General features: G+C 37.2%; 12 protein-coding genes and 2 long non-coding RNA genes across 27 annotated transcripts; 4 read left to right on the forward strand and 10 right to left on the reverse strand.

The window, feature by feature from the left end:
• Positions 1-4,959: 4,959 nt before the first annotated feature.
• Positions 4,960-6,286, reverse strand: LOC140010920 (uncharacterized). The gene is made up of 2 exons (XR_011818118.1): positions 5,373-6,286; positions 4,960-5,201 (listed from the first exon to the last, which is right to left on the reverse strand). It is a non-coding gene; the product is annotated as an uncharacterized lncRNA (long non-coding RNA).
• A 5,077-nt stretch (positions 6,287-11,363) lies between these two features.
• Positions 11,364-16,243, forward strand: LOC113702286 (malate dehydrogenase, glyoxysomal-like). Its single transcript, XM_027223414.2, has 9 exons — positions 11,364-11,703; positions 11,875-12,090; positions 12,714-13,028; positions 13,171-13,260; positions 13,387-13,470; positions 14,672-14,707; positions 14,814-14,903; positions 14,990-15,084; positions 15,802-16,243. Exons 1-9 carry the CDS (start codon positions 11,629-11,631, stop codon positions 15,872-15,874), a joined length of 1,074 nt encoding a protein of 357 aa, XP_027079215.1. The 5' UTR covers positions 11,364-11,628; the 3' UTR covers positions 15,875-16,243.
• A 10,613-nt stretch (positions 16,244-26,856) lies between these two features.
• On the reverse strand, positions 26,857-31,298 carry LOC113702347 (uncharacterized). Its single transcript, XM_027223510.2, has 2 exons — positions 28,474-31,298; positions 26,857-27,699 (listed from the first exon to the last, which is right to left on the reverse strand). Exons 1-2 carry the CDS (start codon positions 31,061-31,063, stop codon positions 27,236-27,238), a joined length of 3,054 nt encoding a protein of 1,017 aa, XP_027079311.1. The 5' UTR covers positions 31,064-31,298; the 3' UTR covers positions 26,857-27,235.
• Positions 31,299-40,647: 9,349 nt separating this feature from the next.
• LOC113701327 (probable hexokinase-like 2 protein) lies at positions 40,648-44,664 on the reverse strand. The gene is made up of 9 exons (XM_027221916.2): positions 44,039-44,664; positions 43,738-43,888; positions 43,165-43,341; positions 42,656-42,730; positions 42,370-42,525; positions 42,180-42,278; positions 41,965-42,095; positions 41,446-41,527; positions 40,648-41,077 (listed from the first exon to the last, which is right to left on the reverse strand). Exons 1-9 carry the CDS (start codon positions 44,311-44,313, stop codon positions 40,754-40,756), a joined length of 1,470 nt encoding a protein of 489 aa, XP_027077717.1. The 5' UTR covers positions 44,314-44,664; the 3' UTR covers positions 40,648-40,753.
• Positions 44,665-46,761: 2,097 nt separating this feature from the next.
• LOC113701064 (uncharacterized) lies at positions 46,762-49,931 on the reverse strand. The gene is made up of 2 exons (XM_027221533.2): positions 48,840-49,931; positions 46,762-47,506 (listed from the first exon to the last, which is right to left on the reverse strand). Exons 1-2 carry the CDS (start codon positions 49,491-49,493, stop codon positions 47,216-47,218), a joined length of 945 nt encoding a protein of 314 aa, XP_027077334.1. The 5' UTR covers positions 49,494-49,931; the 3' UTR covers positions 46,762-47,215.
• A 3,218-nt stretch (positions 49,932-53,149) lies between these two features.
• Positions 53,150-61,476, reverse strand: LOC113702454 (kinesin-like protein KIN-8B). Of its 4 annotated transcripts, none has more exons than XM_027223672.2 (16): positions 60,639-61,476; positions 60,459-60,530; positions 60,149-60,265; positions 59,912-60,000; positions 58,982-59,126; positions 58,790-58,885; positions 57,766-57,857; positions 57,008-57,109; positions 56,773-56,919; positions 56,546-56,696; positions 55,762-55,824; positions 55,449-55,685; positions 55,121-55,225; positions 54,929-55,042; positions 54,065-54,628; positions 53,150-53,933 (listed from the first exon to the last, which is right to left on the reverse strand). In XM_027223672.2, exons 1-16 carry the CDS (start codon positions 60,684-60,686, stop codon positions 53,679-53,681), a joined length of 2,397 nt encoding a protein of 798 aa, XP_027079473.1. In that variant the 5' UTR covers positions 60,687-61,476; the 3' UTR covers positions 53,150-53,678. The 4 variants fall into 4 exon arrangements, with proteins under 4 accessions (XP_027079473.1, XP_027079472.1, XP_071916346.1 ...); XM_027223671.2 differs by having other exon boundaries at positions 53,150-53,951; XM_072060246.1 differs by having other exon boundaries at positions 53,757-53,933; positions 54,028-54,628.
• A 1,811-nt stretch (positions 61,477-63,287) lies between these two features.
• Positions 63,288-71,842, reverse strand: LOC113702087 (probable starch synthase 4, chloroplastic/amyloplastic). Of its 6 annotated transcripts, none has more exons than XM_027223064.2 (19): positions 71,320-71,842; positions 70,761-70,794; positions 70,602-70,680; positions 70,377-70,505; positions 69,489-69,699; positions 69,111-69,245; positions 68,347-68,451; positions 68,039-68,137; positions 67,672-67,801; positions 67,187-67,237; positions 66,970-67,080; positions 66,126-66,235; positions 65,749-65,917; positions 65,278-65,345; positions 65,036-65,087; positions 64,278-64,391; positions 63,903-63,964; positions 63,723-63,819; positions 63,288-63,612 (listed from the first exon to the last, which is right to left on the reverse strand). In XM_027223064.2, exons 1-19 carry the CDS (start codon positions 71,421-71,423, stop codon positions 63,493-63,495), a joined length of 1,980 nt encoding a protein of 659 aa, XP_027078865.1. In that variant the 5' UTR covers positions 71,424-71,842; the 3' UTR covers positions 63,288-63,492. The 6 variants fall into 6 exon arrangements, 4 of the variants coding, with proteins under 4 accessions (XP_027078865.1, XP_027078864.1, XP_027078866.1 ...); XM_027223063.2 differs by having other exon boundaries at positions 65,036-65,107; positions 65,278-65,364; XM_027223065.2 differs by lacking the exon at positions 68,039-68,137 and having other exon boundaries at positions 65,036-65,107; positions 65,278-65,364.
• Positions 71,843-71,976: 134 nt separating this feature from the next.
• LOC113702088 (uncharacterized) lies at positions 71,977-77,075 on the reverse strand. 3 transcript variants are annotated; one of them, XM_027223073.2, is made up of 11 exons: positions 76,671-77,075; positions 76,526-76,562; positions 75,797-75,872; positions 75,466-75,710; positions 74,614-74,731; positions 74,087-74,167; positions 73,858-73,975; positions 73,213-73,760; positions 72,911-73,050; positions 72,598-72,684; positions 71,977-72,405 (listed from the first exon to the last, which is right to left on the reverse strand). In XM_027223073.2, the coding sequence occupies exons 3-11, from the start codon at positions 75,818-75,820 to the stop codon at positions 72,294-72,296; spliced, it is 1,473 nt and encodes a 490-aa protein (XP_027078874.1). In that variant the 5' UTR covers positions 75,821-75,872; positions 76,526-76,562; positions 76,671-77,075; the 3' UTR covers positions 71,977-72,293. The 3 variants fall into 3 exon arrangements, with proteins under 3 accessions (XP_027078874.1, XP_027078873.1, XP_027078875.1); XM_027223072.2 differs by having other exon boundaries at positions 76,526-76,592; XM_027223074.2 differs by lacking the exon at positions 76,526-76,562.
• Positions 77,076-80,186: 3,111 nt separating this feature from the next.
• LOC113701972 (phosphoenolpyruvate carboxykinase (ATP) 1) lies at positions 80,187-85,304 on the reverse strand. The gene is made up of 12 exons (XM_027222898.2): positions 85,047-85,304; positions 84,207-84,391; positions 83,896-84,049; positions 83,631-83,715; positions 83,014-83,114; positions 82,508-82,806; positions 82,166-82,339; positions 81,933-81,998; positions 81,230-81,408; positions 80,903-81,072; positions 80,607-80,775; positions 80,187-80,489 (listed from the first exon to the last, which is right to left on the reverse strand). Exons 1-12 carry the CDS (start codon positions 85,289-85,291, stop codon positions 80,346-80,348), a joined length of 1,971 nt encoding a protein of 656 aa, XP_027078699.2. The 5' UTR covers positions 85,292-85,304; the 3' UTR covers positions 80,187-80,345.
• Positions 85,305-87,610: 2,306 nt separating this feature from the next.
• LOC113701422 (uncharacterized) lies at positions 87,611-92,718 on the forward strand. The gene is made up of 9 exons (XM_027222071.2): positions 87,611-87,783; positions 87,922-88,027; positions 88,921-89,059; positions 89,441-89,549; positions 89,647-89,783; positions 90,288-90,424; positions 91,728-91,834; positions 92,005-92,132; positions 92,313-92,718. The coding sequence occupies exons 1-9, from the start codon at positions 87,739-87,741 to the stop codon at positions 92,383-92,385; spliced, it is 981 nt and encodes a 326-aa protein (XP_027077872.1). The 5' UTR covers positions 87,611-87,738; the 3' UTR covers positions 92,386-92,718.
• Positions 92,719-95,927: 3,209 nt separating this feature from the next.
• On the forward strand, positions 95,928-101,181 carry LOC113701421 (protein RMD5 homolog). 4 transcript variants are annotated; one of them, XM_027222069.2, is made up of 3 exons: positions 95,928-96,229; positions 97,456-97,538; positions 99,743-101,181. In XM_027222069.2, the coding sequence occupies exon 3, from the start codon at positions 99,782-99,784 to the stop codon at positions 100,940-100,942; it is 1,161 nt and encodes a 386-aa protein (XP_027077870.2). In that variant the 5' UTR covers positions 95,928-96,229; positions 97,456-97,538; positions 99,743-99,781; the 3' UTR covers positions 100,943-101,181. The 4 variants fall into 4 exon arrangements, with proteins under 4 accessions (XP_027077870.2, XP_071916513.1, XP_027077869.2 ...); XM_072060412.1 differs by having other exon boundaries at positions 95,928-96,127; XM_027222068.2 differs by having other exon boundaries at positions 97,456-101,181.
• Positions 101,182-102,983: 1,802 nt separating this feature from the next.
• On the reverse strand, positions 102,984-105,980 carry LOC113702245 (E3 ubiquitin-protein ligase WAV3-like). The gene is made up of 2 exons (XM_027223359.2): positions 105,343-105,980; positions 102,984-105,234 (listed from the first exon to the last, which is right to left on the reverse strand). Exons 1-2 carry the CDS (start codon positions 105,766-105,768, stop codon positions 103,369-103,371), a joined length of 2,292 nt encoding a protein of 763 aa, XP_027079160.2. The 5' UTR covers positions 105,769-105,980; the 3' UTR covers positions 102,984-103,368.
• On the forward strand, positions 105,631-106,205 carry LOC140011183 (uncharacterized). The gene is made up of 2 exons (XR_011818450.1): positions 105,631-105,769; positions 105,897-106,205. It is a non-coding gene; the product is annotated as an uncharacterized lncRNA (long non-coding RNA).
• Positions 106,206-117,201: 10,996 nt separating this feature from the next.
• LOC113701416 (auxin-responsive protein IAA9-like) lies at positions 117,202-121,823 on the reverse strand. Its single transcript, XM_027222053.2, has 6 exons — positions 121,518-121,823; positions 119,883-120,563; positions 119,546-119,772; positions 119,319-119,460; positions 117,980-118,041; positions 117,202-117,620 (listed from the first exon to the last, which is right to left on the reverse strand). The coding sequence occupies exons 2-6, from the start codon at positions 120,539-120,541 to the stop codon at positions 117,583-117,585; spliced, it is 1,128 nt and encodes a 375-aa protein (XP_027077854.1). The 5' UTR covers positions 120,542-120,563; positions 121,518-121,823; the 3' UTR covers positions 117,202-117,582.
• Positions 121,824-140,492: the final 18,669 nt, after the last annotated feature.

Raw genomic sequence — 140,492 nt, forward strand, 5'->3', positions numbered from 1 at the left:
CGTTAAACTTTTATTCTCTATAAAATAGGATAGATCAGAATCATCAGATTATACAATATTATTATTGCTGGAAAAAAAAAATAGTGAGTGTGTTTGGATTGTAAGTTATTTGAAATATTTTTACTGTAGCACTTTTTGTGATGTGATGTATGTGAGATAAAAAGGTAATTGGGAAGATAAAAAGGTGTATTGAAAATTGTAATGGTGATGTCAGCAAATATATTTGGCCAAATAATTGGCTGTCCAAACACACTCAGTATAAAACTGTGTCGTTCAAAAAGTATACATGCAAACGAAAGATGATGACGGTCCGTGTCATGCTCATGTATAGATCAACAACTAATTTTAACTTTTATTATTTTCTCTTTTTTTTGGTCCCCCCTTTTTTTTCTTTTTCTAATTTACTAGCAACCAATTTTATATCTGAGATAGTGGGACAGAGAGTAAACTTTAAGGGCATTAGCTAGGATTTTTCGATGCCTAGCTTTCTAGGAGTACTCAGAGAATTCATTCACCGTATGCCAGTGGATAACTTCTCAGTCTCCATTCAAGCATCTAGTATATCTTGTTCTCTTCCTTTGTTTGACTTGATTTAAATTGAAACGAAATTATTAGGAAGTCCAATTCAAAGACCAATTAATTCTTCGTTAATAATGTCGCGCGTTGATGGTAACATATGTTCAGTTTCTGGAAAATGCTCCAATAAACTATTACCACTTGGAATGAATTTGAATGGCTGGTACGCCCGAAAGAGATATACGCAGGGAGGAACGTTGTTTGGACTTGTACAACTTTCAAGCAGTCTTCAACACTTGAGTCAGTACTGAAATATAACAAAGAATAATTGAAATTCAAAAAGATGACAATAATTAGAAAAGCGTAGAATGAATAAACTAAACTTGGTGCTCATATATATATATTTTTTAAGTAGTTAAAGTAGAGAATGTAGTGGACTTCTTGCCAAGTTTGCTTACTAAAACTTCACGGCCTTGGCCCGCACCAAAATACAAGGGTCCAACGGGCTTGAAGTATGCTTTCCCCGAGAGAGAGAGAGAGAGAGAGGGGCAAGAACGGCTGCTTCCTGCAACCAACCGTGTCTGTATAAAGTTACATTTTGTATAAAATCCGCCGGGACAGTTTTTTTTTTTTTTTAATTTATTTTATGTGGCGGAATGCACAAACTAACTGGGGGTGCAAGAGCCAAGATGGAATATCACGAATACTGGAGATGGATAGCTTCGGGTTTCTGTGTTCTGCGAGAATTTGATAAACAAATTTTAAGAGGAAGCTGTCTGCAAAGTGAGGAACGGACAAAGCAACTCAAAGTCAACGTCGCCGTGAAGCAAAAGTTGTTCTACTAAAGAACCCGACGATCTTCCCATTTGTACTAATTTTACGCTTTTCAGCTCCCCAGAGGGCAAAGGCGAACGCCCCAACATGTGTTCTAAATTCTAATCTACTACTCCCAGTAGCGATTGATGCTCACCACCAGTTTTTGCTATCTTTCTAAACATGGATAGACCGTCCAAGTAACTCGAAAAACCTGATCCTCTCTCTTGTAACGTAATCAATGGCTTCTTGATGAATTTACTGATACTTTGAAGAAGCGTGCATGGGAATCTGTATATATCAAATGTTCTTCATTCGAAAAAATATAAGGACTGACATTCTTTCGAGTGTATAAGATGGTGCGGTTAGGCAAGAGAACACGTTCAGATGGTCAAAAGTGTTTGGTGCAGTGGGTGAGGTAAATCTTGATTAGCACGAACTTCAATAATCAAATGATCAACCGCACCTGATTAATTTTTGGTGGTTCAGTTTGGAATTCAATTTGGAACCACACAGTATCATACGTTTTTACGCTCAGCACTAGCCACCAAACAAGATGATGCATCAGTTTTATAACTCATTCACGATCGTGGATTTCCTATATTTGTTTTGCAAAAGGATTGGAAATTTAATAACAGCATCAATGGAACAAATGATGGGTTAGGTCTGACGGCGATTGGGGGTGAGAGAAAGGGTTGGTTGTTCCTTGAACAGTTGTTTAAAAGGATATGTATCATCTGATTGATGAGTCGTCATAATAATAAGACAATTCGCGGTTCGCATACTTATTAAGTATGAATTTTTGCTAATTTAGGAATAAAAAATTGATCCATCTACGTGAGTTCATGAGCCAACAAATAAAATAAAGGATTTTTATCTTCGAAACCCATTGCATTGCTCTTACAATCATATGATTTTATTATCTAATTTTGCAAAATTCAATACTGGTTTTAGAGTTTGTAAAATTATAATTAAATCATTAGTGCAATTCTGGAGATGTAAGTACATAATATATAAACTAAGAGATACTTTATACTTCATGAATTTAGTTTGATGATTTTGTTTTTAAAATTTTTAGCCAAAAAAGAAAAATAAATTCTTGGAATGACTTGAAATTTTATCTGTTAGCATATAATGCTAGAAATTAAATATTTAATGTGAAGAGCTTTACTCTTCTTTTTTTTTTTTTTGGTAAAATTGCATTTTCAAATTTTGTTTGCATATATTTTCATGAATAATAAAATTTTAAGTACATAAAATATTGATTTTTTATATCATAACTTTCAAAACGATTCAAGGAGGGATACCAATCTTAAGAATGTTGTTTCTAATGGATATTGAGATTGAGGACGACAAAAACACCAGAATTTGCGCTCAGAAATTTAAGTTGGGCATGGTCCAGTACTAGGAAAATGCGCAGTCGCCACTGGTCAAATCCATACCCCAATTCAAAGCGTCTGGGCATCTTCTTCATTTTTGGGCCCATATTAAGTTAACCGCAAAAAAAAAATTTTTAATTATTATAAAGACGAGAGAACACGACGCGATGTTATTATAAGCAAGACTCCAAGGCTCTGATATCTGATCCACTCGTCCACATGCCGTTGCAGCACCGTCACTGATCGCCTGTCGTCTGCTACTAAAAATGCATGTTACGGTAACAGCTCTTTTCTGTTTCTTTTTCTGGGTTACTCAATTAGGTGTAATCTTTTCTCATTATGTGGTATAGATCCCTGACTCTCAGAAAAACTTGCGGGTGTAATGATGGGGTGATCAGGGTCCGATACCCGACCCATCATCGTAGTATGACCAAGAACTATGGTCTAATCCGATGTGGGGAAAATATAGGATTAGTTGAACTGAAACCGACCTAGTTAAGCTTCTAATCTGGCATTTTTCCTGCTTACAAGCCAGAGATGAAAGGACGACAGTTGTGCTTCAGAAACTAGTCCTGTTTAAAACAATTCTCCTCACAACAACCAAGACATTTACAACATTCCGTTTCCACCTGACATGTCCTCCATTCCCTGCCTTGGAAATGCAGAAAGCCAAAGCTAGCAGGGCTGGCAGCAGGAAAAAGTTCCAAATTGAATGGTCTCGGCCACATTATTTGACATTTGTCCCTAATGATGCTAACTAGTTAAAGAACCAATAATTGATCTTCCCTCCCCTGGACTTGTTTTCCACATTCAACAAATTATCGGAATCTATTCAGCAAAGCATTTGATCATGCTGCTTTTTTTTTTCTTTTTTCTTTTTTCTTTTTAAGGAAACAGACTCATGCATGCATTACGGTTTTCAATGGGATCAAAGGAAAATTTTGTCCTGTCGTTGACCTAAGAGTAATTATGAGGTTCTTATCTAAAGTTACTTCGTGAATGTTGCACCCGTATTCCTACCACTCCACCACGTAAGACTGCAGTTGAAGCTTGAGAATATACAGATCATGAAGCAACACATACAATGTAATACACTTTTCTTGGTTTAGAATGCGAAAAGGCAGTGATGGATTAATATTTATTAGTTGCTATTTCCTAATAAACATGGGAAACATAAGTTTGTGATGACAGCATTTTAGTTGACACCGGAAACGACATCAGTGAACATTTTTCCTGAGCATGCCATTTTAGTGGCGTTTGACCCACATACATATTAACTTTTAGATTTTTTTTCCCTATTTGAGTTGCAAGTTTAATGTAAAAGATTAAAGATTGTCGTGTGCCCCGGATTAAGTTGAACCAGACGCGGGTTGCCCAAAAAATCTGCGGAAGAATAGCTTCGAATTTGTTATGAACTAACAAAACACGAAATTCATTTGCATGTTTGTTCTGTCCCAGGACAGATAAAGAACACTACCTCATTACTCGCTATTATATTGGCTTCAGTAGTAAAGGTACTAGGTCTTGGTATTCCGAGTGATGACACGGGTAATAATCTGAGAAGTTCAACACAAGTACATGAACACGCAGGAAAACTTTTACTTCGCAAATGTATAAACCTTTGAAAGAAGTTCTTAATACATGTCTCGTCATGTCTTAAGAATACGCATTTCTTTATATGCTAACTCTAGCTTATAGCAAGTAAACTCTTATATCTGAATCTTTCGAAGACAAAATGTTGATATGCAAAACAAAATTGCAAATTTACAGAAACCAAGGGGATTAAGCTCCTACAGCAGGCGAATAAAGGACGCATCATGATTTTGTGATTGTCGAGAATCACTTTAATTCTAGTAAAAGCAAGGAATGTATTTCCTCAAAAAAAAAAAAAAAAAAAAAAGGTATCCATTTGATTATGTGCTTCTATGTGAAACAATATTCCTTCTTGATGAATATGATATGAAGCATGAAGAGAGAGAGAGGATTTCACAAGCAATCATGAATTTCGATAAACATTAACAATTAAACAAATTTTTGCCCCACGATCTCCTTGCAGTAATAGAGAAAAGCCCTGAAACCAGCGCATGGCCTAACGGAAGAATGGAAAAAGTATTTCTCATAAGCTCAAAAAAAAAAAAAAAAAAAAAAAAGAATAAGGTTGTCAAGTACTCCCATGTCAAACTTATAACACGGCATTTCCAGATTTCCCGATTAAGTGGAAAAAAAAAAATGGATGACAAAAATCCTGTGCTTGCCCTAATACCTATCTTTGTATAGAATTAGATGCTTAAACGTTCAGCGGGAAAATAACAATACTACTAAACTAAAAACATATGCGACGTAAAAACTATAGAATGCACAGGCCATATAACCGAATTAAGATGAAGGTGATATTTCTCTTTTCAATTTTCTTTTTTGTCAGAGTAAACGGTAAGCTTTGAGGTTGCTGTTCTACAACTGTATTTTCGATCTTTTGTTGTCAGTGTCCTCGCCCTGTCACGATACGTATCATGAAAATCACAAGCAGAAAAGCAAACATTAAAAGATTGGCAGTTAAAAGCAAACCCTATACATAATTACATACTAAAATGGCAGATTCAGAACTACAAGTCTACGAAATAAAATTCCATTAATATAATATACCAGAAAAACAAGTAAGAATACCGTATATAGTGTTGATATTCTTATAGGAGTCTATCTTTGTGGGAATATCCACTACTCAGTACGATCTGTTGCATAACCAATGATCGAAAATATCATGATACTCAGACAAAGCAAAGACTCTCAAGAATATTAATTTTCTTTGAACTTAAAAAAACTGAATGGAACTAGGGGAGTAATATATTTGTGCATCTGATCAATAAAATAAAATGACGATAACATGAAGGAAGTAAGAGAGTATTGTAAGTAAATTAATTAAGAAAAGAAACCCAAAACAGTATTGCCTGGCTCCGTTCTGTCTGCCTCTTTCTTTAGCTTGGGAGGTTGCAGAGGCCTTATAACAACAAAGAGCCCCCTACTAGAACTGATGAAGAACCCTTCTTGGACTTGTTGATGAGTTTTCCCCACCAACTTGAACGTCCTCGACCACCAGAAGAGAACTTTGCTAAACGTTTTAGTGGTAGTACTACCAGTTGTAAATCCTTCTTTTTCTTGAACCAGTGCAACAAGTTGGCTTCTGGGATTAGTAATAATATTAGAAGTAAACAAGTAAATGGTTGTGAAGCGAAATTTTCATCTTCTTCAACCATCTTTGCATAATTATTTAAAATGCAACCACCAACCACCCTCCCTCTTCTTCTTCTTCTTCTTCTTCTTCTTCTTCTTCTTCTTCTTCTACTGTTACACAAACCCCTCTTTTCTTATTTCTGTTTGTGGCCAACAGCGGGATTTGATATACATCACGCAAAAGGATACATATGTGTATCCTTGGAGAAAGAAGAGAGAGAAATGGAGAGTTGAGACTTGAGAGTAGAGAGGGGAAGCTATGGGATGGTGAAAAAGAGAGTGGCTGAGAGCTGAAGGAGGGAGGGCAGAGAGAAGGGAGGGTTCTTAAAAGAAGGGTCCCAGCCCCGGAAGAGGAATAGACATTTTGTCCATGCGACTTGTTCTATTTCACGCTTCTTGTTTTGCCTTCCGGGTCGGCCAGTTGAATTCCCTTTCAAGTTTTGTCCACTCGCATATGCAGTACAAATCCGTGACCGACTCCTGCCAGGCACTTTTGGGAATTTTTTGCAATTTCTATTTTAAAAAATATTCAAAATATCTCTAATATTTTGTTAAATAAATATATTTTGTTTTTTATTTTTAAAATATTAACTTTACGTTTCTTATAAATTTAAGTTAGAAAATTTTAGTTTAACCTAAGTTTTTGCCCATTTTTTAGTCAGAAATCATCATGTGACATATATTCAATATTTTTTATGTATAAAAGAGTTAGATTTTACCTTATTAGTTACAAAAATGAATATGAATTAAATTAGATCTCACTTTTTGGAGAAAAAATAAACATAGATTAGGTCAAATTTTACTTTTCAAGGGGTAAAAAAAATATGAATAAAGCAATTTATTTAAATATAAATAATATTTAATCATTTTATCGTTAAAAAAGTGACTATATGTGAGTCATGTGATGAATTTAGAATAAAAAAATGATATAAACTTATATTCAAATTAAATTTTATAGTCTTGATTTTATAAGAAACGTAAAATCGCCTTTTTAAGTAAAGAATGAAAATTTTTATTTGATAAAATGTGATGGAAACGATTTTTCCTTTATGTTTTAAGGAATTATTGTTGTTATTATTGGAGGTTGGTGATGTAATATGGTACACTTGAAGGTTTGTAAAAAAGCGGCGAGTGGGATTGATAAGTACGCGCGAAGGAAACGAGTAGGAGAAGAAAAGGTACATGGAAGGCCGGTGATGGGCCCTTTTCAACTTTCATATTGGTCCGTATTCTAGTGAATGGGCGAGACGCAAATTCTCGCCTTCGTGGTCTCATTCAACCAATCGATCATAATATCATCTGCTCATTATTCTTCCTTGTCCCTCTTCAACACTTCTGGACTCGAAACTTTTTAGTACTACAAGATGCTAAAGCTGAATGAAGCTGGAGTTTCATGCTACTCTCCATTCCTTCCGTATGTATTAGCTATTTTTTAGAGTGTTTTTGAAAAAAATACTGTAGCAGTGTATATGAAATTTTTTTTGAAATATTTGAAATATTGTATGAATGAGATGTTTTTTGAGTTATTATGTATTATTGTAGTATTGTATTTAAAAAACTTATTTTTGAAAAAATGGTCAATCCAAACGGAGTGTCTAAAAGGTACTCTGGGATATAGTTTCGATTTTCATCATATTCCAAAATTGTTTCTGGGATATAGTTTCGATTTTCATCACATTCCAAAATTGAGCTTAACGCTATTTCCTCCAAAGTTTCACAAATGATATCATATTAGAGTAGTTTTTATTTAGTTATATTGAGTTGCAAGCCCTTCCCTTTCTATTTTGTAAGGTTTGGAGTTTTCTCTTAAATTTAAAAAATTTATAATTAACATAATAAAAAAAGAAATATAATTTGCACTCCATTTTTTATTATTGGCTCTTCTAGCATTTGTTTTATCATATAGTCTATTAAAAGAAAACTATATGATTAAAATGATAGTAAGAATGTAATTAATAAAAATGAAAGTGCAAATAACATTTCTCTTAAAAAAAAAGAAGCTATAGTAAGGGTACATTTGATAAAATTGAAATTTGAAAACTAAAATCTGAGTCCATTAAATTGTTGACTCGTTAAGTATTAAATTTTGATATGTTTGAATATATATATTAAATGAGTATATCTTATATACACTGACAATGTATGCACTATCACCGTTTGATTCATAACATGTGCGAAAAGTTGAATTTCAAATTTAAATTTTGCATAGTTGTCATTCATCCAACGATGACAGTGTAGGAAAGATTAATCCATATTTAAATTACATGATAAGTGATATCACTGGTCACTTTTTTTTGGAGTAAGTTTTGTTTAGAAAATTCAGTATCATTTAATTAATTTAGATGTTCTATTTTAGTTATTAATGTATATGAACATGTTAACATCTGAACTCATTAAACTTAAATGTTAAATTGAATCATTAAACGGGGTCTAAGTTGATCATAATGTTGTTAGCGTGGCCAAAGTGAAGCTAAGTTGGTAATAGCTGAAAATTGCGCCCTGTATATATGATGTACCCATGACCTTAATTGAATGTCAGTCGTTTTCTCATGGAAAAGTAGAGTAACGTAACTTCGAAATTTAAAGTCCGTCAGGAAGCAAATGCGCGCAAAATGCAGGCTTTCAGTTGTCTTGTTATGTCGATTACTATTCTTGCCATTATATTCCTTTATAACACGACCATGCTTAATTGGATTCTCGATTTAGAAAGAAGATTTGATTGGTTGTACTAAGGTCTACTTAGTAGGGTTGCTCAGTTCATCCTCGCCGTCTAATGAAATTTTTGCTCCAGTTACTAGCTAAGGATGAATCTTGAATCAAAGGAAAACCAAATCTAGCACACGACGACACTATTGATGCAGCCAATTGCAAAATCCAGAATATATATATATATATATATATATAGAGAGAGAGAGAAGCAGGCCATGATGCCACGTCGTCTACGCTGTGCAGGAAATGACTTTGGAAATCAAGACAATCCAGGGTCGGCTATATTGACTTGCAATCCATCCATTTTTTTTTTTTTTTCATCACAGTGGGTATCTGGGGCCGAGAACTGGTTACCGTACGCCCCAACTAATCCCACTGCGTGACCGCGAGAGGCTGCCCGACATCATCGATCAATGGTAACGATTGGGATTCGATCCTTGGTTGGTGGCTCTCACCCAACTGGGCTACAACCACCGGACCGAACCCAGACTGGGCGACTTGCAATCCATCCATGTTTAACGTATTATACTACACTGCTGTTAAGATAATAAGATATTAATTGCTTTACATCATCGTATTCTAATCAAAATTAAATCTAAATCAGTTTGATGTTATCCCATGAGACATTATTGATTCATTCACTAATCACGTGACGCGTTTAAATCGGACCATTGGAGATCGGGGATGACAAGATCCAAAAAAGAAAAGAGGGAGAAAGAAAAAGAATATCCTACTGTATGTATACAGGAAAGCTATTAATTAATCACGTATGGAAGGACTAATTGTTTAACCAAGAATGAGCTGGTTGTAGATCTGAATTAGAAAATATCAAGTGTAGATGAAGCAGCAACCATCTTTGACAAAGACAGAATGGGTAGTGTGCCTTAGACGTCAATGATTCCCTGAATCGTCTGAAAAACACTCATCAACTGCCCCCTTGAATTGCACCACCATTGTCGACACTTCCCCTTTTTCTAGAAACTCCCCACTCTCTTGTGTCTTCCTATCTTTTTTTAGATAATAAATCATTATTATCATTGTAATTGAATAAATGCTCCCAACATGGCTATATTAGTATCAAATAATGCTGATGTTAGATAGTGTGGCAAGCACAAATTAAAATCTGCACCATATTTGCCCCCCTTGAATTTTATAAAATTCTCTCTTTTCAGTTGTATTGCCTCCTCTTAAATTAAAGAAAATTCCTTTCTCTATATAGATGATCCTTTGAAGTTTTATTTATTCCCCTCTTATTCTACATTTACTCCCCCCCCTCACAAAAAAAAAATAAGATTTTTTATTAATTATCTCTAATAAAAATTTTAGATCTATTCCAAATTAAACATTAACGACGTTCTAATGGGAAAAAAGGATTTGGCCTTTAAATCAAAATACATATTATATATATTTTTTATAGAAATCTGAGAGCATGATTTATGTTGAAATTGATCGTTGCATCTCTTTACTATAGGGTCTTAACTCTGCTACTGTGGGGGAAAGAGGTGTAAGTGAGAGGTCTGAGTTTCAAGCCTATAAGTATTTTTTTTCTAAATAATTATATTTGGCATATTTGCCAATTTAATTTTGCCATAGAACACCATCTTCCACTATGTTTTGGATTCACTTGTCAATGAAAATATATAGTGTGGCATGATAAAACTCAATCATCTAGAGCGATAAATTTGGTAATTTCGACAATTGTAGAAATGTCTTATATTAAAAAAAAATTTGTAGAAATCTTGTTCCAGTTTTTTACGGGGAGGAAGGAAAGAAATGAACTTGCCTTGCCAGTCGAACCCAAGACGTCACTCATCACCTGACATTGTGTCCATTTCAGCAGCCCAAATGTTTAGCTACCGTAGTTCCATTGGGCTTATATTTGCTGAGGTCCAATTACAAATATGTCCAGAGAAGGCCCGCTTCTGTAGAAAGTTCGCGTTACTTCTCTTTCTTTTCGAAGTCAGACAATTTGCTTAATTTTGCTGCAAGAATAGTAGTTTCTCTGGCAATTGGCAAAGCTTTAGCTCCATGTAACTGTGTAAACTAAAGAATTAACCACTTTGCACATTGTGTAATTTCATGGCGAGGGTTATGATTTGGGCTAAGTAAGAAGCTGGACTCAGCTAGTAGATCTTCTACATCTCATTGCGTAAAGTAAAGAAATAGCATATACACCGTTATTCATCTTAAATTTAAATTTGAAGTCTAAAAAAATTTTGTTCATCATCTGTCATGCACTTGATGATGATATCGTATATATTGTTAGCTGCTGTTAGCGTACGTAATATTAACTCTAATGTCCCGTTTAATAACTCAATTCAATATTTAAATTTAATGAATTCAAATTTTAATATGTTAAGATGCATTTGATAACAAAAAATAGAGTATTTGAGTTAATTGAGTGACACTGAATTCTTTAGATAAAATTTGCCTACAAAATTAAGTGATAATCTATTCACTTATCATTGAATGCGATATGCATTCAAATATATTAGAATTAATATTTAAAAATTTAATAAATTCAGACTGGATTTTAAATTTTAAATATTAGTTTTATCAAACGCACGTAAATAATAAGTGATGTGTATAATAAAAGTACATAAACCACGTCTTCCGCAAAATAAAATGGAAATAGTCTCTATTAATTAACAGTCACAGGCCACAGCCCATACATAAATGAAAATGAACACTGTCTGACACATATCCAATTTCACACATCCCAACAAGCTCAATCGTGATCTTATGCGTTCTCGGCCTCAATTCCCTTTCTCTTCTTCATTGGATATATCTCTACCAACTTCCTTTTTCCATTCCGCTTGAATTATAAGGAGAATTATATATTGAGTGCAGAAATTTTGGCCTACACTCCACGACTATTCTCTTCTTCTTCTTCCAAATTTGATTGCGTAAGAAACACGCCAAGGAGCTTCTAGTCCTTCCCCATCGTGCATTATTAACGAAATAGAGCAAAAACGATACCAGCATGGAGTCCGGTGCAAGTGTTAAGCAAAGAATTGCCAGAATTTCAGCCCACCTCAACCCTCCAGCCATTTCCCAGGTGGTTTTCTCTCCTTTCCTCCTTAATTAGCTTTGGTTTTATGAATTTTTTGGCTTTAGCTTCCGCCTTTCTTGATAGGTCGTTGAAAATTGATTTTGAAAGAAGTCGATTTTTATTTTAATTTGGGTTTTTAATGGGAAAAATTTCTCTTGGCTTTTGTGGGCTATAAAGGTGGAGGGAAGTTGTGGGTTGAGAACAGGGAATTGCAGGGCAAAAGGGGGCTCACCTGGGTTTAAAGTTGCGATCTTGGGAGCTGCAGGAGGCATTGGGCAGCCTCTCGTTATGCTCATGAAGATGAATCCATTGGTCTCAGTTCTTCATCTCTATGATGTGGTCAACACTCCTGGAGTCACCGCAGATATCAGTCACATGGACACCGGTGCAGTGGTAAATTTCCCATGTTAATTAATAACCAAATTGCTGATTTGTTAATGTGTATCTCATGTACCCGCTTGTCAAAGAAATCGATGTTAATCGTTAATGGAAAGAGAGAGATGAGATGGAAGCTCTTGAATGAGTTGTTCCACCCGCGGTACTTTGTAGAGTAAGGAACTTTGTGTCAGTAGAAACCTTGCGTCAGTTTACAGAGTTGCAGTTGAAATCAGCATAGGGGAAGACAAGAGTTAATAGATTGTCGTCATTGTACAATGTTAAAAATGTGAAAGTTAATGAAGAAAGAGAAAATATGGGTAAATATTCTGTGTCTCGTATGTTTAGCAAATATCCACTTTATGATTCTCCAATGCCTCTTCGTCACATATGTGGCCTTAAGGTATGGGAAAAGACTGTAACATGGTAGCATTGTCTCATGTATGGTTTACTTTGTTGGTACAACTTAGTTCACTTCAACTTAACTTTGTTGGTACATCCAGGGATCAGGAATTTGATAACATGAAATTCAAAGCAACGATGAGTGAAAATTGAGATGTCCCTTTTTGTGCTATATAAGTTCTTATGTTCTAAATTGTTCAATTTGGCATAGACTGCTAATGTTTGGTTTACATTTCCAGGTGCGTGGTTTTCTAGGGAAAGAGCAATTGGAGGATGCCCTTATTGGCATGGACCTTGTGATCATTCCTGCTGGGGTTCCTAGGAAACCAGGAATGACTAGAGATGATCTTTTTAATATCAATGCTGGAATTGTTAAGACTCTATGTGAAGGAATTTCAAAGTGCTGTCCGAAAGCCATTGTCAACTTAATTAGTAACCCTGTTAACTCCACAGTTCCCATTGCTGCAGAGGTTTTCAAGAAGGCCGGCATCTATGACCCCAGGAAACTTTTGGGAGTGACAATGCTTGATGTTGTTAGATCCAATACATTTGTGGTATGCATGACTCAGTAGCTATTCCTTTTGATATATAAACCAACCGTTTATTCTCTCTGTCTCTCTCTCTCACATATGTCATTAGATTTGTATCATTCTTAGGATTCTCTATCTTATATTGTATCTTTTACATCATCTGAAGGCCGAGGTTTTGGGGCTTGATCCTAGGGAAGTTGATGTTCCAGTTGTAGGGGGTCATGCTGGAGCTACAATTTTACCTCTGCTGTCACAGGTCAATATAACTTCTTGAATAGCTTATAAGTTCACTTAAATAGCAATAACTCTCTCTCTCTCTCTCTCTCTCTCTATCCTTTATTAGCCCTTCTTATGTTAATGGAACTTGTCTCATGTAAAACAGGTTAAACCTCCTTGCTCTTTTACTGTAGAAGAAACTGAGCATCTGACTTCTAGAATTCAGAATGGTGGAACTGAAGTTGTTGAGGTAAGAAGGTTTCCCATTTATATAATGTGAAGTCTGTGCTTGAGTTTCTAACTGCAGCAGTGACGGCTGTTAGATGTATTCGTAAAAAATGCCTAGTACTCCAGTGCATCAGTCATTTCTATGCTTGATACAATGTTGTTCAGTCATACTTGCTCATTATGTTTTGTCATAAATGAAGAGCTTAGGTTTAACGAGTTCAGTTTCATCTGTTGCCATATAGAAATTCATAAGCTGTGGAGCTGGCATGAAGGGAGAGTTGCATTTAGGTTAAAATCTAGGAGATGCCACTCAGAACCATAGTCGAACCTCTTTGTTTGCCTTACTTGCCCTTTCTTCAACTGGATAATCTTGTTTGATTGACGTAAATAAGATGTATAAAAAGCTTGGTCCTAAGTGCCTTTAGTTGGAAAGTGCCAAAGTCTGGGATATGCAAATTGTTGATTTCAGTTTTTATTAGATTGGTGTGCCTGCGTAAAGATTTTGTGTAGACAACGATTTAAAAAATGAAAAGGAAATCTGTTAAGCTGAACAGCAAGCTTGGGATTTGTTCAACTTCCCTGCTAGAAACATTGTGGGTTCATTTTGGCGCATTTGATACTTAGTTAATCTGGAGAGCACACAACATAAGTTAACTTGTACTTCTGCATTCTATACCATGCTGGAGAGAGCTAAAAATTGACTGTGTTAATGTGGAGACTGAATGCATATAGTTGTAGGACCTAGTCAATTTTCCGTGAGGTTAAAATAAGGGAAGAAAACCCAAGAGTAAGGATATGGAAAGAAGCAATACCTCACTTACACATCGTCCTCAAATGAACTGTTGAAGCTTTGTCTAATAATTACACTTCTCTACAAGATGTGTTTTGTGAAAATTACTTTTGAATAATTGCTGAAAGTTCTTTAAGGTGACGTTACTAAAATTTCGAATGACTAAATATATATAGGTGGATGTCTCTTAGTAATGGCTGGTGGCGCGAAATTTTGGAAATAGACTAATTAATATTTTAGTATTAAAAAGTGAGAAATTTGTCTCTGTAGAATTTTGGCTGCACGGTTTTCAACGAATATCTATACTTATTTTTCGTTTGGCAGCCAAGAAACAATAGTGATATGAACTGTTATATAATGGCATGAATAAATTGTTCCATGTACACAATGGACGTCTGTATGTATTTTAATATAATTGTTGCATCCCTTTCAGGCCAAAGCTGGTGCAGGATCTGCTACTCTCTCAATGGTTAGGCATTGTTATCAGTCCTTGTTTTACTAACTGTTATTCTGTTACTACTAAACAACATTGGCTCTTGAGATAGTGCTGAGAAAGGCCTGCTGGTTATTTTCAGGCATATGCTGCTGTTAAATTTGCAGATGCATGTTTACGGGGGTTGAGAGGAGATGCTGGTGTTGTCGAGTGTGCATTTGTGTCATCTCAGGCATGTCACTATCATCACTTATCTAGGATTCATAAACACTCTTCATGATGTTATTGTAATTGATTGGTTGATCATTCTCTTTTCAGGTGACTGAGCTTCCTTTCTTTGCAACCAGAGTACGGCTTGGTTGTAATGGGATTGAGGAGATATACCCACTTGGTCCACTAAACGAGTATGAGAGGTCTGTATTAACTAATATTTTAGATTATCTTCCATCTTTTTGTCCTAATGTTCTTTCTAAGCTGTGTTATCAGCCCTCCTACCCTATGGACTGCTGAAGTTTTTAACCTTGTCCTCCGACTAATTCGTCATCTTATATCACTTTGCCAAACCAATTAAGTAGACCTATCTCAACTCAATCTGATGAAAGCTGGCAGTTCATTGTTTCAATGTGTACCCTTCAGTTCCCCCCCCCCCCCCCACCCACCCACCCACAAACCAATTTCTTGTGTGATTTGTCCATTCAAACCACAAAGCTACGGTAAAGACGCTTATAGAGGAGAAATGCTTGCTTTTTTATGCTAAGGTGGCATTTAACAGTATTATTAATAAATACTTGATTCTCATATTATTGGTTGTTGATATAATTCATGATGCTTTTTCTGAATCATTGGTCCTTCTGACGTGCTAATCAAAGTAGTCACCACTAGCACAAGCTCATCATCTCAAAATAAAGATAGTATCTGCACATTCGAAAATTACATTTTACCTTTATTCAGTGCTTGTCAGCCTAATTTAAGTATACTTACTATCCAATTATGTAATGAGATAATGTGCATGCTGTTGTTCTCTCCAATGTATCTGCATGCCTGTGCCAGTATGGTGCATCGGATGGGTCTGACATATTTGTCCGTGTTCAAGAGAATTGCTTGTCTTTACCGTGTTCTGATTTTTGCAGGGCCGGCTTGGAGAAAGCAAAGAAAGAATTAGCTGGAAGCATTGAGAAGGGGATTTCATTTGCAACGAAATGAAACGGCCAACTAAATTACATTCTTCAGGATCGTTATTACCGTGGTGCCTCTTGTTGTTCAGTCAAGGCCTCGGTTTCTGGAATAAGTTGTTGAATCCGATGTTGTATCAGAAGTGCATACAGCCTTGCAGTGTACACAAATCAGAAAAATAAGGCAAAGATTTTGTCCTACCTCGCTCCCTCATATTTGTTCCCTCCTACCATAGAACATGAAAATTAAAGGGGGGGAAGTGTGTTCTTTTAAGATTGATGGATGGACTTTTGGTGTACTTCACCGGGGTAATTGAGAATGAGCATGTTAGTATAGATCTAAACTTTCTTCATCTTCAATATATTCTTGGTAACTTCTGATGGATTTTCATCAGTTCAATTTCTTGGTATCATCTTTTCGGTAATTGATAGGTGGTTTCTAGCTCAAGCCCGGTAGATTTTTTAATTGGGATAATTTCAGATACCTCCCCTAAGGTTTTTAACAATTTCACTAGCTTCCTTTTAGGTTCGCAAAATTACACGAGCCTCCCTTGAAGTTAATGATGTAGAAACAAAATGAGTCCAAATCAGAAAAAGTAACATTAAAAAAATATTTTAAGGAGAGATGAAATTTTTATTTCATAACTACCCCTTATACATATATATAAGTTGTATTAGTAAAAATATGAAATCAAGTAAAAATTAGAAACAATTAACACACATTTCATTACTCAAAATATTCACATTCAATGCATTGGACAACACAAATAAATGATAAAACTACATTAATGATCACAAGATTCAGTAAAACAGACAAGTCATCGTTCTTAACATCAAGTTTGTTATGGTTTTTGTGATTTTTGAACAGAATGAATTTTTAAATTTTACCTTTTTTTCTTCTTTCTTCTTTATTTTCACGAAATTACTTTACAACTATTACAATTTCAAAAGTTCCAAAGAAAATTTTCTCACGAATAATTTTTTTTTTACCCTGTGTTTTTTTTTTTATTTTACCAAAGCTCTTTTTGTCACAGTGTGTTTAACTGGTTTTTGATCATTGTTAAAGTTTTATCAATCACAAAATAGCATCATTTGGTATATCGATTAGCCTTTATTTTATAATTACAAGTCACTGTTCATCATTAAAGAAATTCTCAATAGTTATTTTCTTTAATTAGTTATTAATAGTTAATTAGTGCTCTAATTACTCAATCGTTAGATATTAGTTTCTATAAGACATATAATGTCTTAGAGTATATGGGTAATTTTTTCCCATGTGATGAAAGTAATCAGGCCCACAATTCTACCAAGAGAGGTAAATGTAATTTTATAAATCTCAAGGAGGGCAGTGAAATTGTCAAAGACATCAAGGGAGGTTTTTGTAATTATACCTTACAGATTATATGTAACTACATTTGAGAGATCAGTACTTCATTTTAACCGAAATCACAAATACGGTTGATTGTTAAAGACTAATATAAAACTAAATTACATTTAAAGACTAATATAAAATTAGATTACATTTACATGTAAAATATGAATTCAAAAACTTCGCTCTGCAAATCTCAATCTTAGTAATAAACGAGTTTAGGCGGGAGACTTGTGACGTTTAAACTTCGATAGTGTCCTATTGATTGATTTTCCTTCTTCTTTAAGTTTTTAGGTTTTGATACGACCGTAGTACATGTACTCACTTGCCCACTGACCCGTCTCTTATACGATGAAACTAATTCCATCAACTATATAAGAAGAGGAGACAAAGAGGTAGTAAGTTGCCTGCTTGTAGCGAGGATGTAGCTAAACCTTTCGGAATCTCAATCTTAGTAGTAAATGAGTTTAGGTTCAAACCTTGTGTCTCTTGACCTTCGCTCATGATTAGAACATATTATTAATTAGCAAAAAAATTTGCATAAGAGATTACAAATTATTGATTTTGTGATACAACAAAGCGTTATGGATTCAAATCCTCTTTTTTCCTCTTTGCTTTTTAAATCTCAATTCGTGTATTTTTCGTTTTTTTGAATGGCCTGATTGGGCTTGTCCAAATACGACAAATAGATGGACCAAGTGGGTTTGCCCAATGCTGATGGGAACCCAAATAGGACAATACTGATCCAATCTAAACTAAGGTAGGTAGCAAGAAGTCCTACATGGTCAGCAAATGTTGAAAGGTGCAGCTCAACTGGAGATTAGACTCATAGAAGAAGGTCCGCGGGTACTGCAAGAAAATCCGTCCATTTTTAGTCACCTTCGTAAAATCCGATATCTGTTTATCCAAGTCCCAAGTGAGCGGGGTCTATACATAATTGTCGTGGGTATCATTACCATCAACTAAAAATGATGAGAAAACGTGTACATAAGAATTTCTAAGCTTTTGACTCATGAGCGATCTGCAGTTAATTGCCCCTTGAATAATACTGTACTACATGCGAAGCTCAGTTCATGATAAACTCTGGCAGTAAAAAGCAAGCTCCTGAGTCACGAGTCACCAAATGGAATGATTAAAGCTGCTCTTAATTTGCTTCTTTCATGATCAGTGTATCCCAGCCATCGTGCACTTTTCTCTTGAATCCCTTTTTTTTCTTGACCCCACAAATGCCCATCTTTTCTCTGACTTTTGTTTTTTTCCTTTATATATATCTGCATGGCAAAATTTAAAATGTAGATTGGCCATCTGGGCTCCTTTCCTAATCATTCTAATCAGCATCTGTCATAGGCAATGGATCTATTTACGCATCTAAACTTTAGTCTACCATCACTTTAGGTGGTGCCAAAGAGTTCCTGTGTCACAATCTTTTCATGGACATGATTATGGGCTCGAGTTCATCATTGACTATCAATGCATATTTTGTCCACAACGTGTTCCAAACTACACGTGGATCTTGTTTATTACTAACTCTCTGTAAAAAGTGTGATTAGAAGTACTTAGTGGCAAAAAATCTGGCTTCATTTACTTTACAGCTAATTCATTAGTGTGATATTTGCGCCCCACACCTCCCCAACTTTTTTTTTTTTTTTTTTTTTTTGTTTACGCTGAATGTTCAAAGTTTGGCAAAAGTCATGTATGTCGCCTTTTTGGCCTTTCCGACACATCAATGGTGTCTGCTTTTCCTTTTGATTACAATATCAAAATGCACTTGCCGGTGTTCCAATTTACTACTCCCACTGCTGCAACCACTCAATCTTTTAAGAGCGAAAGCTAGCTAGCATTAACGGTCTTGGTTACAGTATAAACAAATTTTAGTGGATTTGTGCATAACATTCTCGAAAGAAGGAAATGTAGCTGCACCAATAAATGTTATGTTGAGCATGAAATGAAATTATTCCTTTTGATGCAAGTGAAATAGTAAGTGTGTAACGAACGGACTCAGTAATTTTTCCACATGTACCGTTCCTTTGACCCCTTTGAGTTTTGGTGCTAAAATATTTTTGGCCCTAAATCTAATTATTGTCTTTCGTTCTACGAACATTTGGGGCGATATCCAAGTCCACTCACTCTTGAAACCCACCTTTCTCCATGCAATTAAAATGTCTCTTTAATCTCCATCCACATTTGTGATAGCCTTTAATTTTCGGGGACATGTTCTACCAAATTTTGCCATACTTTGCACTGCTCTATCATGTGCATTGCTCCTGGAGTACTAAACTGTCTCTCGTCATATCTTTTTCTGTAGTGTAGGCTCCTCCTCCGTTTCATTTGGAGAGTGAAAGCGATTCCGATTGAAATACTTTCGCTGTGCTTTTTTGATCTGAAAGGAAAAACCAGCAAATATATTTTCTTAGGAGTACTTTTCTTTACTTGCTAACGGTCCTACACCATCCCGATGAATTATGATACACACAGGGGAAAAGAGGGGGTAGTCGGTCGATTTGATCCATTTTGAGACACAGAATATATATATATAGAATAAAAAGCAAGACGACTTTTCTTGTCAAGAAAAGCTTCGAAACACTTAACTATTGGAGTTAATCATTCTTGATTTATCAAAGGCCACAACGTTTTACAAGCGGTGGAATCCAAAGTACCTTTAATTGCACCTTTTTTTTTTTTTTTCCAAGTGTGCAACCATCCTTGAATCCATTAATAACCAACTAATGCCCCATGAAAGTCTATTTTATTTGGTTGCATGATTTGAGGAAGAGGGGTTGATCGAGATTAATGGCCATTGATTACTTAAAGTTAATAGTCGACAATTGCATAGTTGTTCCATGAAGAAGTCGCATCGTATCTGATCTGATCTGATCAGGTTTCATTGGCGATAATAACACGGGACCAAGTAGTAAAAGCTAAAACACAAATATTATCTGTCGGTGGTGCTAAACGTCCAGACGAGTGAATTAACGACAACACATAGGGTATTGTAATCTCAAATCTGTACTGAGTAAAACATTGATCTGGTGATGCAACGCAGAGCTGGAAAAAATAAAAAGACACTGATCATGACTACCATGTACCATGTAGGGGTGTCCAAAGAAAACGTTAACGTTTGACATAGACCTGTTGTTTTGTTTCATCCCCAGCTGCTCCACAGCCATAAGGCCAACTGGCCATGGACTCCAACTAGGAGGCCCTTATTGCCTTTAGGGACGCAATAATTTATCTCCCGTGGCGACCGGTGAGATTGAGAATGACCATTCTCTGCTCATATTGAATGACTCTGCAAATACGGCTGCCAAATTCGTTCCCATGCATGTTGTGCTTTCGGACTTTGTATGCCTCTCTGACCCACGCGTGTTTGAATAGAAGATTATTTGAAAATATTAATATAATATTTTTATGATGTAATTTATGTGAGATGAAAATGTAGTTAGAAATAAAAATAGGTGAGTGGAGAATGTTCTTGTGATGCAAGCAATTTTTTTTTTTGCCAATTAAAACTTGTATCTAATTAAACAGGGCTGTTAGTGGCAAACACGATGTGAAGTAAAATAGTAATGGGAAAATGTGTCAAAGAAATATTTCAAAAAAATTTTTGCCAAAAAAAAAAAAACTACCAATTCCAAGAGTTTCTTCTTTTTTTTTTTTTATGTGTCTAGAATAATAAAAGTAGAGTGGGGCTAATGTAGCATAAACCGATCGCATTTCTAGGGTGATATGGAATTTATATTGTTTTTGTAAGGGAAGACTAGTCATTTGCAATGCTAATAATTAGCGTTCAATTAGGCTAACACTTGGGAGTGTTCAGATAATGTGTTATTTGAAACAATTATTACAACACTTTTGTGATGTAAGGTATATGAGATAAAAGGATAATTGATTGAGAGGATAAACAAGATGATTGAAAATTGCGTTTTTGATAGAAGCACAAATATCATTTCAAATAATACACATGTATTCTGCTGCAGTTATTGGAGCTTATTTAAGTGAATGAGAATTTCTCATCACTAAATAAATTTGCTTAATTACCAAGAAAAGAGAAGAGGACTTTTTCTTTCCTACCCCCCTTGAGAGAATTATACGAAAATGAAATGAATGGTTGCGGTGGGACATGAGAGTTGTACATTTTGCATCTGCCGGACAGCCGAAGCCATTTTCATGCAGGGCGTGCTAGTCATCGGAGACGTGCACCTAATCAAAGAAAACTGCAAAACTTGCGCTCGCAATACTTTTGCCTTCGAAAATAAATTTATACCAACAGTTTGTCCATTCCGTCTATTGGCTCTTTCTTTTGAAACCCCCACTCCTCCGCCCCCCTCCCCATAAAATCCCAGAAAAAAAAAAAGAAAAGAAAAAAATTTATTGGCTTTTTCGAGGTTCTCGTTTTTTTTTTTTTAAAAAAGTTATTTTAATCTCTTTTTTTGATGGAGTAGTATGTATAGTACTAATATACTGTATTGTTCTTTGTCTATGAATCATGCTGGTCACTTGTGTATACAGAACTACTTATCAATCAATCAATCAAAGACAGAAAATGCACAATGATTTTTGTGTCGGATCCTATTCCCGGAAAAAACGACAACGGACCTTTCACCTATTCCTGGCGTTTAGTGGTGTACGATGCTCCCATTACGAGGCATAGGCAAACAAAACCCATTTCTCCTGTTCCTTTTTTTTTTTTTTCCCTCTTGAGCAAAGCAAAATCGGTTTTGCAATTTGGACACCAATAATTTACGAATCTTCTCCCGCTATAGGATAATCGAGTGGTGTTAGGTTTGGTGGAGCAGGGTTCCATTATACAATAATATATTTTATTTTATCTTCACAATAAAATAGAAGGCTAAAAGCTTCACCTGCAAATCAATCACAAGGGGGAATTCAACGCATTTTGATTACAGTCGCAGTAGTGTGACGATGAGAAGAGAAGAAATAAACGGTTGAGAAGAAGAAGTTGCATTGAGTCACGGGGTGCCCAGAAAAAGGAAACAGTAGTGAAAACTGCAGAAAAACAGTTTTTAACTTTTCCAAAATTCCACGGCAACCAAAGGAAATGAATGAAGTAAATACCACCGGCATTGTGCACTGCACTCTCTAAGGAAAAAGGGCAAAAAAAAGGATGAATCGTCAATTACACATTTATAGGCTGGCTGAAATGTTTCCGTATTGCTCACAAATATGAAAGGTTCGAAGAAATAATAATGATAGATTGTAATAAATTAAATTATAAAAATATTATCATTATCATAAAATAAAATAAAAAAGACCGTAATGGCCTGCATTTTCCTGAAAAGACGGGATGAATGTGGACGATGCAACTTCTCAATTTTGGCATTTACAACTATTCAACCAAAATCCTAGTTCATCCAACGTAGCTGTAGTAGTTGTTGTTGTACTTAAAAGTAAGAAACAAAAACAAAAGAAAAAAATCCTGCATGGGAAGTAGCAACGTCCTTAATTGCTAGTATTTGATCCACTCTAGACTGCGGGACAATTCGGATGAATGCTTTCCCGATAAACTTCTTATCCAATCAAGTACCACGATAGTCAATGGCGGAGCCACGTTGAGGTGAACCAGGTTAAACTTTTCTAAAAATTTTAATAGAATATAAACCTATTAAATATGTTATATAAAAATTTTAAAAATTATAATATTGCCTCACTCTTGTCTTGTCCCTCTGAGTTGAAATATTACAGGTCTTGTCTTCGTGTCTTTTATAAAAGACCAACAAAATATGACCGGGACAAGGGGCACGGGTGCAACCGGCCCAGCGGTTTTGGCCATTTTTACCGGCGCGTAACTTTAGTTGTACGCGGCGTAATTTTATTTGCACAACGTGTAATTTTAGTACTCCCTCCGTCCCACTTTGATAGTCCTGTTTCTTTTTTCACACAGTTTAAGAAAATGTAGTTAACTTTGTTGGAAAAGTAAATTTAGATTGCTATTTTCCTAAAATACCCTCACATTAAATAGAGTACAACTTTATGGGAACTTGAATTGATGGCAAAAAAAAGAATTAACTCTCATTAAATAGGGTAAGTTTATAGTAACAACAACTTACATTGAATAAGGGCATTTTAGGAAAATTAAAATACAACTACATTCTTCAATTGGAAAGTGGACTACAATTTGGGACAGACGAAAAAGGAAAACAGGACTATCAAAGTGGGACGGAGGGAGTACAAAATTTTGCGAGTCCCACACACGATGTGAAAATCGATACACAACTTATGATTTGGACCGCACAAAATTTTTTGGCCAAATCATGGCCATTAATTGTTCAAGATGATTGCAGGTGCAATCGTCTCTGCCCCTTGTCCATATGACCGTGTAACCTTCATCCCTTCCCTGCCCATTTCTGTGAATCAACGCTTGCTTCGAAGTACAAACCCAACTTCAACAAAAGGAGCAAATATTCTGCTGTCAATGGCGCATATTTAATAACGCATACTGATCAGTGGCTTCATTTTAGGGAAGGAATGAATGAATAGTCGATATTCATGAATGTCGTTGTATTGCGGGTTGAATCTTGAAAAACATAGCCCAGCTTGGAAAATTTTCACGTCTAACATTTTCAACCTTCATCACATCAAATCATTCAGTAGCCATTAAAACTCTTCCATCTATCCTGCTAGTCTTCAATTACGTCTCAGGGGCCCCCCATCATCCTCCTGACCATAAGCTGCCAATCTGTAATATCAAACGATTTCTGCCATGCCAAGTCATCAAAAATTTGTCATTCTATCGGCCCGCCTTTCTTGTCACATCAATACATCAACGGACAAGAGAAGCATTTGCAAGATTGTATCCCTTTTTTTTTTCCTAAATGACAATAAAATCCTCCGATGGCTCACTATAATTACAAACATCTCCCTGAGGTAGTAAGGTTTGTTTTGTTTCTGAGAGCTTCTCCAGGGTTTTTAACTCAGAGCCCGTACAGGCATAAATGCGTCCAAGTTTGCAAAATTACCCAACAATAATCAAGGGAGGACTCTACGCATGAGTTTACATGCAACTAAACTAAAAGGGCTACGAATCTTCTGTTATAACTAGTGTAATATTTGGTGTACCGTTCTACTGAGTTGGTGTACTCCATCCCAGTGGAATGTACAACAAGTATTGCAAGGTGTACTGTATACACCAACAGTAGAGAGTTAGGACCTCCGGTGAGGGGAACAATTTTCAATGTATAAATTTGTAGTAAAGTTAAATCTCTAGTATGGATGATTATATACCTTGATATTTAAATTGTTGCTGTTGATATTTAAACTTGAGGTGGGATGCCGGCAATTGCCCACGCTCGTGTACATGTGGCTCCATCACTGTACACCAATTTAATGTAACGATATACCAAATATTACAAGATGTATATACTCTACTTTTATATATATATATATATATATATATATATACTACTCGGTGAGTAGACTATAGGTGAGTGTGACAGCCCCTTGGGTAACAGGGGATCGGCTAACAACTAAAAGTAGTCAATGAGAATAGTAATTTTTTTTTTTGTTTTGTCGATAGGATAAATTCATGCACTAGGGGAAGGGAAGGATTTGTAGAGGTCCAAGGTAACAATGAGAGGATTGAATCATCACCAGATCAGATGAGTGTACTATGCATCCGCCTGAATTTTTTAAACAGAGCCACTTTTTAAGGTGTAGAATTGGTAGGAGGTAAGGTTTGAATGCATTGATAATGACTACCAACTCAAAGGCTAGTGGTTAGTCAATGAGAGTAGTAATTGTTATATTAGAGTTTATCTAATGGGTGCTTACTTGGCTATCGTTAATAAGGAATTTATGTGTTAATTGTTAAATAAATTTTTAACGGATGTCTAATATACATTCGCTGGTACACATAAATTACATCTAATTTACTATGCGAATATGTGTATTATGTTTATTGTTCCCTTTGCGTTTAGACACTTTGAATTAATTTTTTATTTTTTAAAATTAACAACTAACGTCATTTGTCAGCCAAATCCAATTGAATATAAATTAAATGTACTAATTGGTACCCCCATTGAGTTCTCACTACATAAATCCTTACACTTTGAAAATTTTGGTGGGGACAAAAATAATTGGAGAAGAAGTGACAAGTGCTAGTCTTTGAAGTATTAGAGATTCTAAGGCTTTGTTTGAATCTCTAGCTTTTATAGACACTGTATATTTATTTCATATACATCACAATGACATATTTCAGAAATACAAACAACTACTTTTCTATCCAAAAAAAAAAATACACTCCTGAAACTTCTAGAAAATGCAATCCATACCCGCTCTAACTTTATCGAATTCATAAGCGATTGCTGAAACATTTGACAGTCATCCCGCTTGGTTGAGGTTACAACACCTGAAGAGATTGAAACTAGTCAGCACGTTATCTTTTTCTGTCAAGATATCCATTAATCATTAAGAACACGACGAATGCTCATATGGCAATGGAAACAGAGAGTGAGTTAAGAGGGAAAAATAAAAGAGTGGCCCTCCCCTCCCTCTGGTGTTTTAGATCTGAGGTTGGAGAATGGCTAATTACCCAATATGCAACATAACAACTAACAACTATCTGGTCTTTCCTTTTTCCGGGTAATTCCTCATTTTAGGCTGAATGCTACCAATCTAACACGTAAATTCAATGTACGTCGCTTTCTGATGGCTAGGAATCACCAACCAAATCCAAATGTTAGAATACTGAAGAAGAAATTGCCTACTGCTAAAAAGACACTCCTGTCTCTACGACTTACTACTTCATACTACTACTACTAGAAAACAGCTATCGTAAGGATAGTTTGGACACTTTGAGGACAGAATCTCCACTTCTTAATGCTCAAATGTTCAACAAACTTTGGGACAGGCAAAGGCTTACGTTGTTGTGAGTTGTGACAACCAAAAAGCTTATCGTAGAGTTGAGTTGCCAGCAAAGTGAATCACGTGCTGGGCAAATGGCAAACATCATAAATGCAGGAAACCCATCAGGATCGATTCGCAAATTTTGACCCAACATTTTCAGACCAGAGAGAGAAATGTACTAATGTAGGGAACCCAATGGTGATCCTGCATTTATTTCCAATACTGATCAGGTCCAAGATCATTTAAGCGGAGTTTGTATAAATGAGGAGAGAGTTCTTTACTTCCTTTAAAGGCAAACTTGCACTCATTGATTCATCTCCCTTCCCAACGCAACCCCTCCCCCAAAGAATAATCCCCCAGTTGAGTTGAGTACTTGAGGGTTGAATTCAATAAAAATGATCCCGAAAGCGGCAGAACAGAACCACCCCATTTGCCAAGAAGAAGAGTTTTCTCTGTCAAGCAAAGCCAGACCCCAATGCCCCCCACTGACCACCCAATGCCCCCACTCTCCACTGCACGCCACGCCGGGCTCGATGCACTCCCACTAGGTCGCCTGCCATCTTTCATCATCGGCCTAAAACAAAATTATAGCTAATTAATTCACGCTTTTATCCATACGTACGCATGATCATCCGACCTCTTAACCACTCACTCTAGTCACCAGAACCCACGAAGAAGCATAAACAACTCTTGATTTGCACGCCCGTGCTTTAGGCATATAGACTTTTCTCCCAGGTTCTTTCGTGGTAAAAATAAGGGAAACAAGAACATTTGCAATAAAGTTATAAAGAAAGATGAGCAGTAGGAAGCTACATCACATGTTCAAGATAATTTTTTGCCAACAACTCCCACTGTACACGGAAAAAAGAAAAAAGAAAAAAAAAAGCACTTTCAAACTTACCGATAGCTCCCATTTACCTTCAAGGTTACAGAGTCAACCCAGGCCCTTTTTACCCTCCTCTTTCCTCCCCAACTTAAAAGGAACAAAGCAAATGATCACAAAAAGAAAAAGCTAGGCCAACCCCATTCCGGGAAACTTAAGATTAAATATGGAAAAAGCTAAATCCTACAATAAACTAAACAATCCAACCAAGCCCGTCCAACCCCCTCTCTTCCCCCCCCAAAAAAAAAGGAAAAAAACCATTCAGTAGAGAGCTCTGCTTAAATGCTAAGGAGATCAGGTGGAGGGGACTGAGGTGGTGGTGGTTGCTGATGGTCTTTGGAGTCCACAGGAGTTGTGCTTGGAGACTCCACTGTGGACGCCGGTGGGGGAGATTCCGTGTCTGTTGAGTCTCCCTGTTTGCCGTTGGCTGGCTTTGGTAGCTCAGTCAGTATTTGCACAACCTCCCTCATTGTGGGCCGCTCCACTGCCTGTTCTTCAACACAGAGCATCGCCACATAAAATACATGCATCACCTCATGAAGGGGAACTGTAGGGAGTCTTGGATCAAGGATCTTGAGTACTCCTTCCTTGTTCCCATCGGTCATCTTCCTCACCCATTGTACTATGTCAACCCCATCACCAAATTCCCCTACTGGCTTTCTCCCACTCACTAATTCTAAGAGAACTACACCAAAGCTGTATACATCGCTTTTCTCATCAACTTTGAGTGTGTAGGCATATTCTGCAATTTAAAAAAAAAAACAATGATTAAAAAAAATTAATCTGAAACACATTAATGTAATTATTGCTTGCATAGACCAGAATTGCAACTCTAAGTACATCTGACAATAATTAAGAAACTGTTAGCAGACCATCAGAAGCAAAGATTATTTTAACACCAATGCTTTGACCAAATAGCATGATATTCATACCTACCAGAAAAAACAAATGTTAGCATGCTAGCCATATCCTGTAGACTCAAATTAGTCTCCGAGACAATGTTGGCTTTGAATTTGCCATCCAAGTTACTCCGTAGAATAGTAATAAACCCACCACACCAATATATTACCTAACTAGTTGGAGATCAAATTGAGTCCTTTCAATGACTTTCCTTAATAAATGAAAGTCAAACGCTACAGGACCATTAAGTTCATGTTCATTTTAAGTGTTTTCCTCCAGACATTAACTGTCGAAAACAGCTAAAGGAACTGATGATTATTGAGCCAATATTCTCAAAGGCAAGAAGGAAGTGTATAGTCAAGGTGACAAAGTAGTACTTGGAAATACAATAAAGGCGCACATGGTATGTAAATTGGAGAATCAAGTCAAGAAATTCAGGAAACAAATCAATGTCAGATCTCAACGTAAAGAGTCTTACCAGTCAAAAGTCAGTGCAGTTCCAATTTCAAAAAGGGATTACCAACTTCATACAGTAAACAAGATAATTATGAGCAGAAAAATACCAAAAATTCCTCTTCCTATACTACTATTGAGAAATCGTGCATTTGAGCAGTACCTGGTGCAATGTAACCATAGGAACCAGCAATAGCAGACATGCATTCAGATGTTCCTGAATCTTGCAAGAACTTGGCAAGTCCAAAATCAGCCACATGAGCCTCAAAGTTAGAATCCAAAAGGATGTTATTGGATTTCACATCACGATGGACAATCAAAGGCGAGCAATCGTGATGAAGATAGCAAAGGCCCTTAGCAGCCTCCACGGCAATTTTATACCGTGTATCCCAATGCAAATGACCCCCTTTCTTGCCATGAAGCATTTCTCCCAAACTCCCATTAGGCATATACTCATAAACCAAAAGATTAGTCTCATGATTAGAACAGAATCCCAACAATCTAACAATGTGCCTGTGCCTAATCCTCCCAAGAGTCTGAATTTCAGCATTGAACCCATGATCATGGGATGAGCCTCGGCTCATCGCGGGCAACCTCTTCACAGCAACATGTTCTCCATTAGGCATTGCCCCTTTGTACACAATCCCGGCACCTCCTTTCCCAATGATATTATCCTCCTTCAAGGAATCCAAAACATCATCACAAGTAAAATCCAGGCGTTGGAAAGCCGTAAGCTTCCAAGCACGGGCCTCGCTCGCCTTCTTTAGCGAACGTGCTTTGATAATTGCAGCAACTGCGAACACGATCGAGCAAACAAGCAAGCCAATCACAAGCAAAAGCTTCATAGAGGGCGAAAATGCTCCTCTCTCATGAGGTTTAGTACTTCCATTAACAATCCCTTCTTTGCAGGGTCCCAAGTAAGGGCCACAAAGATCAGGGTTGCCCAAAAACGAAGTATAATTGAAATAACTAAATTGACCCGTCCCAGGAACCATCCCGGACAAATTGTTGTACGAAAAGTCAACAGAAGTTAAGCTCTGCATGGATGCTATTGGAGACGGAATGCTTCCAACTAAATGATTTCTTGACAAATTCAAATAGTTCAATATTCTCATACCTGTGATCTCAGTTGGGATTTCACCAGCAAGCTGGTTCCTACTGAGGTCGACAAAAGTCAAGAGCTTGCATTCGCTGATTTCAGGGGCAATGGGGCCTGAAAAGCTATTGTGGCTGAAATCAATTTTTGATAGTTGCTGCAACTTTCCTATTTCAGCCGGAATGGGGCCAGTAAACTTGTTCCCATCAAGCAAAAACTTTTGTACACCCACGAAATTCCCAATACTCGGGGGCAGCGGCCCAGATAAACGATTGTTTGAAAGGCTAATCTGGCCGAGAGTGGTCGATGTTTTATCCGTCTCCGGAAATGAGCCTGTTAAAAGATTATCCTGAAGCTCAACTTGAGAAAGCTGTGGCAAACTCAAAAGCCCTTTTGGGATCGACCCATTGAGATAATTCTCACCCATCCGAAGTCGACTCAGCGACTCGCATTGGCCCAAGGATTCAGGAATCGTCCCAAAGAGAAAGTTTCCCAGAGTAATCAATGTCTGTAACTTGTTTCCGGTACAAATATTCGGGGGCAAATTTCCAGTCAATTTGTTCGAACTGAGGTCCAGATTTTGAAGCTTCCCATTAGTCCCCAGCCCTTGTGGGATGCTTCCAGTGAAATTGTTATCCCATAACTGCAACACCTCCAGCTCCGGCAAGTCTCCAATGAAGTCCGGTATCGACCCGTGAAGCTGGTTTCGGAAAAGATTCAAGAGAGTGAGATTTTTCAGCTGCGCAAACGAGGAAGGTATTTCGCCGGTGAACATGTTGTTGGACAGATCCATAGATTTCAAGGTTTTCAAGTATCCCAGCTCCGACGTCAACGGCCCAGAAAGCGCATTCACTTGAAGAAAGAGGGTATCCAAGTTCTGCAGCATCCCAAGCTCCGGGGGAACCTCGCCGGAGAGGCCACAGTTGGCGGCATCAAAACGCAGAAGCTGCGATAAGTTGCCAATTTGGGGTGGGATCCCGCCGGAGAAAGTGTTGAAGTAGCCAATGTAAAGGTGTTGAAGCTTGGTCAAGTTTGCTATCTCCGGGGGGATCCTACCGGCGAGCTCGTTGCCGGAAACGGCGAGGTATTCGAGATTAGGAAAAGAACCATACTCGGCGGGAATGCTGCCCGAGAAGAAGTTGCCGCCCAAGTGGAGATGCCTGAGGTTGGTTAGCTGGTAAACGTCCACAGGCAAAGGGCCGGACATGTTATTATTGTAGAAATCAAGCACCTCAAGATTTTTGAGGCGAATGAGCTGCCGGGGGAAGGTGAGGTTAAAGATATTGTTGGAGAGGTTAAGGTAGCGGAGAGTGGAGATGGAGGAGATTTCAGGAGGGACAGGACCACAGAACTGGTTGGCGGCGACGGAGAGGTTGAGGAGAAGGCGGAGATGGGAAACGTCAGGGGAAAGGGTGCCAGTGAGATTAAGTCCGGAAATGTCAAGAGCAGTCACGTGACGGCCATAGGAGTCGCAGGTGACGCCAGACCAGGAGCAATGAGTAGTGGAGTCATTCCAGGAAGCCAAAGAAGATTGCGGGTCGGCGGTGATGGCAGATTTTATGGAGAGTAATGCCTTGTACTCCGGCATTCGGGGTGTTCTTGCAGCAAAGCAAGAATGGAGATGGAGTAGGAGAAAGAGGAGGAGAACAAAACGCATTTTCAGTTTGCGCTGGCTAGCTAGGGGAAGCGTAGAAGAAGAGTGGGGAGGGGACTGACTACTGAGTACTGAGTTGAGGAGGGTGGGAAAACTGGAATACTTGCCACTACTGCTAGAAAGCTATAAGAAAGAAAGGTGTGGGCTTTATTTTAATGGGTATTTTTTTAATTTAAAAAAAGAAAAAAGAAAAAAGGTAGTCTTTCCTTCCTTTTGGGTGGGTATTAGTTAAGGATTTGGTGATTTTGCTTTTGGAATTTTTGGGATGAGAAGGGAAGAGTGGGATTAAAAGAACATTTTGAATGTCCTGACTGCCTAAAATTGTACCGCTGAGATTGATTAAAAGGTGGGGGCGGGGCCGTACGTAGTGGATCATTCAGGGGCCGGGTACACAGTACTACTCAGTACTCAGTACTGGGTACTGGCGTCGTAGGCCTTTGTGAGACGACACCGGACCGGACAACCCTCCCTCCACCGCACCCCACTCCCCATCCCATCTTCCTACCTTTTCTCTTTTCAAAAGCCTTCTTTTTCTCTTCTCTGGAGGTATATAAAAGCCATCTTTTTGGCTTTTGGTTGTCCAAGATTGAATTTAATAAAACGCTTCATTGTTTGAGAAATGAGACTTGAATATATAATTTCTTTTGTTTTCAAACGAAAAAAATAATAATAATATACTAGGCTATAAATGGCTAAGCAAGAGACAGCACGCCCCTAATTGAGCTCTAAATAGAAAAATTATCAGTAGCTTAAAATCTCCCTTTTTTTTTTCCTGTCCTGGGGATTATTTACATTTAACGTCACCCTTGTCCTGTGGAACTATTAACAGCAGCACGCACGCACCCTTTTCCCTCCCTCTCCATGAGTTGGAGAACTGAGAGATATATCACTTAATTCATGGGTTAAACATTTGATATACTAAGCATTATAATATCAAAGAAGAAATGTTTATTGTTAATCAAATAAATACGAAGCAAATCTGACTCTATTAGCTTTTAGAGTTTGGGTTTACGTGGATATATGCGTTTAACGTTCTAAATAGTAAAGGGATTATAATTGTACATATGCTACCATTCATGACTTAGGAGTGTATTAAAAGGAGTCTCTTTTTTTTTTTGTGGGGGGGGGGGGGGGGGGGGGGGGGGTTAAGTAGTATCTTGGAAGCTACGTTGACTTAATTTACGTTGTATGACATTATTGTTTACTGAAGACGCCAGAGTCCAGACTACACATTGGCACTCTCCCATAATTACTCTTCTCTTTTAATTACTCTTTCTCTCTCTTTTTTTTTTTTTTTTTTTTTTTGAAGAAACTACTCTCTCTTTTGATTAGGCATGTTGATAGGTACAAGCTGAGTGTAATCTCTTTTATCCAAATCTAGATCTATTAAATTTGATTAAATCCAAACTGTTATGGGTCTAAAAAGCAAATTCAGACTCAAACCTTATAATATCCAATGGATATTCGTTATGTTTTTCTAAACATACTAAAATAAAAAATTATTAAAACATGTAGAGTTCAAAAATAATATAAATATCATCCAATTTTTACTTTCAAATAATAAAATTAATATTCAAGAAGTGAAGTGCAATATTATGAACTAAATTAACTACTTCTCTTTATTTTCAAAGTGTTATATCGATGTCCAATATTATTTTATATATTTACTAGTATATATGTATACATACACACACACTAGTATTTAATTATATATACATGGGTTTGGATTTTGGTATGGAATTACAGGGGTTTGGGTCTGAGTTTAAGAAATTAAATCAAAATGCAATCCAATTATATTGGATTTGGGTAAGATCCGACCCAATAATATGACTAGTCTCAAAATCAACTTACTATTACAAACATCAAATCAACGTGTATAAGAGCCGTTTAGGTTGCTATTTTCTAGGATTTTTGCGAAAAAAAAAATTTATTATAACGACATGATATATGTAAAGTAAAAAGGTAATTGAAAAAGTATATTCACAAAAAATATAAAAATATTTTAAAAATGACAATTCAAATATTAATGTCTTTCTAAATTGCCATTACGTACAAACTAGATTAGTAAAAGGATAAATGTGTAAACAAAATCTCATTCCAGTAATCTTGTAAAAAATAAAATAGATATGTCATTTTTGACAAAAAAAAAAAAAAATAAGCCTTTGAATTTGGATGGATAAAGGGAAAATACCAAACAATAGGATAAAAATAAAAATAAAAAAGGTATCGCAATTGACATCAATTAATAACTCTGCGAAACCTTTCAGCGCAAGTAATGCTGCAAGTTACACAGAGACGAGCGCAGTGCTGCTGCGGTGCAAATTTTGTTTTGTCGAACTTTTCACTCATAACCATTTGTTTTTTTTCTCTTACCCCTTTCTCATACGAGAATGTGCTAATTGTTGCTAAGTGTGATTATCTACCACGTGTACCTTTAGTTAGCATCAGCCATAATTAATCTGAAATTATCGTATAACAGTAACCAACACCAATAGCAGTGCGTCTATTTGGTTTGTCTGTAGTCATTTTAACTTGTATACTTTTAGCTATTTTTCTAAGACCTAAAACACAACCAAAATGGTCGTTTTTTTCACTTCTGTCACACACATAATTGTTTCGACATACTGAGAATGCCCACTTCATCGATCTTGCAGATTAAAAACATCTATTTGTGGGGTAAAAAAAAAACATCTATTTAGTTGTATCAAGCAAAAGGCCACAAAATAAATTCGACGAGCGCGTGCGATCTATATATTGCCATTATATAGCAAGAAAGCCCCTAAAACCGTGCCCAAAATTTGGCTTTCGACATCGGTTAAAAAGGTTAGCACCGAATGGGTACGTTAAAGTTCAGCCTCAACCACTAAATACCCGTTCCTTTCAGTACAATACGGATAACTAGCGGTCATTTGTTTTTCTTGTTTTAATCTCTGATCATCCACGGCGAATTGGTGAGCAACTTTTGTTGTTTCGTTTGAGCTTTCTCTCCTTGCAACTGTTGATTCAGTCATTAGACACACCCATGCAAACCTTGTGACCTTATTGACACAATCATCAAATTGTATTGTATCAGACACCTTCCCCCTCCAAAACAAAAAAAAAACCTCCCCTTTTTCAATTCAGTTACGAAAAAGTCAGGCACAAGATGGTCATGCTATAAGTACTGGGAATAGCGAAATAAAAAAAAAAAAAGGATATATCTCATCTTTATCATAGAGTGTTTTTTTTTTCCTGCTTGATTGATTATAAGTTATAACTACAGAGCGAAGACGACCTATACTGCTACTTCGAGAATGACGTCAAGGTTTATCTCTAATTCGATCCGATATTTCATATATTTTTTTTTAAAAAAAAGAAAGTAATACGGAAGCATTCATTCATGCCCACCTCGCAATCAATCAAAAAAAGGTTCCAAAAAAAAAAAAAAAGAACATTAATCAGGAACTGCTCATAATTACAACAGTAATGATTTTGTTTGTTCTCATAAAGCATGGTCAAACATGGCTGACTGACAAAATGAGATGAGATGCTCTTGGGGAGGTGGGGTTGTTTTCTAATCTATCCACATTGCTACTGTACCCCTTCAATCATAGTAAACTGGAACCCCCTCCTTCCCTCTGCCCCTTGCAATTCACAAGTCATTTTACGGAAGAAAACAGAAGGACGAATTTGCAATCTGGGTTTTCTTGGATTATAGCAGATAGTTCTCATTATGGAGGATACGCAGGCAACAACTAATTAGTGGAGTGTGGACCAACCTAGCTACATAATATGGGTGAAACTGGGGAAAATTGACCAACCAGTCCCTCGATTTGGACCCCCCACCCAAGAAGCCCCAGTCCAGGGAAAAGGAAAGTGACCGCCAGGCGCCAGCAACAGCGGCAGGACGATAGTTTCTACTTTGCTCCCCTCCACCTTGTGACATTTAATGACTTCCAAGCTACTGTCCCTTTCCAAGTGCCAGCTCATCCATGAGGCCGTAGGGCCCAAAGCTTTTCTCCTCTTTTTTCAAATCTAACGTATCTATCTATGTGCTGGGGGACTGGACTGGGTTTAGAGAATTTCTTTTCTGTTTTTTTAAATGGAAAATAATGAAAAGGGCTGATCAATAATAATGTTATTAAGCTAATCCAAGCACGCATTAATTGATGTCTTAACGAGATTTCTGACGACGGCCAGCTCTATTTCTTATTTCACGCATGTTATGAACTAGTAGAGTGTTAGTTATAGTATAAGGATTTTAAATCAATTATTTTTATTCACACTAGTATTTTCCTCATTAATACTACTAGATGGTCCATTCAAACTAGATAATTTATATTACCGAATTATTCTTGAAACTTAGACTCTCTAGTTTTTCAATGCAATATCAGCTTAGTCAATATTATAATATTTGACTCAATATTATTTGTATTTATTCCCCCAACCAAAACGATTAACTAATGAAATACTTACTACTAGCATATTTTCTGGTAACAATACACATTAAATATGTGACAGAAGGATTACTACTTTCACCAAATAAAATCAATATGAATTTGTATGGTTTCATTTATTTTTTCTTTTGTCTCTGTGTGTGTGTGTGTGGTGGGGCTAGGGCTGCAAACGAGCCGAGTCGAGTCGAGCTTTGAGCTAATCGAGCCGAGTCTCGACTAAATTTTATCAAGCTCGAGCTCGACGAGCTGGCAATTTTCGAGCTCGAGCTCGACTCGAATCAAGTCGAGCCGAGCTCGAGCTCGAGCTCGAGCTCGAAAAAAATAAAAAAAATTATTTTATTTTTTAAAAAAATAAATACAATAATATTTTTTTCTGAATAAATAATAAAATATTAAGGATATATCCGTAATTTCACTATGAAAATAAAAAATAAAAAAAATATATATATAATATACGTAATTTTATTATTAAATAAAAATAAAAATAAAAAAAATATATATATACTCAAGCTCGCGAGCCGGCTCGCGAGCTAACGAGCTTAATATTCTGAGCTCGAGTTCGAGCTCGAGTTTGACTCGAGCTGGCTCGAGCTCGACTCGAGCTCGATTAATGTCGAGCTCGACTCGAGCTTGACTCGAGCGGCTCGCGAGCGGCTCGATTCGTTTGCAGCCCTAGGTGGGGCGGGGCAATTGAGGGGGACAGCCATGGAAAGGCTAAAAGATTTATTAACAGTTGATAGCAGTAATTAAGGGGGAGAAGGGAGTGGTTAATTAGAGAGATTCCCCGTGGTTTGATATTCTAAACTTAGTAAAAGCAAAGACTCGGGACTCGCCTAAAAACGCCAAGTCCGAAGCTCCTCCACCGCCAGAAGACACGATTTAGCCTTTCAATAAACGGACCTTAATTTTCATTATAATCTGTCTCGAACCCTGTTCCTCTTGTCCCCTTCCTTTTGGAATCCCCCCTCTCTTTCCCTATTTCTTGCGAGTTACAACTATATCTATTAGTGCCTTATACACAACCTCTTTAGGCTCATTTCCCTCCTAAATTACGATGATTAAGTTATAAAAATGTTTTCGTAAAAAAAAAAAAAAAAGGACCATACCTCAGGAAGTCCAAACCCCAACAAGCCTGTAGCATATCAAGTCTAAAGTATTCTTCTTGTCATTTCATTTGAAAACAAGAAAAGATTTATCGAAAAATAATTATAAGCTTATATTAGATTATGAGCTAGCTTCATCTTAATTCGGTTTTAGCCCGTCAAATCAAGTGAACTGAACGTGGATGGAAATTCTCTTCTAAGTCCAATGTATAGACTTGTGATTTGTACCAGGCTATAGTGTATATAGTGACCACCACTTTTGGTTATGGTACCAATGCAATGCATACAATAATACAAAGTCCCTGAGCCTCAGTGTTAGCATAAGCTGTAACATGCGGATTTTGTTATTTGCATTTGTCCATTTGCCATAAACCGAAATTGCTAATGACGCCAAACTTCTATCTTATAATTTATATTAGTGCTAGTCGTTTTCTCATTTGTATTGTATGTGTCGTTCTTTGGATGTGATTAGTAGGAGCTTCACGCGGACGTCTATCTGGAAGCTCGTCAGCTGATGATTACTGTTAAGTTATTGAAAAGAGAAAAAAAAAAAGAGGAAATGCTAACAAAAGCTGTGGGGGGGAAGAGCGAAAAATGTCTACTATAGTAAGTAGTAATATCTAAGAAAAAACCGTGCAAAAATGAAGATGTGAAAGGAGTTTTTCTCACACAAGACACAACAACGTTGAATACTCAGCTGGTGACAGTTTGAATGCCACAGGGCTTTACTTGAAAAGAAGTGGAACGAATTGGCACTCAGGTCCTCAGGACAGGACCCTTTTCATAGACATTATTGATTCGCAAAATGGGATTCTTTTTCTTTCAATTCACACACACACACTCTCTCTCTCTCTCTCTATATATATATATATATATATATATATATGTTTTTTTTTGTTTGGGGGAGAAAGGAGGGGGGGGAAGGGCCGAAGGGGGAAGGGACGTTTAAAGATCTATACGAGAATCTATCAAAGTCCATTCCGTTTGACCATAGAGTAATCGGCATTGGCAATCAGTCTTGTGCAACTGCATAATTAAAGATTGGACATCTCAGACGCGCATGAGATATATGTAGCTGGAGAGAAAAAAAAAAAGAATCAAATTCGAGGCATGAGTTTTGCCATGCTTCTTGATTCCGATAGGCGCATTTCATTTATTTATTGGTTGCTAGCACAATTTTCCTGCATGCATTTTCTCAAGGCACTAATTTTTTGTTGCAACCGTTCAGGGTACTGTGGAATAGTAGTTAGGAGTAGATGTAGATTTGGTAAAGTGTTGAAACTCCTTTAAATTCAAAATGTTTGTTTGTTCTCTATCTAATATTGCGAGTGACCAATGTGACGAACTCATCAAGCATTTTTAAAAAAAAAAAAAAAATTATAAACTTAATTAGTGAATCTTGAATTTCTAAATGTGATTTCAACGTGCAACCATCATATTTCATCCAATTACATTAACAGTAAAAGTTGTTCACGGCCGATCACTTGCGCTCCCAGAGTTACTCCTCAGGTAAATTGATGATGACTCATGATCACATACTACTACTACTACTAATTAAGTTCTTTTTTTTTTTCCCACTTCTGCCAGATATTATATGAAATAATTTGACTGTTACTGATTGGAGGAAGAAACGGAGACGAGCAGAATTGTTTGAATCTAATTGTGTCTCTTATGTTAGCTTTTCGTCATATGGGGTGAAAATATATGGCAAATTAAGTGCATACTTGGAAGTTCACCTTTGATTTGAGTCTGACTCTCAAAATGAATTTTTTTTTTCTTTTTCCCCATTACGAAGATATTGGCTGTGGGGAGCAACCCTCACTCAAGAGACTTGCAAGAAAATTCGGAGTATCCTGAGATGAAGAATTTACTGCGGCATAAGACGAGACATGTTGAAGCTAGCGATATAGTAATATTCTTAGCCCCCCACCACCCCAAAAAAAAAAAAAACAATATATAATAAACAAGAAGCTAGTTTTAAGTATTAACTAATTGATAATGTCGTGACATTTTGTTTTGTTCGTTTGATGGATAATGATTTTAGTGCATGATTGAGGAAGTCGGCGCTCCAAGTTCTCGCTGCAGCCCTCTCACTTGACAGCGCGATACGCGATAGAGATAAATTGCTAATAGCACTATTATTAGTTTTGATTTTAAATTACTATTTGCATAATTTTATTTGTTTACGTATCATCAACACGTTTTTCAATCATCTTTTTATCTCACATATATCACGTCAAAAAAATGTTATAGTAATTTTTTTTCAAAAATTCATACCAAATAATCTATTATCCAAACACTACTTTTAACTACATATTCGCTTTTCATTATCTGCCTGGTTTACAAAATGTTACAAACTAATAGGCATTATTATGCCATTCTTATTTTGCTCTCTTATGCTGCAAGAGACAAGCATGCAAAATAAATTGAGAGGACGTGACCGCATAAATTTTGAACACTAGTTAAAATAAATCATGTGCGTTTAAAATCTAAGTACAACTATTTTCTAGTGTAGCTTCAATTATTAGTTGTTAGCTTTAGGAGAAGCGTCTCACATAATTAATCACTTTTTCCTTCCTTCTCTTTCAATGAGGCTCTCGTCTTAGCCACTTGCAGAAGATAGGCAGTTAGTTATGTAGCTTGTTACCAAGTTTAAACTCCAAATTCAGTTTAAAATACTTATGCTTGAATAACTTTTGGCGATTCCTCTTGAAACTTTTAGAAAACCACAGGGACTTATTAATTCTGGCTTTTGAATAAATTAAGCTAATTAATAAGCGTTGATAAAATCCACAATAAATTTGAAACGATTATTACAACTGATAATAAGATGTGCAGTAAGCAATAAACAAATAATTATAATCCACGTCGCTATAACCCAAAAAAAAAAAAAAAGAAGACGATTTTTGATTTTTCTGGTCCAAGTATTTATGTTACGGGTAAGGATTGGGGTGGACCATTTTCACTTGCAACAGCTAAATGGTCGCGGGCTAATGTGTGGTCTTTGTCTTATCTTTCCCCGGCCGAAACAAAAGGCCCAAGCTTTCTTTGGACGCATTTGGGCGATTTCAAAAAGAAGAATCTATATTTGTTGGTACTAGTCATCATTTCAGGTTATTACTCTGACCATTTTCCATCTTCGCTGCTTCATTTTTTTATGGGTATTTCTACGAAAAGGCTGCTGAATGGAGTACTACTTTTTTCTTTTCTTTTTTTCCCTTCTTTTTGGGTTGGGGGGGGGGGGGGGGGGCTATCTCATCTTCTTGTAAGTTAAATGAACATAATACATGGTGGCCAGTGCGTGATTGCAGAAGAAATAGAAGAAGAAGAAGACAATGAATGAGACGATGTTGTTTACTGTGTTGTGTTTGCACCTCGCCCCTCTCAAGTCCTTTTCAAACTCTGGCTCACTTTGCGTGTTTGATTTGATAGCAGTTTTGTGCAGAATCTTCGACACTGCTGCAAGATAGACAAATACAATGCTCTATTATTATTTAATACTACTAACATGTCTTCTTATTTTTTACCCACAAGAAAACAAAAAAATTTCGTGCAAGAGAATGTCATACGCATGTCACGTGCTGACAAGGAAACTGGATGTAAATGTTTCAAGGCTTCAAGCTAAAGGCCTTCGAGTTTCTTTGCTCTCTGTTTTACTTCGCCACTCGCGTGGGCTGGAGGATCCTTTATTTGTAGGATTTGAAGAACTCGGATGGTTTGTTCTTAGAATTGAAATCCATTCTGGAGGAGTCTTAGGATTAAACCATTTGAAGTCATCTGCAATTGATTGGAGCTCGAGATACTCTGTTGGAATTTAATCAAATTATGAGAGTTTGGTGCCTTAGCCATAGCTTAGGCATGGACAAGACCAATGATACAGAATCGGACAAGCCCAATTCTAACGACACGGCCAAGTTTCAAGTTGATCCAAATTAAACGTTGCACTTTTAGCGGCCACCTTTTTTTTTTTTTTTTTTTTTTTTTTTTTATTTAATTTTTTGGCTGCTGACTCTGTTGCTTGGTCTGAGTTGTTAAAACAAAAAAAAAAGACAAAAAATAAACAGTCTTAACAAATGAATGAACAAAATTCCACAATCTCGATATCAGATTACAATAATATAGGGGCAACAGGAACAGGGTTCAAAATGGTGTGCCTAGGAATCTGCATCTCGCGTCTGTGAAGCAGCAATAAAGAGAGCCCCAGCTCCTGAACCTCCGTGAGAATGCTCTATAATCACATTGTCAGAAAGGTCACTCCCCAGCATCTCCCAAACACTGCTATGCAGATAGTTTCTAAAGATGCGATAATGCTCATACAGTCCACCTTCAACCGTAATTACACTCTTCTTGTTAGCAATTCTTCCGAGTTTTTTGACAATCCCCATTATTCCAGCTCCCACAAGACGAGCTCCGCGCTCTGCAACTATGTCACAGACCTCTGCAACGATTTCTCTCACCACTGGTGTAGTGTTGGATATCTGGGATAGATTGGTGGTGCGTTACTAAGAGCCACTGTGCTTGTGCAGACCAGCAGTTTTGTGTAATCAGTTTTAACCAGTTTGGATGACATGATAAGCACCAATTGCTTGTGGACTGATGGGCAGAAGTTGAAAGATACAACGACTAGTACTATTATGCATATGACATGGTAACTAAATTCGCAATCGCCAACAAGTTTTAAGCTTCCTTTTTCTTTTTTTTTTTTTGGGGTTAGTCACAGACAAAATACTCTATTTTGGAATGACAAAGTGTGCTTCTGAATTTTGATTATGTCCGGAAAAAGTGTTGTCAGTGGTCATAAAAAGAGAGTTAGCAAATTTCTACATGAGAAGATGGTTAAAGTTACCTCGAATATTTCCTTCAGTTTTTCATCAACCATTTCATAATCCTCTGATGTGTCCTGGTGCATAATAGCCACATCATGTGACCTGTCAAAGCACAAGACTTATGATAGAATATATCTCATACTTCCTAATTCCATGAACGAGTGCATAGAATGGCTTGTAGTCTAATAATCAAATGGTCTATCGTGAACTGTCTTCCTTTCCACCCAAAAAAAAAGAAAAGAAAAGAAAAATATATTGATTCTCCTACTACATTCCTTCAATTCATAATCCCACCTTTGCATCAATTTCGATTGCTTCAAAGAATTATGACATCAAAGGGAAAAAAATTTGATCCTGCTCAACGTCAAAGTTTAAGCGTAGTTTCTTTCCTGAACTGTACGGATAAATTTACAAAACCATTAATGTCATACCAGCTCCAAGTGTCTGGTTTTCTGCTTAATTGACATGAAGGAATGCATCTCAGTTCTGGAATTGCTACCGAACTTATATAATGTCACAAAATATTGACTTCCATTTACCTCAACAAGTATGGGATGGTGAGCTTGATTGGGAGGTTATCTCCAAATAAAGCTGCTTCTTGCGCCATCTTCAGTAGGACTTTTCTAACAATCTCTCCTAAATACATCCCTGAAATAAGCTTTTCAAATATCTGAGACAAAACAAAACAGGATTCAGGAAGGGATTCGTATGACTTAGAATGCGAATTCAGACACCTGATATCCAAGTTCCCTACCCCGCTACCAGGATTTGTGCTTTCAGAATCTAAGGAAGCATCAAACTCTGTCATTGGAAGGTGAATGGAACTAAAATTTCCCCAATTCACACTAATAGCCTGCAGAGTTATAATAAGCACGTCAACAACTTACAGGATATGATGCCTATATAATCTGAATATGTGCTTATACAACATATGACAGCACAACCATTTCTCCAGAGTTGGATAATTGGCCCTGCAACTTTTGAACTTCTTGTACTGATTCCATATAAGCAGCATTAACGGCCATCCCTAAACTAAGTGCAGCGACACTTTCTCTACTGTAGTACCTTGCCCCAGCCAAACAGCCAATGACTTCATCCACCTGGGAAATCGCCAAGCTATTTGAGTCAATTCCTAGCTTGGAGACGCTATACTCTCGTCAAACTTGGGGTTTACTTGCACAAAAATTACAGAATCCCAGTTACAACTAACCACCAAATTGAGGATCTTACCATAGCAGAAACTTGCATTTCCACGCCATGCTTCAGCAAAGCCTCATTAATTTCAGTCATCATCTGTGTCCTGACCTGATGAATTTGTTCTGAACAAGATTACTACACAATGGAGTCTGAGGAATCTACAAAAATTCATGAAATCCTTTCATGGGAATCAAATTGTGGCAATCCTTACACTCCTCTGCAAATCATGTATAAATAAGTGAAATCATGGAAGCCATTTCAGTGGAACCTCAATAATTAGATTAAGGATCTAGATCCTCTTATCACTCGCAGACTCTGAAAGGTAAGCTCTTACATCAATGTGTCATTTTCACTGTAAATTTTGAATACTACACAGTAGTTTCTTTTTTGGCGAGCCATAATTTCTAAATTAGTTCTATTGCAATAAAGCAGGTTTTCTAGGAAGGTAAATTTACAAGATTTTCATGGCGACTTTCACTGATAGTTCCCAACATATGCAACATGTTAACCGGGAAAGCTTCAAATCAAGGAGCAGACTTAACTGTGTCATCTGTTAACCTCCTCCAATCGATGCCTCTGCACGAGGAGGCTGCAGCTTGGTCAACCGGAGGTGATATTGTAAATCCTAGTTTAAGCTTCTCTAGTTTTGTCTTTCCTGTAAGGTCTTCATGAAGAGAAACAAATTTTGAAAGCTCCAAGGCAATTAGATCAAATAATTCCTGCATGAACAAGTGGACTTGAGTAGAGATTAGCTGACGAAAAACATTCGACAAAACCTTGCCTGCTGCCTTTATGGAAGATTCATTCTATTAAGTTGAAATATTATCCCTTAAATATTTCTTCCACACAATTAAACAATGGAAAGCGAATGACTTTTGACTTTTGTACTACTCCTCCCTCAAGCAATATTCGAGAAAATCAACAAACATAGGCCTTTTGAGTTGTTTAATTTGAAATTGAAGACGACAGGCATTTGGGTAAGACCGTATTTATTTATTGCTACTAATCACTGCCACCATTTTCTTTTTCACTTTATGTTCTAGAGTTGCCATGTCCACAACCTGAGGTTTAAGTACTCACATATTTGAGAAATGAAAACAACTGCTAGTACTTACCTTGGAATCGGCAGAAATTACACGGGAAGGAATTTGAACCTCCTCCCTCTGGAATTCAGATAAAATTTCATTCTTCCCTCCAAGCTGCGCTCTTAGAATCAAGAAATTATCACCGCGAAGGTTTATTCCATAGTATACCCCCTTCTCATCACTGCCACAATATACGTGTATATATATATATATATATATATATATATATATATATATGTAATTTACACAATGGTGTGACTATTTACTATTGCGTCTAAAATCAAATTTTTGGAAACAAAGGAGATTGATCATTTGGAGCAGTGTAAATTACCCGGTGGGAAGTGAACCGGAGTAGAAAGGAAACATGCCAAGTTTGGATTGTTCAGAAATAAGGCCGGTTTGCATGTCAACCGCCAAGTCATTAGCCACAAGCCAAAGTTTGGTGACTGGAGTAGCACTCTCCCTCGCAAACTTTCGCAAAATGCGCTTTGCATGCCTCCAACTTCGCTCGTTTTGGCGCTTCCAGTGCCTCACTAACACCATCGCAGCGACAGCAGCAGCTGCAGTTGTTACAGTTACTGCCGCCACCACCACCTCCTTCCTCATCTTTTCTATTCCGGAATTGTGAAATGTTTGGTGCGAGTCTCTAATGGGAAAACTTGCTGTGGATTGGAGGTTGGAAAGTGGTACCAGAATAGCAACGTTTAGGGATTGTGACGTTTGGTCCGAGTCTTCAATGGAAAAACTTGAGTGATTGGAAAGTACTACTACTACCAGAATAGCAACGTTTGCGCAGGGATTGAACGAGTATGACGGCTTGAGATCACATATGCTGTTCTGGTGAGATCACCAAAGTTAGCGTTCAACTGAGGGCAGCTCCAATGGAGCCATTACACCCCTCCATGACACGGCTCCCCATTGGAGCCGTGTCATGGATATTACACGCATCACACAGGTGATGCGTGTAATCCATTGAATTTTCTTCCTATTTGTATTTTATTTGATTTAACTTATGTAATATTATGTTATGGAGTTCAACTAATTATATTCCGAATTATTAATTAAGTATGGATTATTATGATATCTTCGCATTTGAAGTATCAAATATTTGTTTAATTTCCTACATAATTATTTTTTAAAAAATAACAATATATTATTTTTGAAACATAGAAAAAGATATATTATTCAAACTTAAAAATTAATAATATCATTTTTAGAAAATAAAAAAATTCAAAATGTACAAAATTTAACGAAAGTTAGTACTTTATTTTTTAAAAATAACAAAATTAGTTTTAAAAATTACTTTATTTATTTATGGGATATGAGTTATGCATTATTAAAATAAATATTTGATTAATTGTGGACCCATGCTATTACACCTTGTGGAGTGTAATCCATTGTGAGTGAAAGTGTAATAAAAGAGGAGAAAGTGGAATGCTGACGTGGCATGTGGATTACACTCCACAAAGTGTAATAGCATTGTGGATGCTCTGATGGAGCAAGTCTTGGGAAATGACGCATCATATTATTGAAAATCTTCTAGAATATATATCAACTGGTGAATAGAATATACTATAAGGCTCCGTTTGATAACACTGAATCTGAATTCTGAATACTGAAATAATTAATTTGCTGAATTTTAAGCACTGAAAAGAGATATATGAATATCTGAATCTTAATGCTGAATCTATTTATACTGTTTGATAAATATTCATAACTTAATGCTTAATAAGCTAAATTGTACAATTTTGCCCTTCTATCTTTTAATCCAAAAAGGAAATAGAACCTATGATTTAATTAACTTAAAATTGTTAGGTATGAAAATGACAATGATTGTGAAGAACAATGCATACAATGACAATGTTTTTTTGTGTGGGGAAAGGGTATGGTTTCATCGTTTTGAGAATGGGAAAATGAGCTTTTAATACTCCAAAAGCACGTTCAATTACATTTCTCAATCTTGCATGTGCTTGGTTAAAGCGTTCTCCTTTTCATCTTGGACGAGAAGCATTTCGAAAATCAGACAACCAATATCTAATATTTCGATATGGTGTCATAAAGCCACGTGTGTGTGGATAAGCTGCATCACATAAATAATAGTTATCTGCAAAAAAATATATATATATCAAAATATAAATGTTTGTGGATGAAAATTATTGCAAAAAAATACTATTGTTAAAAAAAAATTTTGAATAGAGAATATCAGGTTGTTTTGTTTAATTAGATAAGGATTTTGAATAGGGAATATTAGGTTGTTTAATTAGATAAGGATTTTGAATGTAATTAACAAACAAGGATATATTTGGTAGATAAAATAAAATAGTTGAAGTAAATCTCTTGATTCTTATCAAATTAAGCATTCAGCTACGATTCTTGTGCTGAAAAAAATACATACAAATTCAGCACCACTTAATAAGTTCAGCGGGTGAATTTTTATTTATCAAACACCCACAACATCTGAATGTCTGAATGAATTCAGTTTCAGCACTTTTTTATGTTATCAAACAGGCACTGAGACAGGCACAACTAAATTGAATTATAGCACTGAATTAAATATTGCACAAATATTATATACTCCCCCCCCCCCCCCCTCTCCCTAAAAAAAAATTGTCCTCATTTGTATATTTGGAAAAAAAGAAAATTCATGAGTGTGAGAAAAAATAATTGAACAATTAAGAGATAGTACTTAATATGTCTATCTGTGCTGAGAACAAATATATACTTTGTGGGAGAGCATATGTGTACAAGAGTGTACCATATGTGTAAGGGGTGTGATATGTACAAGCAATTCACAAAATTCAATAAAAAATTTTCACTTGAAATCTTATCTGCAAATTAAGAAGTGCTTAATATATTAAGTGCAAAGGAGATGCCTGCATTTCAATGGCATTCAAGGATGTCTCTAATACTACTTTCTCAAAAGGATTCACTACTGTTACCCACAATTCTATACACTACTTGCCGTGTAGAATCCAAGAGTCCAAGACCAGTTCTTTTCTTTTTATATATATATATTTTAAGTTCAAGTTGAGAGATTCACATAACAGAGGTTGCTTACAAAAATGATAGCAACATCCAAAGTTGCAATCTCAAATCTCAGTTCATCAGAGAAAACATTCGTCAGCAACATACACATCTCAATGTCTAACTTCATGTACCGACAACCACCAGAGGGTCTAGATGATGAAACAATTCACCCCCCCCCCCATGTTTTGTTAACACAAGATGCATAGTGAACGGGGGAAATAGAACACTGTCGTTCAGATGAATTAACCATTTTGTCCATTCAGCTCCCAGAAGAACGACACTTTCCCCTCACACTAAATTACGTATGAGCAGAAAACAAACAATAAGGCTACAATAGACTATCTTGAATAACTACCTGCATCTACAAATAATCAGAGATCCTTGCCACGAGCAATCCATCTTCACCAACTGGGAAGTCAAATTTCACGACCAGGAGAGAGGACTTGTCAATGTTACTAAATCCCCTATGCTGGTCACAAACTCAGTCCTCCCGAGTCCAGATTTTGACTGTCTTGTCCTCTCCGAGAGCACCAGATGCTATCATGTTTTCGGTTGGGTGACATGATACAGATACGACAGTATCAGTATGACCTTCCAGTTTTTGAACAATCTTCCTTGACTGAAGCTCCCATAAGTAGATAGAATTATCCTCTGAACCGCTTACAATGTACTTGCCATTTGTCACCGAAAATGTAGCAGAGATGCAATACTTTGAATTGACATGGCCTGTGTAGGTTTTCAGATATTTTCCAGTTGAGAAGTTCCAAAGCCGCTGCAACCACACCAAAATGTTTTACATACATGCAAAATGATCCCCAAAATTCAAAGCATCTGCATAGTATGATAACAGTTCAGCATTTCTTGAACCCAAGCCCCAAAAACTACACCGTTGCACTTATGTCAGTATGAAACAGTGGGAACGGGACTCCGCAAATTACCAGAAACAGCATATAGTGTGGCACCATGCATTAAATGGAACTATACCATTCTAATAAATCTCGGAAAGAAATTTATTCCCTGGCAGAAAGTACCCAGAGGTGTTCAAGCCTGTGCCCCTTAGATGATAATATATGATCAAATGCAGTAAGGCAGTGCACAAAGCTTGCGATAAAAGATCATCATATTTGACAACCACAAAAATCCAACACTCGAGAAAATGCAACATTCACCATGATGCAGTCTCATATCCACAGTCTGAATTATGTGTTGTACACACCAAGTGAGATTTTGGATTGTTGTAACCATGCTGACTCTAAAGAGCAGCCAAGGATAGTAGCCAGCAGCAGGAAATCAGAAAAGCAGTATTAGCACAAAGTGAATGAGATTGAATATGCTAAAAAGTACTAGCACAAAATGTCTGTGTCTCTACCTCATAATCTATTAATTATGATTGATCATAAGATAAGCACCTCTTATTTCCTTTGCACTCGTTTTAGTACATTCAAACATGTCAAAAATCAGCCTGCTGCACCACGCCTAATCAAGAAGTGGGCATCGGACTATATTTAGTATGTGCCACAATATTTAGGTTCAGTATGTTTTTGACGCTTTTTTTGGCGTCATGCATGCCTTGAACTTAAGACTTTAGAAACTCAGCCCTACACATATAATCACAAGGCTTGAATTTGCTTGTACCACCCTCACTTATCCAAACTAAGGCAATGTTAGGTATTCTACTCCAAGAAGATTGCATTGCAATCTCCCCTGCATTTTACATGAAGGATTTCATCAAAACACAGACTAGGTCTCTGCTCAGGTTAACAACAGAGCACAATCAGTTTTATTACCATGCTACTACATTTACAATGGCCAGCATTACAAATTTTCTCGCTTTGCGACTACTAGAATGAACTTGAAGCCCGTGATGAACTTCTCAAATACCTCTTATAACAACAAGTTCATCCATAACAAGTCCGAAGAAATTAACAAACGCAATAACAAACAATTGAAGAACTGATGCACCAAAAAAATCGTCACAACAGACTATTATGCTCAGAAACTTTAAAATCCAATATTGCACTTAAAGACACCAGCAATGCAACATAAGAAAAGAGAGGAAAAAGAAGGAAGGGAAAAAAAAAAGAAAAGAAACACAGAGCACTTACAAAGGTATTGTCCAAAGTTCCAACGAGGATAAACTTTCCATTGGGCGAAAATCTCACAAAGCTCACAGGTGGATTCTCATCATCAATCAGAGTCTTCATACAATGCCCAGTTGAAGCATCCCAAATCCTACACAATCCATCATAACTACTAGATACAATCAGCGTCCCATCCCTGTTAAAATGAACCGCCGTCACAGGGTCTGAATGCGCCGGCAAAACCTTCAAGCACTTCCCCGACTTAACATCCCATACCCGAACAGTTTCGTCGAACGACCCGGAAACAAGCATGTTGGACTGAGGATTAAAGTTGACGCAAAAGACGTAATTGGTATGGCCAGAGAGGGTTTTGACTAGGCTTCCGGTGGCAACGTCCCAGAGGCGGACGGTTTTGTCGTCAGAGGCGGTGGCGAGGTACCGGGCGTCGGAGGAAAAGGCGAGGTCGGAGATTCCTTGGTCGTGACCTTGGTATTCTTGGAGGAGGGAGCCGTCGGAAGGAGACCAGGTGCAGGCGGTTTTGTCGGCGGAGGCAGAGGCTAGGAGTCGGCCGTCATCAGAGAATTTGACGCTGGAGATGGCTCTTTTGTGGCCACTTAGGTTATGTTTTAGCTTGTAGGGCTTGAAGGCTTCTGCTGGTTCTGTTGTTGCTGAAGCCATGCTCCCAAAAACTAAATCTTCTTCTGCCCCTTGTTTTTATGGGTGGTGCTGGGTGAAACTGGAGAAGGATTTCTGGCCGGAGTTGGTGTTTAGAAGGGGTTTAAGGAATGACACTTGCCCGTAGTATGGATGTGGTATTAAGTGATGGAGTGAGAAAATCTAACGACCACCGGTAACTCACCCGGATTTGAGCTCCAAGCCTGAGACTCACCGGTAACTCGTGCGGCAAGCGGGATTCCCGGAGGCTCGGCCAGCCTGAGACCACGCAATGAGCCAAAAGCAAAAGCTATGGAGATTGCTTGCTGAGAAGTCTCGCAATATAATAATGTTGTGTGATCGACTTGAATTTGTACTCGGACAAAACTTCTGGGAATCTGAACCTTGTGGGAATAGGGATTGACCAAAATTCAATTTTATTCTAGTAGTAATAACTTTTATTTTATTTTATTTTTTGCTTTTGGCACTCGGTATCCTTGCCTTTAGTAAGACTAAACTGAATTTGACTCGGAGAATGCTGTAAAGTCCGGCTCTTACTCGAAAGCGGAGGTCAGGTTCAGAACTTTTCAAAGTGAGTTGAACTTGCGACCTTAGCAACCTACCATTAGCATTAGCAACTGCTTATCAGCTATTTCAATAACCCGCTTACCAATTGTCCCAAACTCATGGTAGTAATAATAACTGTCATAATTATTATGAAGAGCTCGCCTGGCCCAGCGATCTTTTATACATGTTTTTTCAGTAGTAATTATAGGTACTATTTCACGTAACGTAGATTTAGGGGTTCTAGAATCATCAATGGTTGGTGAACCAGCAGATCCATTCGCAACTCATTTGGAAATATTACCAGAATGGTATTTCTTTTTCGTATTTCAAATACTTTGTACAGTACCAAATAAATTGTTGAGTACTCTTTTAATGGTTCCAGTACCTGCGGATTATTAATAGTATATTTTTTAGAGAATGTTAATAAATTTCAAAATCCATTTGGTTGTCCAGTAGTGACAACTATCTTTTTGATTGGTGTAACATTACATATTCTGATCCTTTCTTTTTCTCTTGATTTTTTTTTGATCGAGATATATAGATTCTGTTCATAGATTAACGAAAATATGCAAAAGCTCTATTTGCCTCTGTCATTTTATGAGTCTCTTCCTTTTTGTGTATGGCATCGCCTCTCCCTTTGGCAGCATCCACTAATATGGAACTTAATTTGAAAGCCATATTTCGACTTGGATGTTTTCGAGATGCCGCTAATAACCAATGAATGACAAGTGCTTTTCTAGTGGAAGTAATACTTGAAATGGCAATCCATAAAAAAAAACACCAATAGTAAGGCTAACTAGAACAAGTCAATAACAAAAAGGAATTACTAAATAATTTAGTAAAGTTGATATGACTGCAATTAGGGCTGTCAACGGGCCGGTTTCGGGCCAGAATTCATTATTCCGGACCCGGACCCGAATTACTGTACTGGACCCGGATCCGACCCGTTTACCCGACGGGTCTTGTATTCTATGTTCCGGATCCGGATCCGGCGGGTCCCGGATCTGGGTCGGGTCTACCCGAACAAATTTAGCAAAATTTATAATTTCTAATAAAAATGAGAAAAAATTATATTTGTAAACTAATTTCTAACTAATGCAAAGAAAAAACCAAATAAGAAAAGAAATTAAATTGACTTTATTCAAATACATCACCCTAATCAAATTATATTGATAAATATATATTTTTTTAAATTATTAATTCATTTATATCCGGATCGGGGTCTAATACGGGTCGGAATACTATATTCCGTATCCGACCCGTTTTTTGTTTGACAAAACGGATCCGGGAAACGGAATTAAATCCCTACCCATACCCGCAATAATTTCACGGATCCGGTCCGGATCCGGGTCTAGACCCGACCCGTTGACAGGCCTAACTGCAATGGATGGTCCAATATTGAAGAAACGAGCATCGTCCCTAGATGGAAGAAGATTTTTTATTCAAGTACTTTTGTACCATCCACCAGAACTTGAAGACAAAATAACCCATGAGAAGGGCTGATTTGCGGATGAGGAATTAGTGTATCAACTCGCTTTCATCCTTTCTGGCTTGGAGTCCAAGATAAACTAAGCAGTAAGCATTGATAGTTCACATAACTCGAATACTTTTCAATAAAAATAGGAAAAGAAAACTAAAAGAATAAATAAAAACGAAGGGCGAAATGAAACAAAAAGAACTCTAGTCAATTTATTCCTATAAAAAATGTAATCGATTCCAGTGGCGGAGCTAGGAATTAACTTTGGAGGGGGCGAGTCTATAGCAATGAAAGTAAAATATATTTACAAAAAAAATATTGTGAACATATATATCACAAGATTAGAAACTTGGGGGGGCAAAGTGAATTTTTTGATCAATTTTTGGGGGGCAAAACATAATAATAAAAATTTTTTTACTTAGAAATTTTTTTTTAACAATTGGAGGGGGGGCGGTTGCCCCCCCTGGCCCCCCCCCTTCCCTCCGCCCCTGATCGATTCTTTCTTGGGTCGCGAACAGTGATTCAATTGATAATGAAGAAAGAGAATTCTTGATTCAATTCTCTACCTTAACGACAGAATAAACTTCTTCATCTTGAAAATGAGAAAAAGAAAGGTAAACATTTTACCTTGTATTTATTCGTTTGTCAACAAAATTTTTATTTTTTTGTCAGTAAAAAGTACTAGGATTTTTGGAATAATTCAGTAACCAAAAAATTATTATTTTTAAAACTAAAAGAATGAATTTAATTCTATTTCATATTGATTACATCAACTCAAGAGATGATGAAATTTTTCTATTTCATAGAAAATTGAAAATGGATCAATTTTTAAGTGTATTCCGATTATTCCAAACTTTTATTACTTATTTATTTGTTTGTTGAACAAAAAAAAACTTTTTGAATTTCCAGTAGAAAGAGATTTTCCTAAGGAAAAAACTTTTAAAACTGTCCAATATCTCTTCCTTTTTCAAATATTTTACGAATACATTTTTTTGATGAAAAATACACTTTTTTAATGAAGAATTTTTTTTTTGGAATTGCCATTTAAAGGGAATTACTTATTGTTCTAACTAGATGTGAAAGACATCTATTGTTCAAAATCAATCATTTAGACTATTTATTATCGAAATAATAATAATATCTTTCTAGCTGGTTTGGAAGAATTAGGAGATTCTTTAGAAGAAATATGGTTCTCCTTCTGGCGGCAACATAGTTGGTACCGCTGATGGGGTCAAATCAATATCTTCACCACTTTAGAATGTGAGAAAATATTGTGATAAAACCTTTATTGATATGTTGCGATAAAAGAAAACAGATTAATCCAAATAATCAAAACATGAAAAACGAGTGATTCGGTAAATGTTTTTGGATAGGAGATTATTTAAAATATTATCAGAATAATTATTGTAGGACTTTTTACGAGATATATATGAAATAAAATGGTGAATAGAAAGATAAAGATTGTATTAAAAAATGTGTTTGTGATGCAAATAAATATTTTTTTAAAAATGATTTCTGCCTAAACACAAACACTAGCATTCCCGTTCATGTTACTGATTCAATAGCAAAATAAGTAGTGGTAATAGTTTGTTGTGACGATTTGTAACTAATGCTAATAATGACGCCTTCAGGCGCATAATCAAATGCATTGTACATATGAAATCTGTAAGGGAAGTAGCCCATAAAAATTGAAGCTGCAACTCGAGTGGCAAAATATTCTTCGAGCTTTGCAACAATGTTTGTCAAAAATTCTACGCTAGAAGAAACCACCCACTAGATTTCTCCGTTTTCTGAACGTAGATGGAAGTTTGAATGAGCGCCTTTACCGCTGCTCCATTACAGATAACTCGGGCTGCTGCTACTACTACCCTCTGCCACATATATGTACAATTAAATCCCATTCAAAATCACGAGCCTACGTAGTTCAGGAAACATTCTGAAACAGAGAGAAGGTAAAAGAATGATTTGAATCGCAGGGAACAAGAAAAGGGACAGAATAAGGACTCGGCTGTTTGCCATTGGCTACAATCATCTCTCGATGGTCCTAACTCCTAGTATAGTCAAAATTATGTACAATCCTCGGGCGCAAAGACATGAAGAGGAGGCTAAGAGATTAGGCAGTCGGTATAAAGTTTATTGAACTTTGGAGAGATAAGAATCAACAGTCAGGGACTAAATGAACTTTTTCTCGAAGTAACAAAAGAAGGTAGCTGTGATGTCTCTGGTAGATTAGAGGAATTGGCTTTTGCAGAAACAAGTTGAGGACCGGCAGGAATATTCTCAAATGGCCTATTTCTAAACACATTATACATGTCGCTAGCACAAGTCATATTGGTTCTTCCCTGGGTGTCCTGGCTAGTATGCATTCCCACTCCCAGAGTTGCTTGATTTTGTTGACTGATAGAGTTTGTCCAGATATCCTGCGAAAGATTCAATAGCTACTACATGCAGTTACAAAAATAAGAAAGGAATGGTATTATAAAAAAAAAACGCAAACTATGTAAAGGACATAACTTGTGTCATTTCAGGTTGGTGATTAATTGATAGATACCTGCTCCTGCCTACTATTGCTGTAAGGCGAGACCATGGTTCTCATCTGTGGGAATGAGTTACGCAAATAAAGAGGAGATCTATCAGGGGTGCAGTACTGTGAGTTAGGCCCATTTCCAAACCAGTGCTGACTACTAAGCCTCATGTATGCTGCCGGTGAGTGATTGAGAGACATGTAATAATATGAACTATGATGCTCCTCTCCGCAATATGTACCAGGCACTGTCCAGTTGTCCTTGGAAAGTGACCTGACACTCAAGTTTTGGTGTTGTGGAAAACCACAGCGTGCTCTAGTGTGCAACTTATTATTCGTGGAACAAGATGAAGGTGAGTATCTTCCACATCCCATATCTAATGAAGGCTGATAGTATCTTACTCCAACTTGAGGCGTTGGCATATAGTCTTCAATTGTAATCCCTTGTTTCTCGGTAAGCTCCAATAACTGCTTCTCATCAAGTCCCAAACTCAGCAGCAGATTCCACATATTCCTCTGTGCTTCCCTCTGGCTGCAAATAATTTGATCTCTCATAGCCATTTCAAACTGGAGCTCAGTGTTTGCAATTCCCTTTACATATCACAATTCGAGGATTGTTAGGTACAGCAAACAAGTTCCCAGGCCCAGAAAAAGCCCTAACAATCATTGGCTATCCAGCATTCAAAATTCCCAACCAACTTGTGCCAACCAATAAGCGAAGTTGGAGAAATACAAAAAGGGCAAACCCATTAAGCATGCTTGAAGAAAGGTACCAGCTCGACAAATACTCAAATAACAGAAGCTACTAAGTCTAATTTATGAAGAAGGAAAATGTTTCTAACATTTTATGTTGTGATACGGAAGCTAAATGATGCATGTATGATGTAATACCAGGAGTCTGTATTGACTCAGAACTCGCAAATAGGTTTTGTTGCCATTGTTGCTGATTGCATCTTCAATCATTTCTTGTAGCTGATACCTGCGCTTCTCATTTGCTTCAATTTCCTGCAGGATAAAGACTTGTTAAAATAAGAAAGCTACAATAGAAGGAACCAATTTACAAAAACAGCTATGTATGGTCACCATCTGGTAATGGACACCAAGTTCATCATTGTCACGGATATTGTCAAGAATCACTTGCCGCCTCTGTCTCAAAGCCTGCACAACTGCTCCATCTTTTTCAATTTCCTGTGATGCAAATAGGAACTCATTTGGACATGATTTTCTGGCATATATGTCTAATCTCAACAGTTAATCTGGACTTCAGATGCCTTTGTATCCGCAGGAGGTTTGGAATTCATCCTCCCAGAATGACAGAAGAGGGGATTTTTGTTGACAAGGTCACTGGTAGTTCACCTACTTGTTTTGGAAAATGTTTTTGAGTGTAAAATAAACTCTCACTTTTTTCTACCTGCTGTTTTGCAATAGCATCATCAAGTTGTTGGAGTTCAGTGCGGTTATGAAGGTTAGTTTCCTCCAGTTCAAATAGAGCCTTCTGCAAGTTTATCCTTTCCTGAACATTTTCACTGGTTTCTTGGCTCAACCCATCCAACCATGACATTTCATCATCCACAGATTTCTCAGCAGGCTTAGCACTCAGTTGAGATTCTTTTTCTGATAACTCCTTTCTCAACTGGCTCACTTCATTCTGCAGATATTTCATTGTACATGGAAGTGTTAATACCTGACATAATACTTTCATGTTGGTATATCAAGCAGGTTACCTGTAGAGTGTCGATCATCCTTTGGTAGTCTGACACGTGTGTATTTATGGTGCCGATATTTTTCTGACATGGGTATGGACAGATTATCAAATCTATGACCATGGTTGGAAATTGCGTCAATTGATTAAGCATTCAGGATACCATTAGACAAGGAATGAGGAAAGAACCCAATAAACATGATGAAACCTTCAAGAAATTAAAGCATTGTCATAGCATGTTTTGGAGAAAGATACCATGCAATTATGGTATTCAAAAAGATATAGGACAACATGAGGACCCAAAACCGCAACTTGCTTTCTGGAACACAACATACAATCTCTGAATGTAATTTTATTTCCTTGGAATCACTTTTATGAAAAAGATTCAATTTGCATGCCTCATAAGGGCTTCTTATGCGGTTTGGAGATACCACTAACATTCAGCAATAGTTCTTAAAGTGAATCTTTTAGTGAAAAATCATCAAATTTATTAGGGAAGTGACTCTTTGACAGCTCAGCCGCACACCCTTACAGGTTTTTCATATGATTCCCCAATCCTTAAGATCACCAGCAATAAAGCTTAGCACTCTGACCATTTGATGGATCATTGCCAAGATATTTGTGGTCAATCATTAGTAAGTTCAAATATGAATCCATAATCAAAGGGTATTCTATGTAAGTTCACCAAAACAAGAAGATAGATTCTGTCATCTCCTCATGCCACAAGAATTTCTTGATGCAATGAGATTTAAATACCCCATCTTAATTTTCCTCAAAACAAATGTGAACATATATACGAGTCTCACCTGGATGTGTGTCCGGATTTCTTTTGCTCGGTCAGCATACTTTAACGTATTAACTGTGTGGTGATACTGACTATCGGCTGGTGATACTGTAGCAATCATTATTGTTTGGGAATTACCGCTCAGACCATCTTTAAGAATCCGTGTCAATTTGCTGGAAAGGATTTACTGTTAGATATAAGAACAAGAGAAACCATAGAACCATGAGTCCATGACAACTGAAAGCATACCTGTTTCTATAAGGAACATAAGCTAGACCCTTTTTCTGTTGCTTGCCAAGGGCATTTATGCAGTTTGCTAGTGCAAGAAGAGATCGATTAATATTGGCACCATCTCTCAACTTTTTGCCTCCGCTATTTGTTTCAGATGCTCGTTCACTGCATAAAAAAGTTTGCAATGATAAGTAATTAACACCTTTGAGTAGAGCAGGATACCTAAAGTGCAAACAAACAGAAGGAACCAAACCTGCCAGCAAGATCGACAAGGGAAAGTTTTCCCCTAATGACCTGATTGGGATACTTCTTACTCTGTTTCCTTGTCACATTTATCCCCAAAACTGCATGTGATCTGGCCATTGAAAGCTAAAATTAGTTCGACACAAAACTCAGATGAAACATATTCTACTCAAATAAGTGAAATAACAGGTGACACAAGACTCTCCACTACATAATTGAGATTTTATGCTTCACTATACCAGACAAGGCCCAGTTCACATACTAGTGGAAGTGTTAATTTCCCAGAATTACTTAAACTAGAGAAATGTTTATTTTAAAAAATGTTGGTATATAGTTAAAGGAATAACAAAAATTAGAGGAAAATTAATGGGCTTAAATGGAATCTTTGTTCTCAATTACTGCTGATAAAACCTTTGCGATAATCACCCAAAACGAAGAATAGCTGGACCCAAGTTTCTCAGTAGAAACGGAGAGAGAAATTTGGCACTCAGAAATCTGGACGCTACAGGGTTTAAGAAGAGTCAACCAATTCAGCCATAATCCCAGAATTAAAGAGCGTTCTTCATGCTTGAAACCCCTAAAAACCCTGTCAAAGTGAAGCTTTCTTATGGCCATAAAAGGCCTGGGCTAAAGTACAGTTAACCATATATCTATTACTCAGAAAATACAAAAGTCCTGGTTCCAGTCAAGAACACCATAACATGCCACCAGTTAACAGACTGCAGCAACTTAATTCAACTAGATGCACAAGAAGAATATATTGCTAACCTGGATGAAGTTTCATTAGCTTCAGTGCTTTCAGTTTTTCTTCTACTGTTCCCCAAATTCAAAAGTTCTAGAATCTTATCAGCTGAGTTTACCTGGAAATGACAAAGAAGAAACTTAGGAAATTACACACACACACAGAAATTACAATGTTGTTAAGGCCTGTGAGTTGTCCTATTGTACAAAGTAGATGAATCCAATATTTATATGCACAAAAGACTAACAGAAACCACATAACATCAGATTCAATAGCAAAAGGATGGTTACTCCTCAAGACTTGCGGTAGTTCTGGTCAATCTAATTATAAGGCCATGATCCCCAAACATACCAAGACATATCAAGAACTATAGGGAATTTTACTAGCTAGGTTTGAAAAATTCAAAAAGGAAATGTAAAATCAGTAGCATGTTAACGTGTGAAGTATCAAACTGAAATATTTATTGGGCCTACTGTCTTAAGAGTCAAATCGAGCAAAGAATTTGGAAAAACAAGAAAAGGTATAAGCATAAGAACAGAGCAGAACATGAAGCTGCATCCTAAATTGAAAACTGTGACTTTAAGGATAAAAGCGTACAGCTGCTTGTGAATGTTTCTGCTCTTGACAATCCACAAGTACACGGATAAGGCGAGTACTAAGACTATTTTATTATGTCCTCAGCTCTAGCTGAATGTTATACTTGGCGTGAGTGACAACCCATTACAAAAATCAAAATTGGAAACAACTGGTATGGTTGACTAAGCCAAATTAAGAAAGTGGAAGTCATAAGAGCAAATGAGTAACTGGAGTGAAATAGAGTGCTGATACCCTTTGTCCAATAGACCAGCTTAATGATACAGTTTTATACTTTGAACATACACTTCTTATACACATACATGAGCGTATCTCACACATGCATAAATGCATAGTTTATACTCAACACTTAAAGCAGTAAATATATCGAATACTCTGAAAAAGATCCTGACAGTCGTAAATGCTGGCATCTAGCATGACACTATGACCTGAGTTTTACCCTAGGAAAAAATGAACCTTGATGCATCTAAGGCCAGCAACAATTATTCCTTGCTCTGGGTCTTCTCTGAGTTCCAGGTGACCTGATGACCTTTCAAGCAAGTCATAGATAACCTGTACATTTTAATTGTCAGACATGGACCAATATGATTAATCATAAAAGTCAAAATGAAGATCTTTTCTTTTGTTCTTTACATATGGGAACTCTACCTCATTGTAAACTTCAAGATAAGAACAAGTAACTTCAAATTGATCGCAGCTATTATCTTTCTTTATAAGATCAAAAATTGTTTTAAGACTGAGAACCATAAGTCCAGGGTCATCTTGAGTCCCTACCATTGTATATGTTTTACCGCTGGAAAGAAAAAACCATATTAGATGAAGAAAAAAATTCACAAGGTGCATATTAATCACACAACCAAAAAGAATAAAATCTGATAAGATCCTCTTGTGATGATATGAGAAGATGTTGCCTACCAATCATTTGATTGCAAAATACAGGTGAACGAAGGGCAACAATATATGTACCATTACATAAAGAACCAAAGGAGGGGAGAGAAGGATGAGAAGCTGAGCGAATAGGAGAGGACAAAGTTTAAGGTCTTAAACCTACATTGCTCTGGAAAAGATAATGACAATGTGGCATCTCCAAATAAATAATTAATATATTATTCCTTCAAAGGTAGGCTACAACTAATTGCAAGACTCTTGCATTACTAAAACTACTCTTTTGGTATCATGCATTTTGTCACTTCCATTTCTTCTGCCAGTTATAAAATGAGAGAGAGGCAGTGATACTACTGCAGTTGGGGTGAAAAATTTTTTGATCCTTATGAGAAAAGTTTGAAATGTTCACGAGGCCTCTGTCAGTGATACATAAGGCCTTGAGATCAGAATGTCTTAGGCTACCAGAAAATGCACAGCAAGTTATTAGTATACCTATACCTTACCATGTGTTAACATGCATTTAATTCCCCTCACGAAACTAACAAATTTGAAACCAAAAGCAAAAGAGAAACAGGCAAGACAAATAAAATCATGAGCTTAAGAAAGCTATCAATCTATCTTGATATTTCTCAAAGTGCAAATGTGTCTGGTAAGCTCCACTCACTGGCTACTTGCAATGCTTTTATTATGTACCTTCCTGTTGAACCATAAGCAAATACAGTTGCATTCAGACCTTGAATCACCCCAGCTATTGTAGAATGTATGCTTCTTTGGTATACGTCCTAAAATAATGCAAAGACTATATTATGCAGAGGAAAAGAAATTTAAATATTGCATATTTGAGCTTTCTAATGCCTTTCAAATTTCATCAGAGGGCTATGTTATACCACAAAATAATTGAAAGCTACATAGAAGTTAGAGAAGACATACCAAATTCGTTGAGATAGGGGCGAAGACGTAATCAAAATTATATCTGCGTTCTTTAGTTCTATTCTGTATGCGATCCAGATAGTCCTTTGATAGGTCAGGATCCAAAACAAGTACTTCCTAAAATTTCCATAGTTTTCATTACCGCGCATTACTTAAAATAAAAGTACATGACATAAACTGAATTACTCAAACAAGAAGTTAAACTAGAAACTGAAATTCCCTAACATTCCACCAAACTATAATCTGATTAATTCCGCAAAATCTGAGCAGAAAGTAAGCACAAAATCATAGAGCAGTAAAACGAATATACCTTATCGTTATGAACTCTAATTATATTTCGGCCACGATCTCTTTCTGTCAATGGCCGACATTTCACAGCTACCTATATTACACACAACCATACAGAAATTCAACAATTCAGCAAACTAAAAATGGTGAACTGCAATTCCGGTAAAACGTGGCAAAGACCAAAGCAGATAAATAAGCAAACCGTGAGAGTCGTCGTCCTCTTGGCAGCTGGAGCTCTAATGCTTGGCATCTTTTGACACCATTCAGCTAAGAATAATACTCCGCTTGAAACTCTCAGTATCGACGATTCTACACCAGGAGGGAAACCGAAAAAAAAAAAAAAAAAAGAGCCAAGTACTACTGAAAATTCGTGCTCTGTGGCGGTAAAAAAAAAAATTTTTTCCGGTTCAACATATGCTTCATGGTAGTGTAATCAACAGCGAAAATGATTATCTAAAAACTTCTATCAGCTGAAAATCTCCGGTTATTTCAATGAGCCTTATTTAAAGACAAAACAAGGTTGTTTCTACAAGAAAACGACAACGTATTGAGGACCTTTGTGCAGAGTAATTCGAAATGGCAAAACGAGGACGGGTGAAGGTGATGAATGTAATAGAGAACACGGTTTAAAAATTAAAATTAAAGAGAAAGGAAGAGGAGTATTATTATTATTATAACTCCTGCAAAGTGTTTGAATATTCAAATCTTTCCAGCTTTTGAATATTTGTAGGAGTAATTGTTCTTTCTTCCATTTTTTTTGGGTATCGGTAACGGCAGCGCAAAACTTTCATTTGCATTGAATGTAGCCGCAGAAAAATTATAATACACTAAATTAAAAGGCTACATTTCGATATCAGGATAAGAGGCGGGCGGGTAATCCAATTGCAATTTTGTAATTTGCAAATGGTAAGCTGAGTGTGTAGAAAGAATGAAGACAGAAATTTTGAGGGGAAGTTGGTGGTGGTGGAGTGAGTCCCTTGTCCGTGTTGGTTTTTATCATTTATGGTGTTGCCGTTGACGATCCCATTCTGGGGTTTCGGTTGAGGTGGCCCTTTTTGTGATCGTGGCCATTTGTTTTGTTTTTTTATTTGCTTTATTAATCGGGAAACTTGGATAAAATCAATCATTTTAATAATCCATTAGAAAATTAAATCCAGATCTTTTTCTTTTTTTTGGGCGAAGTATTATATTTTCCACATTAATCACGAAGGAAAGAAAAAGATTTCAAAACTTTTCAGAAATTTTATTATCTCCAAATTAAAAAAGCGAGGTTTCCAAGACAGAACAAACGTAACTTTCATACCCTACCCTAACTAAAGAGTTACCCAAATTGTAGGATACCTCAGTCCTAACCGCACATCAATCAACTTCGCTTTCGCTCGTTATCCAGAAAAGGTGCAGCTGTATGACTAACCCTTTTGGTGTTGGTGATGCAGTAAATTGACAGTTGAAATCCAAGTACGTGAAACAGAAGACAGCATCAAATAAAAAGAGTAGGAGAATGACGTGGCAAGAAGCCGCAATTTTACGTAGGCCGTAGACAATTCCCCATGCACGTCACCCGTCTAATACTCTACTATTAACTCATGTTAGCTCAATTGACAAAAGAAAAGATGAATTATTTTTTCGATTGTGTGTTGGAATTTCACAACCAACATGAGGGATTTATTGATTTATAGGTTTTTCTATTGTCATAATTAATTACGGAGTGAGGATTCTGTAGATAGAAGGGTATCACCATCAACTTTAACATAAATTAATACAGTCTATTAGATTGATGTAAGAAATATCCATGTTTATTGATTTAAAAAGGGCAAATCCATTTTTTTCTTTTACAATGACGTCAAATAGGTCCAAAAATTTTATTAGCAAAGGGGGAAAAGAAGTGAAATAAAATAAAAAAAGGAAAAAAAAAAAAAGAAGTGCCAATGTATGATGAGGAGGGAATATATAGAACTCAAGAGGCTAATTTATATTGAGAAAGTAATATTTTTATGCAACTAAAGAAGAGAATTTTATAAAAAGTCTAGGGATGCAATTATTATGATTCGAACTTACAAATATTGAAGAGTTTTAAGACTATTATGTAATTTTATCAAATTTGAGGGAGGAAGAGGGTAATTGTCCGCCTTCGCTCCTATCTATGTAACTCCGCCACCGGCCATATCCATGGTCTCGAAGCATGTCGTGATCGATGGTGATGGTGGCTGAAAACGAAATTACCCAAAATTTTATTCCAAAACATAAAGAGACCGATCTACTTTAACATGGTAACATGCAAAAATTCAAGCACTGCTCCGAACTTCGAAGTTACTGGCAGGATAGAGTTTACTGCAGTAGCCGTATTGGTATGATAGACCACCAAAAATATCGAAGGTTTAAGAGCAATGAGGGAGGGTCCGCCGAATTATAACCCAAGATGGAAAAAATGGCAAAGCGTAAGGATTGGTGATGACAATCCGCCGTTGGCTGCCTTTCTAAGAAAAGAACCAAAACTGTATTTCATATCAGTGGCCGTCCTGTCTGGAATTTGTCATTATTTGTTTGGTAGGATTGTACTGTGATTAATTATGACATCACTCTGAAACCTCATTAACGTTGACCCTGCATGTTTTGCAGCTGTTCTTTCGCTGTTTTGGTCAGGTGGTCCAAATGGTGATAGACAGTAAACAATACTGGACTTGCGCTCAGACTGCCCATGCTTTTTCATGAGGACATTGATTTCCTTGGGCCAGGTCCAGCTAAACAGTTTTAAAGGCTACTGAAAAAATTTTAGTCCACGAACCCCTGTAGCAGCTCAGAAATCAGGCGAACAATCAGAGAGGAAGATTCCACTCTTTGGGACATCTGATAAAAGAGAAATTTCGGACATCTCAGAATAATTAAGGAGCGGCAATCATCTGAAAAATAAACAATGAGACGGACAGGAGTGTTTAGTTTATGAGCACAAATTGCCAACATGCCCGTGAAAGTTTATATGCACAAAAACAGAAAGCCTCCTTCGATCTCTCCATGGACTTGCGTATGTACAGTTCGTCAAGAAACGACCTATTACTTCATAGATTCTTTATTGCTGCATATGCCGAAACATGAATATCACAACACTCTGCATCCCACGAGAAATCCTTTGCCATGGCATCTGTGATCTTTCTGTTCCACTGAGATGGATCCTCCTCCTGCAAACAGGAAAATAAGAAACTTAAATATCTTTGAAGGTTTTTTTTTTCAAAGCTTTTTGAAGAATTCTGAAGCTGTGAAACAGGAAAAGTTTAGAGGGAATGCCCACGATTTCATTGATTGCTTGGCTTAATGACATATTTCCAAAGGAATTTCTGATGTACTTTGAAACTTCTGGACGCCCAAAATCATGATCCGCAAAATTCCTGTTGAACCAGTAATTGCATAAACATTTTTCAGCTGTTTGACAAGCTAAAAAGCCAAAAGATATAGGAGTATTCAGACTAACCCGAATTTGTCATCAGTAAAATTTAATGCAACAAGTCCAGCTCCATATTTTATGGCCTTCAGCTGCATGATTTACCCCAGCACAGAAAAAAGCTTCAGCATTGTAAATACCCTTTTGTCATGAACGTATAACCAGAGATGCACAGGGAGATAGACAAAGTGACCATATAGGCACAATAAGCTAATTTAAGAAAATTTGTCAAGAAGGGTTATCGGGAGAAACCAAAAAAAAAGAGCCTTGGCTGCTTGAAAAATAAACAAGTCTATTTCAGTTGAGATAACAAAGACGAAATAAAAAGCAATTCTATGCAATAGTATTTAATAAAAGAAAAGGTAAAGCTCACCAATTTTAGTAACAATATTGTAGTACACATACCGGTACTTGAAGCTCTGGATCGTCGAAAGATGGGCACAAAATAATGTCGCATCCAGCTAATATCAAATGCAGTAAAGGTTCGTCATATTTATCAATAAACTTCACATTTCCATCCTGCATAGAAGAACATATACTAGATGATTTGCAGATCTCCTTTATTGGATCTAACTATTAGTCATATTCGTTCCAAATCAAAACACAAGTTTGCAGCAATGAACTTCTTTAACGACCAGGAAACTAGCTTTTAGCTGAAGATCTTCAACCATAAAGAACACAGAAGCAATCTTTTCAAGCTTCAAGTCAATCATTACAAATGATCTCCAATAAAGCATAACACTTAATCAACTTCAGCTAAACCATTTCAACTTTCAATTTATCCAAGGACAGAAAAACTTCATCTATACCATTTCAACCTTCACAGAATAAATCATGAAACTGCTATGAAACCACCACCATGACAATCATAACAGAAGGTGCTGCCTGTATCCATACGTAAACATCTGCCAGCACACAACACAGCTAAGCAATTGGAGACATGAAACAGTCAAGAATGGAAATGGAAATACGGGGCATGACATTAAGCCATAGCTAGCAGTTTTCTTCAATAATTCACCATGAACTACCTTAAGCCATAGTTAGCATTAAAATCATTTTGAAGGTGTTTTTAGCAGGAAAATTTCTATTTCTCCCCTAAAAAGTAAAGAAAGAGTGGAACCAGAGACACCAGAAATATTTAGATAAAGACAGGTGCAAAATACCTTGAGTTCTAACAGCAAAGATTCCACTTCTCTTCTTAAGTCTGGATTTTGGCTACACAACATGAAGACAAACTGAAGAGGATAATAAGAGAATCAGACGTAGGCAATAAATAAATATAGAAGATGATAAAAGGACTTTGACTGCTCAGAAGCTGATCAGTTAGTTATTCAGCATGGTTATCTGCAAGTACATTAGGATAAGCTGTTAAAAACAAATAGAAAAAGAAAGGTTCAGAAACAACCTGAATTCCCTTTCTGGAAGCCATCCAAACAAGAGTCTTGAGGTTCTCCAGGTAAACATCTGAAACTTCTGTTAACATGCAACCAACCTGGAATTACAACATTTCTATTTTTGGGTTGGTAAGACTTCATATGCTGTACAGGATACAAAAAATTTTGTGGAAACACAGATAAGTACATAGAATACATGCGAAAGGAAAGACATTTTTAATGTGCATGACTCTCCAGAAAGGTTGCTGGAGGTCGGCCTCACAGATGCTCTTTTACACATAACTAAAGGTCGTCAAGGATGAAAATGCAAAGATTAAACTCTGCTTTCCTCTTTATCTTTCAGCATACTCTATCGCTGGCTATTCTCCCAGGTGAAAGAAAGGTCAGTTCACCTACTCCCGAGATTCCCCCTCTCCCGAGATTCCCCCTCTTATCTTTTATTATTGGGGACACTTCAAGAATAAGATTTTCAATGTACTTACAAGAATCATGGAAGCATTCTTTGTTAACCCAAGGTGCTTCTGCAATGAAATTTTGCATACAGATTTCCCTTTCATATCTTCTTCACTGTAACTTTCTGGAAGAAATTTGTCCACTGAAGGATCCCAAACTGACTTGTCAAATCCATAAGGAGCAATCAGCAGCTTGTCCCTTCAATCAGAATCAGGAGTAAGGAAATGTGAGGACTAGATATCAGATTACCATGACCATGAAATAAATAATGATGGGTACAAAGCTTAGATTCTAAATTACATTTAATTGCATCACCACATCTGATGTTCAACAAAGTTACAAACACCATGCCTATTTCAACATTTTAAGGTCCAAGTTCAAAGAATGCCTCGATGGTATTACTTACTTGTGAATGGCTAAGGTGGGTTCCATTCCATGACCCAATTCAGTGATGAGATGGGCCTTTGTTTGCATGGATGCAATCACTATCACTTTATTGGAGTAAACAACTCCACCCTGAAATTTAGCAAAGAGAGTTCAAATCAAGTTCACAGCAAATTCAACGAAGCATAAATGCAACATCAGTACTTTGCAGTGCTTTCAATAATCACAAGAGAACCCACATTTCCACTATAACTGGACCAGTGGAGAACTACCTCTCTCTCTCTTTCTCTCTCTGATTTCATCTTCCCCACTCTGATCTCTATCAGTAAAGCACTTTAGAAGAACAAATTGGTGACCAGATATTTTGTTACCAATAAAAGAGATACTGCCTGTGGGATTTTTAACATTTACATGGGTCAGAATTCTTTGAACATTAAGACTCTGGAAGCTAGCAGTACCTAGTAAAATACAACTTTTAATTCATATCTGAGTTCATGCGATAATCTTCACTTCCAATTATTTGATGATTTTTGGTTGCTTAACATTATTCTTTTCCTTTTCAATGTAGAGCAGTAAATGCAGATGGCACTCAGCTTTTATCCTCAACTGGAGCAGATTTAGCAAATGTCCGGGAAGAGAGGGCAGGAGAAACACCTTTTTCCCTATATGAGCACTTATATCACAGAAACAATGATTGCACCTTTGCATGATGCTCTTCCGAAGACTAGCATTGGCTTGATCTCAAACCTTGAGATCAACCATGCATCCAAAATAGCAAACAACACCAATAAGAAAGGACCTACTTTCCCGTAGAATTCTTCCAGAGCAAGGTAATGTGCCCAGAAGCTCAGAAAGGAGGAGAATACCTTCAAAATGTTGACCATATGAGTCTTGTTATTATCTTGAAGGCGATCAGGACGATGTAGTCTTGAAGGATCAAGTCCACACAGAGCAAGCTTCTCAGGTCGTTGAAGACACTAATGAAAAAAGAATCATCAGTATAATTGCTACAAACATGGAGATAGTGCAATAGCCATCCCACAATTCAGATATATTTTACATCTGCTAAGCATAGATACATGCCTGTGAATCAAAGCCCTGGCACGTCAATAATATTCTAGTACCTTCGAGTCCCTGTGTAATAAAAGCTCAGAACTGTTAAGGTAACATCATGAATTAGTAAGCCTAATACTTAAGCTAACTTGTTATAATTAGTAGTACAAACAGACCATAAGACTAATACAGGGAGGGGGGAAAAAAAGAAAAAGAAAAAGCGTATGGTCCATTCAACCAGGAAACATAAAACTGGAAGCTTTCCAACGCCAGTTTTAGCTGTTTTAACCTAATACAAATGGATGAAGTAATAACAACCTACGACTCATGCAAAAGAATCTCTAGTTCCATGTTCATATTCCTAACAAATTAAAATAACATTTTGTTTACTCCATTCACAAAGCAAGACGCACCACAAGAGTGCTACACATAAATGTGTCACCTTCCCAAAAAAATTAAACTACTTTATTTGTATTCCTTGTGTGGTCTCGAAGAGAGGGAAGAACCAATGAAACCTGATTGACAAAAACGTCCCAAAATAGGGGCCCAACAATTGATGTTTCCCAATTGTGTATGTGAACAATATCGGGCTTCTTTCCTGATTTCACTAGATAATCCAGCGATGCACGAGAAAAATAGGTGAATCTAGCAGCATGAAGAAGTTGTTAGAAGACCACAACAAAAGCTTATGATTGTAATTATCCATGATACAAAATAAACAAGAAATGATCAGCTTATGCTCATGTATTAGGGACAAAATGAAAATATTAGGGTCAGAAATAACAGATTTTCCAGAAGAAGACTTCAAGCTACATGAGTGTGTCACCATTAGAAATGCTCAACATACAACCAAGTGAACAAATATTGGAGATGTCTACAAACCTTTCAAAGTCATTTCCATATCCATATACTCTCTCATGACTGAAAAATGCTGAATAGTAGACTGGTTGTATAAATGTAACTCCAATGCCAAAGACAACCCTGTTTTCCAATCACTTAATTGATAAATAAGAGACTAAAAGGGAAAGAAAACTGTAGCTTCTGTGTGTCTGTATATTGTTTTGCAGAATTTCTTTAGCTCCCAATAAACACAACCCCACTTCACAGAAAGACAACTAAACAAAGACAAACACCACAATTCCAACAGACAACACAATATAAGATAAAACACCGCAAAAATCCATACTCACCCAGTCCAGATTCTGTTTTTATGCAATTGACCATTAAAAAATGAATAGACTTCTGCTTCAACTTCTCGAAGACCTTGAACTTCGTCTAAATTTAGGCATGCATACCTGGTTGAAGCATTATACCAAGAATCAGATGCTTTCAGATGAGAATTAAGAGCAAGCAAAACATAAGTGCTCCTTTTTCATTGTAGAAACTGCATTACTTAAAGTGACATCGTCTACAAGTCGGTGCTTGTTCAACCACTCTGTTTTAGGTCCTAGTGATGAAGAGATGCAACAGGTTTTCTACAGCATGAGTGCACTTAATCAGTTATGATTCCCTGTTCTGGCCCAAATAAATTCACATATGCCAACAAGGACGTAAATTTTAATCTTAGTGCTGAAAGTTGCCAACTGATCGCAAGGGTGATAAACTTCATGAATATACTTGTGCAAGGGTACAGAAACCAAAAGTCACATGACACGATTTTTTAATGCAGATAGAAATGTAATTAATATTTAATGCTATTAGGAACCTAAAGCAAAGACCAAAAAGTTGTTGAAACAGACATTTAAGTAATCTAAATTGCAAAACATAACTAGAAGTTGCAAAACATAACTAAATTGCAAAACATAACTAGAAGTTGGTCTACCTTCTAATCAAAAGAATGTCTCCAGCAATGGATAAAGGAGGTTAAATGAAGCTAGTCAATTATTGTTTTACTTGAACATCCGCAATAAGAAATGTAAGCAAAACTTAAAAACTAAGAGAATGCTGTGATTACTTGGGCAAAATGACCTCGACCACATGTCCCTTTCTCTGCAGAGCACAGGATAGTCCTGTAACATAAGATGCCAAAGATCCCACAGAGACCACTGGTGCCATTTCAGCAGAAATGTGAACTATGTGGAAACCCTTCCTGGATTTGAAAAAGATGAGGATGCATAGAAATCAAAGAATAGCAAAAAAAAAAAGAATAAATGATTAGGGATAATATATATTATCCCCTAGGTGGATGTCTTCAATGTGAAAGTGGCAAAAAAAGGGAGAAGGTGGAGGTCCTATCCCATATGGGGAAACATTGTAGATGTGAGATGCATGGCTTTTGAAAACAGGAATCCAAGAGTTAGAATTAGACGCAGGATCTAGAAGAATACCTTACTTTTTACTTTTGCTGGAAAAATGGCGCAATTCCACCAGAAGTTCAGAATCTTTCTTGTGCGTGTTTTGAAACAAATTAGCTGCTATACTCATTCTTGAATTCATGACCAGCCTTCTCAAGTCAGAAGCCTCCGCATTATCAATCATTCCACTTAGAACCATTGAATCAATCCTAAGCAGCAACTCAGAGCTAATAGAAAGTGTATCCATTTCTGGTCACAAGATTAACAAACTGCATTAGAAATGTTAAAAACTTGAATAAAAAGATATCCTGAGAACTCATAATGGTTCATAACAAGAATAATCAAGCAAGATATCCGACAGAGGAGAAGACTCCATTTGGTTGGTCGTTAAACGCACTCTGAAACATTGATTGAGAAAGTTACTCAAATAAAGCACCAGAATATATGTTCATGTGGAAAGCAGTTTGAGTATCATCCCGCATTTAATTGAGCATCTTTATGAACAGCACCTACTTCAGACATCTAACCCTTCTGTCAGTGGTCCTCTCTTGAATAGGCCATTCCTAAACCCATCAAACTGATCAGAGATGGTCTACCCAAGCATGACCAATTCTCTAGCCGGGGCTCTGGGCTGTGTTTAGGCTGCTCAAAATTATTGTGGATCTAGCGGGTCTAGAAGAGCAGAATGAAACCAAACTTGCTATGTTGCCTCAGTTTCTACGAGTATAACAATAATAATGAGCATGTGATGTAATGACCATTCATGGAATACAAGTGGAGAATTAGTTTCAAAGTTTCATATGACTGCCAAACGAACGAGGTCAAAACAAGTTTTACGAGAGGAAACTTTTCAGAATAGCAGAGAACCAAGTATTAATCCTACAAGGATTGTAAAACAGAAATTCAGGCTTTACAGCTATAATCACCTTTTTCGGTGTTCAACAGCATTTTGGCCTCCAATTGCTCTATCCTATCAAGCAGTGCCGTGTTTTCCCTCTTCAGTTCATCCAGTTCTTCCAATGCCGTGAGTCGTTGTTTATTCAAATACAATATATCTGAATTCCGAAGCGAATCAGAAAATTAAGATAAGAAAGAAACCAATATGTGGTACGCAATTAAGGATAGCAAGAAAAAGAATAGCAATTGAGTACTCTGTTGTGCTTCTGTGAAGAGTTGCCATATATCATTCTGCTTCTCTTTTGGTTCATGATCCATAGACTGCGGAAGATCCTGCAAGGGAACGAGAAGCAGTCATTTTTCTAGCTACACTTTAAATCTTTCACCAACTCATGCAAGAAACAATTTCTTACCTTATGGACATCCATGTCATCATGTCTTTCCACCCTAAATTCCACAATGAAACGCAGCAAGTCACGTAACTTAAATAAGGATGCAAAATAGTAAACAAAAGAGAAAAGCTAAAACAGACCAATATTTTCAAAAATAGAAAAAGAAGAGAAGGAGCTCCTCCAAAATTACGTCATTACGTCATTTTCCCGGGGGGGGGGGGGGGGGGGGGGATCAACTTAGTGCAGTGACTGTATAAGAGCCCACCAAAAGCTGAACCTTAGGTGTTCTGGAAGCAATCTCGAAGTAAATTAATTACTATTACTTAGGCTGTACTCAAGTTAACAGAAGCCCCAACAACTAATCACGCTCTCGCGAACTTGTATATGCATACTGTATATCGATGCTTAATCCTCCAGAATATGTTAATGTGACGTCCGCATATGCGCTTATATGAACGTTATCAACATGTATGATGAGTGAATGAACGTACGTGTGTCTGTGTGTTTGTGAGAGAGAGAGAGAGTGAGAATCTATATCAAGAAGGGAGTTTGACGAGAGAGTGGTAGTAGTAACAAGTACCCCAAGCAAGAGGGAAGCCGAGCACCAAGGGGCTTGCGCTTCGTCGCACAGATTTTAGGCAAAGGAGGAAGCTTAGATAGCGGAGCATTTAACAGCAACTCCATGGCAGAGCGCCAGACCGCTACTATATTTCATTTATTCCGACCCTGAGAGACGCAGCCATGGGAGATGGGACTACTGATATCACCGGAAGGTAGCTAATTTGTTTGGTCGGGACGTGGACATGTTGGTCACGTGAGTTTTGATGACATGGCAGGTCGCTCATCACTTCATATCCCAGACTTTATGGATAACATGGCTGCATCGTGGATCATGGATGTAATAAATGGAGCAACAAGTGCTCCTGCTTCCTCGATGAAGAGAGAGATATATCCGATGTTATGAGACACGCGTCGCTGCGCCGAAAGGGCCACTTTTAACAAATTCAATTACTCTCTTGAGAATCCAACCAAATCAATGCCAAGAAGTTTGGTCTTCCCGTGATTTGATTCGTGCAGAAACTCGGATGGAGATGCTGCTGTAGGACTTCGGAAGCTTTTAACAACTAAATTCCGCGCATCTTGCCCAGTACATTCCAACCATTTTCCAGCTCCCTCACAACGTTCCCAAAAAATAAATAAATAAATTTAAGGGCAACATAGCAGGGCAAAGAAGGACTTGCAAAGAACAAGTAATTCTGAGGATAAATATACACCTGATCAAATGATTTGCTACACCAGGAATAAGGGACCCAAAAAAGAAAAAAAGGGGAAAAAAACCTTGTAAGTCTATCTTTTGACAAAAATCATTCCTAATAACTAATAAACAATGGAGCCCCACATCTAAACCACCACGTCGGGCTTACAGATGAAATAAAAAGACTAGTAGAGAGCAATTTTTCTCCACCCTCTTTTCTCCTTCCTCTCGCTTCACATACTTGGGCTTTCAGCAAAGCAACAATTACACAATTCCTGTCAGATTAGCGCATTTTCTGGTCATCGATGGCTTAACTTGCGTTTTTTGGCTTCCTTGTGCAAGCGCTCCCTTCTTTCTTCTTCTTCTATCTTGCGAAGCTCTTCTTCATCCTCTTGCCGAGCAATCCTCGCACTGAACAGTCAAAAACCAAGAAAATTTGCGGTTGTCAACCTCAACAATTGAAAAACTAGAAACCCGTACCAGCGGGAATAGGAATTCTCAAAAGAAAACCATGGTAATACATCTTTATATTCATCAACCACTGGCAACTAAGAGCAAGAGAATAAAAAACTAGAAAGCATGCTATTTCAAACGCCTACTAACCTTCTCTTTTCCTCCCTCTGAATGTCGTCAAAATTAGCCTCCATGTCACTATCATCGTCAACATCCTCATACCTACTAGGATTATATCTGAAAGAATTCACACATAAATATCAAACTGATATTTAGTCACCCAAACATAGAACTTCTGGGCTTGGGATAACGTAAGCCCGTAAGAAGGAGGTATCACAAGGTAAGTCTCTTTATCCAAATCATGGCTTTGAAAGAAAATGTTAAAAGATATGCAAGGTAATAAGACAATCTAATAGCAATTGGACGAAAATTTTGACAATAGAAAAGGACAAAAAAAGAATACCCGAACATATTCCTGATCATACGCAAAGCAGTTTCAGGATCATCTTCATCATCTTCATTGTGTCTTACGGGCCTCTTCCTTGGGCGTTCACCTCTTGAAGCATCCCGAGCTGAAGGTTTTGGTGCTGGTCGCAATACTTGCTATAATTTGGGACAATTAAATAACAGCAAAAAAGTTAGCCACCCAGCGTCTAGGTTTTGAACTACAGAAAATCAAACAACTTATTCTTAAATACAAGAATGCGGTGCACCAGGCAGTTGACATACAGCATTATTTCTTACTAGAGATAAAGAGTAACTGACCTTAGGTTTTAAGGGTGGGATGGGTTGTTTTGGTAATATCTTTGGCTTTCCTGGTGCCTGGTGTTCCTCCTTCCTCGCAGAGGACTGCTTTGAAACAGAAGTCTGCACTTTTGAAGGATTTGGTTTGTGAATGCCAGGAGCAGAGGTTCTTGCAACAGGAACCGAAGCCTTCTTATCTGACGTACTTACTGAAGGCTTTGGTGGCACACTCTTTGACACCAAAGGCCGACCTGGCCCACTACCATTACTGATGGGCTTTGTTGGCACACTCTTTGACACCACAGGCCGACCTGGCCCACTACCATTACTGATGGAAGGCTGTTTTCTATGATCTGCTAACGCACCATTATTTCCACTGAGATGTTTCCCAGACTCTACTGATGGCCGAACCAGCTTATCCCTGGAACCAAATTTCTCTGACCCTACTTTAGGCTGCATTCGGTTAATAGCAGCTGTAGGTTTCTTATCCTCGCGACTGCTGGAAACTTTTTGTCCATTAATGCTTAAAGAATCTCTGCTTCTTTCTGACAATTGTGCAGAGCGCGCCTCTTCAACATGATCAAAAAACCTGTATAAGTTTTCCTCATGAAAGTACAAGTAAGGTTTGATGGAAACTGCTAGATACGTCAAAGAGCAGCAATGTACCAGGTTTTTGGGCAGAAATACTATGAGGAACTTTTTTTGGCACAGGAAGCTCAGCATCATCAGCTAATAGAAATGAGTAATCCCTGGTATTTTTTAGCATCTCGACTTTCTTTTGTAGCTGCGATGATAAAATTTTCAGATGCAAAGCCTCCCAAATAAAAGAGCACAACAGCACATCATACAAGCGAAGGGGAAAGAGGAAGCATAAATGCAAAAACCAAAATATTACCCCATTTGTAACTTTTGGTCTGGGGCCAGCACCAGCTTGAGACTTTGACACAGATGAGGCTGAACCAGAGCTCTTGTTTCTCTGCAGGGAGATCCACAGCATTAATTTCTTAAAGAAGGATACGGAAGAAAATTTTACATCATCAGCAAAGTCACTAATATGCACCATATCAGTTTAGTTCACTAACAGTTGGTTGTATACTGGAATCTAGATTTAGTAAGCTACCATAGAGTACAAGTCATGTGCAACTAGAGGCTGAAAATAAAGGTTGCATTTCCATTCAATGATGAGATATGTCCTTCAACACATTTAAAAGTCAACCTTTGCTCAATCCGACATGAATTATAACTTCGATGGTCTTAACCCAAACTATGGCAGAGCCATCTCTGTTAAATTGTATGCTAATCATTATAAAAGCCAACCTAGAAGTTCCTTTTAGGATAGGTAATAACCATGCACAGCAATTTCAAACACTAGGAACCAAAGTCAACACCAAGTTCTTAGCTGAACAATCTTTCTCCACATACACTTTGATTAAATTTAATGACTCTAGCTGCCAAATCCGGGTTCTCAAGTAATGACTTGCTTTCTTCGATCACTCTCTGAGCAATAACTGGTTGTGAAGGTCCAAAAAAGGAACCATAACTGCACCACAAGAAAAATTAAATTAAATTAAAAAAAGATCAGTTAAAACCTTGCAGCTTGGAATGTATTTGAATCTTCAATATTGGAGAGCAAGTGAGAAGTGTAAAATCATTGAAACTGCCAAGAGATGCACAATTACAGTAGGTGTCAAGAAATACATTGATCAATTATAATTTATTAGTAATTAAATGCTAAGCAAAGATCAACAAAAATAAACTGTAGGATCCCAGCATTCGTCAAGTTCAGAATTGCACCAATTTCTTGCATTTCAGTTGTTTTGTGCACTTTCCAACACAGTACTTCAGTCTTTCAGTAAACAAAGTAGTAGCAACAAGGAACCGATGGCGACTAAATCAGATACACTGCAACAATTGGCAGATATCCTAACTTTGCAGTTGAAAAACTCCAATATATAATTGGACACATACGTCTCTTATTTTGCCAATTCTGTTCATTGTTATTTAAAGCTCTACCTGTTTAAATTCTTGAAATCAGAGAATACATGCATTCCAGCAAAATTATATCATGCCTACATTTATTTCTATAGTCAATGTAAGAGAAAAATTTTAAAACGAAGGATTGTCTCCACGTTCTGTACCAATTTGCAAATTTTCCTGTTTAAGTAGAATAGGAAATCCAGTGGTAAGTAACACTCCATCATTACAGTCTGCTATTAATGTTAGATGTTATGGCAAGTATATCAAAACTTCCATTCCCAGAAATATAGTACTTACGTATCCTTTGAGATCACATCCTTTGAGATCACATTCTTTTTCTCACGAGAACTGCCATTAGCAGTTCCCAATTCCTTCTTCAACTTCTTTCTTTTCTCTTCTTTTAATCGTTGCCTCAGTTCAAGATAATTCAACACCTCCTTAGCGGGCTTAGGATCGTCTTCCTCTTCATATTCATCTTCACCAGCATCTTTCTCTTCTTGCTCATCACCATCCTCCTCATACTCGTCTAAATCTTCATACTCCTGCATTAATAAAACTTCATTGAACATGCTACACACATCCATTAAAGCAAAAGAAATGTGAAGGAAGTCAAGGCGAGCTTTCATACATCATATCTATCATGTGCTCGCATTGCTGCATGAACTCACGAGGCAAGATTTTCCAGACGCTTGCTCCTTAAAAACCTGAAAACAGCAATGCCCAATCAGAGTAAATAAAATCAGGGAAAGCTGAATTTTGGAGAACCAACACCAAGAAACCAAAATGTTGCATACAAAAAAAGAATTAAAACTTCCGAGCTTCTTATCCGTGTAAAGGACATAACAAATTCCACAATTTTGCATATACAACTTATCAAACCGTATTCAGAAAGGAGACTATACCAAAAACACCACCTAAATTTGACATTTTCACTACGTGGATAAATTTCAAAATTTCAAAATTGCAATACTTGAACAAATTTCTTGGCCTTCATCAGGTAAAAAATAGAAATACTTATGAGGTTAAAAATGTTCTGCAATCCTCTCACTCTAAATCAGCCGTGAAACGAAAGATTCCTTGCCACTATATCATTTGCGCAAGGAATCCGAAAATTCAATTTCAGTCAGAAAACCAGAACATAGGTCCAAAACCCTAATTACCGATAAGAAAGTTGACAATAGAAGTATTTTTAAAAAAAAATCAAATCCCAATCAGCATTAGATTTCAGATCCATGATCAAGCGTTGACGTACCCAAAAAATTGATAAAGGAACAATCGTGTGCCTCTGAGTCGATCAAAACCAATATAAAAGCCCTAAATTCTCTTATAGTTTGGCGGAAAAGAAAAAAGTCCAAACCTTTTATCTAAATCAGTCGGTTTCAGGCAATGCCCAGCTGAATAAAACCCCAAGAAAGAACAACGATCTACAATCGGTCAGCAAGATGAGAAGCCCCATATGAAAAATCAAGAGGAAAAAAAAGAAAAAGAAGATGAATCATTACCTCAATTGATCCGAAAAACCTGAAAATCGGGTGGAATTGATCGAAATTGAACAAACGTGAGCAAAATCGAATCCAGATCCGAGGCGGCGATTGCTGAGAGGGGAAGGAAAGGATGATCGTAGAGAGCAAGAAGGCTTCGCCGAAGCATACAACATAGAAGACAAGATAAAGTGTGTAGGGCTAGAAGAAGGAGCAACGGAAGGACCCAGAAACAACGGGGATTCATGCTAACATGCGCATGGGGCGTGGTAAATAGTAGCAGCTGCAGCAGCACCAGAAGCCCAAACCCAAACCAGGGTTGGGTCTGAGACCGACTGTGGTAATGGTAGTTGGACATTTTCAGTTTTGGAGTGCGCGGGTCGACTCGTGCTTCGGACACATGTCTGATTGGATTTGACTCTTTGGGGGTTTCTTCGACAAGTAGTAGTGAATAAATGGAGCCTATGGCGGTTGCGGTAACGGATGGAGTAATGAGAATTATGGCCTCCGTTGACTGTGTCGTGTTTTTCCTAATTATCACAACCACTTTCCCCATCTCCTGCCGCAGCATCAGGACAGGATTTACAAGTGGCAGTAATTCCGAAAAAATTTGTACTCCGGGGTAAAGAGGTGGTAGTTATTTCCAAAATTACCACAAAGTAGGAGTAAAATATTATATTCAAAAAGAATAATTTTGATGGATTTTTTAGATAAAACTTTTTAGATAATCACTAGAATAGATTCAATGGTCAATGAAGTGCATTTTTCCGTTGTCATGCTCAGGGTTTGAATCTTGAATTTTGAAATTAAGAAAATAAATGGTGTCGACTGATAAGTACTAGGGTGAAAAAAGGATATTGGGAGATAATCAGTAGGGTGAAACATGTATTGTGGAATTAAAAATAGGAAGGGTGTCAGGAGATAATCAATGTGGTGAATTTGGATTTTGTAGTTGAGAATAGGAAGGGTGTTGAAAGATAAATCACTGGATTTGCTTTAGCGATCAGAAATTGAGAATAGGAAGGATGTTGAGAGATAATGGTTTTAGAATTTTGTGGCATGGTGATTAGTAGTTGATAATATGAAGGTGTTGGGAGATAATTGCTCCGTTTAGATTAGCTATTTTTTGGTGTGTTTTTCAAAAATTTTACTGTAGTAGAGTTTTTATATTGTATTTTGGATATTTTTAAAAAATATTTTGGAATATTTAAGAGTAGAAAAGTTTCTAGAATATATTTTGAAATGTTTTTAAAATTTTAAAAAAATTTAAACTAATTTTTAGATGATCTTTTAGAGTACTTTTTAAAAATTTTATATAATTTGAAAAACTAGTTTTTGAAAAACAAACCCATCCAATATTCTTAGAATTCTAGATTTTGCAGTTGAGAGTAGCAGGGGTGTCTGGAGATAAATCACTGGAGTTGGCATAATAACGCGAGAAGTACTCTTAGACCTCTTCCCATTACTAGATTCAGTTTGAATCCTAGAGAAGTGCTTTTAGAGTTTTTCCACGGTCGAATTCAATTTGAATCCTTCCTATTGTTATATTTGGTTTGAATCTTGAGTTTGACAATTGATGGTAGGAACGGGTGATAGGGTAAAACAAATTAAAAAAAAAACGTTTTACATTACTTTACTCCTCTGGATGGTAAAGATAATTTGAAGTGTTAAAACTGTGATAGATTTGTCAAATTTGTTATATTGCCTTTCAACCAAAACTACCCCCTCCTCTCTCTCACTCTCACTCTCTCTCTCTCTTAATTGGAAAGTTTACACACTTGAATTGATGAATGTGTTAGGCTGTATATGAAAAGATTTAGTACAATACTAAAAGACACTTTACCTTCTATTTTCCAATTTGAACTAGTAATTGTCAGTTCTCACAATATTGAGTAGAGGTGGCAATTTGTCCCAAGTCCCAATGGGTTACCCATGCCCATGGGGACTTTGGGCGGGATGGGTATTGGATTTTGATATTGGGTTTAAAATGGGACAAATCCCAATTGTACCCATTAATTGATGGGAATACTTGGGAAATACTTGGGTACTCATTGGGCTCAAATAACAAGGGCTCTGTTTGGTTTAGCTATTTTTGGGGGGTATTTTTGAAATATTTTATTATAGCAGTGTATATGAAAAATTTTTACTATAAAATTTTTTTGAAATATTTGATATACTAATATGGATGGGATGTTTTTTGAGTTATTGTATATTACTGTAACATTGTATTTGAAAAACTTATTTTTTTGAAAAAATAGCCAATCCAAACGGAGTCTTAAATTAAAAAATTATCTTTAACAATTTTTATAGTCATACTAGAGAATATAATCTAGTAGTTTTCCTAGTCATTATCCACAAGCATTTTCAATATTTCAGTCAATTTAGACCTGTCATCTTTGGACAATGATGAGAATAAATATTCAACATCTTAAGTACCTTGGCCATCTTGATATATGTTGGAATATGACTGTATATCTATATTTTCCTTTATTTGTTAATCCAATTTTTTATGGGAATCCTGAGTATAAAGTACTTGCATGTTTATTTAATAAAACTAAAAAAAAATTAATAAATCAAAAATATAAAAATTATATAAAAAATAAAAATGAATTAAAGGAAAAAAAATATGTAGAAAATAGATTTGGGTATTGGGCGGGATCAATCTAAACCCATCCCAAAGTGATCCCGCCCAAGTTAGTCCCAAAACACATATGGGTAAGATTGGGCCCAAACCCATATGACTCGGTTCCATCACAAACCCAAGCAAATCCCGCCCATCCCGCCCATTTTGCCACCTCTAATATTGAGTAAAGTTTACTAGTGTGAGAATTTGTATTGTTTTCTCTTATTTTGCTTGTTGTGTTACAATTTACACGTCCTTTACCAGGTAGATTAGATGTCCATCACTTATATGAACGGTTGAACAGTGATTGATTGCTTGCTGAACTCTTGCACACCATGCTATGTCTGATTATTTGCTAAAGTTTGTTATTCCATAATTCTAATATATTGTATGCTCTCCACGAGACATAGGACTAAAACATGGTACAAGTATTTTATTGAGAAAAATATGAACTAGTTATGGAAAGAGGAAAAAATAAATAAAAAAAAACCATATTTTTCTTCACTACAAGCATTTCTTGCCTTTTTTGTGTGTATTTTATATACTTCTTTTTTCTCTTCAAATATTCACCTAATATAGTAATTTTAATATGCTTAGAAAGAGAAGACATGTGTTTTTTTTTTTTTTTTTTTGTTTCTATCACACAAAGTTGTACATCATATGGAATAGCATTCTTCTAAATGTATATAGGATTATCCCTTTTATAGAGCAATTCAACCTTAAAAAAGAAAAAAAAAAAGTCCGATGTGAACATGGTTAATTTCTTGATATCCATTGTTTGATGGTTGCATTTGGTTCACTAACTACTACGTGATTATTTTTGTTCCACTAGAATCATTACCAAAAACATAATGCTATATATTACGCTAATTTATACTAGGAATAGAATCAGCCATCCAGTTCACGGGAGATGATTTATTTCATTTCAGATTTCACCAAGGGAATGGCGTGAGGCACTCTTGTCTCACAAAATGGGAAGGGAATAGGACTACTAGCTACTTATTTGCATCAATTGTAGCTTTTTTTCTATTCATACATATGAGGTTCCAGTACTCATTTCTTCCAACAACATGTTAGAATACAGGACCAGCAGCCAAAATCTCTTCTGCCAAGTTGTTATCTATCCCGATCTTGTGGCTCACGAATACTTCAAAGTTGTTCTTGAAAAGGCCAGCTAGCTTCAGCAGTGTTTCATTATAAGCATCCTTGTCGGACCACTGCACCACAAGATTGAAGGATATAACTCGAACGTGGACGGTAAGCAACAAAATGAAAGACTGGTAAAAAATGAGGACAAGTTAGTCAGAAATGAAGAATAGAAATCGTCAACTAACAGTGTTCACGGGATCCAGAATATCAGAAGGCACTCCCTCAATCTCGGATGGAATTTCAAGCCCAAACACCTTAGTCTTTTTGTAATTTGCATTCAAAAGACTTCCCGAGTGTATGGCATCAATTATTTTCCGTGTATGCGCCAACTTTATACGGCTTCCTACACCGTATCTGCAAGAGAAACAAGAGACAAGCATTAGCATAATTAGTTTTGCAACAATGTTGTATGAAGTTCTCAGTTAAGTTTACACGTTAGGAAATTGAATATTCTATTTGTGCTACTTTTACACATGCATACCTTCCTCCCGACCAACCAGTGTTGACGAGCCACCCTGTTGCACCGTGTTTCTGCATCTTTTCAGCCAACATTGCAGCATACTTAGTAGGATGCAACATGATAAATGCTGCGCCAAAGCATGCAGAAAATGTAGCCTGGGGCTCTTTTATGCCATCCTCCGTGCCTGCAACCTGTATTTAAGAATATTTCCGTGAGAATAAAGCAAGTTAAAGATACAAAACGAAGAAAAGAAGAGAAGGGATCTCAAGAAAGCTTTGTATTGCACAACCGATGTTGATGAATTTGCCTTGAGAAATTAAAGGGTACTCTATGAAGAGGGATAAATACCAGAGCAGTGTAGCCGCTGATGAAATGGTACATGGTCTGTGCCAAGCTCAGCTTGCTCACAGGGGGAAGAACACCGAAGGCATCACAAGCCAAGAGTATGACGTTCTTTGGGTGTGGGCCAACACATGGAAGTTTTGCGTTAGGAATGAATTCAATGGGATAGGCTGCACGGGTATTTTCTGAGGAAACAAACAAGCAAGTTTATTGAGCAGTCAGATGTTCATAGAAATTTGACACAAATTATCTTCTACATCATTTATTAAGCAAGTTCAAGATCTATGCGCTCAGATTTTTCCGTCAATAGTGACTACTTAAATCAAGCTTCATCATTTTTCTAGAACCAAATCCAACATTGGGAATTTAGTCTCCAAGCATAAATTGTTTGACTGTTGGCTAGCTATCCCTCAAGGCATAATGTGATGGATACAACGACTATTAGAGGTCAAACTTGCTCACTACACTAACCATTTTGAACTGACCCCATCCCACCTAGTGTTTAATATTATTAAGTTTGTAAACATTGTCAACTAAGGCTTAACTGCTCTCCTAATAACCACATATCTTTTTTCTCAATTGTTTTCCTCATTAGACAAATTTGGGCGGCCAGGACGAGGATGAGCTTCATATAATATAATGTCATAAAAAGCAAAATCCAGTTAAGGACTGGATCACCAAGACAGCGAATTTCTTTTGCATTTATTACCTGTGACAGATTTATCTGTATAATCCACTTCTCTTGTATGCTCTTCGAACACCACATTCTCCAGCACTGGAAGCACCGGGTAATATAAATAATCATACAGAGAATGACACTTTTTAAGGTAAAAAGATAATCGATAACAAACTAAATAGAATTAGCTTACCATTGATCTTTTGATTTTGAAACAAAAGAACGATTTGATTTATTTAGAGGTTAGAAGAGAAAGAGCAGTGTACCAGTCCCAAACTTAATAGCGTTCCAGATGTCAGGCTCCTTCTCCCTTGATAGATCAATGCATTTGGCATAACAACCACCTTCAATGTTAGACACCCCAGTGTCACTCCAACAGTGTTCATCATCTCCAATTAAAAATCGATTGTGATCAGTAGACAGAGTAGTCTTTCCGGTCCCTAGATGATGAAAACAACGGGAAAGAAAACTCAGTAACTAGAAATGGATTACATAATCAAAGCTGTATCGTCTCCTTCAATCAGTCATGGAGAGCTAAAGGCAAAAAGAGATAAACTAGCTGGCAAAAGATACCCACACATCATAAAATCGATCCAATGATACTTTACCTGACAATCCAAAGAAGAGGGCAACATCTCCATCTTTGCCCATATTGCTACCAGAGTGTAAGGAGAGGATTTGACGTTTAGGCATGAGATAATGCATGACACTGAATAGGCCTTTCTTCATTTCCCCAGCATACTGGGTACCGAGGATGACCATTTCCCTTCTAGCCAGGTTTAAATCTATGCTAGTAGACGATGTCATATAGTGGGTATAACGATTACAGGGAAACTGTCCAGCATTATATATAGTGAAGTCCGGAGTACCAAAGTTTTCCAGCTCTTCAGTTGTGGGTCGGATACACCTGCCATCCACCCAGTTATCCAATTGTATACACATAGAGCTGACGGTATTATGACACTTGAGAAACTATAGGCTTTTAAAACTTTATGACTATATCTTATAGCAGGGATTGTAACAATCTAGAAAATTTCCAACGGTAATTAAACTTATCTGGTAGGTTTAAACCTGGTAGAACGCAACAACAATATTGATAAATAAGGCCACTTACATGTTATGCATAAACAAGGAATGATAAGCTCTGGCAGAAACAATTCGGACTTTGATGCGATTCTGAGGATCCCAGTTTAGAAATTGATCATTGACAAAGACCTGGAATCGTTGTTAAATCAGGATATGTGATGATTCGACTCAGCATTATAACTCTTATTTCTTTTTTGAATATCTAAAAAGCTTGGCAAGTGATTCAATCAGTTTTATGTTGTCTTAATCATGCATGGTGCAAAAATCGCACTGTGTTATAGTTTTAGATGCGTATGACTAACTAGGGACATATTCAAATGCAGACAACCAACTTGGTACTACTTGACAAGGGATCAAGAATTGTGAATATGATACCTTAACTTATAGCAGACACAGATAAAAGAGTATTTATTCCTTAGCCTTTAAAATTTGGCATTTTAATCATATTCTAAATTTCTAATTGAATCTATTATTTTTTTCATTCCATAAAGTTCTTTTTTCTAAGAAAAAAAAAACGTTACATATATTTCATAATTTTGACTCTAGAGTAGGATAAAGTTTTGTAAACAACTTGTCAAATAGATAAGTAAACTGATCTCATTTTACATCACCAAAATCAATTATGAAGGAAAACTTATGGATTACCTTCTCTAAAGAATTCAAATAATCCACAGCCCTTTCTCTATTGACCATGAATGTCTGCTCATCCATCTCAATATTTGGCGATCCCCTAGACAAAGCACATAAGAATATAACTTAGTTGGCAAAACGTACCTAACTTCTTGCATGAACAAATCAAAAAGTCAATTCCCATGACTGCTGGGGGGTAGTATTAATTGTATGTCCACGCTTAAATTATGCCTGGAAAGAGAGTATTGCAGCAGAGATAGAAAAGGAGGACTCAGCTTACTTTCCCCACCAAAGGTCATCATGTGTAGTCTCATCTTTAACGACACGTTTATCCTTAGGGGAACGTCCAGTCTTGGCACCAGAAAGCGTTGCCAGTGCACCAGTAGACGTAATAAATGACCCTTTTTCATACTTGATCGCCTGCTCGTATAACTCTGTTTTCACATCAGATAAACGCATTACAAGAATGAACCATTAATGGTTCATCTCTCATCTAGTTGATTTATTTTTCATTATAAGTAGACAGTATAATAAAGAAGAAGCAGAAGAAGAAGAAGAGCTACAGTCTATAAAGAAGAAGAGAGATTATACCAGCGGGAGAGAGGTTGTAGAGGATGTGAGTGAATTTCAAGGAACTGTCACTAACGCTTATGGTTGGGGTGCCATGGGCAGGGTGTTGGGTTACGTGTGAAACCCCTGCAGTTTCGGCCTTTCTGGCTGGGTCTCCTTTCACCAGTTTGGGTCCATATCCTCTCGTCAGCGATGCTAGAGAAGCACTAAATAATAAAGAAACCACCCCAAAACAAAATTATATAATAAAAGGAAAATAAGAGAAAGAGGAATGATATTTGCTGCACAAAGAATTTTTCTTAAAGAAATGGTAAGTGATAGATACAAAATACAGAAAAAAGTGAAATATGAAAATAAGTAAGTTGTGCAATAATCGCTTAATAAGGAGAAAGGCTCTTAGAGGCTTCCCTAATGCCACGTTTAGAAAATAATTCTGTAGCAGATAGTTGGGAATGAAAAGTGTATGGGAAGAGGCGAATGGATAAAGAAAAAAATATTTATGTATTCTTCTTTTGCTCTATTATTTTCTTTGTTTCTCTAAAACAGTAATATGCTAAGACATCCATCCATGTATCCTGATAAATGTAGTCCTTTTTCTAGTCCCGCAACATTTTTGCATTTTCATAATCAAGCTATTTGGTACTCATACTAGTGACATGAGTACATGCAAAGTTAGAATGTCAAATGCTCACCAATCTATCATTAAACTTTCAAAGGGGTAACATCTTCATCTACTGGTCGCTTTACGTTCTAGAAGAGAGCTTAAAAGGGTATCATTTTGATTTATTCTTTTTCCATTATCGAAATCAATTAGTACTTGCTTCTGGTTTCTAGTATTTTCTAGTATTGAATATTGATTACCTGATGGACTGCAGCTGCTGTTTCTGACGTTCTTGGCCAGACGGAGGAGCAAAAGCAACATCCTGAGTCTTGTCGGGAGTGGGAGTAGAAGGAGCTGACTTCTTCATCTGCAGCGAATGAAGCTCGTCTATTGTTTGAGCCTTCACGGTTGGCGCGCTGTCGTCGTGACATATTTCGTCATGACTCTTGTCCGTCTGAATCTTCGGTAATCCCCGGCGTCCAGCTGCCCCTTCGTTTGAAGTCATTTCGTCTGCTCTTTTATAAATTTACCCTACACCATATCAAACCATCTTCCATAACTCATTAATATAACATATATAATGGACCCCCAAAGAAAAAACAAAAAAAGAAAATCAAATAATACACACCGAAAAATGCAAGCTGAAGAAGAAAACTTCTACGATGAAGAATATGGGCTTTTAAAGAAAATTGGCAGATATAAAACAAACAAATGACTGAACCATCAAAAGGGTTATAAGTGTGATGTGATATCACTGCACTGCCTTGTTTTACGGCTAAGCAGAAGGTGATGAAATGTGGTGTAGCTCAAATACAGAGGTCGTATTTATAGGACTGAGGAGCACTCTTTTACCGTAGATTACAGTTAAACTCTTGGGGCCTTGATCGGTTCACCATGTCAAGCTCCGTGGTCTCCGGACATTTCATTTAGTTGTCTTTTGATTTTTATCTTATCCTTTTTCTTAGTTACAACATCTTTTGACATCCTTATACCATATAAGAATGAGTTGTGGTCAAAAAGAGATTTGAATTTCAACCGTATGGATAGAAGCTTTTTGAAAATGTGAAATGTTGTATAGTTTTTTTTTTAAATTTTTGGTACAACTAAAGGCAGCATGTGCTTATTTATATTTATCGAAATGCTCTCATTTTAGTACATTTAAAGCTTTAATTTATCGAGCCATTTGAGTATTTTTGGAATATAGAATTATTTTGCAATCGTTTTTGCATCGAGTACAATTCATATAAGTTTATGTGTTGGTGTATTTACTGAAATGATGTTATAGGCACATTGAATTGAAGTGTAGCTTTTGTTGTGCAATTAACACAAAAATATATTAACACATTATGTAATTAACACATTGCTATAATTAGCCATTGGAGGATATTCCTTTGTCTGAAACAACTTATGTTTGTTTCCTCTTTGACGATTTTCAATTAACATCTGTAGGGGTCTTTTGGTAATGGTAAAATTGTAAAAACATTGATAAAACAAAGTGCATAAGTGTGTGCTACAATTAGAACATACTATTATTAGTTTTGTAATATTTAATGACTATTTATTTTCAAAATATATTATTATTTGTTCAATGAAATTTTTTTTTTTAATCACAGGCACCAAACACCTGTACGATACGTGAGCATTCCCCCCTAGTACTACTAGTTTTTCTAATAGAAAGCGCTGCGATAAAAGTCCCGAAATTCATGAGTTGCTTTAATGTGTTGGGATGGTTAATTATTTGAAAAATTATTTTAGAATAGCACCATAACAAATTTTGTGAAGTTATGCATGTCACGTAAAAAGTGGATGGAGAGATAAAAAGAGTGATTCGAAACCGGTTTATGATGCAAACAAAAAGTACTACCAAATGACAATATAACCAGATAATCCAAGTTTAACAGATAATGTACAAAAATACAGCAATACATAGAATGCAAAATGAGTCCAGAATCTTTTTTATTTCCCTCATCACGAAAAATCTTACTTCATTTCGTCAGAACAAATGTTGAAAATACTAAATCATTGTAATGATAATAACTAAACTATTGAGATTTTACTAAATTATGGAAGTTATCTGCATGTGCCTCCATGCCATGGCATCATTCGACTACCTTATGGGGTACTTCATTTACATCTTAAAAAGTATTGTGATACAATCACTGCAAATTATGCGAAGTTTTTAATATGTCTCCTTGAGCAGATAGATTTTTTACTCTATTACCATTTTCATTTTCTTTGCTAGTAACCATAGATTGGTCCCCAACTTTCTTCATTCTTCAATTGTTTTAATGTCCTTCAATCATGATATTTACCTAATACATGGTATTATATTGACTTCAAAGGAAATATGTCAAGTTTAATAGTAGGATATATTCATTTTAAGCTAATCTGTTAGGTGTTTATTAGTTGATTAATCTATATAAATACTAGTATTAGTTAGAAAGAGAAAATTCATTTTATTTCTAATAAATTATACATGATTTGCAGCCAACAAACTTATACGCTAAATAGAGAATAAATGAATTCGTTAGAATGGAAGATTATTTGAAGAATTTTTTTTAGAATAATACCGGAGCATTTTTTTATGATGTTATCTATAAAAAGATGCTTGAAATAGTGAAAAAATTATTGAAAAATATATCTATAATGCAAGTAAAATAATTTTTATAAATAAGGGCCGTCGAAATTCGAAACAAACGCGTTACACTTTTGTTTGTCATATTGTCTTATTTTATTTTATTATTGTCATTGTTATTATTTATTTATTTTTTAGTACAGGGGGGATTAGACTTGAAACCGGCCCCCGTTTAATCGACTAACAGGCTTTTATATTTAAGCCCAAATTTAACAAACCCGGATGCCCGCAACCCGGCTGGGTTCTTCATCATCATTCCTCAGGATTCAACTAATTTGTCGTCTCCGCGTGACCAGGCAGAAGACGGCTGCCCGAAAATGGATTACAGAGACAAGCTAGTTTTGGCGCCTATGGTCCGCGTTGTAAGTTTCTACATATTGTTTTCTAAACTATATCTGTTTAGCATCTTATGTTGTCGCAGCTCTAATTATTACCTATCCACAAGAATGAATTTATTCTCTGAAAACAAAATAAAGCTAAAAAGTGAAGACATTTTACAGGGGACGTTGCCATTCAGGTTACTAGCTGCAGAATATGGCGCCGATATAACATATGGGGAAGAAATTATTGATCATAAACTCCTCAAGTGCGAGCGTCGAATTAATGGTATTGATTTCTTTTTTCTTAATTATTATGATTGTTCCTTCCTTGCACATTTGATTCTATTAGTAAGTTGAGTTATATTATACTAGAATCTAGCACCAGTATAACTGATAGCCGGGATTTGGGTTTCGATGGAAAAAAGGGGAAATGAAGTATAAGTAACTGTCTAAACAATTTTTGTATTGGGTCAGCTTTAATTAGTCTTCCTCAACTTCTGCCTGTATAATTTAGCTACATACGACTTAATGTGATCGTTTTTGGAGGCTGAGCTTAAAACAAATCAACTCAAAAGAAGCTTTCTGCCCTTTCTTACCACCTCCTAGGCACCTTATGCTGTAAGCATTTGAATGATGTTTCCTCATTTCAAACGTAATTGCTTTTCGTTGTAGGTGCATATCAAACTTAGGTTATGCATTTGCTGTGTGTTCCAATTCGTGAAAATGCATTGTCTGGTGAGGAAAGGGTGATAAATGTCAGAGTTTTTGGATGCCAGTATAAAGTGAAGCTAGTGAACAAATGTTACATACAATAAATATGGTGCCCCGTATAAGTTCGCTTATGGTTGTGGCAAATGGTTTGTTAATGGTGGTTTAAAGGGACAAGAGGTTTTGACCATAATAAGTACTTGGAAGCTAGTGAGTGGAAAGTTGGTGACGCTGCTTAACATGGTTACAAGATATGTCCTTTCCAAACTTAAAAATTCAACCCTGTTTGCTTTAGCCATCTAATCATTGCATGAGAGGCATTTCTTCTTCGCAAAATATAAAACTTTTTTTTCTTTTCTGTCCTACTCTTCTTCTCGTGTGAAATTTTCTTGCTTTGTGAACTTAATGGAGTCAGACTATTAGCTTTATTTATGTGTTGAATATTCTAATCCAGTTCTGTTCTTTTTATAGATGTGCTCAGATGCACTGATATAGTGGAGAAAGGAACAGAAAGTGTTGTTTTCAGAACATGCCCAGAAGAGAGAAATAAGGTTGTATTTCAGATGGGTACTTCTGATGCAGTAAGGGCTCTTAAGGCTGCTCAGTTAGTGTAAGTTTCTTATTCTTGTTAAGGTTTGGACTTCTCTAAGAAATTTGGTCGGGTAATTTAACCTGAATGAGCTGACATACTTTGTCTTCGAGACTTCTTTTTGAATCTTACTTTATTTTAGGGTTTTCAAATCAGGTTTTACAGATTCTTCAGTATACTATTTAGCTTTTCTGCTATAGCTCTTTTTTGATGTATAGACATTGGTAGTAGTGATTTTGATGCATACCTAATGCTTAGCTGTCTTTAATATGCTTTTCTGGAAGATCCAAGTAATTTGGCATCACTCTTGATCAAATATCATTCAGCAATGTCCTTTTGTGTCTGGCTGATTACCATCTTCAGCTGCTACTTACATTCTTGGACATGTGACTCCTGTTACAGGTGTAAGGATGTTGCAGCAGTGGACATTAATATGGGTTGCCCCAAGTCATTTTCCTTAAGTGGAGGAATGGGTGCTGCTCTTTTGAGTAAACCAGAGCTGATTCAAGATGTAAGGAAATCAACATTGGTGGCTAGAATTCTTGCTCCACCTTCTCACTGTAGATTTTGCAATCCACCATTCTTTGACTTCTCTCTTTCAAATGCAGATTTTAACAACCTTAAAGAGGAATTTGCATACGCCTGTGACATGCAAGATTCGGCTGTTAAAATCATCTCGTGATACGGTGGAATTAGCGCAGAGAATTGAGAAAACTGGTGTTTCTGCTCTTGCTGTCCATGGGAGGTGATTTTTACGTCACCTTGCATTTAAGAATCCTTTTAAGCAAGTGTAGCTCTTCCCTTTGTTGTTCTTCTAGTAAAATCTTTCAAGTACCAATTCTGTCCATCGCTACTTTTACATTGGTTCTTGATATATTTCAACGGTCTAATCAGTTACTTTATCTTTGTCTACGGGTGCCATTCAAATATCCTGCTAATGCTTTTCTTGTAGCTATAGGCCATTGCTTTCTAGAAATTTTCCTTTATTCAAGTATTTAATAGACTCTTGAATGAAAGAATTGCAGTTATTTCTGTAGAAATGCTTTCACTTTCATTTTCAGTTCTACTAAGAGGAGGCAAAGTATTAATTCTCCATATTGACTTCTTGCCAAAGTAGTTCATAAAGGATGCTAGATGTTGAAAGGTTGTCCTGCAATTACCTTCTTGTTAAAATGTTTACTTGAATTCAAGAACAACTATTTGGATCTTTTCAAACCTTTCAATTGCTGTTTCACCAATGATTACGCAGGAGAGTTGCAGACAGGCCAAGAGACCCTGCTAAGTGGAATGAAATTGCTGATGTTGTAGCTGCCCTTTCAATACCTGTTATAGCCAATGGTGATGTTTTTGAGTTTGAAGATTTTGAACGCATGAAAGTTGCTACAGGTATGTAAAAAGAGAATGCGTCAATCTTTAGTCTTTCCTTCTTGACTTCGTTTAATCTTTTTTGGGTCGATAATTTTTGTAGTCATGATAATTTTTAGCAATAAGAGGTACTTCTTTTCATGAACAATTATTCCTAAGATATATATTTTAGCAGTAATTGTAAGGAACGGATGGATGAATGGGTTTTGTCAGGATGCTGAAGACTGCCTCTGTGGTCTTAATGCTTTAGTCAAAGACAAATTACTGTTTGTTAAACAACACTGGAATAATGTTATGTAATCTTTTGCACCATTATCTTGTTTGTGTTTTAATGTACAATTTGGATGTGGTTTTTGTGTACTAACCAAAGATATTTTAGTTGTCTAATGATTGAAAGCTAGTTGGCATATGCAAAAGGTTATGATGGATTAAACATGCTGGTTGTAATACAGCCTCTAAAATCTTTTTGAATTTTTCTGGTTTTGCTAATTCCTCTTTTTTAACCATTCATTCTCTACTATGTCGTTCTCCCCTGTTTATGCTTCCTCTGTGATTGATATCTCCTTTAGTGATTCCTGAGGTTCAATGGGCTTTGTGGCCTACTCTATGGGCACTTTAATACTTCCAAACTCCTACATGAGGTTCTACTTCAGTAATTGCCCGATTTGCTTTAAGACGTGCTTGTTTACTGCTTTCCAAAAGCCTGCCTTAAATTTTTGGCTATGTTGTGGTTTTAGTTTTTCTTTTGAAAGAGGGTATAGTTCGTTGGAGATCTTTGTTTATGTGGATCCAAGCCTTTTTCGTTCTTTACCGTCTTTAGCTGACCTTTCTCTTCCTTGAGCAGACTTCTTTTCTAAGGGAAGTCATCCAACTAGCTGAAGGGGAATGTGGAATTTTTATGCTGGTAAACTCCATATTTTTTTGTTGAGATGCATTAATTTGCTAATGGCATGCAGTCAAATCTGGGTTCTGCTGCCTGTTAGACCTAGCTTTTTGTAGTCTCCTGATAGGGGTACAATGTATTATAGCTTTGTTGGAACATTTGACATAAAATTGACAAAGTTAGGCAAACATATTGGGTTCTTTCATCCACTCTACGTGATTTGACTCACTTATCAATCTTTTTCTTTTTGAGGTTGGATGTGCGGGTTAGTCTATGGGAGATTTTAACTATTGGATACAGGATTAGGTTTATACCCTGCCTCTGAACCTGGCTATCACCCTTATCTTCAGTTTCTGTATTCAGGGTGGTGTGACTTTTCCGCCTAATGTCATAATAGTTTGCTTACGTAAGACACCCTGTTATTGATTTCCCTCCTGACAGGTGCCTCATGTGTTATGGTTGCTAGAGGTGCTCTTTGGAATGCTTCTATTTTCTCTCCTACTGGCAAACTACCATGGGAAGATGTGAAAAGAGAGTATATAAGAAAGGTTTAGGCCTTTAGATAATTTTCATTTTGCTTTTTTATTGCTTATATAGTTTTGAAAGTTCAATGTTTCTGGGTTTCCGAATTAAGAATGGTGAAGAAGTCATGATCAATTTGCTTGCAATTGATTCTGTTTGAAAATACTTTTGGCCAACCCTTCGGTCCTTTGTTCAGAGTATCTTATGGGATAATGACATCAAGAGCACCAAGCAAACTCTGAAGGAAATGATAATGCATTACTCTTGCCTTGAATTCCCGGAGGGAAAGGCTGTGACTAAGGCAGAGACTTTGGCAGATCTCGCGTAAGTATCACTTCAAATTACTCTCTTGTCATAAATGTTCTTGCAAATGAATTGAAGGTGTTACGCAACATGGCACCGTCTAGGTATAACTTCTCATGAAGCTGTTATTGAGGTCAACTATTACAGGTTCTTCATGCGAGATTATTGTGTTGACTTTTCTTTCTTTTTTTTTTTTTCAAGTCAACTTTATGGGCAAGAGCAATATTATGAGTATGTCAAATTGAACCAGCTCTCATCTACTCGAAGTAGGTGAAATCCTTTCAGCAGCTTAACCATGAGCCTGATTGCAAAAAGTAGGTATGCTTGCTCTTCAATCTGAGGAATGCTGATTTTTGTGGTTGTACTATATTGGGACTGCCTGCAGCACACGTAATTGTCAGAACATTTACCATGTAAGGGCATATAATTTGTCTGGCGAGCTTGCACTGATTTCATTCCAATGATAATTTTTGCTAAAAATTTTAGAACTTCTGGATGTGTACATAAAAATTTATAGTAGACCGAGTTTTCCTATAATAGCAATAATTGTATGACAATCACCCCTTTGACTTTTTGGAAGGATATCACTTCAAATTCTTGGCAGGCGTCTATTTGAGTACCTGTAGCTGGCATTTCCTTTTAGTTTTTACATGTACTGCCAGCGGCATTTTCTGTCGCAGTCGTGTTATAGGCTTATTATTGGGCAAGAGCCAATGAGCCATAATAGTCACGCGAGCTGCAAAATTCGAGAGCTGCAGCTACCCGCTTGTTTTTTTTTTTTTTTTTTTTTTGATTTCATGGTGTTTTAGGTGCTTAGTGGAAATACGTCAGGGGAATGAAATAGCGAGGACAAGCCCCCCATCAAAGACTGGGAAGAGGGTGCTAATTGTTGCTAGCTGATTTTAAATTGAGGAGAACTCTTTTCTACCAGAGGTTGTGGGTGAAATGCTATAATACGGTGCAACCGCCTAAGGTCCTGCTTGATAACTTTTAGTTCAACACTTAAATTTAATGGATTTAAATCTTAGCATATTCATATCGTTTGATAACGAAAATTGAACATCCGAATTAATTAAGTGATACTGAATTTCTTAGGTAAAACTTTAGATTTTAGATTTGAGATTTCAGTTTTATTAAACGCATCCTAAATCATGTTGCCTCAATAAGTATGTGACAGATTTAAGGGCGATTCTTCCCCCATTTTTAATAGATTGATTTTTGGTTTCATAATTTTTGCTTAATTTGACCTATTTTCTGCAATGTTATTCCTATTTAGCTTCATTGTTTTATACTCTTGACCTTCCCGCGGTCCTAGAATCGAAGGCACACTATGAGTTACCATGAATTTCTTATGGGAAAGATTTCTACAACCACCAAAAATCATATTAATGGTAGATTTGCCGCTTTTAGGTTTAAGAGGCCTTTCTTGAATTTGTATTGCAATTTTGCTCAGCTAAACATTTGGACAAAAATTTAATAAAAACATTTGGATATTGTATAGTATGCTGCGCTCTTGTCCCTCAATAGTGTATCATATGCCCTCTCCAAGTTAATCTCTCTAAATGCCACTATCATATATTCGGCCCATAATGCAAAATTTTGTTTCGGTTTGAAATGATTACATGGCAAGTCTATCCGTGAAAATGCTATAAATAAGATCGTGGAGTTCAATGATTAAGCATTAATGGAGATTTTATTTAAATTGTTATTACATTCTAGTAGGTTTTAATTGATCAGATTTGGCAAGAGTTTCTCTCCTAAATTCTAGATTTTAGCCTTTAAGAACATACCCAAAAAAAAAAAAAAAAAGAGGAAAGAAACGGTTGGGAATATAACCACATTGGCCGCCTCCTCAACAAAATCACAGACCTCATTCACTGCAGGAGATTTGTGGAAGGGCAAATGCTGAAAACCCCTACGAATTATTATAGTAAGTGCATTTTACACTCTAAATTATTTTAACAGACGCTTTATAGCCTTAATTAACTAGAAAATAATAAGAAAATTAATTCCATCCAAAAAATTGAAGAAATTATCAATTTATCTTCCATTAAAACTTTATAAGTGACAAAATACCTTTTTGGTAGAAAAGTTGCAACTTTAAGGGTCTGTTTGGTTGGAAGTAAAATGTTTTCCTTGGGAAAATATTTTCCGTGGAAATAATTTTCCATGAAAATCATTTCCCTTTCATCATTTTCAGGTGTTTGGTTAGGTTATTGAAAATATTTTCTTACTTCATTTTTCTGGTATTTGTTTAATTTTTGAAATATTTTCATTTTTATCTCTATCTTTACTTTCTACACATTATAACTACATACTTCTTCCCATGCAAAATAAGAAAATTTATCTCATTGATTAACTTTAAAAAATCTTGAAGAAATGTATATATGAATAAAAAATATCTCCTTAAGCAATAAACAAATTACTGGCCATTTAGTATCAAATATCAATCACATGCAATGCTTATTGTGACATATATCTTGCACTCTCACTGCTGAAAGTTTCTCTAGAAAAGAATGTCCCTATTATACATAATTAATTACTAGCATAGAATGAGCAGGATGAGGTTTTTTTTTTATTTTGAATATACTAGGGGGAGGGTTGGGTTAGGTTGGGTGGTACGGGGGAGGGAGTGTAAGAAAGAGATCTTGGGTTCGAGTCTTCCTGTTTACACTAAAAAAAAAAAAGAACATACTACAAGATGTTTTTAGTAAGTTTGGAACATACTACAGGCGGGATGCATGCATTTCGGAAAACAACTTCAGTAAGTTTGGAAGGGAAGTTGTTTTCCATAAGATGAGTGAAAATATTTTACATAGGAAAATGTTTTCAGTAACTTTTGTGCAACCAAACACGGGAAATTAGGAAAACATTTTCCTGGAAAATATTTTCACCCGAAACAAACGGACCCTAAATGGATTAATTTTCACTTCGTAATCACATTCTAACTATAAACATATAACAATAAAATATATGATCACTTTGAATGACAATTAAAACAAAAGAAGTATGAAAAAAAGAAGAAGAAAGGGAACAAATTTAGTTCAAAAATCACAACAGCCCTATTTTATTACATGTTTCAAGTTAGCTTAGGTAAGAAAATATTGCAATGAAGAAAAAAGGCACGTGAAGTCCTATTTATTTCTCATGCAAGCCCAGTTAGGCTCCCTCTTTCCCACAGGATAGAAGTAACGTAGATTGTTGCCATTAAACTCAAAAAAAGTCTTATTTATTCCTCTAATTTCGAGCTATACCTTCGTTTTATTTCTATATGCACATAACAAATGAAATAATTTAGGTGTTTTATTTAAAATTTTGAGTTCAATATTTTGTTTACTAATATTTAGATTAGATTTTAATTTAGGTTTGGCATTTTGAATCTTTATTGCTTTCATATGAAAAATTTGTTTTCTATGCTATTGTGAAGATTTCAAGTGAAATTTTGCTGGTTATATGAAGTAACGGCATTATGATGCGTCGGACAAAATTATGAGATTTTAAAAATTGTAACAGTAGTATCTCAATATTTCCATATTTTGCCCCTATTTTAGTTTTAATAGTCTTATCATTCAAAGCAAAGCTACATATATAGTAATCTTTTTCATGAAAATGGTATTTTTGTCACTTAAGTTTTTATGGACAATAAATTGGTCATTCCATTAATCACTTGGAAAAAATTAATTGTCATATTATTTTTTAGTTGACTAAGGGTGCAAAGTGTCTACTAATATTTTAGGGTGTAAATTGTGCGAGCTCTCTGCATTTAATTCTACTAGAATAAACAACGAAAAACGAGGGATAAAAGTGGAATGAAATGGTTGAGGACCCAAACGTAAGCAAACAGCAATCTGTTCTCCCTATTTTATTTAGAAAATCTTTGGGCTTCTATTCTCTCTCTCTCTCTCGAGCGTTTTCTTGTCTTCAAGCCAAGGTTCCACACAACATCCGACCCGAACCACCTAACCCACCCATCTGTCGACGGTCGGGTATCCATTTTCATGGTTTAACAATCTCCGGTAGGACACAATACTAGCATCTTCTTTTCTGTCCTAAACTCCCAAAGTACTTGTTGATTATATTTTCTACTACTTTTGCTGAAACGACGCCGCCAGTTACCGGTGAGTTACTAGCATAAATTTGAAGGGGGGAAAAAAATTAAATTTTGATGATTGCTTAAATTTTCGTGTCATGATTTTCGATCTGAATTTGTGTGATGCATCATTATTCACGCATCCAAGCACACAGTTTAGTATATTTTGTTGCGTGGAAGCATCATCTATTATTTGTTTTTTTTTTTAATCTTTCTTCTTTAGATATGGAATTGCTTCCGAGTTACTGCATTTTCTTTTCTTTGTTTGAAATTTTTGATTCGGCGAATTTGAGAAATCGTTATTTATTTTTCTCCACGTATTGTTGATTCTTGAGTGTGATTAGTAGGCGGAGCACTTCTGATTGGGTGGGCTTACAGATGGCACTGCGGCTAATTAACAATCTAATGCTTGTGTTAACTAAATTGAGCTGCTTACAGAAAACGAAAATCAAAAAACTGAATTGAGCTGGTATTACTTTTGCTTAGTTGAAAAGTTGCTTAAGAAGGAAATCTTGCTGTTTTCTTTATGACAAAAAAAAAAAAGGGTGTTTCAACTGTGTTCTATTGTTTATTTTGTTTTATTTCGGGAGATATGTATTTAGGTCTCTTAGGAGAATCGGAGGGTAAACTTGAGAATAGAGTATATAACTTTCTCGTGTAGTTTGGGAGTCCCAGAGAGAAAACAGAAATTCAGAAAGGAGTTCTATTGAAGTTTGAGTTTTATGGGTCATTTTTGTAGTTTTCTTTCATCATCATCATCATCTTCTGCTTCTTCTTTTAAATCGAAATCCTTTTTCTTCATTCCTTTTTGTTTTCCTTGAGTAGTGAGTTATAGATTTAAAGATGCAATAAAAAATTTGATTATCTTCTTAAGCTTGTTATGCATATTTTATGTTGGTGTTTAAACTTTTTCTCATCTATGTCATAATGTCTGATTTAAGTTCAAGTTTTAGTGGTCATGTGACCATTGGAATGAGGCACATTCTAGGTTTCATGGAAAAATTTCCAGAATTTTTTAATTTTTTTTTTCGGTTTCACCTAACATTAGTAGAATCTTCACTTGAAAGCTAATTTTCTTGCATCTTTATGCCTGGAGAGTAAAGACTAGCTGCACTCGACATTTTGTCGCTTGTGTGTGTTTGGGTTGGGGGGAGGAGTCTTTTTTTTTTTTTGAGGACAGAATTCTCTGTTTTTGAATAATTCCCGTGCATGTATGTGCCTTTCTTAAATTGTACAACATTAACTGTATTTCAGGTTTGCCCCTGAGTTGGTATAACACAAAAAAGTTGTTAAAGTTGAAAAGACCCTGTCTTCCTCGGTGCTTTAACAACTTTCAGGTGACTTTTACCTTTTGTATTCGTTTCCACTAAATAAATCTGTATTCTTCGACTGTCAATCTCCAAAAAAAGAGTCATGTGTTTGGGTCTTAAGTTGTTTTTATCACTATTCATTTATTTTTCATAGTCTGATATATGGTCCGCTGGGTTGAACCTGCTAAGTGTATTCTTTTTCGTTTGAATCCGTGCTGTAGATAATCTCATTATTGAGCAATAAATTCTTCCAATTAACACTTAATAAGTTTTAGATCTGAAATTGGATGAAGTTGGAGAGAGATAAATAACAGAATTTTCAGAATTTCAAAGCAATTAAATCTTGGGTGATTAGCCATTCTTATTTGGCATCCCGGTGCACTCATAAAGACTGGCCCATCATTGTTGATTGGGTTTTCAAGTTTTATCAAGGCTTTTTCTTTGCTGAGTGAAGGGAAATTTGAAACTTTATCTGAAGTAACAGTCTGGAAAACATGACCCGGACTTCCATCTGCCAAATCCCTCTACCTGTCAAAAAATTTTAAAAGCCATTGTCAAGTTATTGTGGGTCTCATAGGTTCAGGCTATATGTTACTTCACATTTTTATCCCATTTGTTTAACAATTTCAGCCAAGCTTCCTTTATTCATGTTGTGTAAGAGGTCCAAATATGACTCGTTTGAGCAGCTTGGTGATGTTTGTTTTGTTAAAATCCTACTGATAAACATAAGTGAATCATCAGCTACAAATGTCTTATCTATGCAAAAGAACACTTTCTTTTGCCATTTTACTCTTTTCCTTTTTGAAAGGCCTTTACTAATCTTTCCAGAGCTAGTTATGGGGCGTCATTGACTCATTGAACTCGAGCAATATTTTCTCTGTTCTCATCTGGCCTTTGTCTTGTTGTGTATGTACTTTTGCCTGGTCAAGCCCTTGGAGTCACTTAAAAGAGTTTTGAGACCATCTTTTGTTATGATTTTGAATTTCTTTTGATATTTTGAGTCTCAGTCATCTGGTATTAATTCTGACTTTCACATAAACTGAAACTTAGAAGAGCATAATTATATTATCTCTCTGAGAACCAATGACCTTTTTGTTTTCCTCTTTTAATTTCAATTATTTCACTCTGGCTGTACTTGTAAAGTACTAATGATCATGTGGTGCATATATATGGATTTTCTGTCTGGTTTCATCAACATACAAGTAATTCATGGAGTTCTTATTGAGCTTTGCAGTGTTTTGTCTTTTAAAACTGCAGATGTTAAAGCTTGATTTTTGTTATGTAGCTAAATGGCAAGAGTAATTTCCCTGGGCAAAGTTAGATGACTCGATATGAGGCTATACATTGTTAATAATATAGTAAAATTGAAGTTCATCTAATAGAAAAAATATGCTAGATACTAGGATGAAGAAAGGAGCCTTCTTGCTATAGACGATTTGAGAGAGCCTATCTTGGTGGTAACAAATTAAACAATAGCTTATTTTGATAATCTCACTGGTTTTGTGAGTCATGGATAAAGAAAAGATGTACCATTCACCGACTATTATAGTTTGAGTAACTCGAGTATGCCTACTCTTTATTTTAATCCCTTGATATTTTAGTCTTCCATCTGCCATATTTCGGGAGAATTTCATGATGCTAGTTAAGTTGGTGATCGTCTTTGGTCTTGAATTGGAAATCGTACAAGAGAAAAGTTTTAGGCAATATTGTTTCTTTTAATGTGCTTGTTGTAAGTTTTAATCAAAATGTTGTTCTTTATGGAAGTATTGTACAATGAGTCCTGACTGAGATGTAACATGGTCTCTAACTTTTTGATGTCAAAATCGACTAGTACACCTGTTTCTTCTCGAAAAGGGAAAGGGAGAAAGAAAACAAGTAAATAGGGCGAAGAAAAGGGTAAAAACAATTTTTTTTGTTAAATGCATAATCACTCTTTTGTGTCTCCCGTCTTAGGGAAAAGCTGCTTCGGAATAAGTTGGCTGATCGTTTATCTTTGAGACTTTATAGGTACTTGTGTGTTTGTTTATGAAGGTAGAATAATGTTTATATCATCTCCTCTAATCTAGGCATTGATATTTACTAGTGATGAAATGTTTCTGCCTTCTTTTAATCTCTTGTAGATTTCATTTTTGCTTGCTTTTGCTTTTTCCTGCAATGAGAGAATGAGGGTCCTCTTGAGTTTTTGGGGACTCATCATTTTGATCCCTTTCTTTTTGGCTGTGGTTGATTAGATTTAGAGTTTATAAAGAAGGAACTTGAGCTAGTATAAAATGGAGTTGAATACTATCAAGGATGCGTTTGATCGCGTTACGAAGAAGCAGAAACTGTCATCATCAAAATCCCAAGAAATCATAGAACAAATTAGCCAAGAGATAGAACAAGCCCTGTCAAGCATAGGACCAGGTGATGATATTATGACTCAGACTGATCCTAGGTTTATGTTATGTGAACTAAAAGCCAAGTTGAAAGAAATCGGGCCTCTCAGTCAGCTTGAAGTGACACAGAAGGAATTAAATGTGGCATTAAGCAAGTACCCAAAGCTCCTAGAGAAATCCTTCAATCCTGATATATCAAAGGCTTACAGAAATATTGATTTTGATATCCACACAGTGAACCAGATAATTGCCAGCCACTTTTATCGGGAAGGGCATTTTGATCTCGGTGATTGTTTTGTACATGAGGCCCGGGAACCGGAAGCTGAAGCTGCAAAGTCATCTTTTGCCGAAATGTACCAGATACTTGAAGCCATGAAATTACGCAACTTGGAGCCTGCTTTGAAGTGGGCTGCTACCAATCATGATCAGCTTAACCAAAATGGTTCTGACATTGAATTGAAACTTCATCGCCTTCAGTTTGTGGAAATTTTACAGAAAAAGCGTAGAGATGAAGCTCTTAATTATGCTAAAACTTTTTTGGCTCCTTTTGCTAAGAGTCACATGGCTGAGTTCCAGAAGCTTATGGGCTGTCTGTTGTGGGCTGGAAAGCTTGATGCTTCACCATATGCTGAATTGCTGTCCCCAGTGCACTGGGACAAGTTGTCTGAGGAGCTTACCCGGCATTTCTGCAATTTAATGGGTCAATCCTTTGAGAGTCCATTAAGCGTAACGGTTGCTGCTGGAGGCCAAGGTTTGCCAACCCTTCTGAAGCTGATGAATGTAATGACAGGAAAGAAGCAGGAATGGCAGTCAATGAAACAGTTACCTGTTCCAGTGGATTTGGATAGAGAATTCCAGTTCCATTCTGTCTTTGTGTGCCCTGTGAGTCGAGACCAGGCAAGCGAAGAGAATCCACCCATGCTTTTGTCGTGCGGGCACGTGCTCTGCAAGCAGTCTATAACTAAGTTGTCAAAGAGTAACAGTACTAGACCTTTCAAGTGTCCTTACTGCCCCTCTGAGGTTGAGGTAGGTCAATGCAGGCAGCTGTATTTCTGATGTTGACTCCCAACACATAACCCTGTTGTACTAAAATCCTTCTTTGGTCATCCTTTTTTGTTTCACATGAACTAAATGTTTTAATGGTTGTAGCGACACTGGACTCTCGGTAGTATAGGGTTTGGGTGGTGGGGTGCTTAAAGCGGGTTTCTTCTGGTATACTGTTGGGCTGGAACGGGTGTAAATAGATATTCTTTGCACATTCATTATTATCAGTAAGAAGGCCTACCTTGATAGTATTTTAAATTTTAACGTTATCTGAACCGTCTCACTCGCACCAAAAAATATTGGTGGTTGCTAATAAATTTTGAAGGCGGAATCGGACTTGCGTTGTCTTTCCATCTAAATCTAGTTAGTAGATCTGTGTCCTGAGCACTGATTTGATTTCTGAGGAATTTCCCCTCCATAATCCGAGGGAGGGGCCGGGATTTGATATTGGGGCCATGTTTAATCCTCCTTGCCGCTTTACCACGTCAAAAGCCTTGCAGTGGTCTAATCTTTAAAACGCCCCGTAGGGTATTCAAGAAAATCTTTTAACAGTTTCCTTCTCTCTCAAAGATGGAGATAACACCCCCAGTGGCGCATAAATACAATAACGATGGACCAATCCATCCATAATTGTGTTCTACTTTTAAGAACATCTATCAACTGGGATACCAAAAGCGAAAGTGTCTTTGGATGACATTGAATAGGTTTTACCACCGGCATTGTTATTTATCTTTGCTGCCGAAGCTATCATGTCAAGATGGCAACAATACAATAAAATGCACCCCAAAGTGATCGGAAATTCTAATTGGTGTTCTGTGCATCTAGAAGTTATCAAAGAGATAAAAGGTTGCTAGTCTTCAGCGGTTGTTGCACTTGAAAGGCTTTAAAGGTGCGAGATTCGAGGAAATCATCCAACACAACACCACCATAAACATAAAGCCAAGTAAGTAACTCGTCCTGGTCCTTTACTGGATTGGATACATGAGAAAAGCTTTCTTCAAATTTCCCACTTTATTAATGCATTGGTTTCTTCTCCAAAACTTTTTTGATGCCTTCCACGCAGATGCTGCAGCAAGCTTTCACTTGAAAAAGCTTGCACTCTTTTTACCTTAATTTTCACAAACGTGTAGCTAAAGTCATGCTAACGTGGAACTTCTAAATGCAGAAAAATCATCACATTTCTTCCAAGTTTCCCTAGGGATTGTAAATAGAAGAGTAATTTACAGTAGAACTGAATGGAACTAATCATTTCCATTTCGGTGGGTTTCCAACTCTTCTTGGTGTCGATGATTCATTTGGTATGATATGGCCTGGGTAGATCGCCGTGTCTCACTTTTTTTCCTTCTATTCGAAAATGACTCTTTTCAGTGAGCAACTAATTATTATAATCTTATGTCAAAGTAAAAAAGAATGAAAGAAAACAATTAATGGTAGGGAATCAGCCTAGTCTCCCATAGGATACTCATTTGTCAAGTCTGCAGTGGCAGTCAGAAGTAAACATAAAAACTACGCAATGGCAGGGAATCAGGAAACCTACTAGCTTATTATTATAGAAGATCTAAGATTGAAAAATAGAACTAAATTGTCCATTTTCTTGAGCCATGGCATTGTGAAATTTATCAATTAGTATTGGGCAACAACATCTTGTCCAACAGCAAACTTTTGGCTTATGCGAATCCTCCCTGGAATTGGATACAGATAAAAGTTCTATTTCACCCCAAAACAAAAAAAAAATAATAACACCAAAGCGCGCCCTTTAATTCCTGAGACCATCCAATGATCAGATCAACATACAAACAATAATCAGAGAAAAGCATTAATCATATCCTAAACAATAATCAGAGAGCAACAAAGATACCTTCCCCTCGGAGTCGGGGCCACACAGAAATCAATCATCGCTCATTAAAAACTTTATTCCTGTTCATTTCCGTTAGGAACCACCCATTCATTCATTCATTCTCTACATGGTAATTGTTGTATCGCTGCACTATATAATTGAAACCAATAATAATAATTAAAAGAAAAGGATAGCAGTACTGTACGACCAAAAAAAAATTAAAAATGGGAGAGCGAGAGACTTAAAATTACCAATAAAGACAAAAGTAGCAGATAGGCCTTCCCCCCCCCCCCCCCCCCCCCCCCCCCCACACAACCAATTTCGCCTTTCAATCAATCAGTACAAATACAATGTGGGGTTCCCTCTCCTTTCAGCTTTCACCGTCCTCTGCAGAAAGCGCCGATCCGTCGGGTACTCCTTGTCCCTATTTTACTTCCTGGGTCCCCCCTCCTATTTTAATTCCTTCTTCTTCTTCTCCTCTTTTTTTTTTTTTTCTCCCTTCCTTCCTATGTCCAAGTCCAACAAAACTACTACTTATACATACATGGCAGTACTCACTACTATTTTTCATTTTAAAATTTACCAACTAATTAACACAAAATTAAAATCTGGCATTCTCAAAGCCGTGCAAGTCGCTGACCCTATTCATAGATTTCCTCATAATTGCGACTTTAGCCAGCCTCTCCGCCGCTCTCCAAGCCGATGTCGGCGTGAGCGGCTCGCTTGATTTCTCATCCAATCTGATACTACCGCCGCTGCTGGCGCCCGTAGGATGCCTTCTTTCCACGTTTCGTCTCCTTGGAATCTGCTGCACCTGATTTTGTCTCCTCCAATGCAACTCCGACAGCTCAGCTTCCAAGCCGCTCGCGTACTCCTCACCCCACTCACTACTACTGCTGGCTTGCAGTACCAGAGATCGAGCCGATGTCAGCACCTGATGGGCTCCGGCTAAATCATTTCTCTCGACTAATCTCCTAGACTCAGCCACAGCTCGCGTCGCAACAAATAGGCTTCTCAACCGTTCGATGCTGCTGGGCGTGGATGATCGGAGGGCCTGAGGACGTGGGACCAACAGCGCTTGTTCTTTACCTTGGATTAGCACCTGAGTTGACGGGTCTTTGTATGAGCATCGAACGGACAATGCGTGGTGGGCCCCAGCCGAACTCATCGACGGGACTTTTAATTCCACCAACAATTCTCTCTCTTCCTCAGCGAACAACTCGCCCAGTCGGACCAAACCCGAACCGAGGGCCATGGGCCGACCCCCGAACGAGTAGACTCCCGCGACCTGGCCGTGACCCGACCCGGAAATAAATCCTAAATGGACCCTCAGGTCCTGCACCACCACGCTCAACAGTCCTCCAACGCATTTGGCCAAGGAGTCGTCCGGCGGCTCCCCGTGTCCGTACGCCCCGCAGTGCCTCAGTCCGACTGACAGTACCGGAACTTCGTAATGGGTGACGCGCGTGGTGCACACGACTGACGACTGCCGCCTTTGATTGGCTGACCGATCCTCAATCGCGTCGGACAAGAGTATAATGCTGGCGACGGGGTTTTTTTCCCGGCGGTCCTCCAGAACCTTGGCGGCTTTCTTAATCGCGTCATTGGCACTCGCGGGTGCTGTTCCATCCAAAGATACTATGGAGTCCACTATCCTGCGGGCCGACCGCCGCCCCGCCGCCGTCATCCTCCTCAGCGGCAGCAGCCGTTTGGAAGTAGATGAGAACGCCACAATGGAGAGCCTATCGGCAGGCGAAAGCGAGGACACCACCAATCTCAGAGCTCGTTTCATCATCTGAAGCTTTTCGTTGGTCAGCTTCCGGCTCACATCCAGCACCATTACCAAGTCAATCGGAGCTCTCCTTGCCGCGTTCGTCGGAGCCGGTGGAGCTCTGATTTTTAGCACAACCACGAAAGTCTGGCTACTCCGGCCAATGGAGATCACGGCAGCCTCTGGCGATATCTTCGTTTCGATATTTCCCAAGGCAGAAGCGGTGCTCTTCTGAAAAGGACTCGTTGTAGTAGGATAAAATCCTTGAAATTCTTCTGTAATATTATCACTATCTTCTTCACCATTCTCATCGGACTCGGGTATCGGGTTGAACCGAGCTCCACATGTTGGCGACATCAGCGGCTCGTCGTCATTGTACACCTTTAAAACAGGTTGCTTACAACTATTAGACGAGGAAGGAGGCGGCGGCGGCGTTTTGGGAGATGACGGAAATTCCATCCTTTTCTCTTGTTTGTCTAACCTGCTGTGATGACTGCTGCTGCTGCCGCTGACATTGTGGATTGATAGTAAGGGCATTTCGGTCCATGTAGAGTTGCAAACCGGGCACGCGAGAGTCCCTTGCTTTCTCACGTGACCGGCGACGCATGGAAAATGAAAGCTGTGGCTGCACTCCGCCGTGAATATGGCCATCCCTTGCCCGCTTTTTATGCCGTGTAAACATATTCCACACCTTGTCTGCAAGGAAGAAGAGAACAAAATATTTAAACAAATTAGAATATGTTTTTTGTAAGTTTTTGTTTTTTCTCTAAAGATAATAAAGACAAAAAAGAATTGATGGTTTACCTTGGAGGATATGCGAAGGGTGGATTTAAGAAGAGAAAGAGTGGAAGGGGAGCGAGGAGAGGATGGGGTGGAGGAGCGTAGTTGGAAAAATCTGGGGCTGTTTTTGGCCGTCTTGCATTGGCGCTTTGGACTTTCAGGCGGTTGTAATGGTGGTGTGGATGGAGTACTGGTTGCCCTGGTGGTGGGGGTGGTTCGACATCGAAGTCTGGGGCTAGAAACAAGCTGAGATTGTAACCGAGGAGTGGAAGGAATGGAGAAGAAGCTTAACTTGGAGCTAAGCTTAGGAGTGGTTGGATTGCTTTGATGGGCGTCGTGACTAATTTTGTCTTGCCTGCCGCCGTTGCCGGTGGAGCTGCTGCTATGGATGCTGGAGTCTCGATCCCTAGAGATCGACGTACAGAAGGCTTTTCGCCATCCCAATACCATTGTGAGTTTTCTGAGCTCCTTCCACCGCAACCGATCCCGTCCTTATTTTCCCTTGTCTCGTTTTCTGGGTTTTATACTGCTATCTGTATGTTGTCGTTGTTTAGTTGTTTGATGTGGTTATCTTGTAGTGGTTGACGATGATGATGATTCTGATGAAGAAAGAAAAGAGAAGAGAAGAAAAGAAAAGAAAGAAATTCGTGGTGTATTATGGTATTGGGTTTGGTACTAGAGAAGACGAATGCGAATGAGAATTAATGGGAATAGATAGACAGGCCTACCACTAGCAGAGAAAAAGGGCGAAATTTTTGATAGAATTGACTAATAAGACAAAATATATTAGCAGTACTGTAGTAGCAATATACTGGTAATGCTAAGTGGAAGAAAGTTGACGACCCCTTTTTTTTTAAAAAAAATAAAATAAAATCTCTTGCCCTCTTCTCCTTGCTTTTACGCTTGTATGCAAAGTCTATTCGGTGTGTATAGAGTATAGAACCCTTAAAAAGATCAGAGCACAAAAGTTATAAACTAGTCGGTATGAGATATCTGTGAGGTCTCACTTGATGCCCCACTCTTATTTCTTTTGATGAAATGCCTTTTTCCAAGGTGAAACAGTGATGTTCAAATGGAGGCTGTGGGTTTTGTTCTTAATTTCTTCACCTAGTGACTGCCAAGTGGTGATTTGTTTTCTAAACCAAGGTTTGGAAGTCAACGGGGTCGGCTTTAGGCTCTGTCCACTGTCTCCTTCCATTTCCATACTTCGATGCAGTAAATCGCCAGCATATGAACGCTGGACACCGACCCTCCTGCCTCCTGAGCCCTGCCTGCCGCCTGCCATGCGAGATTCTCTGTTCGGCAGTATTAGGAAGCCCCTAAGTATGGACTAAGAAGAGGGGGATTAATTTGCACTTTCGCCTTACGCTCCCCATAAACTATCATTACTTTGTTAATAGCAGTACTAGCAAGTAAGCTGTTACTCCATGTCTACAATTCCCAAGGTTTTCATTGATTTTTCAACTTTGCAATAGGATTACTCAAGCCACGTAGTAGTTTACTGACATGCTTATAGTTTTAACTTTTAAAAATTTGTGCCCATTGGCTGTTTCTTGCTGGTTGAGCATTGTAGTTTGTTCCCTCTTACTGGTCAATTACACAACGGGATTAAGGCTACCTGAGCTGCTCTCTTCATTAAATTAATTTATCCCCCCCGCCCCCCCCGCCCCCCTCAGAACTCTCTATTTTCAATCTCATTCAACCAGAGCAGCGTTAAGGTTGAATCTTGGGGGGAGAATTAATGGAGTAAGAAGATGAGCTAAATCATAAATATGAAGGTGTGGCTTTTGCGAGGCCTGTACTGAACCATTTGTATACGAAAAATAAAATAAGATATGCATTCCCTACAACACCATAGGCAAGATATTTATGAGTAGCATTTAATACATGGGAATGCGATTTACTGAAACGTGGAAGAAGACTCTCTATTTCTTGATTGTGACACAAAGGAATGGGATATCTTTGTCAATAGTAAACAAAGTTTGGAATGACAAATTAAACCACCCCATCCTATTCTGATTTCTCTGAGAGAGGTAGAAATTTGGAGGTGGAATCGTGGAAGTAAATGATAAAATGGGCTAGACGATGATGATTCATGATAGCCAACTTAAATTCAATAGTGAGAACATAGAAGCAGACAGTTACAACTCTGTAGCTCTCCTAGGAGATACTACTAATTGCTACTACAAATTATCCCTTTACAAATTGCTTTCTGTATGGGACACGCCCTGTTTTAACTTTCATGCAAGGACAAATCCTTAGCGTAGATGGGATTTTCCTGTTAGGGTGTGACCTTTTTTGGCTGATAGCACAGTGAATGGGGGGGGGGGGGAAGCGATAGCCGATAGGATGGTGGGCATAATGAATGATATGATGATGATCAATAATTCTAAAATGTACTCTTCTTGCGAGTCCGTTTCAATAAATGTTAAGCTGTCAATGCCAACGAATCAAATCGGAATCATTATGAAATATCTCGTCTGCCGTTTCTGCACACAAAATCATTAATGAAAAAGAGGGGAGGCGCAGTTTGACACGGCCCGTATCTCTTGGGTTGGGTTGGGTTGGGTGTAAATATAATTTGAGTCCGCAGTATTATGATTAAGTGGCCGACGGAGCAGGCATACATTTCTGTGAAGCGTCAACGTACTCGCCGGAGTACTTTAATAATGGCATAATGTGGGTACTTAACGCCTCTACTTATCAAAGGGTTGTGTGCTGCACTTTACTTCAGTCGCAGGATTTAACGGACCATGTTAAGTCAGACAAGTGATTGACGTTTTGTTGAGCATTCCTGTACTTAACTGCTCCATGATTATTTGTGGCAACTCTCGTTTGCCTTTCATGTACCATGTCGTAGTTTGATGCTACAAATTTGTCATCATCGCAAGCTTAAAGACACATATAATGATTTCAGTAAATCACTTGAATTATTCATATGTGATAGATGTATGTGAAATATAAATATATAATTAAGAATATAAAATGGTGATTGAAAGCAAAATGCTTAGAGTAATATTTTGAGAACTTGTGTATCCAAACACACTAAGGTTGTGTTTGGATTGCATTTTCCATGATTTTTCATGGAAAAATTACTGTAGCGATTTGATGTATGTGAGGGAAAAAGGTAATAGGGAAATGTGATCACGGAAAACAACGTAATTTTCCGACGAAAAATCGCAATCCAAACAAGGCCTAAGCTAACTAGATAGATGATACTATGGTACTTATCATCTACGTAAGTTCATCTGAACAATGATGAACAGAGTTTTCCTCAACAGGGAGATTAAGAGTAAAAGGATTGATGGCTTATGATGATGGGAAGGTGGAGGGACCTCAAAGCTAAGCTCGCTTAGGATCCCAATCAGAAGTGCTGAAAGATCGTCCAAACACAAACCTGGCTAAATTGGCTTTATTAGAACCAAAAGTAGCAGTAGTACTACTAGTAATGCTGGGACAAAACATATATTTTTGGTGGCTGGTGGCGGGTAAGAGTGCAAGCAGGGTACCAAGTAGTAATGGATAGTGAATAGTAACGGATATTATTGCCCTTTGGGTAAGACCGTGAGACGGACGACAAGAGTACCAAGCAGCAGTAGTATGAGAAATCACGGAAAATGGGAAGCGACGGTCATCAGAAGGACCGTCCTGAACAATTCATGGTTAGGATTTGGTCATAAAAAATTGTAAGGTCCAGATTATTTCTTGTACCTTGATTTTTACAACGTGTGTGAAACTCATAAAATTTTATTCTAAAATTACACGTTATATAAATAAAGTTATGTCATGTATAAATAAAATTACTCGACGTGCAAAATACAACCGTTACCGCCCGGGTCCGAGAAATCACTCGCAAAGCGGCATCACTCACGGACTCGGGTGAAGTCCCAAAGTGATTTGACAAAGTTGCAGCGTCGTCTCGTCTGCAATCACGTACATTACGTACTGTACCAGTTTTCTCCGTCTAATTTTTGGTTTTTCCTTCTCAATTTCTCCCCCTCACTGTCACTGGAGTCAGTGGCCCAAGCCAAAAGCAAAAAGGTCTAAATCCTTTGACGCCGTTTGATTCTCTTAACACGCTCTTTTTGGCTCATGGGAAATCGCAAACTCGGAAGTCCAACATCCATCCATCATCCATCTCCATCCCCACGAGTGCACGGTCAACGTTGTATCCACACCGTTGAGCTTACCAGTAACGTAACTACTCCTATATACTACTACTAAGATCTGCTGCTGCTGCTGCTACTCAAACCATTCCTGCTAGTTTTTTCCAATGTTTTCAGAACCGGACCGGATCGGCCGGTTCGACCGGTTGGACCGCGAACCGGCCATGTCACCGGTCCGGTCTAATACTAAAGCCGGAAGTTCATGGAGAACCGTTGAAACCCGGACGAACCGTGCCAACCGTTAAGAACCGTGAACCGGCGGTTTTTTAAATTCTTCAACAAAATATCACGAATGGTGTAGCTAAGATTCGAACCTGGGTCTCCAAGTTTAAATATGACAATCTTACCGCTAGACTGTACTTAAGTTTGTTGAGAATTCTACTTGACTAAAAAATATATTAAAACATCAAGTTCTTCTCTTATTTTTTTTTTTCAATTTTTTCTTCTTAACCATTTTTAACCCAAATATCCACAACAAGATTTTCTCAAGTCTTCACCATTATTATCTGGTTATTATCTTTAGCAGATTGTAAACAAGTTGAAAATTTCAACTTTTCTTGTTTTCCAACATTTTAGTAAGTTTAATTTTTTTCTTTTCAAGGTTTTTTTTTATATTATTAACTTTAGTTGATTTTTTGCATTTTCTTCTTTTTCCCCTCAATTTTCATATGTTTCCCTCATTTTTGTTTTATTTTTATTCGATTAATTAAGGATGAAATTTTTGCAAAAGTAGTGCACATCCGTGTAGGAATTGGGTAGGAATTGCAAATAATAACATTGGGTTGGTCAAAAATATGGTAGTTGGCACATAATCGAAGCTATTGATAATTGAATTTAAAATAATTAATGGTATAGGATCATTGAATTTAATATAACATGTTAATTAGTAATGTTTAGTAGCAATTAATTTATTATGTGTTTAACTGTATATTTGTTTTTAAAAAACTTTTAGTTTTTTTTAGTTTGAGCAATTAGATTTATATTTTTATAATAAAATTTTAACTTTTTCAGCTTAAGTTGATGAAATTGTGAAGGTGGTGTGGTTGCTTATCATGCCACTGATAAAAGTTTGCTATTCAAATAGTTTGTCTTGACTTGAACTCTTTTATGGATTTTTTTAAGGGTTGTAAAAGAATTTCAATATTTAATTAATTTATTTTTTGTGTTTTTATTTGTGATAATTGGTGCACATTTGGATTGTATCTATTTATGTTTATAATGAATTTATGAAAACTTGTGGTGAATTATGATATTTTAATTATATTTATCATTCCATGTTTTGTGTATAACTTTTAGAAAATTTATTATTATCATAACTTAAATTAAGTTACGTTGGTAAAGTTCAAGTGTAGAATGAAACTTGCTTAGTACTTAACACTTAAAAAAAAAAAAAAAAAACAGTGAACCTTTGAACCGGCCGGTCGGACTGGTCGAACCGCGAACCGGCCACCTCTCCGGTTCACTGACCGGTCCGAGTTTAAAAACATTGGTTTTTTCACCCAAAGAGATTAGTATAAAGCCAGTCGTATTGCTCTATTGATGATTTATGATGAAAATTTAGTAGTCATTATTACACTACCCAAAAAAAAAAAAACTTTAGGAGCAAGGCTAGGGCTACCGGTTTTTGAGGTGGGCCCACGAAGAAATTCTCGTTCTTGATTCTTAGAAAAATTTTTAGGGTTTTGTTGATTCTGTAGTGAGTGTGACATTGATGAGTCCAGTTGGACTGCTTTCCTAATCCCAAAATCAATCAAAGTAGTAATAGAGACAGTACAGTACTGCCACTAATGAATGGAGTACTACTTACTACTAGTGTATTAGTGAAGGCATGTGGTAAGCCACGTGATCGGTTTTGTAGTCTTGTCTTCATCACTTCATCTGCCGTTTGCTAGAGCGAGCTTCTGGGAAGTTTTATAGTAACATCATTCATGCTACAGACCACTCGAATCCTACTAGTACTAATGATCCATCACACCCCATATCCTTCATGTAAATAAAATCGAAGGATGCTTCATTAACATGATTGATTGATTGTTAGTACTCACATCCTTAACTAAAAAATTGGACAACCACATGGATTTGTCTCCTACAAATGAACATATATATATATATGTATATATAAACAATTCAATGTATATAGGCAAGTTTTTTTTTTTAAAACATTTTTAAGAGTCAAACGAAATGCAGGTACTAACTAAGCTCCTTGTCATCATCTGCGTTCATGGTGAGGTTGGTAGCGGAGAGCAAAAGAAACTACTGTTTGCAACAGCATATACTTAATTAGTATTATGGAACACTAATCACGAAAAATTAGCACCAGAAAGTTCCACCATTATTCCCTTCCTGTTCTTCTTCTGTGTGCCCTTTTTGTGTGCTTAGCTACTCAAAATTTTGGGGTCAGGGTCAGAGTCGTACACAGATACATGGTACGTATGGATGAGAGAAGATGGAAAAGTATATGATTGGTCAGGCAAAAATATAAATGGAAAGAAAAAAAAAGTCCATTATCTATCTATGAGGCAAACAAATATGTACTAGTAGCACTAGTAGCCATCTTTGGGTTGGTGCTGGCCAAGTATTTCATTATTGAGGCACATGCCATGGACTCCTTTAACTGCTAGAATCCTCACCAACAAACTCCATCCTAATTGAATGAACAGTACTGGTACCATAATTGCATCCTTATACATTTTATATTTTTTCCTGGAAAAGGCTGCAATTATTTATTACTATACATATAAAATGAGCATCTTGATTGATACCAAGCTGGGGACGGATGCTTCTTTCTATGAATTCCACGCAATTTAAGAGTGTCTCGTATCCTCCTTCACCACAAATGATAAGTCCTCAAATGTGGAAGGAAAAAGCGATGTAAAAGTGCAAAAAAGGAATGAATGAGGCATCTCTGGCCGTGTTAAATGATAACAAACTCTAAAAGCAGAACATTGAACTTGGGTGTTCACAATAAATATGCATATGTATACCTATATATCTATTTAATTTAAACTGCATTCCTGAACTTTTGAAAGAAAAGTGTAGCAGTGATGCAAGAGGATGGAGTATTGGAGTGTCCCTAATGAAAAGTTACAGAAGAAAATAAAGGCATACATAATAATGCCTCCAATTTCAGAACCAAAATGATTACGCCTCGAACGCTTTCTATTAGAATGTCCCTCTCATCCATTTTCGCTATTTATGCCTTAGGGGGAAGTTGGCAACGGATGGCTCATTCCACTTGGATACAAAATCTGCAGACGTACGTGCACATTGTTTACTATACACTACTATTCTTAAGGAGATACAATTAAAGTCTCACAAATACCCAAACCCAGAGAAACTTCGTCTGTTTGACGTGGGTTGTAATCGAATCCAAGCTGCTCTCGACGAGAGCAACTGGGTCAAAAACTTGACTCATAATCGGGTTGATCTAGTTCGAGTACTTCGATAAGTCAATCAAGTCGAATTCGAGTATCCAGAAGCAATGTTCGAACGCTCGTCGAGTCTTATCGAACTTTTTAATTTTAATTCATTAATATATTATTATTATGAAATTACCGTTATGCCAACAAAAGTGGTTGAATTTACGAAATGTTTCAGGTCGCATGAAAATTTTTGAAGGGCAATAATGTCTTTTCACTCAAAATTGTTAATAAAATGAAATTTTCTAACGCGAGCTCGATAAGGCTCGCATTGACTCGGATCCATGTGAGTCGAACTCGAGTTCTGTATGCAATGCATTGAACTCGAGTTCCAATAATACTATTCATTCGAACTTGAGCTCGAGTATCCTTCTTGCATCTTGAGTCGAGCTCGAGTATTGCAATATTCGATTTGACTCGATTCGATTACATCTGTAGTTTTAGACATTGCAGATAAAGGATATTTATTACTAGCGTTATAATTAAGAATAAATAATCAGAGTGTACATTTGATAAAACACAGAAATGTCAATGTGACAGTGTGCCCACTTCATTTATATGGAAGTGATTAATAATTTCACGTCAGTTGTATTTTCGTTATGGCCAAGTTTCTCTAGGTGGATGGTGGCCAAACATGTTTAGCTGTAATGATGACAAGTTATATATGGTAATGTTCATTAATAGTTATTTGAAGCTTAATACTACTAGCAAGTATGATTATGACGTTGATCAGGACGCGAAAAAACATGAATAAAGGAGAGGACAGCTATCGTTTCAAAGGTCGAAAATATATTATTAGTACAAAACTTTGGAATATATATGTGTGTGTGTGTGGATAGATTTTGGCTAAATCATGGGGTCGGATTGATTCGAGGAGTCCATCTCAATTGGGATCAATCATTTCTTGCGAACAATGACTCCTAACGTTTCTCCATTTGAATCCATGGCCAGCCATAGATGGACAGCAATGTGGACCTCCGAGCTTCGCTTGCGCACGACCATTTGGGTGGTAGGAGAAACGCATCGTGAGTCCGTGGTGCATGAGAAAACGAAAGGTTGGAACAGTAGATTTTGAGCTATTTAATATGGTCACACCACAAGATTTTCAAGTGCAACAATCGGTGTTGAACCATGCAATGTGGCATGTTAGGGCACATACATATATATATATATAGGAAGCAGCACTGTAAGCTAGTTGTAGGAAGAGGAGGGTGTTATATCGCTATCCATCATTAAGGGCTAACCAGATGGGGGACACATTTTTGGTGCGACATTTCCTCCTTGATTTCAAATCATATATTGTAAACCTGACTCTTCAATTCTATAGTTTGCAATTAACACAGAAAAAAAAAATTGAAATATTCCCTGTATTGAAAAAAAAAAAAAAAAACGTAGAATGTCGATTACCAGTTTATTATATGATATATTTGCTGGTGATCACCCTTGTTTTTTGTATTAAGAAAGCGTAAACATCCGTTGTTAATATCCAACATCTACCCTAAGTTTTACCATGATAGGAATGAAATCCATTTTAGGTTTTCTAAAGATGGTGAATTTGAGGTCCACTCATGTACAAATTATGACATTAAAGAGTAATTACAACTCCTATCACAGCAACAAAAGTGTAACTTAGTTAAAATGATATTTTACTTGCAACTAAAAGGTTGCAACAGATGAAATTTTACTATTACACCTATCCTAGAATAAATAATAAATAAATAAAAAAAGATTGGAATAATTTGTGACCTACCGAGTGTATATGCTCCTCTGCTCGTCTATGGTGCTGATAAGATATGGAATCATTAAAAACAACTGTTAATAGCCAGCAACTTCTCTCATGAATGAGTCGTACCGCTATTAAGTTGACAAGGGACGAAGAGCAGGGAAATCTGGAACATGCCAAATTACTACTAATCGTGAGGCTTAGGTAGTTTTCTTTTGCAACAAAACTTGTGAAGCTATGGAAATTCAAGGGGACAATCATTCAAGGTTGAAGAATCATTTTATTATTTACTATGTTCCTCTAGTGGTTCGGTTCAATTCTTTTGCTAGAAAAGATTATGATCTTGACTCTTGTTGGAAGATAAGATCGGCTTTTGGCCATGTGAAAGTGCAACCGCAACTAATTGAAAGCAGAATCACTTCATCAGCGAAGCTTTTCTTCCAACTTAATCATCGCGTTGCTTCCACTAAACACCTCCAGCTTTCTTTCACTAATTGATCCATCATTGTACCTTGATTTCTCACTGGATAATCCAACTTCGTAATCATGAACATTATATTTTCTGGGAGGGCAAAAAAAAAAAAAAAAAAAAACTGTGCCAAAAAACTCAAGGATGATGAGGAAGAGGCCGCCGTCCATTAACCACTACAAATAAAAAGTAAATATTGCACCGACAGATTTTTAATTCCTGTAACCTCCATTTGCCTATGTCATCAACCTCCTAATCCAAATTAGCGCCAAAGGGCTCTGAGGCTTTGATCTGGTGCCGCTAATTTCGAATTGTAGTGGCACACGACAGCTTTAATTTTGTCAAAGATATTACTTTAGGAGACTGCCGATTGAAAAGGGTTTTGGATTCCTTTGACAAAGACAGCACTGAGATGCTATTCAACCTTTATATGATTGATTTATCTTTAAAGACTGAATTAGGAAGCGAATAACTCCAATCAACAAGAGGTTTTTGTACTTAATGTAGTTGGTAATGATTAGGCATCGCACTAATTTCCGAATGATTAGAAGCCAGAATAGTCTGCCAGTACCACTAATGAGATGCTACCATAACATGATAAAAGCTGACAACTGCAAAATCCTAGATTATGGGGATGACAAAGCTCAACCAGTTTTTATGAGTCAATCTTGCAATTTTAAAGTCAAATGGTTACATTATCAAGATCTTGTAGCGTAATAGGTACTGGAGTTTCTCGATAGATCCAAATTCTTTGCTTCTGATACACATTTCATATTGCTCTATACCATTAAAAGGGCAGGAAAAAAAAAAGAAAAGGGTATTGGTGCACAATCCTGGAGAGTCGGCAGACAAATTTGAATTATTGACCCACTTAGTTAGGGAACTCAACTTTCTTCTGCCTCGAAACACAGAAAGTTGGTTAATCCGAAGTCAACTAATCAGGATTTGCAGAAGCCTTTGGAGTTTTCATGATATCACAGAATCCCAACTTTTATTTTCTTTGCATTGTTTATGATGTCGGTGCTGCTACAAATACTAAATTATTATTATTTAACAGCCATATTTGAGAGGTTAAAATAAAAGAGAGGAAACTAAGCTCTAGGCTAAGCTTTTATCCCCGACTAAGAGTCGAACTCTGCGGATGCTCCCTGAGTCGAATTCGAATTAGTCTCACTAAGGGTGGGTGGGGACACCGGGTGCTCAAAGCCAAAAAGAAAAGAGAGGAAGCTAAGCGCTGTATCCTTGCAATAAGGAGACTCTAGCTCATCATGCAGCAGGGCATTATATGGCGCTTTTATGCGGCATTTCGGCCACAAGCAAATAGTAGTATCTGTATTCAGGGAGTAAAAGGTGCAAGAAAACAGCATCAATTCCACCAAAACTTCTTAAAGCTTTTATTAAATGACATAATCTAGTCAAATGCCAAAGATATCTATCCATAAGAACCCCCGAGATTTCTAAGAAATGAGGCAGAATACACGAAAGAAGCTCCTCAATGCATTGACTATCAAAGTTTGCATCTTTTGTTAGGATTGTTTAGTGCCTATTTATACGGGATCAGCTATTAAAGTCGACTAGTAGCTATTACTCTTCCAGTTGAGCTACAGATTCAAATTAATGCATATTAATCTGTCTGATTACCACCTAAGACAGCTTATACTACATGGATCAACTAAAAGTTGATGGCTGCTATTTTGATTGGACAGCCAAGATGAGATGCCGTGCACAACCAGTTCGCTACTTCAATATATAGCCAAGTGAAAACACAAATGCTTGCTTAGCTTTAATTTGTTCAAATTGCAAACAAACGCCTTCAAAACACTTGGTTGCTCTTAGTAAAATCTAGAAGCATGAACTCGTGCATTTGAGATTTTTTGGGACACATAGCAGAGATTTAAGGAGCATTGCATGTAATCCCGTTCTCAGTACCAGAACGTAGGAATTTACAACATTGTCAAGGGTTGTAGGACTTAAAAAGAAATACAGTACCATAGAATCGCAATCGAAGCAACTAAAGTTGAGCCATCAAAGATGAAAAACTAGGAGAAATAACTTCTTAAGGCAGAACATTTTTTAGATTAGGAGAGAGAGAGAGAGATAAAAGAATAACATAGAAGAAAGCTTGTGCAGCTGAATTAGCACATCCACAACGATACAAGCAGCAAGTAAAAATAATGTGTTCAAGTCTGGACAAGTTTTTCAATCACACATAAACTTGGCAGTTCAAGCTACTTCATTTTTGACGTCGAAATATCCAACTCCACAGTTATTGGAATACATACTATTGCATTTAAAAAGCTTTTCAAGGACAGAGATTCACTTTAACTTATTAATCCAACCAAAGCACTGGTAACACCAGAATTGCGCCAACCCACGATCTGCATTCCATCTCAGTATATCCTGTCGATAATGACCTACACCACTTTCGCGTCTCTCCCTCTTGACTGAGTAGCAGCTAAACCATACTCACCATACCCAAGGCAAGAGCTAGTCCCTGTTCTTGCACTTTTCCACGGACCTGGGAGCTGCAAACCAAGTTCAAGATATTTTGGTTCATTAAAATCATCATTTGCTAACTTGAGGAGAAAGATGTACAAGGGAAAGAAAATACTAGGAAAAGGATTTTATTACACATTCCCTTGGTAGACATACACACACCCGTTCTATTATTTAGCTTTCTTCGGATTAACTCGCAAGATAGTATTTTACCCAACTAGATTCAGTCTAGACTGGGTTCAGGTTTATCTTATATGCAATTGAAATTTTAATCCTGTTATTGACCAAAACAAAAGTTGCAATCTTGTTTCACTCTCTTTTAGCACACATCTGTAAGTATGAAGAGCTGAAAATTAGTTGACAGAACGTACTAACATATAATGCATACCTAATCCAATAGCATCAGAGCCCTTCATAATTTTCAGCTTCCTGCAAGTTTCAATGAACATTCTGCAATATACCCACCCGTTAGTTAGCAGCATAAAATCAAACAATGAAATCAAAAACAGATCAATGTCATTGACATAAAGTAGATGCACATAGTTGGACAAGCAAATGCTAATTTAAAATGCATAATTTGCTATCTGCCCAAAAGATCCAAAAGCAGCTGGGAAATCAGCAAGTTTCTTCAAAATACAAATCTCTTACACCTGTACAGCGTTCAACTAAAACATAGATTCTACGGGAAAAATAAACTGCTGCTAGCTAAGCAGCTCATATATTATGCTCTAAACCTATTTATCATGCTTTAGTTTTTGCAGAATCAAGGAGACCTTCGAATAGATAGCGTCTCTCTATCAGGCCAGGTGTATCTCTTGACTAATATGAATTCGTGAGGTTGACTATCTCAAATTTGAAGAAAGCAAAGGCTAAGAATTAGATCTTGGAAAATCTGTCATTTTTATTCTAGCATAGAGCAATTGGTGCGGAAGAGAGAAATGAATAATGTAATCAAGTAAGCAAGTGAAAATAGAACAAGAAAAAAGTCAAAGTCAAAAGGTTTTGCTTATTTTGTACTTTTATATACCACTTGATATCACTGGAATATTTTTGACACCTAAACAATAAAACTACATCCCCAGAAAAGAAAAAATGGTTGCAAACTATCCTGATCTGCTAGACGTCAAGTTTAAAGGATTTGAAGCCTTGCATAAACTCATGATGGGTAAACTGCCTCAACACATGCCTTCATCTCTTAAAGCGGTAAAGGACTGCTGAAGATACATTTGTCGCTTCCAGTTTCTAATGTGAGTGAAGCCAATATTGAATGCATCAAGAAAAAGGCCAAGATAAATAGCCAGTAAATGGATACATCCTAGGTTATATTCGAAAGGTTGAGAAAAGCATTCACAGGCGGCCTTTCTGCCACATCCTTTCACAAAAGCTAGAAACTTTACTATGCCATCTATATGGCTCTATCCTCTATCCATGCATAACACAAATGAACAAAAAGTGAAAAGCAACATCATGCTCAGGACAAACAACGTAAAGTTAAGGGTAGTACAGCACAAGCAAGATCTGTAACTAAAGGGAAAACTGTTTTTGTAGATCCTTTCAATGTTATACTCATTCCAGGCAGGCTTCCCAAGTTACTTTTAAGAGAGGGGGGGGGGAGGAATGGAAATTCTGCAACATTTTCGGCCCACTCAGCATCAAAGCTAGCACAGGATGAAGCTGAAAAAAAATTGACATAGGCAAGCAAAACATGTTAAATAAACTGAACTTACTCCCAAGGGACGTCTCCCACAAGCATCCAATCACCATCCTTATCCTCATATGTAAGCACATACTCAGATCCATGCAACAAGTCCCTCAACTTGGTCTCACTCAGCATCTCCTTCCCTGAAACTTCCTCAGCTCCACATTGTCCTAGAAATATTAGACAGCTCAGTTCAAACTTATTGTTTTGATTGCAACATAAACCAGTACAACCAAGACATAAAGAGAAGCTCACCTAAGGTAAAACAGCTAAACATCTTCTCTAAAGCAGAGGAAAGTCCTTGATATGCGGAGTAAGTTTTCAGATCCACCTTCCTCAGATAAGGAGCGCCAGCCATACTGACTTTGACAAAGAGAGCACCTGAACTTGGTTTTCCATCAACTTCATTATTGTTCTTTGATGTGGTAGCAAGTGTATTCTTCCTGAATGATCTGATAGGAGGCCAACCAACTACCTGTGCCCTGCAGTGCAAGAACAATATTATTAGACTAAACAGAATCCTTAATTATAACATTATTTGTTAGCACAGCGCTTGTTGTTTTCCTTTTCTGTCTGGAGCTCATGAACTTACTTTGCAGCAGGAGCACTGCTGTTGGTCGGTCTATTCATATTGGTCTGGTTCGATCCATTTGCTACATGTGGCCCCTCAACTGATGGCTTTGATGGGACCTCACTTGGTTCATTACCACATGACCTGCTAGAAAGCACACTTACACCAGCTTTGCCGGAAAATTTTCCTTGTCCAATAGATTGATGAGTTTCAGAATTGGAACCAGCAGCAGAAAACATCCAGTTTCTTTCATTGAAGGTTGAAGCTTTCACAGTTGAATATTCATCAATGGTGTCTGAGAATACTCTTTTGTTTCCAGAAACTACAGACTTATGTATTGAGGAACAGATTCCATCCTTAGATGGAAGTAAGGGGAACAAGGGCTTCTCATCAAATTTGTCTGAGCTCAGCAGGTTAAGTTCTGATTCCCTTTCCGGGGATTGAGATCCAGGTAGACCGAGCCTCAAATCTGTAGCCTTAAGATTTAAACTGCTCTTCTTCTCTTTTGACACAGTCGACATAGAAGTACTCTCCTCAGAGGAGGAGTCTGACAGTCCAAGATAATTCCGTTCTTTCAGTCCCAAACCGTTGTTAGAGACACAGTCAACAGATTTTGAAGAAGCCATTACAGATACATTGCCCTGCCCTTCACCTTCAATACCCAAAAGCGGTGGAGACATCAGACAGAAATGTCTTGATTGCCTGTGAACCCGATGCCATCATTCAGTCAGTAACCAAAACATGTCAATAACACAAGCACGATCAAGCCTTTTCTTTTCAGTAATAAAGCGGAGAGACACATATGCTCTAATCCTATATGGGAAAATTTGTACAAAAAAGAGAAAAAGAAAAAAAGGAGAATGCAATGACAAACTGTACGTCTCAGTTTTAGAAGAAAATGGAGCTGCAGCGAAAACATCAAACTTTTTAAGGTGAGCAAAGGCCTACTTTGTCAACGAGAAAAGCACATCACATAAACAATTGCAGTTCAAACAAATAGTACAAAATACATGACCAGCATGGCAACTTTGGCAGATCAAAACGAAATGCAGGTTAAAAAAAAAGCGCGCACACACACACAGTTTTTGCTCTTTGCATGGTATAATTTATTTATCTTCCAGACTTCCAGTTACCTTGACTACGAATTCGAAATATCAAATATGCAAAAGTTATAGTACCATACATCATAACTCAAGCAAATATCCATCCCAGTTTTAAATTTAGAATTTTGCAAGAGCCAAAAGCTAAAAATTTTTAAGAAAACAACAAAAAATGGAACAACCATAAAAGTCCTAAAATATGAACAACTTGAATACCACTAAACATTAATTAAGCTCCTCACCAGACCTCCACTGAATTTAGCCACTTGTAAAACATTTCCCACTTATTAAATCCACAAAGTGGGAAACTTTAATGAAGAGAACACATTAAATCATTATTCATTAAGAAAAAAGTTGAGTTGGCAAAAAGACTGGAGAAGGAAAACATCAAAGCTTGAGCTATAATCTTTTTTTTTTTAAATATGGAGAATTTTACTAAACTACTTAAGAAAAAAGGTGCAGGATCTCGGCAAGCAACACTAAAATTCATCAAAAGCCAGCTTAATGGAAAGAAAAGTGCACCAGAACCCAGGATAGAACAAGAATGAGTACATACCTGAAACCAAAAATCTGAGCTTGCAGGTAAAATTACAAGATCACAGGAAGGCACAAAGACCAAAAGGGCTATTTACAAACCTTAAAGTCAGTCAAGCCCACAACCATAAAATGCAAAGAACAAAGAAGCTTTAGAGTTTAGAGAGAGAAAGGGTGTGTGTGTGAGAGTGAGAGAGAGTGAGCGAGGTTTGGTATCAGGGACCCTCCATTAAAACAAGCTCACAGAAGAAAGCAAACAAAAGTGTGCGTGTGAGAGAGAGAGAGAGAGAGAGAGAGAGCTGCGTCCGGCTGGTGGTGTTGAATCAGCCGAGGAACTCGAAGCAGTGAAAACCCACCAAATATTATACAACAGATGGCCGTTGAAGGGTAAAATAGTAATTTAGGAATTGTTATGTTGCTTATTTCAATATTTCTCTTGGGACTTAACCTAATTCAACACTTAAAAGTAATAAATTCAGAGTTAATGAATGTGTTTGGATAGTTGATTAATTGGAATAATTTTATATAAAAATACTACATCACTTTTTAACGTGATTATGTGAGATAAAAAGATAATTAAAAAATATATTGATAAAGAAAATAAATAAAATTTGACAAATAAAATACTATCCAAATACATCCAATATGTTCAAAACGCGTTTAATAGCTAAAAATAAAATAAAACATCTGAGTAAATTAATTAATTAAGTAGCACTGAATTTTTTAAATAAAATTTGTTTCAAAAAATAAATGATAAACTATTCACTTATCACTTAACCTGATATATACTCAATAATTCAATAAATTAACAGATTCAGACTTTATATTTCAATTTTCAAAATTAAATTTTATTAAATGCACCCTTGGTAAAAAGTTGTTAAGGTGTTAAATTTATTTTAAAAAGTAAAGGTAAGTAAAAAAAAATGTATAAATATAGAAAAGGATGCTGCATTTGTTAGTGCATGCATTCCATCATACGTTAGCTACGATTCAAGGGATGCCCCCATCGGTTACAAAACTCATTTCTTTTTGGGGATGAGATGGACGGTTGAGATTCGATGATGGGAGCAATAGGCACTGCCTGACGATGTTATAGACTTATAGGTAGTTACAGGGAATTATTTTCGTAAAAAGTTAGTAAAGAGGGATTTCCGGTTCTTGCTTTCTGGTTCGAGCGGAAGCCCGCGGGATTACCTTTATATTACTGCAAAATGACTGATGTAGCCTTGCAGGTGTTTAAAGGACTTTTTAAAGGAGAAATTTTTTTTTTTTTTTATCATCTTATTGGAGAAGGACCATAAATACCAAGACTTATGTCTTAATTGAGAGAGATACTATAGAATAGTACGAGAACATCAAGGTTCTACCCCAAAAAAGGACTATAATTTTAAGAAATAGAGGAAAATTCACCTTCCTCTATCTTGAATTCCAAACCTTCCATGCATTAAACAGCCGGAAGAATTATACTACAATGTAAGGATTTGGCCCCCTCCCCCCCCCCCCCCCCCCCCCCCCCCCACGAAAAAAAAAAAGGATATGTAGAAACATGAAGTATTTCTCTCCGGTAATGTTAATATTATTCAAGAGAATTCACATTTCTTTTTAAGATTTCTTTTCAAGAAATGATATCTTATTCTTTCTCCATGTTGCGTTCCGAGGGGGGAAAAAATGACATCGAACCACAACGAGACACGATTGACGTAAAAATGAGAAGTTGCCGTAATCACAAGAAATGCATGCAGAAAATGCCAAAAAGATTTTTCGGAAATTAGAAGGATCTTCCTTGGTCAACGGAAGGTTGTTATCCTGCATGCGTCGTTTCTTTGCTTCCAAAGCAAAGATTTGGTTTGGGCGTTGGATAGAAATATTTTCATTCCAAAATCATGTTGACTCTACAGATGATTATTCTTAACACCACAAAACTTGCATCCCTGGCTTGGTATCGCCGCGTCTTACATTTTCAGATAAATTTATACGACTAAGATGAAAACAAAATTAGGATGATGTAATAAAGTTGGATCTATGCTGGGGCAGTTTCCGGGACGACGTCGTAGGTTGTTCCCTTGGCACAACAAAAAGATTTGGGTTGAGCGGCGATGGCTACAATTAGAATAATTTTCTACTCAAATTTGGGTGGTGAATGCAGCAGAGTCAGAGTGGGTCTGAGACCACGCTCCCGCGGCAGCCATGATGGAGACGAAAAAGAGGTAGACAAAAGGAGATTACCATATCTTCGCTGTAATGATTTTTTTTTTTTTGAAATATATATATATATATATATATATATAAAAAGAAGAAGGAAAGAAATGAAAGATAAATCCAGAAGGTTTCCACTTTTATTTGTCCAGCCAATTGTAAACAGAGGTTATCAATTTCCACATTTCAACTGATCCATGAATGATTGATTGCCCACAAAAGCATGATGCTAAATTTTGTGATAGGCCACAGATACCCTCAATCCCCATCCCCACGTGGCCGCTTTGATCCCAGTCCCACCACCACTAACTCCGTCACAGCCGTCAATCCGGCTCCACTCCCCTCATTCCATTAAGACAGCGTGGGAGGTAGAAGAAGCAAGAAAGCCCGCTTTAGGCGCAGAGGCTTTTCTGCTTTTGTTGTATCATGTCATGTATGGGAGGTGCACAGGCTCAGGGGTTATTAATTAGGACTCTATTTCCAAACACGGCAGTAGATATAGCGATACAGCCCCCCATTTCGGTTAAGCTACAGTTGAAGGGTGCATGAAAATTTTAATTTCTGTCCTTCTAACAGCCCTAAGGATAAATGTGCAAGTTAGCGCTGTTTGGAAAGTCATTTTTTATCCAAAAATTTTTTACATTTTTTACAAACCCATTTTTCAATCACCTTTTCGTCTCAGATACGGTATCATATCGTTATAATGCATTTTTTACGAAAATTTCAGAAAATTACAATTCAAACAGGACCTTAATTAGGGAAATTCCAGCCGAAAACTACCAGATTAGCTACACTTACTTAAGAGCTGGTTGATGGTGCTGGAGAATCCGTGCTGATGACTGATGACTGATGACTGAAACCGTGAAACGTAAGTCACTCGCGTAAGGGAGGGGGCATTTGTTGAAAGAGAAGGAAAAGCAGATCAAATGCGTGCGATGGGTTAGAGGGAGAGAGAGAGAGAGAGAGAGATGGGTGGGGACGGAGGGGACAAGAAAGCGGCAATGGAACTTGTGTTGCCGGGTGGTGACCAGGACATTTAACCTCCTTCTCTCCTTTTCCATCTTCATCCCCTTATCTCCGCAGCGCACCTCTCTATTTTTCTCTTCTTGCTCGTACCGAAAATAATGATGTCGCTTGGCTTTGGCGTTTATGCTAGTACACATAAACCAAAAGTAAATTCAAACCCACCAAAAAAAAAGAAGAAAAAGGAGAACCACAAAGATCATAGCTAGGTAAAATTAAGATCTTGGCTCTAATTACAACTCTTTTTTCTTGTGATCAGCCCGTCTTGAAAGACGATGGCCTCTTTAATTAGTTACATCAAACTCCTTTTTGACCTAATTATTCATTTATTTCCACTAGGAAAAGAAAAGGAGAAAATCACAGAAATTAAAGTAGCTTGGTTATTATGGGTCTTCTTCTTCTATATATGATTAGATGCTACTTGGCAGTGGCACGCTTGGTCTCAATTCAACTCTCAAATGCCAACCCAAGAATTCAATTCATATTTCGTGCAGGTACTCGTCTCGTAGAGAGATAGGTACCCATTCCCATAATCCCAACCCCAGAGGATATGGGAGTTTCCTCGCAACGACCCAAGATTTTACACATCACCACAGCTCATTCCATTTCAAGACCCTATCCAAAAGTTGATTTTTGTTGTGCTTATTTATATTGGTTCTACAATAAAGACTTCGATTTTTTTTTTCTGACACAGTGGGTATCCGGGATTCAACGAATTATTATTTCGGACTCGACTAATTCCACTACGCTTGTGCCCCCATCCTCCAGAAGACACAAGACATTAACAAGGGTCGAACCGCCGCGACCATTAGGTGTCAGGACCTTAAGAGGCTTCCCCAACAGCAGACAAGCCAACCCGGGGTAATAAAGACTCCGAATTCGGTGATGCCTTTTGCTAGCGTTAGAGAGGAGGAAAAAGGGGGGGGGGGGGTAAAAAGAGGTGAGGCAATTAACTTGTTTTTGAAGTTTTGTCATGTGAGTCGTGGCTGCTTAACGAAATCATGCCATCACAATCAGCTTTTAACAAAGGAAAGAAGGCACATTTGAAGAAAGTGTGTGAGATTAATAAGTTGGTTCAAACTTCAAACCCAATGTCGGCGGTTTTTATGTCATCTGAAAAGTCTTCTCACACTAGAAGAAAGTGTGAAGCCAGTACTTCGGGTTTAACCAACATTTTGATATGGCACTAAAAACCTGAGGTTGGAATAATTAAAAACTTGTCTCCAAAACTTGATTATCCACACCTAAAAAGCAATCGAGACTTGTAGCTTGCTCAAAAATTACCTTTCCCGTGAACCTAAAACCTTGGGCATGCACCACTTGCAAAGATGAGCAGCAAAGGGTGAGATTACGTCCAAAAGGTTTTAATTTGTTTATTCGACGTCCGTCCTATTCTTCTAACCCCTTTGTTCATGCTTTGAAGTAGTAATTTTTTTGCATCAACCTCAACAATTATAAAGTCTCTGGAGAACATTTTCAATGAATGATTACGTCTAACATTTTCAAGAAAGTTAATAGGAAAAAGTGGAAACAAAATGAAGAAACCACTCATGCATGCATCCACCGAAAATAAATGTAGAGATAAACATCATCCCCATCCCATCCAAGTATACAGTATAGGCTCGAAAAGAGAGGAATTAATTGGGGATGGGGGGGCGTCCGATGGAAGGGATTGAGGGATGGATAGGGATCAAATTCATGGAGGGATCTGTGATCTCGATTAGGTGATGCGGTATGAAGGTTTGAAAGTCAGGCTCAGAAGGGAATAATTAATAATTGAAGTAAGGATCAATCCCTAGTGGAAATGGTATGAGCCACATAGTTTGCGGGGCTGTGCCACGACAAAGGGACCCAATGCCGGTAGACTTCCGCTTTTGCAGGTGACTCTACTACCTACAGCCCTTCAAATGCAATACTAAACCACCATATATTTGACAGCGAGAGCCAATGAATGAGGCCGTGCCCCCAAATCCAAATGAGGTGCCCTTCCGCACGCCCTTAATCTGCCAAGAAATTAATAGACAACTTGTTGGTATTATTAGTCGTAACATCGGATGCTCTTTTAAGGTAACTATTAACCCACCCAACCAAAACATTTATTATTACATGTATTGTCTGACACTTCCGATTTCTTATCAGCACCTTCTTGACTAGATCTACAAGAAGATGAAAATTATCTACCATTACTTGTTCTTTTTTTTTTTTCCCTTTCCCTATTATTTACATGTACTGATAGCCTTTGATCTATTACCTGGATATGGTTAATACGATGATTCTTAACTGAATTAGGTACTGATGAGGGACTTTCATGCAGAAGATTGAAAGTCGTTGGCGAGCAAATACTCGAGAAAATCAAGAGCTTAACATTCATAATCGTAGAGCAAGCAATATTAACCCGGAATATTGATACTTAAACCCGGCTATTATCAGATGCTCACTCTTTAATATTAATTATGTTTTCTAGTCGGGTGGTATTTTATACCGGACCAACTTACAATAGCAACCATAGGGGGGGCGGGGGGGGGGGGGGACATTTAGCCATTAAATATCACGCCTAAAACAAATTGTCCTACCTTACTTATACATACTCCCTCCCTTTTTTTATAACTGGCGTTTAAGAATTTTGCTTTTAAGTACTTTTATCTGTCGTTGTATTATCCCCATGCAGCATTAATTATTTTTTCACAATTTTACCCTTTTATCTCTCTTTTCCAATACAGGGTTCTTAATTACTACTCCTAGTTTGGTGGGAGTTAGTTTGCATTGCTTTTGGTCTAGTAAAACAGCACCATTTAGTATTCTAGTGAGAGAAAACATGGGTGAATTGGACAATTAATGAGGGTACAAAAGGAAAGTAGTGTATAGATTTAAACAATGAAAAACTTTTCTTAATTGGTGTGCAAAACCTTAAACGTCAGTTATAAAAAAAGGGAGGGAGTAGTTAATCTTGATCAATATACTCTAATACTACGAATAAAACGACGCGTCTGGCACGTTCTCTCACTTGGCCTGGAAAACATACTTATTATATATTTAGTAATAGTAGTTAGTAGTAGTTGGAAACATGTTCCAATGCATGGAATCCCAAAGACATCCATGGAAATGGGAAAGGTCAATGCTGCTGCAATTTTTTGGTTGGTTTTGGTGGTTTTTGTGTGGGGCGGCCCGGAGCCGGAGGGGATCTCTCCTGTCTACGCTCTTGAGCCGAATCAATATTGAATGCTCCTGTTCCGAAGAATAAATACACCTGAGATATACAGCTCACGTGTGAAAGATTTGTAGTACACAAGTACACCTGCAACAGGATCTTCTTTGTTTTCGAACTTGCCAGCGAATCGAATCACTCAGTACTCCGGTGTCCTTCCCCTTAAATTTGATTCTACTTTCTACTGCTGGTTAGGTCTATGTTAGTCGAATTTAAATTTAATTGGGTTGAGTTTCGATTTAATTTTATCTTCGACTAATTTTTAATGTAAACTCAAATTTGAACCCAATCCGAAATTCGAGCCTAGTCGAACTCAAACTTGAATCTTCTTGAGTTTTCAAATATATATGAGCCGATTTGCAAGCAAGTTAACGAGTTGCATTTCTCAGTACTCGATTTAAGTTCGATAACTCGACTCAAGCTCGATGTTGGCTCACCAGCGACTTGATTTGATTGCAGCTTAGTGACGTTGTAGATGGGTTACAGAAATATCTGGCTAATTTGCAACTTGTCACCAAAATGGTGCTTGGCTGCAAGAAGCTCAAGCACGTGCAACTGTGCTAGTTTATCATCTTATTTTTTGTTTCATGGCTAGGTGACAAGTTTATGGGGGGCCAAGAAAATGCTTCCCATCCGGATCAAGATTAATACGAAGGCTGCTCAGTTACTTATCCTCTTTCAGTTTTTCTTCTTCTTCATTTTTTTTTTTATTCGCTTTCTTTTTTAGGGATTCAAGTTGTAGGATTCTACTATTGTCATCATCCGCAGCTGACTTTATAGAACTTTAGTTGCTTTCCGAGTAAAGAGAAAACCTGGATAAGCCAACGGACCTCTTTAATTGGTTGTTCAACCATAACTTCTACTATCTATAGGACCACAAGGTGAAAGATCAATCTTTTACGCAGATCATTTCGGTCGATCAGCGTACCTGGAAAGATAAGGCTCCGACAACTCTCCATAAATTTGACAAGATTTCTTTTTTCCTCGTAAAATTTTTTTGCAAAGATATCGATTCAGCGTACCTGGAAAGGAGAAAGAAATAATAGAAATGCTGCTCCAATGAGGTACAAACCTCTGCTATTAAAATTGTTGGGAGCCCTTTATGGCTGCGCATAGCATCCTTTCTCTTATATTTACTAGAGAGGAAAAAGAAAATTAAGTTCTCAAGTGCAGTATGAAGATAGGGCAAGGCGAAGTGATGTGATGTTGCTCTTGGTATCAATTACTAACCGGAAAATTGGAGACAACAAATCAAAATTGAATTGACATCTAAAACCGCTTAGGCTTGCTATACTAAGAGCCCGTCTGAATTTGAATTATTATTTTCTGAAATTTTTTGTAGAAAAATATACAATAGCGGCGTGAGGTAAATGAAAATCCAAACAAGGCATTTATGGAGAGAATTAGCACTTTCTTTTTTCTTATTTTGTTTTTCAGGGGAAGATTATCAGTGACTATTTAATTAGTTAATCATAACCGACCGTGCTGAAATAATCCCTCGCTAATAGAGCAAACCAAAGACTAATCTTTAAGGTTTATGATTTGATTATGGCAGTGTGAAGCAAAAAATCAATCATCTAGGCCCAAATGCATTCCACCATTAATCAACGATCGGCACTTGTGACGGGCCTAACAGCCTGAGTTTTGGGCCTAGTAGTTTCTGTCGTTGATTGGTCCAATGATCTGCCTTCTATTGAAGTCCGCCCAATGCAAATGGACTTTTCTTACCTTCGGCCTAAACTGGGGTAGGAAAGGCTATGGTTTCCTTCCTTCGCAGACAGACATTTCTCTATTTTTTCGTTCTTGGAAGTTTGGAGAAGGTAACTAGCAGGAAAAAAGTGTGCACGAAATCTCGTCTCCTTTTCGTCTAATACCTTCAGCGTTATACTTCATCTAGGATCAATGCAGACTTTGATGGCTAGTAGAACCATGATAAATGTGAGCAAAGAAAGGTGGTATTTGTTTGGTTTTTTTAACCCCTTCTCATGGGTAATGAGATTAATGACAAATGTATAGGAAATGCTTCTGTTTTGGATAAAACAAACGATGTAGCGCCTTTAGAGTTGATGAAAAAAGGGTCAACGCGATATATAGGGAGTTCGGTTAAGAACAATGACAGCGAGAGAGTTTTCATTCATGTACAAAGATTTGTAAAGTAGAAGAAGAAGAAGAAAGAAAAAAATGATGAAAAAGGGTCGCGAGATAATTCAGTCACAATATTTGACTTTCAGTCATCAAGGAACAATTCGTAGGTTTCGTGAACAAGAGGTAATTTGCTACTGAAGTAGTATTACGATTATAGCCTAGGAGCCAATGTGTAGTTTAGCCTAGTATATTTTGTTTGTTGAAGAAGCATGCCCCATTGGTAGAAGGATACCCCATTGCAATAGATCAGCAAGAGATGGTGTTGGTGCAGCTGATTAGCCTAATCAACAACTTCAAGTCAAAAGAGAATTGCATTTGCACCGCACCTTAGCCATGTCTAGGTGAATCGCATATATACATATGCTATTAATGCCCATCCCTCATGAGGCAAAGATTAATTGCGGTAGAAACCGCGTCCATAAGTGCGCAAATACATGATTGCCAAAGAACAACGGACGGCTGAGATGACAAGCCAAGAATCGGAATGTCCAACCCTGTTCAGGATGTGATAGTCATAGACCCCATGGTTTCTGAGTGCTCTATTGTTCAGTCAATTTGCGGAATAATAATGAGATGAAGTTCTTGTGAATTGTATCCATCATTTTATGCACGCTCTCCATTTTGTCTATTTTTTTCTTATTGAATCTGCCCTTCTAGAATTCCCTAGTTTTTCACCATTGAATCTGCCCTACAGCTTTACGCAACAGATTTTCTATTTAAAGGTGAGAAACTTGAAAATTTAAAGAAGCCCGGAATCCAATTTTTGCACGTTGGATTTTGGAAAGCTGAAGTAAATTGTCAGTATAAAATTGTTTCCATTACCCTGCCGGCGACTATCCATTCATCAAGTTATCTGGATTTTACTAGATCGAATCAAGAACCGCACATCCAAGTATCATCTGCTTACTCTCCAAGGATAAGCACCAATGCCCCAGCGTCGTTTATTTTACGTCTGATGTGTTTTTGGTTATAATAATGCCACCCCGGCAAGCTCTACTCACAGCACTTTGCCAATTGGGAGCGTTGCTTGAAGCACGAAAAGAGTTCAGAGACATTCATATTCACTTCTGAGCTTTTAAGGTTCAGTTTGAGGATTAATTATAATGTAATGAAATCAAATCATGATAGGAAATAGGGGGATATTTGGCTTACAGGCAAGTCTAAGATGCTATTCGAGAATGTCTGGATAAAGCATATGCTGCTTCAGAAATCCCATTTTGGCATTTGACTTGCCAGTTGCCAGGACTACGTACTTTGCCACGGTTATAGATTGGTTCCATGACAAGAAAATATCAAGTAAGGGAGCAGTGACCTGATTAGCATATTCCCTCGCGTCCTCAGATAAAACCAAAAAAAAAAAAAAAAAAAAAGATTAGAGGAATGATATCAACAGTGAAGACACAGCCAAAATACAAAGAGCAGTCGCATTAAAACTGACAGGGCAGCCTATTTTGAAGAAACAGAATCTTGCAGGAAAAATATTTAGACAAGTAGTTCACTGTCACCACGAACATCAAGTGGATGATGTAACATCCCGATTATTAGGAGGTTGTTTGTGAAGAAAATATTAAAGTATATTTCTTCGGGTTTGATTTAAAACCTTATTTTGTTTTAAAAGACTAGAAACCCCAATATTTTAGTCAAAAACCCTAGTTTACTTGTGACTAACCGGTTTTCTTAAATCTCTCACATTTTAATTGAAACCCTAATTTTAATCACTGGAATTGGAAAATTCCTCACGTTTTCTTAAAAATTTCCTTTTATTTGGAAATTATTATTTATTAAAGCCCTACTATCCAATTATTCCATAATAAGTGCAAATGAGCCTAGAAAGTAGGGTTTCACTCTTCATTTTCAAGATTGGGCAAATTAGGGTTTTCGTGATTTTCCACCGGATGAATTTTCGGTACTGACCAAGGATCAATTTGGTGATTAAAAGTGACTCGTAAGTGATAAATAATATGTGATTAGGAGCAATGAGATGAGATTAGTGAATAGGAAGTAAAAACCCTAGTACGTGTGTTTTTAAGAAAAACGGCGCGAACCGGCGGGACCCGCGCATTACCGATTGAACGCACCAATTGACCACCACTTTCTTACCATATAAGTTTATTGATATTTGAGCAAAATATCTCCTCTCTCATGATGACTTCTTGACCAAAAATTTGTGGCCAAAATGCAAGGAGAAGAAAGAGAAATTCTTGTGGTTGTAATTAAACCAAGTGTTGGCCAAACTTGTGGCTTAGATTACTCCTAATCTCTTGTCTTCTTAACTACTCAAGAACAGCCTTTCTTCTTCATTTTTCTGCCCCATAACCGAAATTAGAGAGAGAGAGAAAGACAAAGAGAGTTCATCTTGTTCTTCTCCAAATCTTGAAAAGTTTCTTCTATTCGCGCAAATCTACTCCGATTAAGTTGTTATCTAGCACAAAGGCTACCTACCGGTGTAATTTTCTTGAGGAGCAAAGGCCTTGAACACTTGTTTCTAGTTTCCTTGGAAAGGTATACATGCTAGAACCTTGATTCTCCGATTAAATGCGTGATTAGTTGCTAAATATGTCACATATGGTTGAATTATTGATGTATGTGGTGAAATAGAGGCTTGGATCATGATTTTCCATTTTATTGGAATTTTTACAGTTTCCCTATGATTCTTCTAGTGCTTACAATTTGGGGCTTTGATGTTTAAAGTTTAATATGGGAAGTTAAGATGGTGAAGCAAGCCAAAAATAAAGAAATTAGCATTTGATTTCAAGAATTTCCAGATTTCAGGAACTTGAAAATTCAGTTCTGCCCGTTTCTGTATCACCTAGTTAGAGGCCGAATTTGGCTTGGAATGAAACATGAAAGTTGTAGATAATGGTATTTTATAGGTGCCTACAAAATTTCAGCTCAATCGGAGCAACGTAGGACATGAAAAGTCCAAAATACCCTTACTGTTTTAAGTATTTCCCAAGCAGTCCGTGTGATCAGTTAAGTCCAGTTTATCACGTTTTTCGACTAGGATCCATTCTGATTTAGCTTTTTGCCGAAACATGAAAGTTTTAGTATTCTTACTTAGCTTTCAAACGCCTCTAAGAACAACTGAATCGGACTTTTGTAACCTGAGATATGACCATTACAGTACAATGCGGTTAGACAGCCAACGAGTGAGATTTTGGTTCTGTAAATTGAGGATTTGACTATGTTGCATTGGAAACTGGACTAAGTGATTTTCATGAACATTGTAGCCTTGTGTCTTAGCTTCAAAACGGTATATGTTTCACCTCAATCCGATAAGCGTAGCCTCAGATGTACCCATTCCGTAAAAACCCATCAAAACTGTCTTTTGTAAACTTCGTTTCCACACTTGTTGTTAGCTTAAATTTTGTCCTTGTATTGTTATGAGCCTATGGAACGGCTATTGACTTGCATTATGATATATATGACTTTGGGATTGGCTGAGGAAAAATAATGAAGCCTAAATGGCTGGAAAATTAGGTAAACACAAAGGGCATGCTGCCCAAATTTACGCTTGAGGGAATGAATTCCGGTTTCTAGGGTTTAATTGGGGGTTTTTCTAATGGTGGCTTTTAAGCTTCTAATTAGCTTTGATTGAGGGATATTGTGGCCTAATTAGATATATTTTATTGCTTATTAACCGTATGTGTGATCGGTAATATATTGTAGGTTGGAAATGAAGCATTTATGGGGAAATGTTGTCCAAACTTTGAGAATGTATGATTGCTTTGAGTTTGTGATTTAGAGCTTGGACTCGGGCAAGGTAATGATATATGATGGATGGTTTCTGAGCCGTGGAGGTGAGTGACCTCAAACTACTTCTAAAGTTATTTATGAACCGTTTCTTACATTATTTACTTTTGAACTGTTTCCAAAGTTACTTTTGAAATGTTTTCTTGCATATCATGTGTGCTGGCATTTGAGTGTGCCTTGTTTGCTATGTTTCTTGACTTCATGACTTGTATTTTGGTTGATAACGTGTTAAGCGCTTATAATGATTTCCAAAACGAGTTTTCGAGGCGAGTGTGTACTTTATCGCACTCGACCTAAATAGCTGTGCAATTTTCAAGGATTTAATTATTGAAATGCTAGTTGCGCATGATGTAAGCCTTTTGGGCTGAACTGGCCATTGCCCCTTGTTACCGGTCGTCTTGAGCCAGAAGCGGACTCGGTCAGGCGATTAGGAACTTGGGTGAACGTTTGGTATACTCGAGTATTACCTATGTAGGTTGGTGGAGCCTGGCCAAAAGCCAGGGACGGGGTGAATGAAATAAAATGAATGACCAAATGAGCGAGGAAATGTCAGGAGAATGAATGTATCCTTTCATGAATGTTACTATCGCTTTCCATTGTAAATGTTTCTTGAATTATTGATAATCCATATTTACTGTTTTGCAAATGTTGTAGTTGTTTCCGGATTTATCATTGCTATATGACATCATTGAAATGAACTATTGTGAAACCGATTTGATTACTGATTTCAATGGTTACTCGCTGAGCTTCTAGCTCACCCCAAAAAAAATGTTTTATTTCCCCCCCAGGGCTCAAGGCGAAGAAAAGCTTGGAGTGCTTATTCACGTGACTGGATGGCTTATATCGTGTACAGTTTAAGTTTGGATCTATTTTATGTACGAATTGGTCTTGTATAAATATTTGAAATTGATATGGATGTAAGTATACGTTCCACGATTGGAATCAGTTTCCGCTGCATTTGTGATATGTAATCATTGGAGAATTTGATGTAATTTTGAGATTTATATAGTAATTGGGTTGAGGACTGTAGTGTGCGACTGAGTCCCGGCGAGAGCTGGGCAGGCGGTCCGCCGAACCCTCTGGTTCGCCTTAGGGGAAGGTGGGGTCGTCACAGTTGGTATCAGAGCTTAGGTTTCAGATCTTTGTAGTGTATCCTAGGCTTGAAGTTTGGGATGCCGGACTGTGGGTTTGGTTTGAAATATCAGTGATTCTTGCGGGATGTTTTGACTTGATTAGTACAAGATGGAATGTCGAGGACGACATTCTTTTAAGGAGGGGAGATTGTAACATCCCGATTATTAGGAGGTTGTTTGTGAAGAAAATATTAAAGTATATTTCTTCGGGTTTGATTTAAAACCTTATTTTGTTTTAAAAGACTAGAAACCCCAATATTTTAGTCAAAAACCCTAGTTTACTTGTGACTAACCGGTTTTCTTAAATCTCTCACATTTTAATTGAAACCCTAATTTTAATCACTGGAATTGGAAAATTCCTCACGTTTTCTTAAAAATTTCCTTTTATTTGGAAATTATTATTTATTAAAGCCCTACTATCCAATTATTCCATAATAAGTGCAAATGAGCCTAGAAAGTAGGGTTTCACTCTTCATTTTCAAGATTGGGCAAATTAGGGTTTTCGTGATTTTCCACCGGATGAATTTTCGGTACTGACCAAGGATCAATTTGGTGATTAAAAGTGACTCGTAAGTGATAAATAATATGTGATTAGGAGCAATGAGATGAGGTTAGTGAATAGGAAGTAAAAACCCTAGTACGTGTGTTTTTAAGAAAAACGGCGCGAACCGGCGGGACCCGCGCATTACCGATTGAACGCACCAATTGACCACCACTTTCTTACCATATAAGTTTATTGATATTTGAGCAAAATATCTCCTCTCTCATGATGACTTCTTGACCAAAAATTTGTGGCCAAAATGCAAGGAGAAGAAAGAGAAATTCTTGTGGTTGTAATTAAACCAAGTGTTGGCCAAACTTGTGGCTTAGATTACTCCTAATCTCTTGTCTTCTTAACTACTCAAGAACAGCCTTTCTTCTTCATTTTTCTGCCCCATAACCGAAATTAGAGAGAGAGAGAAAGACAAAGAGAGTTCATCTTGTTCTTCTCCAAATCTTGAAAAGTTTCTTCTATTCGCGCAAATCTACTCCGATTAAGTTGTTATCTAGCACAAAGGCTACCTACCGGTGTAATTTTCTTGAGGAGCAAAGGCCTTGAACACTTGTTTCTAGTTTCCTTGGAAAGGTATACATGCTAGAACCTTGATTCTCCGATTAAATGCGTGATTAGTTGCTAAATATGTCACATATGGTTGAATTATTGATGTATGTGGTGAAATAGAGGCTTGGATCATGATTTTCCATTTTATTGGAATTTTTACAGTTTCCCTATGATTCTTCTAGTGCTTACAATTTGGGGCTTTGATGTTTAAAGTTTAATATGGGAAGTTAAGATGGTGAAGCAAGCCAAAAATAAAGAAATTAGCATTTGATTTCAAGAATTTCCAGATTTCAGGAACTTGAAAATTCAGTTCTGCCCGTTTCTGTATCACCTAGTTAGAGGCCGAATTTGGCTTGGAATGAAACATGAAAGTTGTAGATAATGGTATTTTATAGGTGCCTACAAAATTTCAGCTCAATCGGAGCAACGTAGGACATGAAAAGTCCAAAATACCCTTACTGTTTTAAGTATTTCCCAAGCAGTCCGTGTGATCAGTTAAGTCCAGTTTATCACGTTTTTCGACTAGGATCCATTCTGATTTAGCTTTTTGCCGAAACATGAAAGTTTTAGTATTCTTACTTAGCTTTCAAACGCCTCTAAGAACAACTGAATCGGACTTTTGTAACCTGAGATATGACCATTACAGTACAATGCGGTTAGACAGCCAACGAGTGAGATTTTGGTTCTGTAAATTGAGGATTTGACTATGTTGCATTGGAAACTGGACTAAGTGATTTTCATGAACATTGTAGCCTTGTGTCTTAGCTTCAAAACGGTATATGTTTCACCTCAATCCGATAAGCGTAGCCTCAGATGTACCCATTCCGTAAAAACCCATCAAAACTGTCTTTTGTAAACTTCGTTTCCACACTTGTTGTTAGCTTAAATTTTGTCCTTGTATTGTTATGAGCCTATGGAACGGCTATTGACTTGCATTATGATATATATGACTTTGGGATTGGCTGAGGAAAAATAATGAAGCCTAAATGGCTGGAAAATTAGGTAAACACAAAGGGCATGCTGCCCAAATTTACGCTTGAGGGAATGAATTCCGGTTTCTAGGGTTTAATTGGGGGTTTTTCTAATGGTGGCTTTTAAGCTTCTAATTAGCTTTGATTGAGGGATATTGTGGCCGAATTAGATATATTTTATTGCTTATTAACCGTATGTGTGATCGGTAATATATTGTAGGTTGGAAATGAAGCATTTATGGGGAAATGTTGTCCAAATTTTGAGAATGTATGATTGCTTTGAGTTTGTGATTTAGAGCTTGGACTCGGGCAAGGTAATGATATATGATGGATGGTTTCTGAGCCGTGGAGGTGAGTGACCTCAAACTACTTCTAAAGTTATTTATGAACCGTTTCTTACATTATTTACTTTTGAACTGTTTCCAAAGTTACTTTTGAAATGTTTTCTTGCATATCATGTGTGCTGGCATTTGAGTGTGCCTTGTTTGCTATGTTTCTTGACTTCATGACTTGTATTTTGGTTGATAACGTGTTAAGCGCTTATAATGATTTCCAAAACGAGTTTTCGAGGCGAGTGTGTACTTTATCGCACTCGACCTAAATAGCTGTGCAATTTTCAAGGATTTAATTATTGAAATGCTAGTTGCGCATGATGTAAGCCTTTTGGGCTGAACTGGCCATTGCCCCTTGTTACCGGTCGTCTTGAGCCAGAAGCGGACTCGGTCAGGCGATTAGGAACTTGGGTGAACGTTTGGTATACTCGAGTATTACCTATGTAGGTTGGTGGAGCCTGGCCAAAAGCCAGGGACGGGGTGAATGAAATAAAATGAATGACCAAATGAGCGAGGAAATGTCAGGAGAATGAATGTATCCTTTCATGAATGTTACTATCGCTTTCCATTGTAAATGTTTCTTGAATTATTGATAATCCATATTTACTGTTTTGCAAATGTTGTAGTTGTTTCCGGATTTATCATTGCTATATGACATCATTGAAATGAACTATTGTGAAACCGATTTGATTACTGATTTCAATGGTTACTCGCTGAGCTTCTAGCTCACCCCAAAAAAAATGTTTTATTTCCCCCCCAGGGCTCAAGGCGAAGAAAAGCTTGGAGTGCTTATTCACGTGACTGGATGGCTTATATCGTGTACAGTTTAAGTTTGGATCTATTTTATGTACGAATTGGTCTTGTATAAATATTTGAAATTGATATGGATGTAAGTATACGTTCCACGATTGGAATCAGTTTCCGCTGCATTTGTGATATGTAATCATTGGAGAATTTGATGTAATTTTGAGATTTATATAGTAATTGGGTTGAGGACTGTAGTGTGCGACTGAGTCCCGGCGAGAGGTGGGCAGGCGGTCCGCCGAACCCTCTGGTTCGCCTTAGGGGAAGGTGGGGTCGTCACAGTTGGTATCAGAGCTTAGGCTTCAGATCTTTGTAGTGTATCCTAGGCTTGAAGTTTGGGATGCCGGACTGTGGGTTTGGTTTGAAATATCAGTGATTCTTGCGGGATGTTTTGACTTGATTAGTACAAGATGGAATGTCGAGGACGACATTCTTTTAAGGAGGGGAGATTGTAACATCCCGATTATTAGGAGGTTGTTTGTGAAGAAAATATTAAAGTATATTTCTTCGGGTTTGATTTAAAACCTTATTTTGTTTTAAAAGACTAGAAACCCCAATATTTTAGTCAAAAACCCTAGTTTACTTGTGACTAACCGGTTTTCTTAAATCTCTCACATTTTAATTGAAACCCTAATTTTAATCACTGGAATTGGAAAATTCCTCACGTTTTCTTAAAAATTTCCTTTTATTTGGAAATTATTATTTATTAAAGCCCTACTATCCAATTATTCCATAATAAGTGCAAATGAGCCTAGAAAGTAGGGTTTCACTCTTCATTTTCAAGATTGGGCAAATTAGGGTTTTCGTGATTTTCCACCGGATGAATTTTCGGTACTGACCAAGGATCAATTTGGTGATTAAAAGTGACTCGTAAGTGATAAATAATATGTGATTAGGAGCAATGAGATGAGGTTAGTGAATAGGAAGTAAAAACCCTAGTACGTGTGTTTTTAAGAAAAACGGCGCGAACCGGCGGGACCCGCGCATTACCGATTGAACGCACCAATTGACCACCACTTTCTTACCATATAAGTTTATTGATATTTGAGCAAAATATCTCCTCTCTCATGATGACTTCTTGACCAAAAATTTGTGGCCAAAATGCAAGGAGAAGAAAGAGAAATTCTTGTGGTTGTAATTAAACCAAGTGTTGGCCAAACTTGTGGCTTAGATTACTCCTAATCTCTTGTCTTCTTAACTACTCAAGAACAGCCTTTCTTCTTCATTTTTCTGCCCCATAACCGAAATTAGAGAGAGAGAGAAAGACAAAGAGAGTTCATCTTGTTCTTCTCCAAATCTTGAAAAGTTTCTTCTATTCGCGCAAATCTACTCCGATTAAGTTGTTATCTAGCACAAAGGCTACCTACCGGTGTAATTTTCTTGAGGAGCAAAGGCCTTGAACACTTGTTTCTAGTTTCCTTGGAAAGGTATACATGCTAGAACCTTGATTCTCCGATTAAATGCGTGATTAGTTGCTAAATATGTCACATATGGTTGAATTATTGATGTATGTGGTGAAATAGAGGCTTGGATCATGATTTTCCATTTTATTGGAATTTTTACAGTTTCCCTATGATTCTTCTAGTGCTTACAATTTGGGGCTTTGATGTTTAAAGTTTAATATGGGAAGTTAAGATGGTGAAGCAAGCCAAAAATAAAGAAATTAGCATTTGATTTCAAGAATTTCCAGATTTCAGGAACTTGAAAATTCAGTTCTGCCCGTTTCTGTATCACCTAGTTAGAGGCCGAATTTGGCTTGGAATGAAACATGAAAGTTGTAGATAATGGTATTTTATAGGTGCCTACAAAATTTCAGCTCAATCGGAGCAACGTAGGACATGAAAAGTCCAAAATACCCTTACTGTTTTAAGTATTTCCCAAGCAGTCCGTGTGATCAGTTAAGTCCAGTTTATCACGTTTTTCGACTAGGATCCATTCTGATTTAGCTTTTTGCCGAAACATGAAAGTTTTAGTATTCTTACTTAGCTTTCAAACGCCTCTAAGAACAACTGAATCGGACTTTTGTAACCTGAGATATGACCATTACAGTACAATGCGGTTAGACAGCCAACGAGTGAGATTTTGGTTCTGTAAATTGAGGATTTGACTATGTTGCATTGGAAACTGGACTAAGTGATTTTCATGAACATTGTAGCCTTGTGTCTTAGCTTCAAAACGGTATATGTTTCACCTCAATCCGATAAGCGTAGCCTCAGATGTACCCATTCCGTAAAAACCCATCAAAACTGTCTTTTGTAAACTTCGTTTCCACACTTGTTGTTAGCTTAAATTTTGTCCTTGTATTGTTATGAGCCTATGGAACGGCTATTGAC

The sequence above is a fragment of the Coffea arabica genome, chromosome 7e (assembly GCF_036785885.1).
Source record: "Coffea arabica cultivar ET-39 chromosome 7e, Coffea Arabica ET-39 HiFi, whole genome shotgun sequence".
Classification (NCBI taxonomy): Eukaryota; Viridiplantae; Streptophyta; class Magnoliopsida; order Gentianales; family Rubiaceae; genus Coffea; species Coffea arabica.

Bases quoted from the DNA above. Each gene is read 5' to 3' on its own strand.
- LOC113702286 (XM_027223414.2), top strand. From the start codon at position 11,629: ATGGAGTCCGGTGCAAGTGTTAAGCAAAGAATTGCCAGAATTTCAGCC. The intron at 13,471-14,671 runs GTAAGAAGGTTT...CATCCCTTTCAG, and splicing joins GTGGAACTGAAGTTGTTGAG to GCCAAAGCTGGTGCAGGATC. The intron at 15,085-15,801 runs GTCTGTATTAAC...TGATTTTTGCAG, and splicing joins CCACTAAACGAGTATGAGAG to GGCCGGCTTGGAGAAAGCAA.
- LOC113702347 (XM_027223510.2), bottom strand. From the start codon at position 31,063: ATGCGTTTTGTTCTCCTCCTCTTTCTCCTACTCCATCTCCATTCTTGC. The intron at 27,700-28,473 runs GTACTGCTCAAA...TTTAAATTGCAG, and splicing joins CTATGGTTACATTGCACCAG to AATATGCCTACACACTCAAA.
- LOC113701327 (XM_027221916.2), bottom strand. From the start codon at position 44,313: ATGAGGAAGGAGGTGGTGGTGGCGGCAGTAACTGTAACAACTGCAGCT. The intron at 43,342-43,737 runs GTAAGTACTAGC...TTGTTCATGCAG, and splicing joins TAATTTCTGCCGATTCCAAG to GAATTATTTGATCTAATTGC. The intron at 42,731-43,164 runs GTTAAGTCTGCT...CAAATTCATCAG, and splicing joins GGAGGTTAACAGATGACACA to GTCAGGACACAGATGATGAC.
- LOC113701064 (XM_027221533.2), bottom strand. From the start codon at position 49,493: ATGGCTTCAGCAACAACAGAACCAGCAGAAGCCTTCAAGCCCTACAAG. The intron at 47,507-48,839 runs GTAAGTGCTCTG...GTGTGGTTGCAG, and splicing joins GAACTTTGGACAATACCTTT to CGGCTTTGGAACTTCTCAAC.
- LOC113702454 (XM_027223671.2), bottom strand. From the start codon at position 60,686: ATGCCAAGCATTAGAGCTCCAGCTGCCAAGAGGACGACGACTCTCACG. The intron at 58,886-58,981 runs GTAGAGTTCCCA...TAAAATGTACAG, and splicing joins ATCTTGAAGTTTACAATGAG to GTTATCTATGACTTGCTTGA. The intron at 55,226-55,448 runs GTAGAAAAAAGT...TTTGCATCACAG, and splicing joins ATGCTATTGCAAAACAGCAG to GAAATTGAAAAAGATGGAGC.
- LOC113702087 (XM_027223063.2), bottom strand. From the start codon at position 71,423: ATGGAGTTGCTGTTAAATGCTCCGCTATCTAAGCTTCCTCCTTTGCCT. The intron at 70,795-71,319 runs GTACTTGTTACT...TGTGGAATTTAG, and splicing joins CGGCTTCCCTCTTGCTTGGG to GGTGGAAAGACATGATGACA. The intron at 67,802-68,038 runs GTTTGTAGACAT...TCATGCTGCTAG, and splicing joins TATGGAAATGACTTTGAAAG to ATTCACCTATTTTTCTCGTG.
- LOC113702088 (XM_027223074.2), bottom strand. From the start codon at position 75,820: ATGCGAGCACATGATAGATATGAT. The intron at 75,711-75,796 runs GTATGAAAGCTC...TTATTAATGCAG, and splicing joins GAGCACATGATAGATATGAT to GAGTATGAAGATTTAGACGA. The intron at 74,732-75,465 runs GTAAGTACTATA...CTTGTGGTGCAG, and splicing joins GATGTGATCTCAAAGGATAC to TTATGGTTCCTTTTTTGGAC.
- LOC113701972 (XM_027222898.2), bottom strand. From the start codon at position 85,291: ATGACTTCAAACGAAGGGGCAGCTGGACGCCGGGGATTACCGAAGATT. The intron at 83,115-83,630 runs GTAATCCATAAG...CAACGATTCCAG, and splicing joins ATTTGAATTCTTTAGAGAAG to GTCTTTGTCAATGATCAATT. The intron at 82,340-82,507 runs GTAAAGTATCAT...TTCATCATCTAG, and splicing joins CCTCTTCTTTGGATTGTCAG to GGACCGGAAAGACTACTCTG.
- LOC113701422 (XM_027222071.2), top strand. From the start codon at position 87,739: ATGGATTACAGAGACAAGCTAGTTTTGGCGCCTATGGTCCGCGTT. The intron at 88,028-88,920 runs GTATTGATTTCT...TTCTTTTTATAG, and splicing joins GTGCGAGCGTCGAATTAATG to ATGTGCTCAGATGCACTGAT. The intron at 90,425-91,727 runs GTATGTAAAAAG...CCCTCCTGACAG, and splicing joins ACGCATGAAAGTTGCTACAG to GTGCCTCATGTGTTATGGTT.
- LOC113701421 (XM_027222068.2), top strand. From the start codon at position 99,782: ATGGAGTTGAATACTATCAAGGATGCGTTTGATCGCGTTACGAAGAAG.
- LOC113702245 (XM_027223359.2), bottom strand. From the start codon at position 105,768: ATGGTATTGGGATGGCGAAAAGCCTTCTGTACGTCGATCTCTAGGGAT. The intron at 105,235-105,342 runs GTAAACCATCAA...TCTTCCTTGCAG, and splicing joins CCCTTCGCATATCCTCCAAG to ACAAGGTGTGGAATATGTTT.
- LOC113701416 (XM_027222053.2), bottom strand. From the start codon at position 120,541: ATGTCTCCACCGCTTTTGGGTATTGAAGGTGAAGGGCAGGGCAATGTA. The intron at 119,461-119,545 runs GTGAGCTTCTCT...TAATATTTCTAG, and splicing joins GTTTAGCTGTTTTACCTTAG to GACAATGTGGAGCTGAGGAA. The intron at 117,621-117,979 runs GTATGCATTATA...CTTGGTTTGCAG, and splicing joins CTCTGATGCTATTGGATTAG to CTCCCAGGTCCGTGGAAAAG.